The sequence below is a fragment of the Polyodon spathula genome, chromosome 6 (assembly GCF_017654505.1).
Source record: "Polyodon spathula isolate WHYD16114869_AA chromosome 6, ASM1765450v1, whole genome shotgun sequence".
NCBI classification, from domain to species: domain Eukaryota; kingdom Metazoa; phylum Chordata; class Actinopteri; order Acipenseriformes; family Polyodontidae; genus Polyodon; species Polyodon spathula.
This window is the reverse complement of record NC_054539.1, coordinates 47,948,367-48,092,545: the sequence shown is the minus strand read 5'-3', so window position 1 is coordinate 48,092,545 and position 144,179 is coordinate 47,948,367. Positions and strand designations below refer to the sequence as shown.

Genomic DNA, 144,179 nt, shown 5'->3' with positions numbered 1-144,179 from the left:
AATTGTCTCTAAATCTTGGATTCCTCAAAATAGCCACCCTTTGCCTTAATAATAGCCTGAGGTGTGTTTCGGGTCATCATCTTGCTGAAGAATGAAGGACTGCCCAACTAGCCATAATCCTGATGGAATGGCATGCCTCTGAAGTATGCTATGATAGCCATGCTGGTTGAGCTTGCCAAGGACTTGGCAAAGATCACAATCTGTCACCAGCAAAGCAACCCCAGACTATGACACTGCCTCCTCCATGCCTGACAGTGGGAACCTCACATGCAGAACTCATGCGCTCACCCTCTCTGCGTCTTAAATATACTCGGCGGTGGGACCCAAATATTTCAAATTTTGACTCATCGATCCATAAGACCGACTTCCACTCCTCAAACGTCCAGTTTCTGTGTTTTATGGCCCAGACAAGTCTCTTCCTCTTATTCTGCACTCTTAACAATGGTTTCTTTGCAGCAGTTCTTCCAGTTAGGCCAGCTTCACGCAATCTCCTCTGAACAGTTGATGTTGAAAATCTGTACTTCTAGTAGCGTTTAGCTGAGCTTGTATTTCAGGGGCAGTTAATCACCAGTTTCGCAGACTTGTGACTCGAATGAACTTGTTCTCCGATTCTGAGGTCACCCTTGGCCTGCCTGACCTTGTTCGGTCTTCGTGAGTGCCAGTTTCTTCAAATCGTTTGATGGTCTTGGCCACAACAGTTACAGACACTTGCAAAGTTCTTGCGATTTGTCTTAAAGATTGACCTTCATTTCTTAAAGTAATTACAGACTTTTTCTTTGCTTAGCTGAGCGTATTTTGCCATTTTCTGCTCCCTTACATTCAGGAATGACAAACTTGTGCCTATACTACCTATATTTATAGTAATCATGGACCCTCACCTGTTAACAATAATTGGTGACAAAAGGCTAATTAGGTAACATGTTAGTTAACTCAGAGAACATCTAACAAAGACACTTTTATACTTAGGCCAGTGTTCTAACACCATGTTATACACATTTTAGACTTTTAACTTACTTGGGCTTCAGACGGAAATCCCCTTGCTTTGGGTGACCATTTCATTGAAGACGAGATTTACATTTTCATTTAAAAAATTTTGAATGCAATTCACTTATGATTATCAGCTTATATAAGTACACGTATCATATAATGAAATATTAAGTGTTTATAGACAAGTTTATACAGTTAAAAAGCATAGATAATCATGAAAAACCTAGTTTCAAGCAGGTGTACTCAAACTTTTGACTGGTACTGAATATATTACACACCGGGGAATTATGCATGTACGTACCAAGTAGCTTTTTATGTTATCAGGTTAGAATGTTAAAGGAAAAAGCCGGTATTTATGCACGGATCGACTTAATTTAATTCACAGTTAAGCACTTCAATATTCCAGCGGACATGTATGCAAAATAGAAGCTCACTAGGTCTGGAAGCTGATTGGCTGTTCGCAGTCAATCGAATTCTAATACATAATATCGCCATTAACAAGGAAAAACGGTCTGATCACACCGAGGGTCAAGGGATCGATTATGTCAGAAAATGCGATGACAAAGGTCCCACTTTACAAAAGTATAAGCAAAAGAGTAGATTTTCTTGGACAGGCATTTGAAGACATTGACTTGTTTTAGTCATGAACAGTTGGTTGTTTTCCTACGTAACTGCAGAGTGACAATGTGGGGTAGGCCGTGTCATTTTCGGGATCTTTTCCCACTGTATTCTGGTATAAAAACACAGCTCGCGATTTCAAACATGTTTGAACGAGACACTGCCCATATATTTATATTTATCAATTATTTTCCGTTTTATATTTGTAATTTAGAACAATTTGTAGATTTTATTTTTCACTTTGACATTATGGATTTTTGTGTTGATCAGTGGCAAAAACTCCTAATTAAATCCATTTTTATTCCAAAACTAGGCAATCTTATATTTCCTGATACACAAGCCGAAAATCAAGTTATGTCAGTCAGACCTCAAACAGGTAGAATTTTCACCATAACAGAAGGGTTAAGGAGAAATAATCAAATCAAATAACAGACTGGAATAATAAGTAGTGTTCTGCACCACAAATGGGACTTAGTGAACACAATAAGCAACAGTCTCTGGGATCTTTTGGTGTTGAAGAAAATAAATGAACTGCTATTTATCCGATTATCAACCAGTAGAACCAATCACTAAAGTGAATAAATGAACAAATCTGGGGTTTCATATCACACTTAATGTTACTATAATGCAACCCTAAATAACCTGTCACAAGATCCCCCAAAAAATGTAAATATACCTTCACACTGATTTCTGGGAAGAATCTTCCATCTTGTTTTTATAACCGTTTCCAAGATTTGCAGTGCATAGTACTGGAATATAACAGAAATATAAAGTTAGGGGATTATAATTCAAAAATCAAAACATAAGCATGGTACTTTTAAAAACGCATTTGCTTTTAAACTATGCCTGCCTGAAATACCATATGGATTTTTACATGTGCAAACAAACATTTATTAAAGTTACATTTCTATATAAAATAATAAAAATTACCCTTTACAACAAATTTCATGCAGATTTCATGATTTTCCTACATTTCACATCAAACCATGAAGAAGTCCTGCTGTTTATCCAGGTTCACACCAGAAGGTGAAACTCAGGGGGGGGGGGGGGGGGGGAAGAAAAAGCAATCCAAAAACCAGATTGGCTCCATACCTAGCCAGTCTGGAAGCCAGATAAACATTACAGTAAAATTAACTTAAATATATATAGAGATATATTATACCACAAGTTAATTTCTGGCAAGCAACCAGACTTCCAAACATAGCAAACCAGACAGTACTGCAGCGCCCAGTTACTAGTCTTCCTGACAACCTGGTCAGATGAATGTACAGAAAGGGCTGTAGACCCCTTTGCAAAGTAAACAAAACTGGTTTTCACCTTGAGCTGGTGTTTCTCTTAAGGAACAGCAAGACAACCCACAGGTTTACTTATGAGTTCAGCTCCACCCCCCACCCCTTGTTATTGTCTATCAAATTAAAATTGAACATCAAATTGTTTAATCTTTAGTTTCTAAAATTTTAATTAGGATCACTGGAATTTCAACCTTAGGGATCAATTGATTATAGCATTGAAAATAGAAGAAAAAAAATACTAAGTTAGTTTAAGAAGTTAGTTTGCAAAGCAGAAACATTTCAAACCAACTGACAGTGGCCAGGGAGTGGTAATAAAGGTGCATTTTATCAATAGAATTTAAATTATGTCCAAGATTAGTGTGCAAGGTGGATTTTACTGAAGTTAACTTCTAAAAAAAATGTTTTAAATAAATTTAACCCTTCCGCTATGGCACTGCTAGAAATCATTCATACATGAACAATGATGTAATGGTGACGTTAGGAGTAAAGCTTTCTACTTCCCCTTTAATTCTATTAAGAAAGAAAACCTTAAATCACCTAAACATTTAACAGTGTGGTAATGCAGATAAAGCAAATTATTTTTATTTTATTCATTTTTAAAATGTATAAGAAAATCAACAAATCCTAAAATAAAATAAAAATGAAATACAGATTGATCCCTATGGAAGAAATGCCTGTAGCATGTTAAGTGTTATGAAGGCTATTCAAACCTATCCCCTCCCTCCTCCCACGAAACAGAGCAATTGATGAACAGAATTCAGTTAAAGGGAATCAAAAGGGTAGACCTTGTGGAGGCCTGCCGTCAAAGCCTAGCTGTGTCAGTTGCACAGGAAGACACCCCGTTTCTTCCTATTACAAGCAATCAACATAATGGAACATTAATATTAATATCAAATAGTAAACAGATTGAATATAAAATGAAAATGATTTCATTAAAAGCCCACTGTCTTCGTGCTAAATTGATGCACTATGAAAAATGTAATTTAGATCAAATTTAAAAAAGGTTTACCTTTTGTTTTCTATCTGTTCCTCTAATCATCTCAATTTTCACAAGATACAAATTTGTGTTTTAAAATACTGTTGACAAATCAACGCAAACATTAGTAATGTCTGTCAGTAGTAAAGAGCAACTTTTACAGGAAAGCAAAAAAAGCAAACACTGCAATTTCCTACTACTTTGAGGAAGTCTAAAAAAAGTATATGAATTATATCAGTTTATCGTAAATAAAAAAAAATTATAAATGCATATCCTTATACACAAAAGTATATAAATGTGAACTTTAAGATTTACAAAATCTTTAGATAACGGTAAAAAGATTTGAATAATCAAATTAAAACTCAAAATGACCGAAACTACATAAACACACGTGATCTTGTGGTCCCTCAGGGTAGCACCGTTCCTGGTCTCTCTTATTTTAAGTCATGAGAATATTCATCATTGCTCCCACGTAACCAGTAAACACAGCTTTGTGCACAGGTGGATTCTCACAACGAAAACAAAGTAATAAAAAACATACCAAGAAAAAAAGCACTGTAAAAGGGTTAAGAAAAGTTAGGTAAAGTTACAAGTTTAGTAGCATAGCTTGTAATAAGGCTATTACCTTCACTGTCAGCTACACATCATTTGTATTTATATTTAAAACGTCAGGCAATTATGATTTTATTGTAATGCTACCTTATAAAAGCTACAGTAACAAGATATTTTAAACCTGGTTCATAAGTCAGGCGCAGACAGCTGTAGGAAGGACACATTGTGTCACAGCCCTTTTGACTCTGTACCTGTCGTTCATACTTTAGACAGACTGCATTCGCGCAATTGGAAAAACTGACATTTTAGGAGATGTGAAGAGTTTGTAGCTGTTATACATGAGGTTTAAAAATAATAAGTGATGTTGTTGGTACATCCATCCTCTCAACCAACAGTGAACCCAAAAGGGAGAATTTCATACAATAAATCTGTCAGATACAGGTATGTGATGGTGAGAGATATTTTAGACCATTGCTTCAGCGCAAAAATACACATGCAATGCCATGGACACCTGCAGAAAGACTTGTAGTCACACTGCACATATTAGCAACTGGCAATTCCCAGCAAAGTGTGGCCACAAGCTTACGACTCCATTTTACTTCAAGGGTTTTCTTGCGCTTCACAAATCCATCGTGCAGTTCTCCCCATCGGGCTTCACATTCTCTCCAGTCCTATGCTAGTCCGTCCATCCCTTCCCCCCAAAATACAAAACCACACTGTTTCTATTCTTTGGGCATCTCTATATTATTTAAGTGAGGAGTTATATAAAATGTGGATATTTAAAAGTAGTTTCATGATAGTTACCAGTGTACGACCATGCAGCAATTGTTAATTTTTCAACATGATCCGACTCCATGCGATTCCAGGTTGCAGATAGCTGTACGCCGTTCCAAAAAAAGGCACAGGTGGCAACAGTGTGGATAACATAATTCCGACCTGCCACACAGGGTCGGAGACCCTTGACTCCAACCAGAAAATATGGCAGAGTCTAAAGTATAAGCCAGGCTTTACTATCTTACTCAGAGCTCTATTAAATGTAATACAGTATTTTGATCATGTTTTTGGAGGAAACAGTAAGCGACACAAATTACAAGTTTCAATAACTTTTTTCATAAACCACAAGACAAGCGACAGCAGTAGGGTATCCCACTTGGAATGTAAGGTCACTAACTGGGATACAACAAATCAACAAGCTCAAAGCAAGACCATTACAAAGTCAGTGTGTTGACTTTAATCAAAATGGTTATTTAAAAAAAAAAAAAAAAAAAAAGGCTTGAAAAGAAAGGTCTGAACCCAGGCTGATATAAAGCACTACCGCTGATGGACACAAACATGAAAACATAAAACCCGGGCCAGATAACAAGTTGACACCCTGCTTCAGACCAAGGTAAAAATACTGTTTCCATATGATCAGTTATAAACCATATTAATATTACTTTATGACTTCCTCGAAGTATGGAATTAAAATTATATAAAGAATTACTCCCAACCACAGGCTTGCTTACTTTAGTGTTCATATTCTGCGAAAACTCCAAAATGGTGTCAACTCTTGTCCAAGCATCTGGGTGTTCTTTCAAATGGGTCAACACCTCCTGTGCCATTCTTTGCTATAAAACAAAAACAGTGCTTAACATTGCATATTGCAGTGGGTGGGGGGGGGGGGGGGGGGGGGGGGGATGCGGTTCAATACTGTACAGACAGACCTGCTGCCTAAACCTGAAAAAATGTAGAAGGTGGTTGTAACTATTAAGACTGAATGACATGATGCTTATGCTTATTAACTAAGTGAATCTGAGTTATTAAAGTGAATTTGATTAGTAACTTACATTAACTGAAATGCAGTAACAGTCCCTTACAGAAAACCAGATGGAGTAGGCCTATTAATACATTTTCTCCATTAACCCCATAACATGTACTGATGTAGAAGACACTACAGTATTTTCAAAAGGGATGTTCATTTGCTTTGATTCAACTTGTTTTAACCTTCTAAAAACAAGCACTGACTCAAATCAAGCAAACTGTTTGAAAAATCAAGTTGTCATGTTGCACAATATTAAAACCTGTCTTTAGCATAGAAAAATAATTTAATTTATATAAAATCTATATATATATCTATATATATCATATATATATATATATATATATATATATATATATATATATATATATATATATTCTTTCTTTACCTGTGGACCTTCACCATGGTACAAACAATTCACCACACTGTCCAGTAGGTTGATATCCAGTTTCTGGCTGAAGTCCAGCAGCTGACGAGCTGCATGGTCTGCTAACATTGTCATAATTGCTGGCATAGATTACTGTAAGAAACAAATCCAGTGATCAATGTCATGTGAATTAAACAGCGATTAGGGCACATAATTCGAAACAGCTGTTAGTCGAGAGATCTTTCAGGACATAACAGCTTTTTTCAATAGTTAAGAAAATGTATATTGCCATTACTAGTTACTAAACAAAGCTAATGAACATACTGTACTTATTTCAAGTTTAAACTAGTTTACAAAGTGTACATTTAAAATAGCCATGTCTTGACAAAAACAGGCCAGTGATTTGAGGACAAATACCACGTAACTAATGTTACTAGGATATATTCTGAATTATAACTTCCACCTAGAGACTGTTCTGAAGATCAAATGCCCATTACTTTCATTTCAAATGTGAAGCTGGCTCTATACTTGTTAAGTTCACTTAAATAGGCATATGAAAATTAAGGATGTCAACTTAATTGATTATTTAGGACTGACACTAAAGATGGTGATGTGACAGCTGATTACATACTCTTCCATTATGGCACATGCTGACTCACATGTCCAAGGAAATTTGAGAAACAGTTGATGTCACCGCTATATTTTGAATGCATATATATTAAATACAGTCTTGTTCTGCCGCTTTAAGCAGTGCAATTTTGTTATGACACATTACATTACTGTGTTTATAAATGCAACTGGTCTCAGCTGGGAGAAACCTGTTGCCAGATACGTACTTACCTCCTTTTTTAATTACAAAATGATTCAAAGCAACATCAGATTCTGCTATTCAGCTGGTTAAACCAAGCGAGCACAAACAAGAAAATACAATTGTATTAATTCGAATCCTGAATAGGAAAAAGGTTAAGCAGAAATGTAATCTCTGCACGTGTACGGGTGGTTTCACTTAATTAAAAGCATAATAATAATAATAATAATAATAATAATAATAATAATGTTGCCAGTGTCATGCATCAAAAACTCCCATGACCCTCTGAGAAATATCAATACAACACTAATTTGCTAAATATTCAAGCAGATATTAACTTACTTAAAATTATGATTAAGGGGTGTGTTAGACGCTTTATCAGTCATTCCATATATCTGAACTACAAAGGTTTTGTCAGACAAGATGCATTAAAATAAATCGCACAGTAAGTTATTATTACCTTGAGAGCAAATTAACAAAGTGTAACATATTACTGATCATGCGTCTTGCTTTCTAAAAAAAAAAAACTTGAATCACATTTTGTGAGTGATACTCTACTGTGGCATTAAACTGTGGCATAAACCCACCAATCTGAACACGGTGGGGGATACATAAACCAACGTGGCTTAACATAAACAGGCTCCACTATCAGAAAGACACTAAAAATATTTGTTAAGATTCGTTGATTTCATTCTGTTTACATATTTTTCACGGATTACTACCAACCCCTCCCTCTCCTCCGCCAGCGCACAGGGAACACGTGACACGCATGGACATTTCAATGCTGTCGAACACATTTCCAGAAAGTTCTACATTGGTTTAACCCACGTAATCGCAAAATAAAATTGTGTTTATTTGATTCTTGGGTTGGTATATAATTTTGTTTCTGATTTAACAGTAGTTACCACACTAGTAGCGTTTTCCCCGCTGCGTCCCCCAGACGATCCGACTGGCGCGGTGGGATGCACTTCATTCAATTTCTCCGAAGGCCTTCCCTTTCAACATCATTGCACACAACCCTGAGTTTTAATATCACACACAGACCCCTCAGCATAGTTCTCAAAAGCCGTATTTATCCATAGTTCACTTACCTATGTTTTAAACAACCGCCCCTCCTTTTGGTTTTATTTCCAGCAGTGAATGAGAAACTGTAAAACAGTTTTTAAGTCAGCAACGTGAACTTAATGTTTTCAGTGGGTGGTACATAAACCACAAATACCTGGTAAAAATCCCAAATCCCAAATTTTAAAATGAAAGCAATGTGGCTTTCTAGCCAGAGAATTTAGAAAGGATTAAATACCGTTCTAGAATTTCTATACTGTATTCCTACACTTGTCTGTTTTGCTAGAATAATTACGGCACGCTATGTAGTTTGTTATTCCGGTTCATTTTATGAAATAAAATAATCCTTGATTTACTATTTTATTTATTTTTCTGAAATATTTAATGCAGCGGGGCGTTTTAAGAGACTGTAAGCCTGCGCTTCTTCTCTCAAGCAACAAACTCGCAACCGGTTGAAACCGGTTCAGACTGGGAGATTCCATCTCGGTTTAGTTTTCAGTCGATGGCGCCGCGGAAAAGTTTGGACCAACGTCACGCCCATTCCGCGATTCGACTGGCTTAGGCGCGTTTACTGACAGCTGGGCTGCTTTTCTATGGGGTGCCTCGGCTGTCAATCCTTTTCAATACTTACAGGCGCCTACGCTGGTTGCTCCGCCCAGGGTCCAAAAAAGAAGGCTGGCGTACAGGAGGCGAGCCAAATTCTATCTAAACTGTAATTGGACTAAATCAACAGTCGATGACGAACTGGTCATGTGCGCATTTCATTACAATCTGTCAGCTACCTGCAAACATAGTTGGCGTTTGCGAATTATAATAAATAAAAGTCACTCTTTTTAGACATCTCTGAAAGTACGTTACTTTAGGGGATGCTGCGGGGCGCGAATGAATGGGAAACGCAAGCGAAACTTAACTCATTGTTTCATTTTGGAAGTTGTCTTTGCTGCTAAACCCGGTAATTTTCCACTGCGAGGGGAGGGGTTTGTAACGGGTATGATACGCGCACCTCTAGTGTTGAATATGAAGAGCACAATGGAAAGACCATTTTCAGACTGGATTAGGAAAGAAAATGTTTCGGGCTACATTAATGCTTTTTTTTTACTCCTACATAAACCAGGGAAAAGTTCGCTTTCATTTTAATATACCAGGCTCTCAGTACTGCTCATATACATGTTTTAATGTGAAACAGAAAAAAAGGGCACCGCTGTACCCCGCCCGTCACACAGTCAAATTCACCCCTAGACCTTGTGCTACTGTTGAATTAAATCCCTGAATGCCAAAACAGATTCAGGGCAGGGATGATACCTGTAAAACAGCAGTGCTGGCATTCATAAATATTGAAGGGTCAGGTAGAGGTTTGAACTCTATTTTGGGACGTAAACACCCCATCTCATTGAGCCTGTAAGATGCATTTTACTGAACAAGGTTGTTGCCAGGCTGGGTTCGGGGATTTAGTTAAAATGTGTGACGAAGGACGCAAAATAAGCGAAAGACGAGACGAAACTTAACCCAGTGTTTCATTTTGTAAATTGTGTCTGCTCCTTCAGCGGCTTGCAACCTGGTAATTTTCCACTGTGAGGGGGAGTGGTTTATATTAACTGGGCATGGTGCGCGCACTTCCACGGGAGTTGAATAGAATATATGAGAAACACAAAGAGCGAGCCTTTTCGCAGTGGATTAGGAAAACTATGTTCTGTCGGTTCCTATGATTTTTCTAATGCGTACTTTTTGACCGTTCACATAAACCAGGGAAGTTCGCTTTCATTTTGCTCATACACGTGTTCTAACATAAAACAGAAAAAATGGCAAACATGAAAAACAATACACTAAAGTAAAACTGCAGAACAATGCAGTATTTGTATACAGTAAGTGCAATGCAGCCTGAGAGTCACCGCAACACAACCGTATTACTGTATAATGCTCCAAATATGTACTGTCAGTGCTGTACTCTATATACTGTGTCAAAATGCAATATTGCATTGATACCGCTGTAGGGTTTTTTTTTTTTTTTTTTTTTTTTTTTGTGAGATTATAATACTGTACCGTATGCGAAAAGCAACGCTTTTACTGTGGAGTTCTTATTTTCTGACGTAAAACAAATACAAACACTTAAATTTATTCTTCATTTCTGCACAGAAGACTCTGCTAGTGTTTACTACGCTTGAAAGCACATTGCCATTGTTGTATTTTTATTCTTAAATGTTTCTGTACAGCCGTTCAGTTTAACATCATTCAAAACAGCATTTAATATTAAAATCATGTCTGTTCTTTTTCTTATGGGAGAAAAAAGATACAACGTGCTGCTTGTAAATAAATAACGTTTTTTTTTTTCAGTCATGCATCAACATTTAGATGTCATAATTAAGAAATTAAGTCTAGATTATTATTATTTCACCTGCATTTAAAATATTTTGTTCCATCTATTAGGGATTTATTGTTCAATTTAGAAATAATTAAACAATGGTGGGCAACTTGTATTGATTCCAGCAGAGAGCGCTGTCGAGAATTAACTTGACGTCACATTAGACCAGGGGTGTCAAACTTAATTTTTGAAAGAGCCATATTGTTTTATATAACAGTTATTTTGGGGATTGTTTGCTGCTTTGTTGTGGGGTATATTAACTGGTAAAATATAAAATAAAAGTATACAGAAGAGCAGGGCTTCCCAACCCTGGGTCTGCGGACCCCAAACAAGCTCTCAATTAATTAACTAAACCATTCACTGAACTAATAATTTGCTTAGTTAGACCTTTTTACTTTTTTTCAGCTCTTAAACAGTTTCAGTATTTGAATTAGCTATAAAACTTTATAAGTAACTTGAACTCTGCAACTTTTTAGGAGCTGAGAACAATTAAAGAGGTCTAATTAAGCAAATTATTAGTTCAATTATGGGTCTAGTTACGTAATTGAGAGCTCAGTTGGAATGAAAACCAGAAGAAACAGTGGACCCTGTCCCGCACGTCATCTCGGATATATTGTGATACACAATTGTTAAAAAACAAGTACAGGTTCACAAACCTAATTCCTATCCTAATTGCTTATGCCTCAAAAGTATAGAAAATGGCTATTATTCCCCACAAACTTTGTATATAAATATTTCAAAATATCACTATTTCCAATGGGAAAACGGGCAAATGTGTGTCTTTTCGTTCACATAAAGCCAGAAAAAAACAACATATGAATCCAAATTAACATGTATTTATACTAAAGTAATACAAAAATGACTACAAAAGATTTAGAAGTGAGTAGTTTTTTGAGATTTACGATTATACTGTAAATACACATTTGCCCGTTTTCCCATTGGAAATAGTGATATTTTGAAATATCACTGTCCTGGTCACAAAAGCAAAGTTTGTAGGGAATAATAGCCATTTTCTATACTTTTGAGGCATAAGCAATTAGGAAATAACACATACTACCCAGGAACAAAAAAAAAAAAAAAAATTGTTACACGGTGTAATCAGTGCCGATTTTAAAAACTATTTTAAAACCTAAAGGCTATATTATTTTTATTTTTTGTTTATGTTATTATATTTTTAGTCAGCTAAGTACTTTATTAATATTTCTCTCTGAATTTCATTTAATAGAAATGTTAATAAAACAAGAACAAAATCTGAATTTTGAGGTGTTTGTGACAAAGAGCCAGTGGAGACAATAGAAATGTAATGATTGTGTTATATAATGTATGATATAATATATGTTATATAATGTATGATATAATATTTGTATTCTAGTGTACAGGCATATTTTGTCAGATTTTTTGGCCCACTTACTTCAAAAGCATGAGATAACAAGACAACAAAAGCAGAAGTGAACAACAACAAAACAATCATTCACTAACCATTTAAGATTTATGAAAAGAAAGGAAGAGACAGAGAGAGCAATAAAACTGAAAGAGAGTCAAATTTGGTCAATGAAAAGCAAAAAAAAAAAAAAAATTAGCCAAGGGAGGCATGGAAGCCTTTTTTTATGTTTTTTACTGTTGTTGGTCACATCAACATTTTAGTAGTCCTACCAACCAATCACTGAAGACAAAGTACCATGACCAAACATTATGGCAAGTCAAGAGTTTATCAAATGTTCAGATGCCATTATTCTTATGTTTCAGAACAGATACTCTAACATGACATACAAAACCAATATTTAGATTTCTGAGATAGATTAGGAGCAATATGCAGCATTAAATGTGATACATTTTGTTGCTGTTCTTTTCATTTGTATCTTCTTTGAAGAAGCAAAACGATTAATAAACAAAAGAGGACATAAAATGGGCAAATTAAACAGAACACAACTGTGACACACTTAGCCCCTCACCCTTGTTCCATTTTTAAAATGCTTTCTGCAGACAGTGCATTGAATTGCAATGTACCTTCCTGTAGTGTTGCTGAATGACAGCAGTGAACATTTTTAACCTTGGCATGTGTCTTCCTGTGGGGTGCTAACTGTACTCACATGATGCCAGCTTTTGTTTTTATGTTCTAATAATATCACTTCACTGGGACTCTCAAGTATAAACTCCACAGGATAATTCCCTACAGCATGTGTGGTATTCATAAGCCTATAATCACATTTACTTCTACAGCTATTTGAATACCACAATTGTAAAAAAAAAAAAAAGTAGACAGACTAATATTTTCCTTACTTCACCTCCAAACACCTCTTGAATGCAGGATCAGAATGAAACCAAATACATTTCCTCATCTGCATTGGCATAATAACTGCCCCATATTATGATTACGTCAATTGATGGTTTTTTCATATTTCATTTCACCACACCCTATGTGCAGCAGGTATTAGGGCCCCACTTACCTCATCCCACTGGAGAGTATAATAGCTGTAAAGCTCCAGTTACATGCTGCTCAAGGGGCAGTGATATAAATAATATCAAAAAAGGAAACTTACTTGGGAGCCATGCAATATTTTTTTAAAAGAAAAAAACATAGTAAGAGACTCATAAATAACCTTTATTAAATATTTACATATTAAATCTTAAATATATTTAACAGCACACTGTATAAAACAAAATTGCTAAGGGACATGATTAAGCAAAAGTGCTCTGATATCTGCTTGCATTGTACAGTACCCCAGGTGACACTGCAGGTCTGAAAAACAAAACATTTGTGGCTGTCCAGGCTGGTATAACTCAAGAAGAGCAAACCAAACTTTTTAAATTTTTGTAAAGACACACTAGTAGAGCAACCAGATTTTCTTTTCTTGACCAGATTGTTCAGTATCTTTTAGAAAATAAGCATGAAAAAAAAAACATCTAGCAGCTTGTAATTCATTTCAATGTGAGAGTTGAAAGATGGGAAGGTTGTAGCAGTGCTGCAATGTGGTTTGGAAAAGTTCAGGTGTCAGAGGCACTTTTAAACGACCTTTGGGGAGATTTATAATGAGTTTATATTGGGGTTTTGGGGTTTTTTTTTGGACTTTTTAATTATATCAGCTAGGCTGTGATTGGAATGACACGTGGAACATTATGAAATGGCTTACAGCCTCACACTATACATATTACCCTTTCCTTTTTAGCCCAGAAATCCAGTCAGAGCCAGTATAATCAATTACAGCAAATATTTCTGGTTTAATAATTTATCAGACAACACTCCCCTTTTGAAAAAAAACATGAAATACTAAAGGGTTACTTCCCACCCCTTAACTTTTAGGTTTTTATTGCAATATACATCTATTAATATTGATATTAATATTAATCAATACATCAATAGATGGCATTGGCACTAGCCTATTTTACATAATGGTAAGCACCTGAAGTCAGGCGAAAACATATGAACACAGTTTTTGAGTTATTGTATAAAAAGGTACATTTTTTAATGTACAATCAACATATCTTAACAGTAGACTAACAGGGCAACCGTGTACTCAACAGAAAGCAGGACAGAAAAGTCAGATTTCAATGATAATAAGGCCTGCATGCTCCTGCCGACACTATCTCCAGGTAAACTATACACCTTTTGTTATCTTTTATTTACAAATCCCCCAGTTTGCAAGAGAAGCAGCCTCTTAACTATCTATGAGCTGACTGTAGGAGTGGTTCCAGTGTAGAGTGTGAGAAAACTGTGTCATTTTAAATGTTTGGAGCATTAAGAGGATTATATAGTGTTGCTCTGTGCCAAAGCTGTACTTACAAACCAATAGTGTGGACCTCTACCAGTTTTCAACAAGGAACAATGGACAACATGTACAAGAGATGTTGCTCCCCAAGGGGTTTTATCCAGGTAAAATTATTTGAAAGTAAATAAATGGAGCTGGACTACCCCAGCAATGATACACAGTGGTTGTGTAGCCAGCAGTATAGGTGGGGAAAAGCTAAGCAGAGGTTAGAGTTGATAGGAATGGTGACAACACAGGTGAGTTTGATTAATAAAGGACCAGTACATTTGCAGCTAGGACAGCGGAATTTTTGTTTTGCCCTGTTTTAACATCTGCCTGCTTCTGCTTATAGTGGACTCCATAAATAACAAGAAATAAAAAATAAAACAATTGAAATGTATGATTCTTTTAATATGATTAGCAATGTAATAGAATATAGGGTAAGAGGATTTTACATCAGTCTCAGCACTGCCTTATGTAATACATTGAAACAGTTCATCTGCTGAACTACCAACCCTAGCCTGTATGTCAACCTATGCTGTTTCTTTGCAAAACATGTGAATTTTGGCAAAACGTGTGAATATATGGCTGTTGATTGAGTAGAATACCTGGTATCTACTTGATGCTAGACCAAGTTCACCACTTTCCTTTTTTGCAATCCACATGTTATTATGTTGAGCTCCTAGTTTTATTCACATGGTTTATAAAAAGAGATTGTCTAGAAACGTTACTGCTAAGCACTTTTTTATCTCAAAGAAAATAGCCTACTGTTTGATTGGAAGTTGGAAAATGACCTTCCATGCATAATTAAGAAATTGTATGCAAAGAAGTGCAGACTCATTGCTGTCATTGAACTGGGGTGTCATGTGCACTGCTTTAGGACTCTGCCAGGGACTGCCAGAATTGATTTCTGTTGGTTTAAACTGGCTCTGAGTGGATCTGTCTAGATCTCCAGGTGAAGGGCAGTCAATGTACCCAGTGTTTTATGTAAGACTTATTAGAAAGACTTCCTTAAATCTCTGTGACCGTTTACATAGCAAATAAACCCAGTATTTATTCCTAGAATTACACGGCCTGGCATCTAAACAAGTTGTGTGAGATTTGAAGCTGCAGCACGTTTTTCTGCCATAGTGATTAGTGCCCTCTAGTGGTTTGTTTATGTCACAGTGATAATTCACTTACTCAACTGTGTCAAAGGCAGCATGTTATTTCCACATCTTAATCTAGGCTTTAACACAGTTTTTTTTAAGTATGCATTTGATTTAAAAAAAGTAATAATAATAAAATGAAAATAATCAGATTTTCTTGCTTTTTATTTTTAGTTTCTACCAATTACAAATGACAGATAATGGGCTTGCAGGCCATTATATCTGCATTTGAAAATAAATATAAAAAAAAAAAAAAATGATAAGGAATTTCAACTTTAAATATATTATTAGAGTTTGTAGGGTTTTTTTGTGTTCATTGTATTGCAATATCCGACTTACACAAAACATTGTGCATTATTAATAGAGCACTGTCGTATTATATTGAAATAATAAAGACATCTGTGTAGGAACAAAAGATACAAATAAATGTGAACAGAAGTTGTTATCACCAAACATTACTTACTGTACTACACCCTTCACCAGTTTTATATTTACACAACACTCCTGATCTTTTACGAGGGAGGAAAGGTCGACCAGGGTGTCCTCAGCTCACTGCACACCAGCGACCCCTGTAGTCTGGCTTGACGACTGCGGGCTTAAACTGCCCAGAGCTGCGCTGTCCTCCGACGCTGTAGCTCTGAGGTGGCTGCATGGTGAGTGAAAAGGAGTGGTCTGCTGACGGCATATGTTTCAGAGGACAGTATGTGTTCGTCTTCGCCCTCCCGAGTCAGCGCAGGGGTGGTTGTGGTGAGCTAAGCCTAAAAATAATTGGATATTCTAAATTGGGAGAAAATAATAATAAAATAAATAAATAAATTGGCGACTACTAAATTAAAAATAAATAAATAAATGAAAATTTAAAAAAAGAAAGGCCTGTAAGAAGGTATGGTCAGCTTTTAGGGGTAGTTATTATAATGAAGTCCTGTTTAGTGGAACAGTAATACTCTAGTAGATGCAAAAGAAACATGAGGCACCATCGCCTACTCACATTCCTCTCAGTGTGACACTAGGGTGGTGAGAGGCAGCGCTGCCAGATTTGTTTTGCAATGCTCCTTCCAATTTTGGAAGCAACCAGCCAAAAAGTAGCCAAATTGTGTTTTTAAACCAGCCAAAAACAATTAAAAACGATAGGTTACGGATGTAACCCCAGTTTCCTGAAAGAGAAGATGACCACCAAAACAATACTTTTGGGATATGCCTGCTTGTCAGGCTGAGCATTTTATATCAAAGCTGACGATAGGCCCCTCCGTGGAGTGACATCCTCAGTCCCGCCCCCCGAGGTAATAAATAGTCACTGCACGGAGACTTCAGTCTCTTTTGCATTGAACCCGCGAATGCGAGTGATGCGACCTTGCAAGGTTGGAGGTAATATTCTCTTTCAGGGACCCGTGGTTACATCTGTAACCTATCGTTCCCTTTCAATTCAAAACTGACCGCCAAAACAATACTTTTGGGAATGTATACCAAAGCCGTCGCGAGGGAGAATGAGCAGACAGCATATGAGGGTCATCTCGCTATCACCATCCAGTGTTGGTGGTGTGAGCGTGCAACCTCAAGGTCCCTCATGCCTATTGAAGGCATAGAGGGATCTACAACGTTAAGTCAGTAGAACCTGGTAAATGTATGCAGAGTAGCCCAGCTAGCTGCAGTACAAATATCAGTCAACGAGGCACCTCTTAAGAGAGACCATATATTGATTATATTGCTTACATATAAGACAAATGGAGGTGTGACAGGGTGGACGATGGTCATATAGGCATCACAGAAGTCATCTGAAAAAATTGCTGTTAAGCGCCTGTAATGAATTGGCATCTCAGCCCACTGTATTGCATGGAAAGGCAAGGGCACGACATGAACAGCAATCCATGCTGTTCAATGGCAAACGTTTTCACTTTCTATTAAAGAGCTCTGTAGTTGACAGGTAATGATGCGTCTTATGCTGATGTCTGGATTATTAACTCATCGGCCACTAGGAGGAGATTTATTACACATTGATCAGCGCAGATCTATTAGTCCATTGGGGAACATTAGGGAAGTGCACTTATTGTGCACAAAAAGGAGTAGAAAATTTGGCACAGGATTGTACTATAGCAACAAGTGAAAGAAACCACTCACCCTGCCACGGAAAGCCTTACACAGAAATTACTTTCAGTTAAAAACTGGTCCCGGCCCTGGAAATTTCTGTGGGCTGCACTGCTCCCAGTACTTACTTGCATCTCTTGTGTCTGCTACCAGCCTCCATGACTGCAGCACTGCCTTTCCACAAGCATTATGCTTTCCTGGCAGTTGGAAAGGAACCAGTTAAGCTTTGTGTGCATGAGACAGTATTACGACACATCTAAGTGAATTGCAAAGGGCATCCAGTTTTTTATTAATGTTGCTAAAATTCCTCTGTTGGTAACGGTGCAATTAACTAGAAGGGCTGAGAAGAAACTCAACCATAATAAAAACACTGTTGCTTACAGCATTGATAAGGATGCCTTTCATAAAAGCAACAACAACAAGGAAAATTATGCATTAAATTGTTTGTGAGATTACAAAGAGGTGTGTGTTAAACGTTTCAATGGTGTTGCACAGCGCTTGCCAAGCTTGTTTGCTTTCAGACCAGCAGTGGCATTAATGGATAAGGAAACTGTGCCAGCACAGGCTTGTTTTGACTTTATGACTTTGTTAAAGGAATAGGGATTAGTAACTTGGCAACTGGCTATCTTGAACCAAGTGACTATGGAAAAGCCCCATTTCATTATCAAGACGTGCTCTGTCAACCCATCTTCACAGTTAGACTGATGGATTTTTTCTGGCAGGGAATCTGTTTGTTTTATGTCCCGTAAAAACAGACAACATGTGGCGCGACATACAATATCATGTAATAAAAGGCTATGGTGTAGTCTATGACACCCTGCCAAACTCCCCTGCTACCAGTGGATGTAAAAAATACCACACATGTTCCACTGGTAGTGTTGCACTTTGGTGTACCAGCAGTATTTAGAGATTGCAAAATGCCATTTGCAAAAAAATCCTTAAGAAGCCATGTACTTGTAAAGAGGGTATTGCATATTTTTATTTAAGTTTGGCAGGGATGGGGTTCATTATTTCACAGGCTGTGATAATTGACCTCATATTGCATAGTTTACTAGGCAACTGCGGTACTAAAGTTTATATAAATGGATTACTAATGTTAAATCCCTGTGTATATGAAGATTTTTACATTTTTACCACATTTTAAACTTGAGTGTGATAAAAGCAAGCCCTGTTTCTTTATCATGCATTTAAATTGTGCCTTTCAAGAAAAAATGATATTCAGTTTAAAAATATATTTAGAATTAAAGGTAAATAGCCACACTTTAAAGTAAATGTAGCTAACAAAATTGTTCCATATTTTTCTCCTCTGCCATATATTTTCATTTTAAAACATAATATCTGGTACTACTAAGTTAAAGAAATCTCTGTTTACAAGATATGCTTTTAGACTTTTCTTACACTTCCTGGGTCATCTGAACTAGAAAGATAAAATTGTCCAAACCCATTCACTGGCTTATTTACATCCAATAACCAGTCAGCTGCTTCCTTACTGACATGCTTTCAGCCAGTAACATGCTTTGACCCAGAAGACATTGTTGAGATGAAATAATCCAGAAAGTAAAGCAGTAGGTTTCTGGAAGGCAAGGCAAGCAAATACATGTTTTAAAATTAAAGTGCAAGTTTCCAATAATGTGTTTCTTTAGAAAACTGCACATTCGAGAAAGTGCAAAATGGATTAGATTTAAGGGATTATTTCATTAGTGTGACAGGACAGCATCACGGCCAAGGCAAGGAGACCCAGAGGCTGAAAGCTGCAGTTGCGCACTTTTATTAACGAAACAAACGCAGAAGCAAAGAAAACATAGGAACAAAAGAAAGGTTCAAATGAAAGGTTTAAACAAAAATAAATCATCTAAACAAACACTCCTTATTTTTTACGCTGGGCAGTCACCTTCACTGAACTTTCACCTTCTCTCACACACAAAAGCTCTGGTTCCCTTTATATACAATGTTGATGGGGCTTGATTGACCATCAATTCATCAAGCAAGTCCCAGCCATGTTACACACGTGGGTTTGTCAGGAATGCGATTTTAACCGCATCCCTCACAAACTTAAATTCAAACTATTCAATCTTTATTTTCACATCATCAAAACCACAGTTTGCCCTGCCACAGTTAGCTACAATTATGTTATTGTTTTGTACATCCAGTATTCTTCAACTAATTCTTTTTTTGTTGCCCCCAATTTTATATATATTTTGTTTTTCATTATTTTTGTATCAATAAGTGTACTGATAAACACACTTTGTTTTTATTTTGGATTTAAAAAAAATCAGTTCACATTTGAATAAAACGTTTAATTTGAGAAGGCATAATACAAAGCCCCTTTTAAAATCAAAGTACAAATAAATAAAGGATACTTATTCCAGTTATTGTCAGTGCAATTCATTTCCTTGAAAGCTTACAGTTAACAATGTGACTGTGTGATTTTGTGACTGACACTATTTCATCAGAGAAGGCATGCATTGTCTCCCTTATATTTCTTCCAGTCTCATTCATTTCTCTTTTGACAATTTGGACAAGTGTTTTTGGGGTTTTTTTTAACAGTGTTTGCCTTTCATTTATTATACATTGTTAGCTGAAGGTGTCAACTTGCCAAATAGATCATTGCACATGCAGGGGCATCAAGTTATGTGTTTGCATTTTTTGCTAATAGTTTGCATCTTTTGCGCTATAGCAATATGATAAACTTGTATTACTGTCTTTACTGCAGATATTTCCTTCAAATAATCACTCCTTCCACTATTGTCAGTGCTTCCGGAGCATTGCTTGGGGCTATTACAAGACTATCCCAGGTCATAAGAGGGACTACATTTTTTTTTATTCAATTAGGACAGCGGTTCCCAAATTTAATTTTTTCATTTTAACTAAAAAGGTTTTCAACATGCACAAAGTTATTTATTTGTTAACAATAACATTTTGTGTTGCATGAAACAGTGAGAAAGCAAGCACCTGTACAGTGCGAAATCCCCAGTCCATTGTCAGTGGAATTTCTACAATTAATGCTGCGCATTGTCTGTGCATATACAGTATATACTGCATCTAGTATTGTCTGAGTAAAGCAAACCTATGTGACAACAATAGAGTAGACCCAGTCTCCTGGCCCATAAAATGGTTACAAAAGTTCTATCAACTATTCATCACAGTAAAAGTGTTTTTTAAAGAAAAGGTCAGTATGAATTGTTAAGGCTTTGTCTTTACTCTAGTCTCAACAGAGAAGAAAAAAAAAGAAAAAAACAGTAAGAATGGCTGGACCCTAAGGAAAAGCAAGGCCTCTAATTCATCATTGTAGCAAATGACCTTTGCACAGCTGGTTTTGGCAGTTGAAAGCTAAAGAACAGTTTGCCTCCTTCTAGAGAGATATCCCACTGCCTGTACTGGTCATAACTTAACTGTACCGCCACTAAACTAGCCCCATTGTATCATGAGCCGTTTTATTTTCTTGCTGTAAGAGCCAAAGACCGATGGTAAATTTATTGCCTGTGACAATATTTAATGTTCCTACTTTGCAGCAACCTGTGGATGGTGGTCTTCTGTGATTCTGCTCTAGTTTTACAGGCATATAGTAGAGCTGTAATGAAATTGCAAATTTGATATAGTGAATTCTTTCTCCAAGTACCCCATAAAATAAACAATAAAAAGAACCCAAAAGAATACTATGAAAGTCAAAGAACTGAGGCTGTAGTTACGAGCTTGGCATTCCAATGTCCACTTGGGAAACTGGTTGTAAATATTTTGTATTAGAATTAAGTCAAGGCGGGTTTTAGAATATAGGCTATAGGCAAACAACTCTGAAACTGTGGAAAATCTGCATCATGTATGCTCAATTTAAAACCAACACCACTTTATTAGATAAAAACGATAAAAACTAAATAAAAAAACTGTGTAAACAGTTTTTGACAACCAAATGCTTAAATTATGGGGGTAATTATTAAAGTGTAAGGCAAAATATAAGCTATTATCACTTTACATGCAGAATATTTTTTGTTTGTCCTTTTGAAAGTTTATTACTAGAAACACAGGCTCCACCACCAACAGTAAGTTAGTCGATATTCGTCAGTTTAATAATTATCTGTGGGTAATTTCCTTTGAATTCCTTAGCTCACTAATGTCTTATGGTGCTTGTGGATTGTGGTTTTATTCATTTCATTTTTTATGACTTTTTTATGTGCTGGTGTCCAGGTGGGTGTACTGGCTTCAATAGCTTCAGTTCTCGGTGGAGTAGTGAACTGTAGCAGTGAAGTGCAGTGCTGTTGTGAACAGGTTGTTGTGCTGGTGCAGTTGTACTGGTGCTTCCAGGTGTAACACAGCTCCCGGGAGAGTAGCAGCATCCTGGTGACAACACAAAACAAGTAAACAAACACTTATCTTCTGACAGTTCTCCTTTGACCAACTCCATACAGCACAACATGCACCTTACAGGCAAAAAGCAACCCACAGACTGTTTTCCAGCCCTTTTTATAGCCAGGTGGCCAGTGTTAATATTATCAATCATTCTCTTAACACCTGGCCACCTGCTGTACATTAGTTTTACTTAAGCAGAGAGGGAAGTTCAATCTACCTGCCTTGCCATATCTAGCCCACACTTTTATACACACAAAATGCCTGTTTTATTTACAAAACCCAACAAACCACATCGACAATACAAACCACCACCAAATACATTAAAAAGTCACAATATAACCTTTCATGCACAACAATGCTTCAATATACAAAGGTGCCGACCTCAGTAAGGTGAAAGTCTATAGTATAAGTGATTGTCTCTTGACTTATGCCAGTAAGTAAGGGATAGTCCTTCAGATTTCAGTTTCCCATGGCTCAAGATGATCGAGAAAATTAAGGTCGCACACTCCATAGTGTTCCTTAATGATACACACTAACTCAAAGATTAAAAAATTATTTTCATTTTATTTAAACAAACAGGAGATTGAAAGCCCACGTCCACAACGCCTTTCGACTCAAACAAGTCTTCGTCAGGTGGTGAATACATTGATGAAACACGAGCAGCAACTCTCTTGATACAGGTCATCATTAATTACAGTCAATCATGATATCAATTAACAAGTTAATGATAAATTTAAATCTTCATATAACACTTTATTAATACTTTTATCTCCATTTAATTGTTAGATGAAGGGCCCATATTTTTTCAATTAAAATCAGATAACAATTAGGTAGAAGTTAACCCCTCACACATCAAAACATTATAATAACTTTACTAATTTTTATTTTTTACTAACTTTTAATAATAACTTTACTATATTTCCCCCTCCCTCCGGTATTGACACCTTTTCTAACCCGACAAATTTAAAGCTTTAAACTGAATCATGTTTCATTGTTTGATAATGTCTAGCAATTGCATAATCCAAATTATTATTGTGAATAGCTGCCTTATGTTCTGCTATCCTTGTTTTTAAATTTTGTTTCATTTGACCGATGTATATTAAGCAACAAGCGCATTTAAGCATGTAAATGACATGAGTTGTACTGCAATCGATAAAACCTTGTATTTTACATTTTTTACCTGTATGTGGATGGTTAAAATACTTAGTATTAAAAGTGTTAGTGCAATGCATGCATTTATCACAACGATAATTACCATGTCTAATTGCTGTAAATGATTTAAAAATCATTGAAGGGACAAGGCCTCGCATTGATCAGTACTTCTTACAAAGTCAGTCAAGTCAGTTGACTGAAATCCAGCGACAGGAAGCAAACCACAGTTCGCAGGATATCAGCATTCCTGTCATAGATGTAAGGAGGACTTTCATGGATACAGCTGGTATTGAACCTAATGGTCCTTGCGAACCTGGTCAGACAAACCAGCACGAGAGAGAAAAGAACCTCAACGGGCACAAGCCTGGAGTTAAATGGCCAAGAGCTTGTGAGAAAACTGCGTGGGACACAGTAAACACAGATCTCTGTTTTGTGTTGGAAAGGTTAGGTGGAACAGTTGAAAAGAAGCTGGATAAATTTGGGAATACCATCTATGCATATGGAAGCGAGAGGTTTGGAGTTGAAAAAAGGAAGGAAAAAGTACAAACTATTCCTGGGTTGCTGAGGATTCAAAAGTTCTCTTAAACAGCCTAATAGATATGCTTTAGAAGTTTAGAAGACTCACTGTCCTAAATGGATAAGAACGATCTATAAAGTTCATTGATTGGTTGGAAACTGATTGTGTAACATATTATTTATCTCTTTTCAATGATCTCATTACTATGGAACCCCTAAAGGGACATGGTCAGCATGAGATATTATAGTAAGCCCTGCGCACAAGATATTATGTCCTGTGCACGTCATAGTAGCCTCCCATTTTATCTTTTACACCATGTACCTTTAGGGGTTCCAAACATTACTATGCCACACATACATCAAATCTGTTTTCCAGTATATCAAACAAGTGTTTTTGTTTCTTTCATAAACAAAGCCAAAATCCAAAAAAAAAAAAGAAAAACAAATCTGAAATATTTATGACAGTTGTAAATATTTGTATACTTGGAAAAGTACACAATAAATAACTTCTCGCTCCAAATGTGTTAATATTCCAACTATTCTAATGAGCTTTTCCAATTCACATATAATTCTATAACATGAAAACAACCACGGTTGTTCTAGTTTTAAACCTCACATGACCTGCCCACTGGTGACTACACATGCTGTCTGAGGTGAACTCACCTACTGTACCAGATAAGCAGTGTGTGCTGGAAAACCTTGTCAGAACATGGGTCAAGTAAGGGTGCAGTGGTGGCCTTACCTGACAATTTCCCATCTTTTTCTGAATTGTCAGCTCTTACTGTCAAGTAAAATGCAGTTTTATGTGTTTAATTATACAGTATTCAGCTACACATCTGTAGTCTTCTCCCCTGCTGACCAAAAGTCAAAGGTTCCAAAAAGTGCCTTCACTGTTCAATATCTGCAGTCACTATTCATTACAACTGGTCCTCTTCTTTTAGAACTCAGTGCATGGAACCTTCCCTTAGGTGCTGCAGTCCAATACAGAGCAGGGAAGCAATTGGCAACAATTATCTTGTATTGAGATGGAGGCAGCTGTAGGGACTTTGATGTAAATCTGTGTTTTAAGAAGCTGGGTCCTGTCAAAAGATCCTGTGTCCCTTTGCCAAGAAGTAGCTGCTGCCTGAGGCTCTGCAGAGTCATTTGCATATTGACAGTCATAATTCTCTCACTTGCTGACACATTTTACAAAAAAGGGTATCATGTGACACTGCCACATACTGTAGACCAACGGTATTTCCATGTACTACCCCATCCCATTCTCCCGAACATACTGCAGTTAGGACATGGAGAATTAGTGGGTGATGAGAGAAAACAAAAAAATATGTTTTTTGGACCAATGTCTACATTTAGGCTTTAAGACTGCAGGTAGTGAAAGTGAGTTTGAAAAGAGAGCTGTTCTTTCAGCACTTATGAAGTATTTGTATTCCCTTCTTGTCTCTTACAGTCCTTGGAGTATATTGTGGCAGACTGCAGCTCAAAGCACATCAACCTTAAATACTCGTTATCCAGGACATGATAACAATTAATAAGCTATGTGTCACGTGTTTCTTGGTTGTAGAATTATCTATACTGTCTTGAAATGTATTTTAAAAGCTTCCGAGTCAAAAATACTACATACCAAGGAGACATAATTAAACATGTTTCAGTTGAGGTATAAACTTGTATAATTTGAAGTCCAGAGTCAGACAGTAGTTTTCTAATTACAATCCAAATGATTTTAAGCTTTGATTCAACAGGTTGTTTCCTGGCTGGTTAATGTAGAAGATAAAATGTTGCTAACTTTCTTATTTTTCCAATGAGGTGCAAGAAACAGGCTTTAAAATGTACTGAAAGGCTGAATCTTGTCATCCAAATCTGGTCTGTCAGTTTCCTCGTGATGCTTGAGTCACTCGATTTTTTTTTTTTTTTTTAAAAGAAGAATCCCTTTGAACAAGTGCTCAGTTCCTTGTGTACCAGAGTTAAGAAGGAACCTGACACAAAAGCAATAGCTGATGTCCTCCCTCCAGCATGATTGATCTGTGTATATGTGAAGAGGCCACCCTGGTTTGACCCTGGGTTGACACAACAACCCTCATTCGTTGACCACGAGCTCAGTGGTCTATCTACACCCTGATGCACCACTGAATTATCGGGACGAGTAATAAATGATTACTAATTTTTGTTCCATTACACGTAGTATGGTATGCTGCCTGTAGAAGTAAAGAAAGGCAAGTTACCGTTGGTGTCCTGTTATTATTGAGTTAGACTGTACAAATCATAAAGCTATCCAAGAAGTTTGTCATTAAACAGCTTAGCCTCTCTAAAGTGTTTTTATATTACATTGTTATAATTATCTTTTTAAGCTTATTTTTTATTAGTTTTTTTTTTTTTATTTAAACAATTATAAGTAATTTTTCGCAACAAGATAACCAGGATATGGCACTGCCACTGTCTGATGTACCCCAGCGTATTGACTTGGTCTCCAAAGAGTTGTAAAAAGTCAGCAGGCACCGGCCGCTGTAGCTGTGACGCAATGCCAGTGGACTACTCAGAATACAATAGCAGTGAAATGAGGCGGTAAAAACATGCTATCAAAGACTTTGCTATCCTGGACAACTCACAAGGCTGTAACCTTCTGAGTTTGACACACTGACAAAAATAAAGGACTGGAATCTTTCAAAGGTGAGTCTTGATGATGTTTCCTATCCTAAATTTATGTAGCAATTTTTGGATCAGTGCTTTTTTGTAATCTTGAAAGAATATTACATTTTGTGGCTGAACAGCAATAGGAAGGTACAGGTTTGTTTTGTACTAGAATGAACGGTGTGGCAACCAAACGAATGTGGTCTAGAAATGAATAATAAAGGCATCAGTTGTCTTCCCTGTTTCACTAGCTTACTTTAAATAAACGTTGTGACACTTTCAAATTACAGTAATGGGAGACGAAAAAAAAATAGAAGTAGGGATCTTTTTGTGTTGTACAATACTAAATGTATGGAACTTTCAACGGTAATAACCATCTTTGCATTATTCTGCTTTTGTCAAATGACTGAAATTAGTGGCTATAGGCACGGCAAAGATAGTTTTATAGGTGTAGGCTAGCCTAGTGCTTAATTTGCGCAAGCGGTAGCTGTTTCCATCAAACCTAGTTTATACAGTAAAACTCTATGCGTATGGGGGAAGGGGAGGGGGGACACGACAATTGTGATCGAAAACGGGCAAAATTCAATACGAGCGAACAGAAAAAAAAAAAAAAATCCGGTACGATAAATGATGCGCACAAATGCAATGGAAATACAGTACTTTCTGAACTATGAGCTAGCGCATACCTTTTTATTTATTTATTTTAGTCATAAGATGTATTTTGGTCAGCGCAGCACATATCTTGTCAGTCAAGTGACACATATCATAAGTCAAAGGAACTGCAAAATGATATCGCAGAAAGAGTACCGGAAGCTATAGGACAGTACGTCATGTTAGGATTTCAAAATGTCACATTTTGTTTGATTTCAGTTTTTCGTACAGTACGTGGAAAACTACAAACCGTTATGTAATTCAATATGTTAACATTATTCAATAAGTTTCATTCGAATTTATGAAGCAAAATGAGTTAATTCTATATGGTGATGCAAAACATTTGGCCATAGCTGTAATTGCCCCTCAATTATCAAAAAAACAAAAAATTTGTTTTTTGTTTTTTTTTTAAATAAATTGACTCCACGTGGTAATTCAAGTTAAATTGGGGGGTACAGTAATACATGCCGTGTCACCTTATGTACTGCCTGTGAAATGTTGTCACAGCCCCTGTACACAGTGTTCCTACATACATAAGATCCTATAATATATATCTATATATGTATTAGTATACTATATATATAATATATCATATATATATATATATATATATATATATATATCAATCGCCTGCAGACACAATAAGAATAACCAAATTTAGCAGCTTTAAAAGAAGCGTCGAAGGATATTCACCTCTGGGTCACCTAGAAGTAAAAACTCGTGTATATCAGCAGATCCTTTAGTCGTAGTCCCTCGTCAGTTCAGTCCATTTAAATTTATGCGCAGTCACTAACTTTCCGTTCCACGTGATTTTTACTTGCACTAAAATAGATGGTATTAGAAGCCTTCGGCATATGCTAATATATATATATATATATATATATATATATATATATATATATATATATATATATATATATATATATATATATATATATACATATATACATACATACATACACACACACACACACACACATATGTCGTATGGTGTAAAAAGACAAATGTATCAAGTGTAAACAGACAAAGGTACAGTATAGGTTATGCGAGTCAGTGGGTGTACAATTCAGGTTATGGAGGACCGGTGTCCCTCCTGGTTTTTGTTCAAACCATACCCCAAATTAGTTCATTGGACCAATTAAACTTCTAATAAGGTCCAATAAAGTACTTTAGGGTGCAGTTGGAATAACAGAGAATGAGAACGATAGTTTAGTCATCATTCACTTTAAGGTTGGACTGTGTTTTTAGAAACAAATACAGTCGCACTGCTTTGCAGTTACACGCATCTTTAATTGAGCTCCATTCGGCAGCCGCATCTCTCACAGTCCAGCTCCTCATTGCAGCCGGTCCACGGTCCACGGTCCACGGTCCACGGTCCAGGTACTCAAGTCCAGTGTTCTCCTTTCTTTAGCCAGATGGGTTGATATAAATAACCGGCAGCTAGTTAACACCTCAACCCATAATTAACAAGATGGTCAGTTATTCAGCTGGGGCTGATCAGTGCCCAAAGTAAATCAATAATATTAATGAATAAATCATCAATCTCAAACTCAAAATAAAGTGAAAGCAAAACAAGAAAATAGTGACAACACAATTAATACAAATAGTAATAGTAACAATAATAATAATACTTTGCAGGTGTGACGCATGCTTATATGATCATGTCCGCTAATATCACCTACATTTAATTATAATGTAAAATAAAACGTACCTCATAATGCTATGCTAGCGTTTTTGACGCACCGTCCAATTTAAACACCACGATTGTCATTTCGGGATTTTAATCAATGGACAGCTGGAATTGAAAGGTGGAGAAAAACAAAACAGGTGTGTTTCAGAAGATATGGAGAAAGAGGAGAAGATACATGTAATAGAACATAGTAATAATGCAAGTACATCAGAAGAGAGAGAAAAAGAAAAAAGTTAAGTTAGAGAGCTAATTTTAGTGTAATTTTGTAAATGTATGTTTTGTATTAATTCAGTTATAGTTTCATGAACCCTGTTGCACTTTATAACAATTAATAACACAGGTGTATAATAGGATATCATATAAACTAGTGGTATTCAACCTTTTCATCTTAAATACCAGCGTTTCCGGCAGGGACCACCAGGTGTACCAGTAACTATGTGCAATCTTGAACGACTATTTTAAAACCGAGACTGACCCCATTACAACTTGGTTTGTTGTGTCTGTACTCACTTGTTTGTTGCCTCATTCTGCTGAATGGTGAATATATGCGGCTGATGACTGCAATGAACTCAGCATGTCTATATTTTAAATATTTTGCACGTGTGTATGGAATTGGTGACTGCACCATAATTGTGAACAGTTGTAATATGGGAAATAGCATACTGTAGTTCCCATGCTCTGTGTTATTGAAGTCCTGATCTGACAGCATGTAATAGAACACAACAATGTAGTTTAACAAAAGAAAAAAGGAATAACTTTTCTGTCCTTTTGTTGTTTTTTTTAAATTAATTTTTGTAACGAGAGAAACAAACCCTATGGATTTAAACCGGTCTTGTCGGCTGCAGACATCCACATTTGAATTTCCTTCAGCCTCCCACATTGTACCTTTACCCTCCTTTTTGTTTTTCTAAAATTCCAACCCCCAAATGAAAAAGGAAAGTTTCTAAAATTTAAAGAGGCATACTGTACACATTTAAGACAGGTCAGACTTTTAAATTGGCACTAAAACTGAAATAAATTCATACGTAAATTGAGCCTGATTCATACATTGTATCCTGCAGACTCATGCCCATGACGTAGTAGGACGAGGGACAGATCTCTCCCAGGATGTACAGTGCCAAGAAAAAGTTTGTGAACCCCTTAGGATTTTCACATCCTTCACATATTTCAAACCTAAAATGTTGTTAGAGCTTAATCTAAGTCCTCATGAAAGGTAAAGATAACCTGACTAAACAAATGACACAAAAATATGATACTTTTTCAGCATGTATTTATCCACAAATGATTCAACATTCAACATCCATGTGTGAAAAAATATGTGAACCTTTAGATTCAGTAACTGGTGGCACATTCTTGAGCAGCAGTGACTTCAACTAGCATTTCCTGTAACTGTTGGTCAGTCTCTCACATCAGTTTCAAGGAATTTTGGCCCATTCCTCCTTACAGAACTGCTTCAACTCTGTGACATTTGAGGGCTTCCTTGCATGGACAGCGCACTTCAGGTCCTGCCACAACATTTCGATGGGGTTTAGGTCTGGACTGTGACTGGGCCATTCGGAATTTCTTTTTCTGCAGCCATTCTTTTGTAGATCTGCTTGTATGTTTAGGATTATTGTCTTGCTGCATGACCCACTTTCGGTCCAGCTTCAGCTCACATACGGATGGCCTGACATTCTCCTCTAGAATCTTCTGATACAATGCAGAATTCGTGGTTGTGTCAATGATGGCAAGCCGTCCAGGTCCTGAGGCAGCAAAGCAGCCCCAAACCATCATACTCCTACCACCATGTTTGATGGTTGGGATGAGGTTCTTCTGTTTGAACGCAGTGTTTGGTTTTTGCTAAACATAAAGTTTCTCATTGAGGCCAAAAATTTATACCTTTGACTCATCTGTCCAGAGAACATTGTTCCAGAAGTGGATCATCTGTGTGCTCTTTGGCGAACTTCAGACGGGCAGCAATGTTCTTTTTAGAGAGCAGTGGTTTCCTCCTGGCTATCCTTCTGTGAACTCCAATCTTATTCATTCGTTGCGACTTCCTTGATGATTTTATGGTATGTTCTTGGAGAGATTTTGGTAGGATGACCGTGTCTGGGTAGAGTGACTGTGGTCTTGAACTTTCTCCATTTGTCTGACAGTGGATTGGTGGAGCCCAAATCCTTAGAAATGGTTTTGTAGCCCTTTCTAGACTGACGAGCATCAATAACTGTTTTTCTGAGGTCCTCAGAGATTTATTTTGATCGTGGCTTGACGTGTTTCCACACACCTGTATGCTGAAGACCAAACTCACAAAGCTTCTGATCTGTTTATAGGGTGGGGCCTCCCAAACTCACCCCTGAAGATCTACCTAATCATTTAAACACCTGATTCTAATTATCCCCTTAATTGAGCTGATAAAACCAGGGGTTCACTTACTTTTTTCACATACCCTGAATCTTAATTACTCATTGTTTGTCTAATTCATACATCATTTTGTTTCAAAAGACATGGAATTGGTTAATATAAACCCTATTTGATATTTAAGAAAGGACTGGTTTTGATTAAAGATGGCTATTATGGTAAAACTGTGGAATTTCCATAATTATCATTGGGGTTCACAAACTTTTCTTGGCACTGTAGAGAGTGTGGAACATTTGGTATTATACATTTGCAGGAAGCTGCTTGCATGAGAGACTCAGAGACCAGGTGTGCTGTAATCGAGAAAGAAATGCATAGCCGTCATAAAAGAACGACTGGTTTCTTTCTTGGTTCTCTTAGTCATGCTTCTCTCTGGCTCTCTTTTGCTGTTGTTCTCCAATTCTCTCTCTGTTCTTTTGTCTCACACCACACCATTTGTCTCAGCAGCCTGCTACTTATCCCCCTATCCAGGCCATGTTTTATTAGCCTCTAGATATATTCTCCTGCTACAGACCCGTGAAACTGCCCGGTGTTATGCCAAGTAGTGTCGTCGGGCAAATACTGCTGGTGCAACTCTCGTATTTGCTTGAGTCAAGACTGCACAAGCAGCCTCTGAACAACTCTCACACTCAGTTCCCACGTCTGTCAGCTGCCTACCAAAAACATGAACAGCGGACACATCTTTAACACACACAAGGACTTACAGAGTGGATAACATTGTTTTGAGAATTAAAAAAATAAATAAAAAAACGTTATATTATGCTTGATTGAAAATGCTGAATTCTCAGACAACGTGCATCTGAGAGCAAAACATAGTATGAAATCTTTTAACTTTCAAAACGTAAGAGATACTGGAGCTGTGCCCCGGCAAGCCCAGGCATGAATTAAGCATTGCCTACAGCTATGGACTAAAGCAGGTAAGATGACATACTTAGTTTTAAACATTTTTATTTTAGGGACTATATGAAAACTATGTAATGCTATATTTAAAATATATTCAAGCTGCATACTTCTACACTTTAGCGATCTGGCCTGTGTTACATACATCAGTGTATACCTGGAGAGCAACCCCTGAACTCCTATTTGTCAAGAAAAAAAAGCAAAAAAACATAATATTTAAGTAATTGCATAAAGTATCACTCACAATGACTGCAAACATGCTATTTAATTGCATTCTATTTAATGTGTGCCCTGTTACTAAAGCACTGCCTGACTATTTTTTAAAACAGCATGGGGCACACCTTTAATGACTATTTTCTTTTTTCTTGTCAGTGTGTTCAGTTTTTTTTTTTTCAAGTGGTTCAGAAAAAATATTGGATGAACAAGAGTACATTTACAGAAAAGAAGCAGAACTTCAAGTGACAAACAGCAATCTACATTCCTACAGGAGCCTCCCAAAGGATGGGATGGATGAGGTTGAGTTGAGTGCTAATTTAAACCTTTCCCTCTTTATGACCTGTAAGAGCATCTGCCATATCTATCTATCTATATCTATCTATCTATCTATCTATCTATCTATCTATCTATCTATATATATATATATATATATATATATATATATATATATACATAATTTATAATAATAAAATTAGTGTCATGTACAATTGGTTAAAGCCATTTCGGTATGAGATATATATATATATATATATATATATATATATATATATATATATATATATATATATATATATATATATATATTATTTCAAAAGCTTGCAGACAAGTCTTTAAACTGCTCAACTTAGTCAGATATCAGAGAGATGAACCGCACACCGCAGGAGCTTAATTTTAATGTCCAACCCCTGCACATGACAAATACAAATTTCACATATGTTTATTCAATCAGGATGATTAGGGGGTCCTGGCATGAAAGCTGGCAGGAAATGTCTTATTATATAATCAATAATAGGAAAGAAACAAATCATTTAAACAGGACAAAGCGATTAACAAAACAAAAACAAAGATTATAAAACAGAAGTACAAAATAAAAACGTGGGAAAGCAAACAACCCTGGTCATCTTTTATTTGTAGGATTTACAACCCTGGTCAGATTGAAAATACATATTTATGAGGTATTTAAAAGGAATTGTGAAGAGGCCATTTTAATGGTTCAGGCAGTGAATTCCAGAGATGGCATACACAATATACAAAGGCACATACTTGATCTCAATTTGGGGATTTTAAAAGTAGAACTACCATTTGATCGAAGAGCATCGCTAGAGTTACATGTCTCTAACAGAGATGTAAGATAGTGTGGAGCATTTCCTGAGTACACCTTATAAACTTAACACAAAATACGAGAGAGCCTTCCAAACTGCACAATCCTAAAGTTTCATAGAGAGTATAGTGGTGCTGGTTGTAATCTGCATTTAGTATAAACATTGCAGCAACCATTTTACTTAGTAAGATTATTTTGTTTTATATAAAGAATTCATATTTATACATACTTGTAATTCTTTGAACTCAGGGCTGAAGAGTGTAAAGAAGCCAAGAAGAGTTGCCATGGGAACAAAGGAAAGGCTTTTTGCAAAAGCTTTCGAGTTGTGATAAGGATTTGCCCCCGGGATCCAAAAAATGGTCAGCTGCATTGCAGTGTTTCACTTTCTGTTTATGCCATAGTGAGGCTTTGCACTTAACAGGAGCCCTGTTTCTGATTTTCAGATGAGTTAAAAAGCACCATTAAAGTGAAAGAATCAAACAAAATCATAGTGGACACTGGGCGGGTGAGTTTATTAACAGAAATACTTATAATTATATATACATCCAGAACTATAATTGATCTTCTGACATCTTTCAAATGTAGTCGTTGCCCTCTAATGAACCAATGAAGAAACTGAAGGGTGACATTTTGTTGTGATGCCATCAGCATTGTGGCAAAATGTCCCGTGCTTGACAGTAGAAAGACAAACTACAGCAAACCCTTTTTCATCTGTCTTCAGCAAGATAATTATCATGGCGCACTCTGGAGACATGTTTTGCAATTCAAAAACAAGGCTTCAAAATGTGCAGTGCCTTCTTGGAAATGTGCAGTGCCTTCTTAGAAATGTGCAGTGCCTTCTTGGAAATGTGCAGTGCCTTCTTGGAAATGTGCAGTGCCTTCTTGGTTGCTCAAATTGCTACAAAAAAACATGAGCAAAGCCAAGGTAACTCAAACTTTTGGTGAGTTTAATTTATTTAAAAAGCAAAGAGTTTTTTTTTTTTTTTTTTTTTGAAGGGCCATCAGCCTCACATTTTGGAGTTTGATGCTGTTTGGGATGAAAATGGCTCACAGAAAGAAGTCTATGAATCAGCAGCAAAGGTAATTTACCTACAGACACAATACATCAAAGTTAAACTCTTCAAGTATTTTAACGTTAACAACCAGCTTACTAACATGACAGCAGAATTTTTTTTAGTTTTTTGTCAATAGTTGCTAAATAAACAGTAATTGATTTATATGGTTAAAAAAGTACTACTTTCCTCAACATTTTTTAAAAATACTCCAAAAAATATAAATTTCAATGATAAGATGAGACGTAAATAAAATGCTTAAGACATAATAGGTAGTCCTATTAAATAACAATCCATTATATCCATATCCATTAGCACTAAGCTAGAGAAGCTCTAATAAAAATAAACTGCTACCACAAATACTACATCTCCTTCGGTCAGCCTGTACCTTGTTATGTTTCCTATCTGTGCATTTGTTTTATAATGCATATATACTTTTGGCAAGACAATTTAAAAATGTCACAAAATGTGACTGAATGGCATTTATTATAGCATAAAGTGAAAGACAATGCTTGCATTGTCCTAAACACACCCTGTGTATAGAAATATCTAAGAAGTGCCTTGTAAAGACTTATCTTCAGTGTGTAGAACAGAATGCAGGCCTAGAAGTGATCGTGAAAAGAACAGATAATAAAACATGTTGTTTTCTTCATGTTCTTTTTCAGCCTCTTGTGGGCTTTGTGCTGCAAGGATTCAATGGATGTGTCATAACGTATGGGTCACCAGCAAGTGGGAAAACGTACACATTGCAGGGTGGATCTCTCACAGGAAAACAAAGGGGCATAATCACTAGAGCTGCAGAAGATATATTCAACTGTATCCCCTTGCTTAAAAAAAAGATAATTTAAATTATTTATTGGAAAGTGGGCAATTCACCGGAATACACAGCCACTATATGCCAATGTTTTGAAGCCATGGCCAGTAAATCTCATACATTCACCACCATTGCACCTGTCGAGTGTTGTTGTCACAGACTAGACCACGACTCCCCCTTAGTTCCACCCTGTAGTTGGCGTGAGGGTGGCTTATGGTTTGTACAGTGTCAGTAAGCAGTGTATGTAACAGTTATGCACATTTTGTTTCGTCATTGTCATCATGCTTATATCAATCAATTTCACCTTAACCTCACAAGCAGCACCTGAAGCATCAAACTGCACAATTCGAGCTTCCTTTATTCATATTTCCAATGAGAAAATGTATGATCTGTTGGTAAGATTTACTATGTATTATGTAGTGTTTGATTTATATTGATATAAAGATTAAATTATTAATTACATTTTAAATAAAATTTAAATTTACAAATGTTTATTTGTGCATAACACAGTGGCAACTAGAAAAAAGAGAGGAGGCCTTTTAATTTTTTTTATTTTTTATTTAGTAACTTTAAAACCACATGTTCGATTGTCTTAGAAGATGGTGTAATTATACTTTATTCTAATTGACAAACACTGTATACATGTTGTTGGTATGTGCACTAGTTCATATGTGCCAGGTAACTCAGGAATGCTTTAATGCATACAGCAATATAACCAATTCAGTAACCTGTACCTACTCATCTGTTCCAGGACAGCCAGCCACAAGAAGTGAGCCGCATCCATGAGAGCGAGGAGAGCGTGTTTTTGGAGGGGTTAACTGAGGTGGAGGTGGCCTCTGCTGAGGCTCTGCTCCAGCTTTACAGAAGAGGGACTGCAAATAGAAATGCAGGTACAGTAGACTCATGATCCGTTAAACATTTTGTCTAGGATGGATGAATCACTGAGTCCAGCTAAATTCAGATACTACTGTTCTGTCTGGGATTGGTTTGACCAAACTCTGTGTATATCAGTCCACTGTAGGGTTCTTTGCTGAATTGACTCTTTTAATAGCTCTGGTCACTGTGGGGTTTTCATTTTACTGTGGAGTTTTCAAGTCTTATACAAGAATTGTACTGTTTTACCACACTTACCTTTACATAGACAGACCTGATTGTGCTTCATCGTGCTTTCGCTACTATTCTACTACTGCATGCTTAACTAGTTCGCTATGATTTTGTCAAGGTGTACTGTTGAACATTTTGTAAGGAATAGTGACATTAAAAGAGCTGATCATAAGACTCTCTCAGGGCCAAGTAGCATTGTGCAAATAGACAAATACAGTCTTACGAAATGTACAGGCACCTTGGACTTTTATTCTGCATAGGAATCCTGTGACCCTGTTTTAAATGGCAAGTTCAAAATTGACTAACACTGGGATTAAGTTAGTTTAATTTTGTCAATTAAATTTCAGGCACTAGACAACCATGTTCAGTTCAAGGGCAGCTGTGCTTAGATTACATGTGTATTGGAACTGGGATGCTGTGTGTGTGTATGACAGAGACAACCCACACCCAGGCAAAACCATACTGTAAATTAACTGTGGTGCATTTTAACTCTGTCATTCACAGGGGTCTCAAAGGGAGAGTTTGCCAGTAAAAGTCACATAATATTTAATATTATTATTATCAACACAAACCTGACAGGCAGTGAAGGTAAGGAAGGAACTTGAATAGTGTTTAACAATAATACAGTGCTCCCTCTATATTACACAATTAGATGTTTAGGTACATTGTACATGTATGATACTTCACTGTGTAAGGACCCTCCTCTAATTCATTGTCCTCAATATGTCACAATATTCAGTGTTTGTAAGTTGTATTGCAAAATAATGAGGGAGCACTTTTTCATCTTTCTGTTTGCTTTATTTCAACGTTCTGTTTAATTAGCAGTTTTTGCCACTGATCAACTCAAAAAAGTCCTTAATGTCAAAGTGAAAAATAAAATCTACAAATTGTTCTAAATTAATTACAAATATAAAACAGAAAATAATTGATTGCATAAGTATTCACCCCCTTTGCTATGACACACCTAAATAAGCTGTGGTGCAACCAATTGTCTTTAGAAGTCGCATAATTAGTTGAATGGAGTCCACCTGTGTGCAATTAAGGTGTTTTACATGATTTCAGGTTAAATGCATCTATCTCTGGGAGGTCCCAAAGATGGTTAGTACATTCCCTAACAAAAACTACATCATAAAGACGAAGGAACATTCAAAGCAAATCTGGAATAAGGTTCTTCAAAAGCACCAATCAGGGGTAGGACATAAGAACATCTCCAAGGCATTGAATATCGCCAGAGCACAGTAAAGTCCTTTATTAAGAAATGGAGAGAATATGGCACAACTGTGAATCTGTCTAGAACAGGCCGTCCTCAAAAACTGAGTATCCAGACGAGAAGAGCACTAGTAAGGGAGGCCACCAAGAGGCCTATGGCAACTCTAAAGGAGTTACAGTCTTCCACGGCTAAGCTGGGAGACACTGTGCATATGGCAACAATAGCCTGGGTGCTTCACAAAATTGGCAGTTATGGGAGAGTGGCAAAAAGAAAGCCATTGTTGAAAAAAACACATCAAATCTTGGCTAGAGTTTGCCAGAATGCATGTGGGAGACTCTGAGACCAGGTGGAAGAAGGTTCTATGGTCTGATGAGACCAAAATAGAGCTTTTTGACCTCAATGCTAAGCGCTGTTTGGTGCAAGCCTAACACCACACATCATCCTGAGAACACCATCCCTACCGTGAAGCATGGTGGTGGCAGCATCGTGCTATGGGGATGCTTCTCTGTGTCAGGGCCTGGAAAGCTTGTGAAGATAGAGGGCAAAATGGATGCAGCAAAATACGGAGAAATCCTGGAGGAAAACCTATTGAAGTCTGCAAGAGACCTGGGACTTGGGAGAAGATTCATCTTCCAGCAGGACAATGACCTCAAACTTACAGCCAAAGCCACACTGGAGTGGCTTAAAAACAAAAAGGTCAACATCCTGGAGTGGCCCAATCAAAGCCCGGACCTCAATCCAATTGAGAATATGTGGAAAGATTTGAAAATTGCTGTTCACCAAAGGTCCCCATCCAACTTGACGGAGCTTGAGCAATTTTGCAAAGAAGAATGGGCAAAAATTGCAGTGTCCAGATGTGCAAAGCTGGTAGAGACTTATCCAAATAGACTCATGGCTGTAATTGCTGCCAAAGGTGCCTTTACCAAATATGACTCAAGGAGATGAATACTTGTGCAATCAATTATTTTCTGTTTTGTATTTGTAATTAATTTAGAACAATTTGTAGATTTTATTTTTCACTTTGACATTATGGACTTTTTTGTGTTGATCAGTGGCAAAAACTCCTAATTAAATCCATTTTGATTCCATGTTGTAACACCCAATAAAATGTGGAAAAGTCCAAGGGGGGTGAATACTTTTGAGAGCCACTGTATGCATAACTGTTCTATTTATAACTATTATTTGAGCAATGACTCCAATAACAATTACATAAACTGTTTGTTTCAGCACAGGATAGAACAATAACAACTAGCAGGCTAACTCTGGTAAGACTGACTTTTTTGCTTGTTGGTTTTAAAACAAATCCATTAATTATTTATCAAAAACTATACCAAGGGGATAGAGAGCCAGCTGAGAACCAGCATGTTTCAAACCACCGTCACGTATACAGTCCCTAATGTGTTGCTGACTAGGATTGTGTTAACCCCCTGTGGCAGTGTGCCCGCCCCTGTGAGTCTTTATGTTTATATGTTGTGTGTTTAATGTGGGTTTATGTGTATAGATGCACGGGATATAATGTGGGTTATGAGCACAAGTAATGTAAAATGTAGATTTGTATTTAGGCACGAGACTCCAATTGAATGATTGATTAGCAATTGATTCTCGGTACAGCTGTATAAAAGGTGCACGTTTTCACCCACTCGGGGTTGTGTTTTCATGAGTGGAGAATGGGATTGGAGACGGAGGTAGTAGTAGTAATAATAATCATAATAACAGCTCACCGTGTTTGTCTGTATAGTCCGTTTTGTTTGTCTCTTTGTTTTGGCTAACAGTGCTGTGTCCTCCTGTGTTTTGTTTGTATTTACAACCTTTTATTTTCTGTTTGCCATTAACCCCCCCCCCCCCCCCCCTGCAACACTTTTCACCAAATGGGTGTAACAAATACACATTTTTTTTCTGTGCAGCATTTCTTAATGTATGTGTTACTCGCATTAGGAGCAGAGAGTTGCTGGGGGACAGGCTGATGGTTTAGTAAACCAGATGATCTTAGACATTATTTCCTGAGAAATCGATTGAGGTCACAGTGGTGATATGAAACGTCCTCTAGATGTGCTAATATACAAAGTGAATTTAAATAACATGAAAAATACATTCGATATTTCATGCCCATACCAAATTGCTCGTTAATATAACATTAGGGAATCCAAAACTATTGCTAATCTGGGTCTGTGAAACCTTGGTTGTATGTTTCCTTGCTACATTTCATAAGGAAATGTCAGTTTACCTCAAATCCTCTAAAATCTTTACAGTAGTAGACGAGGCAGTGACAACATATAATACAAAATGTGTTTTACTGCATAAAGAAACGCATTTAAGAAATGTGTTTGGTAAGTGATATTAAATACAACCCCTCTTTTCTACAGGTCGATTTGGCTAGCTCTGGTAGGGTAAGTACATTTCACCAGATTGTTTCCATTAGTATTTTGGCAAACAAACTAATCTTTTAAAGTACAGGTAACTAGTGATAGCTTTGTTTGCAGGTATCCAGTCGTGGAGCCATCAGTGATGGAAGGAGATATTTTCAAACTGCTCACGAAAACCCTCAGGAGGCAAAGATTCTCAAGAGGTCCCTTACAATATTTGGAAATGTAAGAAGCACACTCACCAAAGCATTTTTCTTATCCCCTGCTGGGTGATGGAGGTGGCACGCTTTAGCTTTAGCTATGAAGGAACTGCTCACTCCATTGTAATGAATCTTGCTAAGGACAGTCTTTAGCACATATTATTGAGAGTATCAGAATGTGAAGGCGTCTCGTCGGCTCACAGTATGTCCGAACTTAAGTACTGTAGGTATAATAGTGCGGATCAAATTATGAAGAAACATGTTTTGTGCATTCTTTAGCTCAAGTTATTAAATATTAGAATCGGGAAGTGAACTTTAAAGCCTTCCTTAAAATGTGTTTCTTTTATGTTACGACATCTTGAATGCACAATATAGCCATCCACTTTCAAGTTCAAGTTCAAGTTTTGTTTTTTTTCTCATTGCAGGTCATCTTTGCACTAAGTTCTCCAGGTTGCCAACATATACCTTACAGAGAGTCTAAGCTAACGAGAATTCTAAGAGACTGGTAAGAAAGAGTTTTAATTCAATGAAAACTCCTTCTGCAACCCTTGTTTAACTAAGGATTTAAAAACAGCATTATTTATACTTATAAATCCTAGCAGTGTTTTATTGTCTTGCAGTCCTTAACTAAACGTTAAAGAAAATGTCCCTTCTTTGTCAGCCTGGGGGGAAACTGCTTGACGTCTCTGATAGTAACCGTCTCCTCAGACCTGTCCTCTGTGCACGAGACTCTGAGCACCCTGCAGTTTGCCACCAGAGCGATGGCCATCCCCAGCCGTCCAGTCCGAAACTCCCAGATACAGAGCTGTGGTGTGCAGGTAAAAAAAAAAAATGCTGTATCTCTTCAAAAGTAAGTATTTTAAAGTAGCTTCAATTTTTTTTCTTTTTTATTTGCACTCTTCCCTTGAATTTGTATGATTTTTACCACCACTGTGAGTGGTTCTTACTGGAATTATTCAATTATTAAATACTAGCTGAAGTACTCGCTGTTGCCCGGGGAAATTCAATATTTCATGCATGACAAATTTGTGAACGGTAGCCTTATGGTTTCCTATAAGTTACCAATCTTGGATGTCGCACAATGCGCTCAGACCCCTTTCCCTTTTTTGGTTTTGTGGGTTTCTTTAATTTTAGGTACATGGCTACTGTAGTGATCCAGCAATGGGGTTACTAAATAAAGTACCCCAGGGGTCAAAATTTTGGATCCAACAATAGTCCTCGACCTTCCCCTGGATGAAAGAGGAGGCCATGGAAAGTTTGGTTGCACTGGCTCCTGCGGGGTCCGAATGCATAAAGGAACAGACAGACAAACTTTCTTCTTTATATATTAAGATGTTTTTAATTTTGTTAAGTCTGTGTTGAGGTGTCTGATTAAGTTCAAGAGCTGCTTTTCATGTATTTATATAAGGAAGCACCAGCACCATCAAGTGCAAAGCAGTGTATTGGCAGCAAAACGAAAGGAAAGTAGCAGATCCCAAGATGACGCTGGCTCTCTGACACTCTGACTGATCTAGTCTAAGCTACATATATCTATGAAAGGCAACTAGAACTGAAGAGCAGTACTGAGCTCAGATGAAAGCACCTAAAAACATTAAAAAACAAGTATTTGACAAATTTCAACAAGAACCATTCCGAAGGTTTGAAGTAAAATGGTACAAAAAAAAGAAACCACAAATTACATTTGAAGCTACTTACTCAAGGGTGTAAAAATCAAGATCTTTTTTTTTGCAAGCCCCTTTAACATCCACTTTTCAAATACCCAAATCAATACAAATGTGGCATTAAAGACTTACTGTGAATTGCTTGTTCTTTCTCTAGGTCAACAACGCCAAAAATATTGAAAAGCCAAAAACAAGTGTCGGTAGACCCCAGACTGAGTTTCCTTGTATAGGTGACAACAAGGTAAGAAGTCCAGTAATGACTGCAGTGTTTAATCCATTAAACAGACAGAATTACTTAACCTATCACAATCAGTAAATTGTTAATTACATGGGGTATACACAAAACACTTTGTGGATAACTTATTCATGGACTTTGCGTTACCCACTTAGAACCATTGTGTACCCTCTTTTTATCAAATTATGATTAAACATGGGAAGGTTTGATGAGTTTAACAAAGATACATTCTAAAAAACAAAATCTTTATCTACATTGTAGGCTATTCAGATCCAGACTTGCCTTCCTCCAATCCTCTTCAGTCCAAGTCCTCCTTCGAGATGCAACGATAGGAGACGCAAAGAATCTCTTCCCAAACTGGAACATCCCAGAGAACTGAAGGTCACCTTGCCCCACCTAGAGAAATCAAGCGAGAAGATCCCCTATTTGGTGAAATCGGCCCCGGCTCCAGAGAAGAACAAACCTGTGGAGGAGCGGGGCAAGTCTCTGAGATCTCGCTCCAGCAGTCTTGCGGGACCCCCAGATCCTCTCAGAGACAAGCAGCCCAGAGTGGAGCCAGCTTCCCCCAGAGTGTCTGTTGAGAGGCTGCCCGCCGAGATGCTCAAAGCCCTGGAGTGCCCCAACTGTAAGAAGGAGAGGAGGATCAGGGATGAGTATGACAAGTACATCATACAGTCCAGGAGGGACAAGGACAGTCTTCAGCAGAAGATTGCAGAACTAGAGGCTGACCTCAGGAGGTGTAAAGAGGAAAGAGTTGGGGTTTCAAACAGTGGCGAGGTAATGCAATCTGCAGACAAGGATCCTGGTAGGTTTGGGGTCCTGAGCAGTTCTGGACTGGTGGACATCCACTGTTTATAGTATTTTCTTGTTGTCTCACATACCACACATAGGGTCAGTGATTTTCCACAATAATGAAATTGATGTGCTGAAAAAAAAACTGGCTTTTTGACCGTTTTTTGACAAACACAAACAATAATAAATTGGATTCTCTTATTTCAGTATTTCCTGTGCTTTATATCACATTTTTATCCTCTAGTGGCAGCTATAATACATATCAACTTGTACCCTGTGCAAATCCTCCATATTTATCAAATTATTTCTATTTGGCACAGGGCACAAATACGTATAACAAAACAGTTCAAAAATTATTTTAACACCAAGATGTATGTTATTGGATTTATGTCTACAGCTCACATGACACTGCAACAAGCAAGCTTCCAGTGTTGTTACTAATGATTATTACACATCTAGAGTTTGTACAAAAAAAAAAAAAAATTATCCGCTAATGTAAAAGGTCTTCCTACTTAAGTAGGCAATCCTGCAGCATTCACTTGTCTCTGCTAAGTATTGCTAATAATGCTAATAGACTGAAACATTTAAACTTTTATTTTGTGTCATTGACAGTTTCCTCCAAAACCATTATCAAAATACAGTAATCAGTTTAACACTAGATTAAAATAAACTGACTGCATTAGTCAGTAGAGCTGCGATTAAGCCGATAAAAACATTTCATTACTATAGCTTTTGTTAGGCACCATTACAATGAAATCTGAATAAGTATTCTTAAAGGACAGTGAAGATAATAGCCTTTTTAAACAAGTCGTGTTGCTATGGCTGTGTCTCTTGACTTTCCTTTTGCTGTTTGCAGTGTTCCTGCTTGTGACAGGCTGGCAAGTGGATAGAGGCCCAGAGACAGACTGCAGTTCAAAAAAATAATACTTTTATTTACAAATAAGCACAAAATAAAAGGGCACAAGGGCCAAAACAAAGATATTCAAACACATATAACAAAGCAAAACTTACAAAATAAAGGTTTCCAGGCTGGGCGATGCCTTCACTGGATCATTAAAAACAGCACACAGCACACAGCACACAGCACCATCTGCTTGCTTCCTCAGCTCCCTCCTCTCCCTAATGGGAAGCTGAGGCCTCTTTTTATGTCGGGTGGCTGGGTGCTGATTGATCGTTAATTACTCTATTCAACCCCAGCCACTTGAACACAATAAACCCAAGCAGGTAGGGGAATTTAACCCCATCCCTGCCAATCTGTACAGGGCAGAGCTCTGCTCTGCCACACTGCTGTTCTTTCTTCGTGTGTCTCGTGCTGTATTCTGAATATGCTTTAATAGCTGTGAGAATCCACCTCTGTACCAAGCTATTTTTGTTTTTATCTGTTAAGTTGGAGCAATAATGAATATTCTCATGAGGTAAAATGAACGAGAGAGACCGGGGTCCAATGCTGCCTCCGGGTACCGCATGGTGTCCAGGGGTACAAATCTGGTGCTAGATTCTAGCGCCAGGGTAGCTCACATTAAATTCTGGCGCCAGTAGACATGTTTAATTATTTATTTTTCATTCACTTAGCAACCGTAGATGATCTCACTGGGTCTGGACGACTCACATGACCCACCCACAAAACACTAGAAACTCATTAAAGAGTGGGGGGAGCTTGTTTGAACTATTAGTTGAAGTTAAACTTTAGTATTAAGCATTTAAAATGCTGTTTGGTATCGTTATCAGCATTCATTTTTTAAGTTATCTTTTAAATAACGTATTAGCCTTTATTTAAACAATGTCGTTGGAAAGTTAAAAAGTACAAATGTCAAGTAATAAGTAGAACAGAAAAAAAACAGTAATATTTTAAATGGAAAATCATTGGCTCTACATTCAGATTTGCCAATTTTAAAACTGCAGTTCTTTGCAGTTGTACTAGTGTTCAATTATGGGACTTTTAAAAGGATAGGAATTTATTGCAACATGTTGGGCTTTCATTTTGGCTTTTGTTTGCTCTATTACATTTGACAAATTTACCTTCCACAGGAACAGGACATAAAGGAGATTGGGCATGGGGAGACTGTGGTGGAAACACACAGGGACAAGATGAGCAATACGGTAAGCACAACTGAGCAGTGCAAACGGGGAGGAGGAAAATACAGGGAAATGTGAACAGATGGCTTGTGGGTGACGTCAGACCAGGAAATACCGACAATATTGCGGGTGGAAGCGTGATGCGTGTATTTATTAAACAAATTAAATACCTGAACAAAACACTTCAAAACAAATGGCACGATGGCCAAAACAAACAGACAAAACACAGCAAACCCTAAATAAACAAGTGTCGTGCTGGTTGAAGGCCAGCATGTGTAGCAATTGTCAGTATTTCTCTTTAGCTGTCTTTACCTTACGTTCCGCCTCTGAACAGCCAACCTCGAAGAACAGCTTTTATACAGCTGTGCGGGGCTCGATTGCTTGTTAATAATTCAAATCGAGCCCAGACACAATCTGCACGTGAAATGATTTGGCAGGGAAGGCAATTAACCCTTCCCTGCCGACCCTAAACAGCCAGGCATGTCACCCAATGAAATAAATAGTGCTCACAATACTAAACAAAATAGTGCCAAGTGCTCCAAACTAATATTTAGTGCATAAACAAAACATAGAAAACCAACAAGATAGTGAAATAAAACAATATTCAAAATACAAATAAAAAAAACAGCTCACTTGCATGGCTGGAGCCCAGGGTAGCAGAGTGATGAAAAAGAGGGATGCACATCTGTCTCCAATACAACAGCTCAGCCTACCAAGCTCCTCCTAAGAAACACTACTCTTTTAATACACAAAAGGAGGACTCAACATAAAATGATTGAGGCCTTTACATGATGCACGGCACATGTAAAAACAATGATAAAACCAAAATAAAAGCTTATTGTCGCCACCTGCTGTTTGTTTTGATTATCGTTATGTGATTCCTGTATTTTTTTTTCACACTGGTTAAATCTCCCTGTTTTCCTAATTAATTTCCCTATATACCTGACCATCCCCCTATCTATTCTACTACCATAATTCTATACCATCGCTAAAAAAAAATTTCTGAATATGCGAAGCCCTCAACTCTTCTCCTACCTCTAATCTCACTTCCTTATATCTAGCACATTCGATCATCAGGTGTTCCAGTTTCCGTAACCACACATCTCATACACAACCCATTCTCATGCGCTCCAGTTCATAGAAATGTTCGTTTAAAGTTGAATGTCCTATAAACAGCCTCCATACCATTCTTCCCGCAAACTGACTTGACTTTGATTTATATCATTTGCGTCCTTTTTTCCCCTATTCCACATATTCTGCCATTCATTCACTATAATCTTTCCTATTATTTTATAATACTCCCTTAACCTACTGCATATTCTCAGAGCCCTAGCTTGTGCCACATCCAATTTTCCCAGCTCCTTACTATCTGCTTCCTCATATACCATACATCCATAATCTAGTATAGGCCTGATCAACGAAACTCTTTTAATTATGGCCACCATTATCTGTTATCCCCACCGGTTACAATCAGCAGGAGGTGGAGCAGTTCCGAAAGAATCTCCCCGACTCCGAAGCCAATGAAGGTCAACTGAAGCAGACCTGCAATGTCCGGCTCCAGCAGGCCCAGCTTCTGCACAGGGCAGTTCTACAGGAGAGAGTGTGTACATTCTACACCGCTCTCTAACTACAAATCCCAGCGAAGCTAGCAGTGGTTGGAGTTGTAGTCTGGGATATGGTTGATATATCCACTTCCTAATACCAGAACCCACTTTGATCAGTCTTTTTACTACTAATTACTGCTCTAGGCCATATACAGTATGCTGTTACTTCAGTCAGTAACTAACAGGTGTTATTTATGCCTGTGTACAGTCCTAATAATTTAGTAGGACAGTACACAGGAATACATAACATCAGTCAGGCACTCCTGCTGCTAGATACAGGTTGTTTCCTTTTTTTCCAAAGCAATTCTCTTGGTCAGGCTGTGCATAAATGTCCCCTTTTAATAAATAGAAGATGAAAATAAGCTGAAAACAGCAGACATGTCAATGTCTTGCATCGTTAAACATAACATCTAAAATGGCTTTAGGTAAAGAGTGAGGCTTTAGGTAAAGAATGAGGCTTTAGGTAAAGAATGAGACTCACGACCCACTGATGTCGTAATTAATAATGGCATTTTTGTTTTTATTGCAGGATGGTCTGCTCATTGAAATCGAGGTGCTTAAAGCCCAGCTTGATAAGGCCTGCCAGAGAGAGAAGGCTGTGACACAGAGGCTGAAGACAGAAAAGGACAGAGTTACCCTGGAAACCGAGGACCTTAGGAGCCAACTAGAGAAAAGCAAGGAAAGAGAAAAGCAGCTGATTTGCAGACTGGAAAATGAAAAGGTCAATGTTATCCAGCCTTTGCTCAGAAAGAAATGGTCTCTGATAGATGTGTTGCAGTATAACATGGTTATGTTCAATTAAAAGTATAAGAAGGTAAAAGTATATGAAAGTCAAGTAGACAAATGTTTTCTCTATTTTACTTCATTTATTTATTTATTTATTTTATTTTTTTGGGGGGGGGGGGGGGGGGGGGGGGGGGGGGGGGGGGGGTGATACCAGCTGAACTTGCACGTGCAAAACACTTGCTTTCAAAACCTCAAAACCAAGTATCTTCTTCAGAGTGGCAATGGAATGTAAACATTTATTAATTTTATTATTTTTATAAAATTAATTACATTGAAAATATTACATTTTCAATATTTATTTATTATTTAAATTCAATTTTTCTTAATTACAAAATTTATTTTAGTATAATATGAAATTTAAATTATAATTATTTTTAATGTTAGTTTGTAAATTATAAATTATTGATTATTTTAAAGAATATTCACAAATTTTAAATGTAATTATTATATCTTTTATTCAGTGTTTTTTATTGAAAAATAATTAAATGCTTAAATATTATTTTAAAAATTTAATTAAAAAGTTATTTTTATTATTATTAAATTAATTTCATGAAATTTTATAAATCATTGTATTTTATATTTTCCCACCACACCAATTAATAAATGTTAAAAATCTCGGTTAAAATCTTACTTTATTATAAATTAAATTGATAATATTTTTATAAATTTTATATTTTATTTTTATTAATTAATAAGTAGTGATTTATTATTAAAAATTTAAATTATATTATTTTATGATCTATATTAAATATTTTTTATTTTATTACAATGGAAGAAAATTTTTAAATGTTATAATATATATTATATTTAATTAATTTTAAAATATATTTAAAAATTATTACTTTATTTTATTTTGGATTATACAATTAATTAAATTTTTATTATTTAAATGGGATCTAATTATTTAATTTTAATTATGTTAATTAAATCTATTAATGCTATTTTTTATCTATTTAAATTTATTTTTTATATAAATTTATTAATTTTATAAAATTATTTATTATACCAAAAATTATTAATTATTATTAATTAAATTTAATTGTCCAATTAATTAAAAAAAAAAATTTAATTATTATACAAAAAAAAATTTTTTGATTATTAGTAAAGGTGATTTTAAAGTAAAAAAAACATTTGGCTGTGGGCCAGCGCAGTTTACCATATTAATTTATATTGATATATAAAAAAACAAGAAGACACCACTAAGTGTACTATAGTGTGTACACTGATCTGTGGTGGTCATTACTGGATCATGGGTGTGACTAGATCTATAGTAACATTCTATATTGATATATATATATATAGATATATATATATATATATATAATATAATATATATATATATAGGACATATATATACTATAAAGAAAGTCTGCACTCCTTGAACGAAGCTTTTTGTTGTGTCAGTGCCTCAGAGTTTCATGCATTTAAATAAGGATTTTTCCCTCTTATCTACACACCATACTCCACACTGTTAAGGAGAAAATAAGTTTTTATTGAGAAAAGAATTATATATTAAAAATACAAAACTGAAATATCATAATTGGATAAGACTCCACCCCCCTGAGTTAATACTTGATTGAAGCACCTTTGGCAGCAATTACAGCTATGAGTCTGTTGGGATAGGTCTCTACCAACTTTGCACACCTAGATTTGGCAATATTTGACCATTCTTCTTTACAAAACTGTTCAACTTCCTTGGGGAGCGTTGTTGGACAGCAGTCTTCAAGTCATGCCACAAATTTTCGATTGGATTTATGTCGGGGCTTTGACTGGGCCACTCAAGGACAGTTAAGGTGAACTTCCGTCCCAGTTTCAGCTTTCTTGCAGAGGGCAGCAGGTTTTCCTCAAGGACTTTTCTGTACATTGCTCCATTAATTTTGCCTTCTATCCTGACAACAGCCCCAGTCCCTGCCGATGAGAAACATCCCCATAATGTGATGCTGCCACCACCATGCTTCACAGTAGGGATGGTGTTCTTTGGGTGATGCGCTTTGTTGGGTTTGCGCCAAACATAACGCTTTGCATTTAGGCCAAAAAGTTCCATTTTAGTTTTGTTGCATACTTCAAATGGGATTCAAGGTGGGCTTTCTTGAGTAATGGCTTCCTTCTTGCCACCCTACCATACAGGCCAGATTTGTGGAGTGCTTGGGATATTGTTGTCACATGCACACTTTGACCAGTCTTGGCCATAAAAGGCCAAGGGTCTTGGTGGTCCCATGCACCTTCCACTTCTTAATAAGGCAACATAAGGTGAACACTTTGAAAGGGGGTATAGACTTTCTGTAGGTACGGTATATATATATATATATATATATATATATATATATATAGAGAGAGAGAGAGAGAGAGAGAGAGAGAGAGAGAGAGAGAGAGAGAGAGAGAGAGAGAGATGTAATCAAAAGTTTACATAAGGAAAACAAGTTACAAGTAATAGATGTGTACAATTATTTGTTTCAGCAATTTTTTTTGCAAAACTCCAAAAATGCTAATTCAAAAGTATTCATACCCTTTGATGCTAGGATAGTATTGTCTACAATGTGCTAGAAATATCAATATGATAATACAGAACCTAATTCTAGAAAAGTCTAGAAAATGCTGGATTGTAGGTGAACATTCTTAGAGAGTATAAAAGGGTTAGTCATTGGATGATTACTGTCATTGCCAATCAGTCAATATAGGAAAAAAATAAAGAACTATCTGAAGACCTTAGGCAGATAAGTATTTATTGTCATAAAGCTGGAGAAGGATACAAGAAGATTTCCAAACATTTGAGTATCCCAATTTCAATTGTTTCTATTGAAAAGAAGTACAAGACTCATGGTATTGTCACAACGCTCCCTTGGTCTGGAAGAAAGAAGGTTCTTTCACCAAGAACAAGTAGAAGAATTGTGAGGAAGGTTAATAACAATCTGAGATTGACTGCCAAAGATATTCAAAGTGAATTGACTGCAAGTGGGACTGGGGTTTCCATTTCAATCACAGGTCGAGTATTGCATGGTGAAGGTCTCAATATTCACAGGCCAAGGAAAAAAGCCACTTTTAGGAAAACCTCACAAGAACAGTTTCTTAAAGTTTGCAAAACGGCATTTGAATGATGGATATGAGTTCTGGTGAAAGGTTTTGTGGAGTGATGAAACTCTAGCTATTTGTGCACGCTGCTAGTCATTACTTTTGAGAAAGTCTAGTGAAGGTGTACAAACAAAATAACACCATACTGTGACAGGGAAAGAATCCAGGCTGCAAATTTCCCTCCCAACCAAAAAGGGCACTGTGTAAGGTTGGTGGTATGCTTCCACATAGATGGGGCAACTCGACGGTAGGCAGAAACCAGAAGTTGGCTATCTTGGAGGAAGCGCGTTGCTGCAAGTACACAAGCAGGGGCAGGCAGCGACTGGAGAAACCTTGGCGCAGGGAGGAGTTGGGTAGTACAAAGGGGATGCAGCTACGTAAGTATGGCCCCTTGCGCTGAAGACAGTTTTGTGTTTATTGCAAAGGAGGAATAGGAAGCAGGAACTGCCACCACAGAGCCAGTGCAAAGGTGGTAATATCCTTCTATTGGGCTGTTTTTCCTCTAATAGCACAGGACATTTAGTTCCAATACATGGTAAAATGGATTCTGTAGCATACCAAAAGATATTGGCCAATCATCTGAAACCCTCCACTACAAAACTTGGTTTAAAGCGCAACTGGACGTTCCAACAAAACAATGATCCAAAGCACACATCAAAATCTGCTTCAGAATGGTGAAAGAAGAATAAAATCAACGTTCTGGAATGGCCTAGTCAAAGTCCTGATCTAAATCCGATTGAGAATCTTTGGGTATGAGTTGAAGAAGGCTGTGAACAAGAGAAGTCCTCGGAATTTGAATGAACTGGAACAATTTTGCGTTGAAGAATGGTCAAAAATCAGAATGGTCAAGAATCATGCCGAAATCTCATTGACAAATTGTTTAAAAGAAGTTATTATTGCTAAAGATGCCACAACTAGCTATTAATTTCATTTTCCTTGTCAGGGTATGAATACTTCTGAAATAGCATTTTTGGAGTTTCGAAAAAAAAATGCTGAAATAAATAATTGTAGACATCTATTTATTGTAACTTTTTTTCCTCATCCACAAAAGCAAAACTTTTGCTACAAAAGATTTTTTTTTTATAATTATTTGTTTTCAAGAAATTCCTAGAAATGATAAATTTCCACTGGGGAATGTAAACTTTTGACTACAACTACTATATATATATATATATATATATATATATATATATATATATATATATATATATATATATACTGTATACACACTGCGTTTTTGAAGGAGTTATTGAATGTTTTCCTTTACAATTGACAGGCGAGAATATTGTTGGAACTGGAGGATATGAAAGCTGAATTTAAAAAATTCAAGGATAGAGTAACTCTGACTTTAGCTGACCTGAAGAAAGAAAAGGTGACATATTATGTTGGGTGTACTCTGTAGAAAGCACATTCAATCTTGCCTTCAGTCAGACTGACACATCTCATGAAAATGGTTGGCTTGGTTTAGGGTTTGCTCAACTGTCCGTAATGTAAAACCTTAGCATACTGAATATAGAACTAACACATTGCTCCTTGTGTACTAGTTATATTAATGGAATGCTGCATGCATACAGTACATGAGTTATTGGTCGTGTCAATCAATGTAACACAAGCAGTTTATCACAAGGCAATAGAAATACATTTTAAAATATACTGAATTACTTTCTATAACAAACAATAATGTTGCTCGATTTGTGGACCATACTTCAATAACAAATGTGCGTTTTTTGTAGGATGGACTTTTAATTGAAATAGAGGAAACCAAAAATTACAATGAAAAGGTAAGCACTTTTTATTGGTCTCATCACTGGTCCACTACCAACATTATCAGACAATAAAATAAACATTATTGTACTGTAGACAGAATATAGCTATTGAGGTGCAGCCTCTTGTTTCAGGGAAGTCTTGTTGCCAAGTATTGCTTTTGGGAAACTGGAAGTCATCTGTATGATTCCCTATTGTTGTTTCTGCTCATTATTTCCAGTGCGAACAAACTATTCCAGTTTGACTGTGCAGAAGTTAGGGGAGGAAGTGTTCTACAGACTTCAGGGCACAATGCATCACCTATGGGCATCAGTGCATAGCTCAATGCTAATACCCTTCCCCATCAGACTTCTCCACACTCATCCCTGAATGATTAGCCTGAGCTATGGGAATTTAGTAAACACTGATAAAGATTAATGTGTTATGTCGGCAGATTAAATCAGAGAACAGTTCTGTTTTGGAGAAGCTGGAAACCCTCCAGAGGGAGCTCAGTTCCAAACACAATGGCTGCTACCAGGATCCCCCTCTGGAACCTCCCTACGTGCACAGCATGACGACAAACACTGAGATGATGATGATTCAGGTTTCCCAGCAGAGTGCTGCTGGGATCAAATCAGGTTGGGCAAACTGATTTTCTTCTGGCCTTCATTGTAATAAATGACATTATTCCATATGACCTCAGGCAGAATAGTGTCTTTAAACTATTTTTAGTGAAATAACGTGCCCTTTCTTCATTGTTTCTGCTGTTATTGTTTCATAGTGACCTTTTATACCACAGTACTGGTTATAATGTGATATAGGCATTTGACTATTATTATTATTACTATTATTATTATTATTACAAAACACAGTTTAATTTGTGGTATATTTCCAAGTCCCACAAATAATTACTGACACTAAAGTTTCTTTTTTATAGCATCTGATCTATATCAGAGTTTGTTGAATAGCCAGTAAGCTAAGTACAGTATTTATGACTGATATGTACAACTATGGCCTAAAAACCCATATGAACATAATTTAGAACTTTTATTTAACTTCATGTAATCAAAGAAAGTACAAAATTATATTGCAAAAGTCCACTGGAAGCCATAATAGTAGCACAGTGTTTTATATTAGATTTCGAAATGTCAGTTTTTCATTAAGTATATTTCATTCAGTATGTTAACGTAACATTATTCAGCAGGTTTCATTCAACTTTATGAACTAACATTTGTTAATTCAATAGGGTGATGCAAATCTTTTGGCCATAGCTGTATATACCATTGACAAGCTCCTAACAACTTTACAGAAAATTTGTGGTGACAGGGATTTTGATACTACACTACTGTATTTTATAAAAATGTTTACAAAATGACCTTTCTTTTAACCACACTATACATTTTATGTCTATCTGTACAGAGAGCAGGTGTTGTTTCAATGGCTGCAGTAGCATACATTGTTCTTCTGCTTTACATCCGGGTAAATCTTCAGCGACAAACTCAATGGATGATGAGGAGGTCATCAAAATTAAGGATATGTTTAAACAACTGTAAGTTCTTCTCTTTTTCCTCTTAAAAGGTAGTTGCACATCATAATCTTCTCAGTGTAATGAAAACCCTTACACAGGTTGCATGTTATAAATACAAGCTGCCACGATATCCAGTTAAGTCTTTATAGCATACTATGTTGTCTTTGATATGGTAGCATAGATGTGCGCATTATGAAGGCAGCTTAATCATAAACTTTCTATTCCAAAAATTACTGTAACACTAAAAGACAACATTTTGCAAACATTTGGCAAACTAATAAGAAAAAATTCAAACTAGAATCCTTCAACACAATAAACTGAATTACCATCTTTGTAGACGGCACTATTGGGAATACCTCGTAGGTCCATGTATCTCTTATGGTATATCACGATGTGTCTTTTCAGACAAACCACTTTTAAATAACAAGAACACATTTACTTTTTACAGAAAGAGAGAACGTAACTTACTTCTGGATGTGATGGTAATTATGTACACGAGAAGGTGGTTTATTGAAGAAGCAATGCCCCATGTCAAAAGGACTATAAGGAAATGTGGAATGAGACTGGAAGACACTGACTGAATTCACCAGTCCATTTGTGATGGAAAGTATTTTGAATTATTTGTCAGTTTCCTGAAAAATTACATATGAGACTGCGTAAGACTTTGTCATTATAAGGTGTAAGAAATTCCCTTATAAGGAGAGAACAAAGACAGAAAAAGGAACCTATTTCTCTGTCTGATTTTTTTTATTTCATTGTTAGTGTATAAATAATGTAATGAATGTATTGGTAATCTTATATCCAAATTGCTGTATTCCTTAGTGGAAACCAGAAGTACCAAATATTATTTCTATTTATTAAATAAGTCACCAGAATCAACTGTGGTGTATCATACTGTATTCCGTACACACAGAAACACTTAAACTTACATTCCACTCATGCCAAAGTTATGAGACAATGATTTTATTATTTTTTTTACAGATTTATTTAGATACAGAAACATGGCAAATTGTTTAGCACTATTTGTTGTATTGATGCTGGCCAGAATCTATCAATACAGATCAATACAATACTTGGTTTACATTGTAGAAATAGGACCAAATACCACCAATACAAGAAAGTGAAGACATACTTATCAATGCTGCAAAACATTATCTTTAATAAATTACAAATGCAAACCTTTCACACACAATTTGATTTTAAAAGGCATAACATGGTACTGTATAACTAACAAGATTTTTTTTTTTTTCTCAGCAATTATTAACATAACCTTAATAACCAGATTGTGGCAGAGTAGTGTCATAGCCAAGCCTATTAACTAGCAGGAAAGAGACTGTGAGGCAGAAAGGTGCAGTTTTAAAAACAATGTGCACTTGAATAACAAAACAAAAAAACACCACAGGGGCCAACATAAAAGGTTCAACTGAAAGACTGGGCATGCATGCATGCATACAATACACTACACTACACTACACTACACAGCATTTTGCTTCCTTTATATACACGTGGCCATTCTCCAATTAGCACTCAATTATCTAATTAGTGAATGGCCACATTACACCTGTAATTGTTGGCAGGTATGGCTTTAACCCCATCTCTGCCAAACCTACATTCAAAATCAATGAATCTTTATTTAAACCAAACGGCCAAAATCACACACACTATTTACATGTGCAGGGCTTCTACATAAATTTGTTTTATTTAAAAAAAAAAAAAAAAAAAAAAACCTAGTAATTTAAACACTTACAATCTCAATAATAATCACAAAATTCAGTGATTCCCACATCTAGTCATCTAAAAAAAGGAATATTCTAAGTTGTAACAGCCACTGCTTTGTAAACAAAAAATGAAGCTGTAGTATTTAAGAATCAATACACAAAAAACAAACAATTATGGAGCTACTATCTCCGTTTCTCTGGTATTTTTCATCAACAATAGTCTTCATACACCCTGTCTATGTAATGTATAATTTAAACGTATTTATATTTTGTTGTGTAACATTAATTTCGAGTCGCTTTTTTTTCTAATCGTCTAGACCATATTTTATGTGAATATCTTTAAACAGCTTTCAACTCTTGGGCATTGCTTACCCTCATTCTTAAGTTTGTTTTTCCACTTCTTCTTTTCTAGAAAGGCGTTAGTGGATTTAGAAACACAGTTTAGTGGATTTAGTGGTTTATTATTTGTTGAAACATGATCCATCTGCCAATGAGAGTCCTTGAAATGCTGCTGTGTAGAATGATGCGATATACTTCCAAGTCCATCTCTTTTCTTGTTACCAGTAACGACATCCAGAAACACAATGTCACATGGGCCTTTTGCTGATAAGGCCATTACACTCCCACCACAATACTGCACTGTGGGCAGAAGGTGCCTTGAAGCCATCACCTCACCTTACATATTTCATACACTAATCTGATTGAAATAAGGCCATTTTTGTTAAATGTCTACAGTACCTGTTTCCAGAATAACTGGCTTGTCAAGCTACCTTTAGTTGGATTCTACAGTATTTCTCACTTATAAATATCTTCTTAAGATACTCTTCTTAAGATGGATGTCCAGAATAAAATACATAATATGCTATAATGATCAATTACTGTTTGAACAACATCAGAACTCATGATAAAACACCAATCGTTTGCTTATTAGATGAAAGGAGCTGTCTGCAAAACTGGGTCACAGATTTAAAAAAAAAGTCATGATTTTTTTCTCTGTTATAAAAAGTGCTGTGATTCTGCATTAATAACGTCTATAAATAGTAAACAATTTCAACAACACATGTGAGCTTAAGTTATGTGTCACAAAGGGATTCCTGGTCTTCATTATCGCTTTCCTTGTCTTCACTGTATTGATCTTCTGCATTGGCATCTTCAACTTCTTCTCGCTCCCTGTCATATTTTTCAACACTTTCACTTTCATCTGCATCTTCATAATCATCTTGATATTCCTCTCGGTCTACAGGAGATTCTGCTCGCTCAACTGGATCCACTTTTAGACTGAGTAAAAGAATTAAAGAACACATTAATTTAAAATGCTTTTTTTAAAAAAATAATAATACAGCAAATGTTTGTCCAATAAAAATGTAGTAAATTTCTTGTTTAAAATGTAACACTTTAACAACATTTAAAATAGGGATTATTACAATCTGCATTCTTTAACGGGTCCTTGTTGACGCAGTGATGTAATATGTTCCCTTGTTAGTGGTTTTCTTATTAGATTGAAAGGTACCTTTCTTGATCCTCATTCGTTAAGTACACTCCATTGACAGATTCATCAAAAAGCTTCCGAGCCGTTGGAACTTTATTGTTAACAAAATCTTCACTTAATCCATTTTCTTTTAGTGTGTCAGCAAAACGTTTCTCTGCTGCCTTTTTGGCATTTCTCTGTAAAGAGAAAAGTAAACAGTTAATCTGAGGCTTTAATGCAGATGTCAAACGGATATATATTTTATAGCAAAAATGACCAATTTAACAAGCATTCATCCCTTCTAACAGCTGTAAATTAAAAAGAATTAACAAAATAGTCCTGATTTATCTAGTCTTTATACAAAATGCAGTATGCATTTTTTTTTTTCTTTTTCTCTGCATTCTGGTCCAGAGAATTATGGAATGAAACTTTACCATCCTAAATAATATACAGCCAGGCAGACTGAAAGAGGGTCTTGAGATTATGGCATAGTGAACAACTGGTGCTAAAGAAGCCCCTTGTCAAGTTTCTTCACAATTGGATAAGTGGTTCTCTATATATATGTATAACACGGACAGATGGACAAACAAGTTAAAAAAAAAAATGCAAACGATGTGACATTTAAAACTGAAATAACTGACCCAAAATAAGTACCTTATTGTAATTTCATAAAATACAAGTGAGAATCATTAACAAGCTGCAGTTCATTACAACTAATGTTTAATATAGTTGAGGTAGAAAAATAAATTAGTAACTTTGTAAATAAATGTTATATAAGTCAATGGCCTGAAAACATGCAGATTGGTTGGCTTCAAATCAGTCCTCAGTTGTAGCTAACTTTTAACTCAAGTACATTCCTTAACAAAAATGGTATATGAACTTTTGTTAATGTCAGGTTTCGTTACTTCAAAAACCTACCTGAGTAACTTGTTCCAATAGTAATGGCCTTTCGCTCACTCTCTCCTGCATCTCCCTCATCTCTTCCAGGTATTCCTTCTTCCTCTGTTTCTCTAGTTTCCTAACCCAACATATATTACAGTCATTCCATCAACTTAGACAGTTACTAATCAACAGAGTGAACAGCCCATACAACTATTGGGCAGGTTTGAATAAAAAGTATAAACGTTAAATACAAGACACAGCCATTCTTTAATTCTCCCAAATACCTGAACTGTCTTAGTTTGGACTCAGATATTTGGGCCAGAGTCTGATGGGGATCATTGGCCTGGGCACGCTTTGCAACAATTCTCTGGAGCTTTTTCTCTTTCCGTTTCTGTTGTTCCCTCTTATTTTTTTCTTCTTCCTCCATCCTTTTCTTTTGCTCAAGTGACTTCCTGGTTGGAAAAACAAGCCTGGTCCTCAAAGCTTCTACTGAAGCAGAGGACTTTGGGGAACACCAGAGGAAAGGCTGGATGGAGCAGGAGGAAGGAGGGGTTTCTGGGGCCTGGGATGGTGTGGGAGAGGGAGCTAACTAATTTCTTTACAAAACTAATATAAAACAGCTGGAACCTTTATGTTTGACATACTTCAACAATGCATCAAACCAAAAAAAAATTGCATTTCCAGTACATAGAAAGATAATCCAAACATAAACACCCCGGAATTTAGCCAAACACCCATGCTTTACAAGCAGTTAGTGGCACTCCAGTTTTAAACCTTTATCTAGGAGACAAAGTGCCACTGTTGGATCTGTCTGGTATGCTGAACACGTGTGTGTCTTAATTTGGGTCATCCCTATAACAATTCAGTTAATGTGACTTTCATGTACTGTATATTAAATTAACTAAATTCGATTGATCTAGTACAAGATTCATTGCTATTGTTACCTTACAGCTTCTTGTCGTCTTTTAACCGATTCAGTGATTTTAGCAGGACACAATTCCTGACTTCCAGACAGAGAAGAAATGGCACTCAAACATCTAGGTTTTGACTGGCTCTCGGGTGAGATATAAGGCCAGCGACTCTCCATTAGCCTGCCTTCATCTGTTTGTATGTCTGCCAGGATCTTGTCTCTGTGAGACGGGATCTGTAAAGTTCGGAGGACGAAGGGTTCACAAACCGTCATCGGTTTGGTGTCCCTCTTTTTCAATAGCTGCTTGTGGAACCTTCTGAACTTTGCCCCAAAGTCAGGAACTTCAGTGTTGATCCTTGGTCGAAAATCTGTCTCTTTGTTTTTGTCTGTTGAATTTTCTTTCCTTTTCCCAGAGGCAGCGCAAGTCAGCATGCTTCTAGGCAAGGAGGAACTGTACAGTAGTTCTTGCGACCTCATCTGCATCTTAATCTTGCGATAAAGTTCCTCTTCCTTGATTCGATCGCTGATTGTCGGGTCATTAATATATTTAGGCACAGGTTTTGCTTTAAAGGTGGTCTTTTTCCTTTTTGGTGTGAGATCCTTGACCTGAGTTTTTTTTCTTTCTTTCCTTTTTTCCTCTCTCTCGATGAAGCTGAAAGGTTTCTGAGAAGCCAACGCAAGCTCCTTGGTCCTCTCTTTCACAAACTGCCTCCTTTCTTCATTCCTTTCCATAATTTCCTCGTAAAGTGGGAGATATACATGGGCAGGCACTGGGTTGGCTCTGAACTTCTTCTGAGATTCCATCAGCTCCTCCAGCTTCTTCTTCAGCAGGCAGTTCTCCATTTCTATCTCTGATCTGGACTTAAAGTTTTTCTTTTTTTTCTCTGCTTCTCGAACAGTCATATGGAAGGGCTCAGGAACTGTGATCTTTGGGCTCCAGTCTTTTGGTTTTCTTTTACTCTTCTGGATTTTTGGAGAAAGTAGCAACTGACATTTCTCACTAGAGTCATAGTCCACTATGGAAAACCCATCCCACATACTTTGTATGTGTTCCCTTGGAGACAAAATTATTCCTTTTTCCTTATTCTCTGTCTCATTATCGACCAGACATTCACTTGACACATCTGACAAACTTGAGCAAACATTATAGTTCAGCTCACTTGCTGAAAAGGCTGTTGGAGTGTTTGGAGTCTTCTTCCATTGGGATCTAATAAATACAAAAAATGTAATGCAAGACAAATACTTCTTAATTGCTTCAAGTACTGGAAAATCACACCATACCCATTATGCAATAGATTGGTATGATATTATTCATCATATTTTACAATTACTGTCTAGAATAAAATATTTAATATATTAAAGATACCAAAAATAAATAGTTTACTCACTTATTTTAAATCGGCCAACTTATGGTATGCTACTTGTATGTAGTAGTGGGTCACAGCTATCCAGTATGCCTGTTTCAGTGGCCCAAATTAAGTGAACCTATTAAATGCAATAACCTCCTGTATATCTGATGTGACAACCGAATACCAACAAGTGTAGATTTTTAGATGTATTACTTTTTTGGGCTGAACATACTATGTTTTTCTTGTTTTCTGCTGGGATGATTTATGAATATCAATAAACAATCTTTTTTAATTGTTACATTTGTTTAAGTGCAATTACTGATTTAAATCGGAACATAATGTTTTTTTCATTCATCTTTGCAGAGATTGTAATATTTGCAACTTGTAACAGTCACCATACTAGCTTTTGAACACCAGTATCTGAGTCTGCCTTTCTGCAGTAATGCTAATTATCCTGCAGGTGGCACTCAACATCAAGGTGCTCACTTTTTTTTCACATTTGAAATGTGTAGTGAAAAAATCGATGTATTAGTCAAAGGTACTCTTGAACTGGAAGTATAAATCTTGTAATATTTATAACATCCTGGTGCCATATCAGGTCTGTGATGGATTAGACTGATCATTTTAATGGGGTGCAAGATACATTAATTATGTATACATTTGAAAAAAAAAAAAAAAACACCAGTCACTTAAATGAAAGCACTATGTGGACTAGATTTAGCTTCAGCTAGTCAATATTTGGCTAGGGAAAGTGAGAGCAGGGTATAATAAGATATCTTGATGTGATCCTTACAATCATTATTGCCTAGGAGGTCAATGGCCAAGATATTTGTATGAAAGGGTAAATATGTATAACAGTGGGACTGTTTGATGTACCTGCAGTGTAATTCTGTCCTGTCATATTCATTGTCAGGAGGCACTACACCTTTTAGTTTCATCTTATTTTGATACATCTTTTCAAGTTGGGCCATGGTGTCCAGGTGAGCATTCTTCAGCTCCTCCAGCTTCCTATAATACTCCTTATTGGCGAAGACAAACTCTTTGAGGTCTAGCTGATTCACAGGCGCTCTGTAGTCCTTTAACAAAAAGGAACTCTCCATTTCCTCGGGGTCAGAATCACATTCAGATTCATTCTGGAAGCAATAAGAGAATGTATTTTATTGCAATCAGATTTCTTTATACAGCAATACTAAAACAGCGATCACACTGAAAAAATGAATGAATTACTCAGCAGTCTCTTTGTTAAGGTTTTAAATGGAACACAACAATTATAATTGAGGTCAAATACACTTTAAAGGAGTGATTCCTTTCCAATACGTTTTCTGCTTGCAGACCATTGCGGAAAAACTGAACTGCAACACAGGAAATTATTTTGACCAGAAAGCAATTACAAACAACCTTGAATCTATTATTAAACAACCAAGAAAAGCCCCACTGTTGGTGTTTTAAGCATTGGTTATCACTCCTGGGAACAGGTCCTGTATTTCAATTATAATGTCCTGATTGTTAAGTACAGTACTTAATATTCTTTTATCTAAAATAGACAAACATATTTTAATAATACATGTGCACATTAATATTGACATCACAGCAAACTGAGCACTCCTCCATATAAAGGCCAAAGAAACTGGGAGAACTGATCTCCTTTGGATCCTTGTAATAACTGTGCAAATCTCATTAGCAATGATTGTAACAGCTCAGGTACCATATGGTGTTCAGGGTGGTTAGAAATAAATAGTGTCCACGCGTATACCAAAGAGAAAAATGTTTATTTGAAGAAAGCAAAATATAGGGTTATATTATAGATAACAAAGGCTGTCTGTGGTCTCAATATCCACAACCAAACATTCAATGATATCACAAGGCTATTCTCTTTGGATTTTGTGTATCACACTACAGAATTGTGTTCAAGAAAAAAAAAAAAGAACACTGAAATCCTCTAAAATAAAAGGCAGTTGTGGTAAACCTGTATTTCTGAGGGTGTGATGCGAGTTACAAGCTACAGTACATGTAGAACCTTGATCGAGACATCAACTTTCCATCAAAGATATTATTTCCTAGAACAGCAGAAATGAAACCTTCAAAAATTCTATTCGCCCTCTATCAATTGTATCTCAGTACACAGTACTCAATTTGTAATACATATAGTAACGTTCAACTACAGTTAAATGCAGAAGAGATTAAGGACGGCGCTCACTACTATCCCTAATCCAGGTACACAAGAGATCTGAATCTTCTTTGCATCTCAAAATAGTTTCAAAAGCTTGAGTGGCAGTTTTCTGATTTGGCAGGCGATTCCTTGAAAACAAAAATGCTCTCCGTATTGGTCTAGTTTTCTACTAGTAAAGTTATATGATACTTGCTAGAGCTGTATTTTTTTTTTTTTTTTTACCTCCTTCTCGTAGTATCTGTTACACCTCCGCTTGTCCTGTGAATTTGTCTCGGTTTGCCGGGACGACGTGGTCGCTTTTTCCCTCTCATACTGGGCAGCTGGAATTTTTGTGTATGGGTTGATGGGTGTTTTCAGACAGGAGGTGACCAGGACGTTGGCCCGATGAGAATTCTCCATGATTTCTATTTTTTGCTATCTAAGTTCTTATTTAGAAAGCTCGTTGCTGTTAACACTCGGTTGTTATTAGAGACCAACGGCACTGCTGCCCTGGTTACACAGGGAGGGCAGTGTTACGGGACTTCATTAGGGACAAACCTCAGTAATCTGGTTTGTCCCTTGTGGTACCGAGTTCTCTTAAGTGTATTCCAGGTTTTCTCTTTTATGATTAAATGTAATGTCTCCAAACGGGAAAAAATGAAAAAGAAAAACAATAACACTGAGTCAGTTTTAACTCATATGCCCAAACTTATTATAGTAATGTAGCGTGCACGGGGCGAAGATTTAAGACCGCTATACACTGCTTGTAAAGGAGCCGGGTCTTTTATACAGCAGTATCGGCGCTCCCGCCCTCCGCCTGTGTGTGGAGCCTCGTCCTGTCTGATGTGATCTGCCTGCGTTAACCGAGATCGCTACAGTATGTTAGAATTGTGAAACGTATTAGCAGTTTCCATCAGATTCGATTTTTTTTCTACCTTGTTTTTGAAAACAAACACCTAAAAATCAACAACTTCGTGTACTGTATTTGATATGGGACGAATCAACTTCAATTAACTTGCCCATTCAAAGTGTTAGATGATGGTTTATCCATTTACATTACACTACAGCCTTATTATCAAAGACCTGTAGACTCTGAACAACTCTCTTGTTGTCAAGTGTAATGATCTCCCCACCTATAGTAGAAAAATGTGCTTTACATCATTATATGCAGATACACAACGGTTGTACTTATTGAACGACTGATTATGTTGATTCTAAACTGAGTGTTAAACTACCTACTCCCCTATTCACAGTACAAATCTTTGCTCCTTGTGTTTATGAATTGTTGCATTATGTCACCCTATAATGTATATGGTTGTCAAACCCTACCTTTTTAATTGTCATTACCAACCAGATTTTTTGAATGCCACCTTAATCCAGAGCTATATATAATGTACACACTAGCATACGAATTAAGGGATATTTTATACAATCCATGCATTTCTTACCTTATCTCCAATTATGATTTTTTTTTATACAATTGCAGTTTGTTATCTATATTTTCCAGTCTTACTAGCTGGCTTTTAGAAATAGACATCTTAAATGAGGACCAAGAAAAAAAAGAAAACCATCTCTCTAAATCTAACATTTTAAAACCAATTTTTTTCCTATGTGATGTTAGTATCTCTACATTATGTTCAGAAGCATACAAAAAACAGCACTCCAATTAACTAATTTTGCTTCAAGTCAAATGAAACCTGCTGAATAATGTAACATTAACATAGAGTTATACTGCTTTGTCGTTTTCTATATACTTAACTCAAAATTGAAAAAAATGTGACATTTCAAAATGTAACAAAACGCTGTGCTGCTATTATGGCTTCCGCTAGACTTGCAATGTTTGGTTTCTTTGATTAAATGTTATATAAAAATATCTAAATTATGTTTATAGGGTTTTTATTATTAATCCTAAAATTCTAGATGATGTAATACTTTTGTCCATAGCTGGAAAGTGTTTTTCACCCACCTTTATTCAGACTTCTTCTATGACATGGTGTCAAGAATTTTCAAACTTTTTAAAGAATCTGGCAAACAAATTGTACAAATGTAAAAGAGGTGTAGACAGCCAACTTTCAAAAACTGAAATCATGCAGAAAATTAAACAAGAAATCTTTGAGTTTCACAAACAATTTATTAAATTATGCCATGAAAACAGGTGCATAAACTGTAACTGAAGAGGGTTGAAGGCTTGACACCTTTTTCTTCAAATATCTTCCGATCTGTAGCACTGGATGGGCCAGCATATTCACAGATGCTTCAATTTTATATGCATGCCTATATTTTACCGGGTGTTTACCTGTGGGGGAAACAAACGGTTTAGAACATCATCAATAATGCAATAAAAAGACACAATATACAACACTTAAATTTACTATAATCTGCACTCCAGGTACATTTTTTGGGTCATTGAGTAATTTATTCTCCAATTTAGACACTGGGACCAAAATGTATTTTGGGCGAGTAAAATGCAATCTTATCTTGAAGACATGAATATTTGAGAAATACTGTGCAAACTTCAACCCTTTGCGGTCCTGTGTCGAACCAGGTTCGACATTACTATTTTCCCTTTCCAGTCCGATATCGGACCCTGTCCGATATCAAAAAGATGCAAGGCACAGGTCTCTAGTTGTTTTTTCTCCGGAAAAAAAGCACAGAAAACCTTTCAATGGCTGAATGAAGCCAGAAAAAAGGGGTGTATCTGAGCAATACAGATAGCCTCTGCACCAGAGATAACACGGACACAAACAAAGGAGATAGCTGCTTCCGGATCCAGTGCTCAAAGAATATCAGACATTTGCAGAGCGTTTTGAGATGTTATAGTAATAAAATTTTAACTTTAATTGAATGATTGAGGAGTTTGGTGATGAAAAGAGTGATCAGGAGAGGATTTCAGTATGCACGTCTATAAAGAGGTATGTGAAAAATACAGCAAACAAGGCGTGGGACTTGGCTGGAGATGCAGTACTGATGTCTTTTTGCCAATCAGCGTGTATGAAAATAATTGGACCTGACGCGCCTGACAAGCGCTGAATAAATGGACCGCAAAGGGTTAATGCTAACCTATGGGGTATGCATTAACTACAACCTTACATTAACTGTAAATTTACTTCAAACTACTTTACACAAACTTGGTTTTACTATAAAAACAAATACAACAATTATTCTTATTTGTTTTATTCACCACAAATATGGCTGTGAAGCAAAAAACAAACCATTTTTTTTATTCCAACGCACCAGATGAAATATACTTAACAAAAGGCTTGCATGCACATGCTCAGGCTTGGTAGATTTCAACGTTTATTCCTACCAAAACTACTTGCCATTAAATGTCACTTGTGCTGACAAAAAAAAAAAAAAAGCCTTTAACAGCAAGATTGACTTAATGTGTCTTTTTCTCTCGTGCATCTTCAGGCAGAATGTATTTTATGAAATAAGCAGTGTGTAGCGCAGTGATTAAATCTTCCTTAAAGTGAAACTAAAGCAATGTTTTGTTCAAGGAAAGTATAGGTAGAATAATGTTTTAGCTAGTTTCATCTTTGTCAGATATCTGATGTAGTTAAGAAAGAGATGGTTTAACAATGCTAATTACAGCTTTAAAAAGGCAGGTAAAGAGGACAGAAATAAATGTCAATCTTCCAAGACCACATACTATATATTTATAAAAAACGATAATATTGTATTCCTAAAGGACTTACCACATCATCGATCTTGAGAATACTGCGGACAGTTTCTGTAGACAGAGTCAGGGCACTGATAGACACCAGCAGAGGCTGCACCACCAACTCCTCCAAGATGTTGGAAATACCACCCTGTGAAAGGTTAAATTAATAGTAATACAGGATTGACTACAACATACAAACAGTTGACTACACGTCAAATTATTATATCGGAAAGATTGCATGCCGACATGGAGAGCATGAGTAAAAAATATTGCTATTTTGTACTGTATTATAATAGTAAAACAGACCAACTACAGGACAAATTTACTTATGATCTCTATTTGTATGTATATTCTAACCACAAAACATTGAAAAAGGCAATCAGTCTAATGTCAAAAACTTTGCTTACAAACGGCTGGATACCAAGCCCCTTCTGTTTATTAGAATACTAAACCATTAAAAGTGCAACCAAAATGAGCACAACACAATTAAACCATTTCCAAATCAGTTGGGGCATTTAAAAACTCATTAAGTAGAAAGCATACATTATACCTCCTTAAGTTAGATATACTGAAGTTATTAGCAACTCATTTGCCTTAAAAATCAGGGTTTTAGATTTAGTGACAAACGCAAGATCTCACTTTCACCTGCCTCATGCCGTTTCTAGCCAAATTTTACAACGGAGGGACCCAAAGTATAAATAGTTTGACAAATGGAAACTTACCTTCCTGACATTAATGCCAGCTGTCTTCTCTCCCTGGGCATGTCTGTTTCTCAGCTCTGTGACGGTAGAGATCGGGTTGAGACCCGCATTCTCTGCTAACGTGGACGGGATGACTTCAAGTGCATCTCCAAAAGCACGGACGCAGTAAGCCTCCATGCCACTCAGAGTGCGTGCATATTCAGCCAAGCGAAGAGCGAGCTCAATCTCTGGAGCACCACCTCCAGCAATCAGAGCCCTAGTAGAGGGAGAGAAGAGTTGGTGCTTTGCAAAAGGTGGAACCTGAACATTAGTGGTATCATTTTATTTTTTTTCCACTGCAGTTACAGGTGTATTTTACAGACTACACATAGTAGATTAAGCATGTTGGTAACAGACATCCTGTCATGAAGACCACCATGACTTGCATGCATACTGTATCTACATGTACAAATGTAACAAGAGACAGACACACATGTCCTAATATATACAGATTGACAACCTAAAAAAAAAGTATGCTATAGAACATTCCACCAAATTTTCATTATAACTGGTAAGGGTTTACATCTGTATGCATTCCCAATTGAGAAATTGTTTATAGTATGAAGAAAACAAAAAACAAACTTGTTTCTGGAAAGGTTTTATTAAAAGTGCTCATGACCAGGTTACAACGATTAAAAAATCTATTTCAAACATTCAATTGCTTTAAGTCAAGAAAAACAAGAATAACCTGTGTACCCTCTCTGGTATGCTCTACTCCCCTTTCTTCCGTTTCCTCATTGGCCAATACCTTACCGGAAACTATATCCCGTTTTCAAAAAGTGCACGCCTTAACTAATCTAGAAAGTGTGTCTCTTTTTAAAAAGGGATACACACCTAAAAACAAACTTAAACACAAAAAAACAATAAAATCAGCTTAATTTTAATTTATTCTTCCATTCAGAACGGGCTCACAAGATACCAAACGCTATTTGCATGCTGCATTAGGCACTTACTGGGATATACACATGCGTCAGTGATTCACTGCATTTTGTCCATGTGATTACACTATTAATGCATTTTCCAAATGTGAAGTGTTTTCATGTTTTAAAAGTACATCTCAAAATAATGCAACATTCAGCATGACACCGTACTTAATACTTTGAGGTGTCGTGTCAGCATATACCCAGAGATTAAATTACTTCCGGATTGGCTAGTCTTTGGACAGTGAAGTATAGAAATATTTTGTGTTTGCGGTGGCTGGTTATGGTATGATGGAAGGAATACTAAAAAAAAAAAAATATAACAAGACCTTGTTTTTCTCCATGGATATTGTGAAGCAAAGCACCACTAAGTTAAAGTAAGTTGTTGCTTTTCTTATGTAAATATCTGTTAACATTTATATGTACATATGTTTGATATTGCAATTGAGTTATATTATTCTTGTTCTATTCGTGTTTTGGAAGACTTCTATATTATTGATATCGGACTATGTGCACAATATCGATATACAACTTTCATATCGTTGCCCACCCCTAATTAAAAATTTTAACACAGTTAAACAAGGGGCTATGTCCACACGAGAATGTGCTGCATATGCCTTGACTAAATTGCTGTTTAAATCTAATGAAGTTGTAAAGCCTACAATTTTCCCTAAATTGTGAATAAGCTTAAAAAAAATATATAAAAAATAAAAGCCTACAATAAGGTTAAAAAAAAAAAAAGATAAAAGGCAACAGGGAGATGTGGAGCAAGAACAAATGTTGGATAACAATGGTAGCACACAAGATTCCTTAACACCCCCTCCCCTCCTCCTCTCCAAAATGAATCTAGAGATTCAAGCTCTAAAATGACATATGATGTTCCCGTGTATATGGAGGGTACATTTAAGTCATGAGACCTGGTCCTGGCTGAAAACCTACATGGAGTCATGGAATTCCTTTGATGTAATCAATGCACTAATTTTAGCTTTAGCTGAGAAACCTTAAATGTACTCTGCATTTAAGTAGTTTACCTCCTCTTCACTAGGCAGCGGATTACACAGAGGGCATCGTGGATGGAGCGTTCTGCTTCCTCAATGACCAGTTTGTTGGATCCTCGCACTACAATACTAACTGTTTTTCCTGGGTTAGCACAGCCAGTGATCTGTAAGAAATCTAAGTGAGTCACCTTTTCATTTTAATAAAAGTAGTAAGTTACCTAATACAGACTTACAAAAGTTTGTTACCTTGACTAGCTTTCCAGATCCATCCAAGTTCACTTCTTCTGCTAGCTCGGCAGATCCCAGCATGTCTGCTGTAAACTGGTCAATGTGGGCAACTGGTTTGTTTCCAATAGTCTGGGTTTAAAAAACAAAACAGAACAGACAAGTTTAGTTTTCACACAGGGACCATGAAGGAGTAATATGGACGGGTATTGTGTTCCAATTGAATATATTCATCACCAGCCAGTGACTGCTGAATGAGGAGCAATTTCCATCCATAAACAGTAATCAGCATAAGCTGAATATGTACGGAAACCACCTTACCTTACATATAAATTCAATATCTTCTCTCTCTATATCCTTGATAACCATTATCTTCATCTTATTTAGGAAGTGCAGTGCAAGATCACTCAGTGCATCCCTGTAAAAAAGATTTTAACTAGATTGACTTATATTCCTGCAATGTAAAAACCCTAATGATCTATATGCAACATCCAATTAGGAAAAATGGAACAAAAACTGAATCACCGATTAAAAATTAGATTCCAGTACAATACACATATTTAAATACATCAGGGCACTACACATAATATTGTAAGATGTTCTAAGCATAACTTACTCCTCAGTGTCCCAATGTTTCATATAGCATATATTCAGTGTTCCACTTTACCTCAGAATGGATTTTTGTATAAGCAACACATTGCATCCAGCCTTCTTAATTTGCTTGACTAAGTTCAAGATGTATGCTCTTTCCTCACGCAATACTCTGTCCATTTGAGCATAGTCAGAAACCACAATCTGGTTATCCATCTACCAGAAAGTAATAAACAGAAAAACCATCAACATACAAATAAGCTACAGCTTATGGCATTGAGGAACGGTAATACAAGGCTTACTTACATCTGTCTTCGGAGCAGATAAACAAAACTGAATTAGACCAATCTTTGCCTTTTCTACCCGAGAAACACCAGAGTTTGCCACTTTCTGTGTCAGTACTAGTCCGTCAACCATTTCACAGTCATCAATGGTCCCACTGGAAAAATATATATAGATTAAAGTTAGTTAAGCCCCAAGGCTAGGTCCTCAGAATAGTGGTCTAGCCTTAAATTTCTTTTCATCTTTTTACCTTTTCTTCTAGATTGGCAGGACACACATATACATAATTCCTGGTTTATTATATAAGTATATATATATATATATATATATATATATATATATAAATAAAAGCATATATATAATTTTTTTACAATCTTAATGTCCCTGAGGTCAACGCTTGTGGCTGTGGCCGGGTCAATCACGTTCATCACTGCATCAACACTCATTGGAGCAAGCAGGCTGGAGTACTGGGAAACAACCTGAGGAAGAAAGACAGCAAGTCTTGTTGAGATACGATTTCGTCTTACAATACAGACCTATGCACCCGTGAACTAAATGTTTGTGACGTTCCCATCTGAAACAATATTAGCAGTTGAAATTAAAGTAGTGAATTTACAAAAACATGCAAGCTAATAAATTACTTAGTAATTAAAAGCTAAAACAAGCAACATTACTGACAAGATAACTAGAAACTAAATATATAATAAGTGATGAACAGAGGTTGAATCACATTCAGGCTGCCTTTTTAAAGGAATGTAGGTGTGAATTATTTAGATTTCTCTCTACCTTAGAGCTCAGTGAAGTTGTGGCACTGTTCAAGAGGGATTCTCTGTCACTTAGCTCCACAGGCTGAGCCATAGCTGTCAGAACTTCAACTCCTTTATCTAAGGCTTTCTGGAAAGATTCTGAAATAATGGTGGGATGGATTCCTACAAAAAATTACAGAAAGGGGAGATAACTATTACTAACTCATGCCTAGAGAGGAAAAAAAAAAAAACACAACTGTCAGGTTCTTTCTTGCAATCATTCTTGAAACTACCTCTCTGAAGCAGCTTAGCACAGGAATCCAACAAGGCACCAGCAATGACTACAACAGATGTGGTACCATCACCAGCTTCAATGTCTTGAGCTTTGGATAGCTCTACCAACTAGAATGAAAAGAACAGAAAAGATAGTAGACATCAATACAACCTACTGAACATTAAGGCAAAAATCTAAAATACACTATACTATAAAATTGCTACTGTGCTGCACTTTATTTTTTATATATAAGATTGACTATTTTGACTTAATGTTATGGTGCATCAACAATCTTAATATTTGTGGATGAGAACAGTATTTTGTCAGCAGCAAGTAGAGTGCAAAATAACAGATGGCAATTGCCGCGGTGCCCAAGCGGCTTGCTGCAATGCCTCCCAAATTTAAAAAAAAGCTTACAGCAAAAATGCCTGCAAGCCTGCCTGCCACTGCCATCGGTGTCCCTCAGCACCAGCACATCGGATCTACTACCCATTCAAATACCTGCTTCGTGTCAGCTGGCCCGTTCTGTCACAACTCAATTTAATTCAGTCTAATCGGAGAAAATGAGTCATTATTATAATGTATTATTGTTACTACTCTTTTTACTGTACATGTCCCAGCACTAAGCCACGAGAAAGACTTACTGTAGCACTGGTTAATGACGGGCAAACAGAAGGAGAGACGCTGTTAGACTGAGCTCAATATGGACTACAGGATTTTTCAATCACACATGTTCACTGGCAAGGTTTTTTACGGTAAACCGCAGTAAAAACTGCCAACTTTTGTTTTTATGTATTCAAAAATGAATACAAATTTGATTCCCATTTAAAATGTAAATATCTAAAATCGATCCAGCTGTTCACCATTGTGATGTAGAGCACTCTCTATTGCAAGACGAAGTTTCTATTTCGACCCCCCCCCCCCCCCCAAGCTGTGTTTTTTGTTAAGGTTTTGTAACAACAGTTAGCAAACGACAATTGTGCTGTCACTGCAGACCAAACAACTCATTTGATCACTATCGTTAAAGTGCAGCCATGGGTACATCTTCAGCCAATTTGCCTGAAAGTCTTTATTTACTGTATCGTGACCCTCATTGCAATACAATTGTATTGTGAAGACAGTGCCGATACCCAGCCCTACTGACAAGATAAAAAATTGCTATTCCCTTGTCACTAGACCCGTCATATCCGCTCTTTGAATGGCTTTCGCAATTCAAATTTAAATATCTCTGCGTATGTGAATCTCTCGTGTGTCCGTTCTTAAGTGTTACACATATTTTAATTGAAAGACTATATAGGTATTTAGCTGCAGAATCGTAAAAATGAGTAAGTTATAAGCACTTTCTTGCTCAACTGCCAGACCTGCAGTTTATGCAGCATATTAAAATCAGCATAATATAGCCGACAATTCAGACTGGGCTTTGTAATAAAATCAAAGTCATTGTAAAAGAATGTATTATATACTCCTGTCAAGTGCTGAAACACTAACAAAACATATTATTTATTTATTTTATTAGCAGTTGTCACAATATACACATTGAATCACAATACAGTGATTTATATTATATTTGTTTTATAATTGTATATGTGCATACAGTTTTCTACACCTGTTTACAAAGACGTTTACTGCGTAAAGTCTATTTTATTACAGTTTTACATGTTTATGTATGTGCTCTTTGGAAAAAAAAAAGAAGTTGAATTTTCAATGTAAATATGGTGTTTCTGCTCTGAAAATGTTATGCATGATGTTCATAAATAAAAATATTAAGTTGCATCTGACTTTGTTTTTCATTTTCATATCGAAGCCGTTTTAAAATGGCTTCACACATTTTGCAGGTGTAGTGGTTGTATGGAGTCTAAAATCTCAGCAGTTATAGTGTTAAAATGCATATTAATTGAGAATTGTCTATATTATTATGATTTTGAACAAATATACATTTGTAATACACTATTGGACAGAGAAAAAAAAAGTCATTACGCTATATGACAACCCCAAATGGCCAGACATCCTCTGACCCAGAAAGAAACCTACCATTTTGGCTGCAGGGTGAAGAACCTGCATCTGTTTCAGAATGGTTGCCCCATCATTGGTAATTGTCACATCTCCCTTTCCATCCTGAATCTACAAAAAACACAGAGTTAACAAAATAGGAGTTGACGAAAGCAGACGATAATTTATGTTCCCAAAATGGAAAATATTATTACCATTTTATCCATGCCCTTGGGGCCAAGACTTGTTCTGACGGCATCTGCAACAGCTGAAGAAACACATTTTAAAAAAGTTCATTGTAGCACAGCCATTTTTTTATAAATGTATTTTCTGTAATTTTCACATTCAGCGCACATGGTCTCAGGGACCAACAGATGGCAATGGCAATGTTATTATATATATATATATATATATATATATATATATATATATATATATATATATATATATATATATATAAAAAACAGTTATTTTTATAAACGCCCAATTATTATTCAACCTGGCAGGGCAACCTACACGGGTTCTGGCTACCCAGGTCACAATCAGGATGTGGGTGGATATGTTTTGATCCAGGTTGTGGGAGACAAAATGCATGACGGCCATTCTTCACTTCCACAAGGAACATTTCTGTTCAGCCAATTTTTGTTGATTGAGACACACTACAAGAGCTAGATTTTAGCAGAGATGAAGAAACATTTACTCCAATCAATATTTGTGCCGACGGTTCACTCCAGAGAAGCTTAGATGGAAGCGCTCGTATTAAGCTGCTTCCAGTTCATTGATAACGCGCATTTTGCACTTGCGTCTACCACCCAGATCAACTCTGCTTTATCAAAAGCTGTGTGAAATCGTGTAACCTACCCGCACAACACCGGTCCTGACCCGGGTAGAGCATGCCAGTGTAAAAGGGGCTGCTAAAATCACTACGACCCAGAACGTATGCGTCTCAGCCGAATGGCAGATAGATAACAGGCATCAAAAGAAATGTACACTCCCAGACAGCCCCCCCCCCAAAAAAAACCTCGCACACTGTACCAAACGTGATAATAAAAGTACGACACGTCAAAAACTGGTACATCCACTAGTTACACTTATTTCTGTGACAATTCATATGATTACGCATTTTTTTTTATTTAAAATTAAACGAGAAATATAATTTACCATGTCAATTACTATCAACCTGATAATTTCATTATGCCATGAAGGAATGGGGGTTCAGTCGATATCTGGGTGACATTTCTGGAAAAACTGATAACTGCTGGCTCATACTGATCTGGAGTACATAACCTCCATTTTTGCGGTTACACATTATTACAACAGACATATACGGATTAGAAAATTGATCTAGTTATAATAATAAACACGTGTGTTAGCCGGAACCGGGCCACCTAGTACCGGCAATTAATACCGATAACAGTCTCAGTTTAAACATTAGTATCTTCTGGAGCATTTTGAAGCGTGTTTCATTGTATTGTGGTATTTTGTCTTTATAATTTACATCACCTTAACACATCTTTAAAAAAAAAAAAAAAGTACCTTTGGCGGCGGAGATGTTACTGAACCGAATCTGGGCCGGTTTATCCCGGTCCACATAAGCACTTCTTTCGTTCTTGCCACCAGAAAATCGAGGACCGGCGTCGGGCATGGTGTACTTATTTACTAGTGTTGCTGATTAGTGATAGAAGGGGATGTCTATGCCTGTTGTCGGATGGATACCGATTCGGTCGTCCCTCGGATCTGTAACGGATTTCAGTCTACCGGCAACGAACCTTCCAGAAACACCGTTTGACTGAATAGGAAGAAAAAGGACCTGCGACGCACAATGACGACGTCAGAATGGCGCTGAGTAAAATGCCTTTTAATATTGTATCGTATGCTGTTCCTATTTTGTGAATTATTTAATAACGCGTGTGTTATGAAACTTCTACGTGGGGTGTTTGTTTATTTATGCGAAAGGTTTATATAAAGTGTTGATTATAAAATTGTTGTTATGGCTTCATTCATTTTTATACCCATAAAAGGCGGTTGCTGCAGCGGGAATACCTTTTTATGGTATGGGTTGTGCCACTCTGGAGCCCCACAGATAAACATTCTAAAACAAAGTCAATACAGTTGACTAATATAGTGGATGTGTATATTTCTGCTATCATTACTAATTAATGAACACCAAATACCATCAAATATAATCTGCACATAAGCATTAAGGCATTATCATTTTATGCCTAAAATAAATACTGTACATGAACTCAGTGTTGCCAACTTAGCGATTTTGCCGCTAGATCCAGATTCTTTTGGGTTTCCCTAGCGACTTTCACTGGCGACAACAGGGATTTTCTGAGAAAGAAGTCGCCAAATTGTATAATCACAACATAAGTCACACACAACTCAATACTCCACGCTTCTCTCGTCCTGAAGTGGTACAGTGGTGGCGTTCTTTACGTAGTACAGATTCCCACAGTTCTGAACAGAGTTCTTGCTGTGGACAGAATTCCCAGAATTCAACATTCCATAACTTCTGATTCCCAGAATACAGAAATTATTTTCTGTGCACATATCTATCAATTTCATTTTGAAAAAACAATTGAATACAATGTCTATCACATGCATGTTTGTAAACAATGCAATGGTAACCTTAAAACTGACAATTTTTAAAACATTTGATGAAGTTTAATTACGAACAAAATAATATATGACTTATGTCAGACAAGCAGTATTCACAGACCACTGGCTAATATTGTTTTACTCTAATAAATCACAGGAATTCTGGAGGAACATAGGAAGTACCTGCTTCTATAAAAAGGGTCCTAGCTCAGCCCTCCCACTGATCCCCTGCCTCATTTTGACCCCCAGTTCTTATATCAGGCTGACATTGGTAACATTTTATTCCTCTCAGTGGCAAAGCAAAGTCTTGACTTGGACCACAGTCTACTTGGCCAAGGTGAGTGTGCCAGGGTAGCCAAAGTGAGGAGACTCAGAGACGGGAAGTGCGGCAAATGAAATACTTTTAATTAAATAATTATTACCAAACAAAAAGGCACGATGGCCAAATAAAAAGAACAAACACAAAACACACACACACACTAACACTCCCAACCACTCCCTTTTATACAGGTCCTCATCAGCTGCAGCACCTTTCACACATTTCTCACACAAACTCATTCACTCACATCCACTCTAAACACCACAAAAACAGGCTACACCCTGTCACAGTGAGTCAGTAGCATGTGGCCATGAGCTCCTTTTTTCCCCACGCCATTCTCATCAAGGTTACCACTAATACTATAAATAGACGTACATTTTTCTCAATTTTGTAAAAAATAAAATGTTACTCAATAGATTTTACACTAAATCACTACTTTTCTAACCCGTTAATGACTCTGAGTCAAATTACTGTACTTTGCTACCATCTATGGGTACTTTTTGTGCTTGTTCCCATATTCTTTATATCGAAACGCTCCCACAGCCCTCTAGCGTCACCTGACCTTGGTAACGTGACAGCAGACATGGCGGAACTGGATAGCTCAAAATATTTAAGTGGTTTATTAAATGGAATTGCACAGAACACATATTATAAAAATACCGAAATAACAGAGGAAATGCTGAAAAATGAGCTATATCCAGATATATCGCAAGAGGAGTTCCATTCTCTGCTTGAGAAAATGAAGGGAGTTTTGAAGGTAAATTGTACTCGCGCTCAAAGTAATATTTTTGCTTCTGTGTTGTTTGCAGTCAGTTAACAGTAACTTATTGAATACTTGCAGTTTGTTTTCATTGAAATGCATTAATACTTCATAACAACAGGTGAGATTAAAGCAACGAGGGGAGGTAATGCAATTTATCAGATATTAATCATATTGTATGTTCTTTGTTGTGTTTGTCACATACGATAATGAACTAACGGTTTACATAATGTTAATTTTTGCATATAATTTGGTTAATTCATTTACAAGTTTCTCGTATTAGGAGCTTCAATGTATTGCTTAACTGGTGGGTGACAGCACTGTCAAAATTAATAGCTTATTGAATGCTCCACCAGCTTCGAAGAGTCACTCACCAAGTGGAATGTGCTCTCCCCACTAACAGCAACATAACCTGCGTGGGTGCAGACTTGCTTCACTCAAGCGCCTCTTCATTGTATTGTCTGACTTTATGTGAACGAAGACACACATCTGCCCGTTTTCCCATTGGAAATAGTGATATTTTGAAATATCACTGTCCTAGTCACAAAAGCAAAGTCTGTGGGGAATAATAGCCATTTTCTATACTTTTGAGGCATAAGCAATTAGGAAATAACACTTACTACCCAGGAACAAAAATAATTTGTTACACGGTGTAGTCTGTGTTGTGCATCTTTGCAACTTGTCTCAGTTGCAGTAAACTTCATCCATTGTTTTTTGCACAGTGTTTAATGCAACACATTGCACAGCGTGTACCAGGAAGTGTTACATGTTTTGTGTGTCCTGTCATCAGGCTGGACAGAGAGAGAGAGAGAGAGAGAAAAAAAAACTTAGTGCAGTTTTATTTTCAATCCAGTAGATGGCACAGACACACTGTTTTGTGTTGCCTGACTATTTTAAAGAACTTGATGATGCTCAATTGAAAAGGAAGAAAATTAGGTTTAACTCTGAAGATAATGTGTACAGTCCATACAATCTGTTAATACAGATTAATTATTCAGAGCTACAGTGTCTTCTAAAGTGGATACTGTCGCACTCTGTTGATTCCCCAATGAAGAGCAATATGTTGAGTGCCTGAGGCATTGCAAGGCCAGTTACAGTTTTAATATTGCATTGATTTGTTTCTTGTGTTACGAGACAGGGATGGAGTGATTAGGAAATACATTTCCTTTTGTTTTGTGGAACTGTTGTCAGAATGAATGTGTGTAAAGTTACTTTGTATTTATTTGCTTTTCTGCAGGCATGTTGTGGGGTGCTCCCAGTACCAGTATGGTCAGCATGATTGCAGTAGTGGCAGCACAGTAACAGAAATAGCCATTTCTAGTTTGTTTTCTTAACTATGAAATATTGTTGAAGGTGATTCCTGTACAATATAGCACACCCTTCAAGGTTAGATTTTAAGATTTTTTTTTTCTGATTGTCCGCAAGGACGATTGTAAGGCAGATAACTGATTGTCTGCAAACAAAACTCCTTGTCCACAGCACAAAATAATAAGAAAGTTTACAAACGAGAGGAGGCCATTCGGCCCATCTTGCTCGTTTGGTTGTTAGTAGCTTATTGATCCCAGAATCTCATCAAGCAGCTTCTTGAAGGATCCCCAGGGTGTCAGCTTCAACAACATTACTGGGGAGTTGATTCCAGACCCTCACAATTCTCTGTGTAATAAAGTGGCTCCTATTTTCTGTTCTGAATGCCCCTTTGTCTAATCTCCATTTGTGACCCCTGGTGCTTGTTTCTTTTTTCAGGTCGAAAAAGTCCCTTGGGTCGACATTGTCAATACCTTTTAGAATTTTGAATGCTTGAATTTGATTGCCGCATAGTCTTCTTTGTTCAACACTGAATAGATTCAATTATTTTAGCCTGTCTCCATATGACATGCCTTTTAAACCCGGAATAATTCTGGTCACTCTTCTTTGCACTCTTTCTAGAGCAGTAATATCCTTTTGTAGCGAGGTGATCAGAACTGAACACAATACTCAAGATAAGGTCTTACTAATGCATTGTACAGTTTTGACATTACTTCCCTTGATTTAAATTCAATACTTTTCACAATGTATCCGAGCATCTTGTTGGCCTTTTTTTATAGCTTCCCCACATTGTCTAGATGAAGACATTTCTGAGTCAACAAAAACTCCTAGGTCTTTTTCATAGATTCCTTCTCCAATTTCAGTATCTCCCATATGATATTTATAATGCACATTTTTATTTCCTGCGTGCAGTACCTTACACTTTTCTCTATTAAATGTCATTTGCCATGTGTCTGCCCAGTTCTGAATCTTGTCTAGATCATTTTGAATGACTTTTGCTGCTGCAACAGTGTTTGCCAATCCTGTTTTTGTGTTGTCTGCAATGTACATGTGTTTCCTTGAATCCCAACTGTGTTTAGTTTGAGAATTAATCTTTTGTGCGGGACTTTGTCAAAAGCTTTCTGGAAATCTAAATAAACCATGTCATGTGCTTTACAATTATCCATTATCGATGTTGCATCCTCAAAAAAATTGAGCAGGTTAGTTAGACACGATCTCCCTTTCCTCAAACCATGTTGACTGTCTCCCAGGATACTGGTACTGTATAGGTAATTTTCCATTTTGGATCTTTAGTTTCTATAAGTTTGCATATAATAGAATTCAGGCTTATTGGTCCGTAGTTACCAGGTTCAGTTTTGTTTCCCTTTTTGTGGATCGGTATTACGTTTGCAATTTTCCAGTCTGTTGGGGGATTCCAAACCAGCATACACAAGGAAACCTGTTCAAACAATTAAGGGGCGTTCTTGTTTATACAGCATGTGTATACAGGCACTGATCAGCACATTCGTTTCCAGTATCCATATTCCATGCCAAGCCTTTATTAGCCTGTGGAGACTGTATTGATGTATAGAGAATGGACACGTGAGTTAAACATTATGATCAACCTAACAAGTCACCTTAAAGTACTTTTTGCATTAAAATGACAATTTCAATATAGGGAATGGGGATTTTAACCTAATATAGCTACAGATATTGCTACAGTTTCCAGAAATATGTTGCCCATACTGCACACGTTGGCATCTCAATCACAATAGGTATTGTGACATTAATTCTTCGATTTCTTTTTGATCGTGTCATAAATGTACTGTACCTCTTGTGTAAGAAAAGCAAACATCCAGCATTTTTGTCTCCTCGAGTGTGGACAGTTTAGAACAGCTCAATAAAAACAGATAAACAAGTATAAATATGCAAACTGTGTCATCGTGGAAAATAGATAATGATTTGAGGTGATTACAGATCAGATAAGACCAGTCAGACACACTGATGTAAACATTATTTTAATCCTAGGCTCCTGGTCAATATAAAATAAAACATTTGGTATGTTAGTACTGTAGCCACTCCAACAGCAGGTTAATAACCATATTAAGTTAAATTGTAACAGGACAGAAGGACAGCATTTAGATGAAAGGTAACATCTGTCTGTCCTGTTTTTTTGAATTTACAGTAAGCACTCTTATTTCAACAAGGTGAGTCCAGGGAATGCTTTTAGGCAAATTTGTTTTAACAATATTGTAATAAATACGGACATTTTTGCTGCTGTTTTGACATTCATAAGCTAGTACGGTCATGAGGTTGGGAATTGCAGAAAGGAATCCAATGGAAATAAGCATCTAACCTTCAAAAAGGATAAACAGAAACCCTCATTAATAAAATAGAAGGTTGTCTGGCAAGGCAGGGTGAAGAAGCAGCTTCAACAAAAAACACGGTTGCCTAGGTCTAGTCTAGTCCAGTCCAGCTTTCTCTGGCTCACAAATGTGTTTGCTAACTTCACACAAGCACTGACTGTAGTCTCTGATTTCATTCTCCTTTCTCCCAGCCTGTATCAGGGCTGGGAAAACTAGCAGATTTGAATAAACAATTCTTATCAGTTATAGAGTGTTGATTCTGTAAGCCGCAGCTTCTCAATTAATGATCACAGTATGGGCTTTTAAATGTAGCCAGCATATTCTCATGCACACGTCACAGTTGCACTTTCATTTTAAAATCAAAACCACAGCAAAAAACAGTACATTACTGAATGTGGAATGTAAACGTGGATAACACAATATACAATACAGTCATGGCCAAAAAAGAAATGCAAAAATATATACAAGTTGAAGTTGATCTAATTTAGAAATCTTTAAATGAGGACTGGACAAGAAGCTTCAAGAAACTATTAAGTTAGGCCTGGGGTCAATTAGAATTACAATTACAACAGCATTGTTTGTTTAAATTACAATTACAATTGCAGTGGTGTTGTTCAATTAGTTACAATTATGGTGCAGTAATTACAATTAGACTAAAGTAACAAACAACTACACACATTAACATGTGTATTCTTATTTATTCTATATAACCAAGCAATAATCACAGGTACAGATACCGAAACATGTTGTGTAAATAAGAAGAATGATGGCTCCGTATAAAACACTTACTTGGACCTGCAAATGATTAACTTATAATTATCAGTTCACTTTTTGTTTTGTTTTTAATTTAGTAGTTTCCAGTTGTTGTTGTTTTTTTTTTTTTTTTTTTTTTTTTAATTATTTTTTTTTAAATCGTTTTCTCCCCATTTAGAATAGCCAATTATTTTTAGGCTCCGCTCACCGTTGCCACCCCTATGCTGAAGACAAACACACGCTGTCCTCCGCAGCATGTGCTGTCAGCCGCCTGCGTATCTTCACACTGCAGATCCACCATGTAGCCACCTCAGAGCTAAGGTGTTGGAGGCCAGTGCAGCTTACAGGCAAGCCCGCGGCGCCCGTCCAGACTACAGGGGTCACTGGTGTGTGATGAGTCGAGGACACCCTGGCTGACCTAAATTGTTTAAAACTAGAATGGCATTTTTCCAGGAGAAGGGGGGAGGATACACTGAGGGGGGGAAAAAACCTGGTATTCCTTAAAGATTCTGTTAAAAATTCCAGACTCATGGACTGCATTTATATTCATATTTTATTGAAATGTGATCCATTTTATTGTAAAAGACACAACCAGTGCTGTGGCATTTCATACTGGAGTTTAGGATGTTCAAAACAACCTTTTAGATGCACACACATTATTGTACTTTTATTTTTTACACAACATGTTTTTATTAAACATCTAACCTCCGTGTTATGAGTCTGCTCTTCCTAAACAGAGTTTCCCTTGTCGTCTGGCAGGTATCTCCAGTTTGCTCTGAATCTCCTTTACTTAGAAAGTTTACTTAATGGGCTGCTTATCCTGTGTAGGATATAGGAGAACCTAAATTCTAGAAAATATGTGTGGCTGCTTGTGGAAAAATGGTGCCCTGTTATTTTGCTCATATTATTTTCTTTTAGATTTTTGTTTTTCTTCTTAGCAGAAAAGGCCATCTAGTGTGGTTACTGTCCAGGATTAGTGGAAAACTACTGAAAGATTTAAGGAACAACAACATGTTCTTTCCCAGTGCAGACAAAAATTAGAACAGCAAGTTACACATTCTAAACCAATACAAACACTGCACTTTTGTCAATCAATAACAACTGTATGTGTTGGTAAATGATTTAAAAGTAAACCAGTGCTTTAAAAAGAACAGAACAACATTTTAACAATTCATTAGATTTTATTCTTCCACAACACTATTACCCCATTTTATACTAGCCACTTTTAAGTCGGCTTTGAGTCAACCTCGTAGCCATCCCAGGTTCAGTCAGCATAAAAGTGGCCAGCTCCAGAGAGGGGCTCTGCGGTGGCTTTGGTCTGTTTTTTGCTCTACTGTGAACGCATTGGTCCCTGAGACGGATCATGTTTGCCATGTACACTCATGGGTAATGCCCCCATTGTCAACGTCAAACAGGCACAGACAACTTGGACAACAGAACCAAAAATATTTTTGGCAGACTGCTGAGAGACAGACGATTCCAAAATACAAACAGACTTTAATATTTGTGCATTAATGTGAACATATATTGAAATGTGTCTAATTTATGTTGGTTAAATGTTCGGTTTTGTGTATACATCTATCTAGAATTAAACAAATTGGTACAATAAAGTTAATTAAAGGTTTCCTTTATGGGGTGAATACAGTCCTTTTGTTTAAAAGTAACCTGCTTAGGGTTAGGCACTAACAACTGTACAATTAATTAAGCTTGTGGAAGTTTAATCAATTAAAATGCATAGGCTTTATTTCTCAAAGTGTATCATCATAAGTGTCATGATGTGAATAGATGTATAAGCTGTAGCTTCAGGTCCAAAAGCACTTTACTTTTAAACAAAGGACTGTATTCGCCCCTAGAAGGAAATCTTTTGCCTTATGAAGCAATAGTACTATGATCCGTTGTTGGTATATGGTGAATAAACTTGAGTTGTGGGAGAGAACGTCCACAGTTGAAAGTCGCAGGTGCTGCTTTTTAGCTATTAAATAAATATGTTTTGCTTTTGTTCAATAAGTCTTTTTAATGGGTAAGAAAGTTATTGTTTACATTTACATATAAAAAGAGTTGTCAGACTGATGTGTAAATGTATACAATAACACCTGTGTGTTTATTTGTCTACATACCCCTGAAGAAGAGGCTTAAAGAAACCATTGTTATTTATGTGTCTTAGGAGTCTGACAGTAGACGGTACCAATATGCATTTCTGATGGCAAAGTTAAATCTTAATTAGCATGAGACGCCCACCTTGAAGTAGAAACACACAAGTGACACAAATGACAGGCTTGTTGATGATTTAAACACTTCAGCATCTGTGTTGGGGAGAGAAAATGTCTTCATGCAATATGAAGTCAATGGACACGCCTTACAGTTCAGGGGCTATTCGCGCATACTGGGTCAAAACCAGTTTAGGCCTGTGCTAAGTGTGAACAGGGGCTCAAGTGGTAAGAATCTTTGAATCTGATCGACTCTAAGCCAGCTCAGGTCTGAGTTGTAAGTGTAAACACACCTTATAGGCCTGATTTTGATTACACGGCAAACCTCTAACACTAGGACAAAACATGTTTGAACCCGATTTTGATGGAAAAGCTTGGTGTAAGCGGCAGTAAAATGCCTTTTGCCTGTAATGTGATTTTTGGTGACATGCTTTGCCCCAACCTTTTCCGCCTGTTGGTGTAGGTGGCCTGCATAACTTCCGTGGGTTGTCCTCACTTGCATGTTAGCTTTGAGCAGTTTTGATGACAGCAAACTAGATTAGGAGAGGTTTATTTGTGTATGTTTCAAAACCTACACAAGAAATAAATATTCTCTTAAATACATGATCTGGAATACATTTTCAAACAGCTGTGAAATATGGGCTTTATAATATTTAAGGATTTTTTTTTTTTTTTTTCAGAGCAGCATTAAAGTGCATGAAGCCTGTAGGGTTGTATTCCTTGCCTCCCTGAACTGTCATACAGATGGCATTGTATGCAGTTGGTAAATGAGGGCAACCTGGTTGGAGGATACTGGTGTTTTTGTAAAACTTTCATATACAAAAAAATATCCAAGTTCTTGAAATCTAAAAACTCCACCCTTTCAAATGATTGGATTATTTTTGTTTTGGATTAATAATGATGTATGCAGTAAACAAATTACACAATTTTATTAATTTCCTCTAGGCACAACTGTCTCTGTCATTCACTATCATATAGTTCACTGTGCCTTTGCCTTAGTAACACAGAACTGGCTAGGGGACAAAGTTTTTTTTTTTTTTTTTTTTTTTTATATATATCATACGTAGAAATGCCCAAAGACTATGAAATTCATAACACATTCTGGTTTTTATCCAGTAATATGAAGAAATATTTAACCTTTCAGTTATCACCTTATTTACACTGTAGCCTGTCACAGCTGATGGTTTTGCAGCTCATCATTGCATGTACTGTTAACACTGACCTTCACAAACACAGGTGTGCCTTGAATTCTATCCATTGGAAAGTTAAGTGTTTTGTTTTGCCACTACACCTCTGCAATCACGAGGGCTATCGTTTAGTTAGAGAATTTCAGTTGCCTCTGATTTGCTAGCAGCTCGTGGTCAACTTTTTCTTCATTGGTCAGCACCAATGGAATTCTGCCAGTGCCCAGCTCAGATTCCTTAAAAAATCACAACGTGATAGGAACATCGCAATCCAGCGCAAACATGAAACCCTTTGCCCTTAAACGTTTTGTGTTTTATCATGTTTCGACTCTATAACTTTAATGGAAAAACTGTCATGTATTAATTCACTTCTCACATAAACTTACTATATATTATTGATTATGACAGTCAGGTGGGGTTTGAATATCCTCTGCAGATGTGCTTTATGAAACTGATAGTGTTGTTGCAGGATAAATGGGCTTCAGTGAAAGTCTGGAAAATAAATTGTGGAAAACAACGAAGGACTTGAGAACACATGTTCAGTAAGGTAGACTCTTTTAGGATAACTCATTCGTCTATTGTAAGTCTGACATGACAGGCTAGGGAAAGGTATACAGTCGGCATGTGTTACAAGAACACTGACTCATTGTGTTTATATTCCTTCTGCTTGTATGAGGTGATCCAGAGCACTTGCAAGACCTGCTTGGTTTGCCATGCATTTTTAACCATTGACTAAATACTCCCTCTTTGTGTGTTTACCAAAAAAAAGTCAGAATACTGGCAGACTTCTCTACAACATGGTTGGCTGCTATTGACTGTGGATGTCTGCCAAGGTTAATCGCTTGTTGCACTGTTTCTCTTAAAGCTTCTAGATCTCACTGGAGCGAGCGCAAAAATCTCAAGTAGAATTGAAGCTGCGTTATTGTGTGCAGAGATTTTTATATGAGTGAAACAGGAAAATGATTAGGTTATTGTAAGTTAACAGCTTTTATTTGAAATGTGCTGATAGCTTGAGTCAATAAGTATGGAAATGAATATAATGGTTTAACGTAAGGATCATCTCCAAAACACAGGTGCAGTCTGCCTAATGTACTTCTAGAAAGACATCCTCTGTAGATAAATGGGAACCTCCTGTGGACCTGTGCCTAATGGGCATTGCACTGTCTAGATAAAATGCACTTATTATAAATTGATCAAATAAATTGGCAAATTTAGTTTTGCATGCTACCACTTTACAGTCTTAGGTTCCATTGTATTAAAGAGAGATTTTGATGAATTGGTTTTGTTAGTCTTTCTTCTGTAGAGTCAGATTGCTTGTAAAGATCTTGTTGAATGCATGCAATATAAATGTCTGTTCTAATTAGTTTCTTGATAATTGTCATTGTGTTTCATGTACTGTAAGGCTACGTACACTTGCACACTGCAGTTGGCTCGACGACCATATTTACAAATGGCACTCCCTGCGGTTTCATTACTGAAGTGAGTGCACTCCCTGAACTGGGTCCATCATTACATGCCAATTGTGAGGTTTTGTGTGACAACACGGAGGCTGTGTTTTTGTTTATGCTTTTGGAAGAAAGTACTGCACATAGTTGATTGCGAGCTCGCCAAGCACAGCTATGCTCTTTTCAGCAAAACCAACAGAGATGCTGTTTTGCTTTTTCTGCACTGCTAAATACAATGGCGATGATCTGCAGTACCATGACAGTAGATCAAAATATTTGGGTGATCTTCCGACCAGAAGGCTGGTGAGAACGACTTGAGCGGTTTCCAAATGAGTGGATTAAAAATGTACGTATGTCTAAAGAGCAGTAGGGGCTGCGGGATTTAATTCCTGGCCGGGCCCCAAATTATCACGGATGGGCTGTTTATGACTTAAAGACGTATATGTAATGATGTACTGAAGACACTCTACTGTCAGACATACCACCATATTCTCCAGGAACGCACTCTCTACCAAAACAGTCGGAAATCCGATTTACCACCAACAGGCATAGCAGCACAAATTCTGTAACGTTAGCGAGCTACAAGTCACTACCACACATAAAGAAAATGATAGTTTGTGACAAAAGCTCTCAAACATGCATTCGACTTCCCAAAGTGAGCTTAAATTTAAAAAAGCTCTCATACAGTGACTAAAAGTGACTGTCAATACTTCCTTTTGAACTTTTAGAAAAGTGTCAGTTACATGGGAACAAAAACAAAACAGGAATAGAGGCATGAGTTGTGCACAACATACAGTACATCTCAGCTGCATCAGTCAACTGAGTTGATAAAATGAAATGTAGGTACTTACAGGCGCATTTGTTGATTCGTCAGTTCGTTTGCTTTTTACTAGTTGTGTCGCGACATAGCTAATGCGTAAGACACAAATATAACTATGGTTTACTGCAAAGTTGGCTAAACGTTATGTATTATTATATTTCTTGCAGACGCCCTTATCCAGGGAGACTTAAAATTGTTACAAGATATCACATTGCACTGTTTTGATAGATATTGTTTATCCTATGGCATTTCAAGCAATATGATTTTAATACATGTTCTGATGTGTCCGGATAGAATTGCCACAGCAATTTAACACATTTATTGAAGCCGCTCACGCAGTTCACACCCACTTGTTGATTTAACATCAGTTCATTTGTCATAAATTCTGACAGATCTTAGTGTCCTGGAGTTATGTGGCAATTTGACAACCCTAGTCCTATTGCCAATGCTATTTCATTACCATTTTACTGCTGAAGCCTATTGTGCCTTTGTATCACTTTCTGTATTCCATTGTTCCCATCTTTCAAACGTTTTTCACATGCGTTAAACTGCAGTATATAGAAGAAAGTGCATTTTAGCCTGGCATGACACTATCAAAAACTGAAATACCTTGAATTAAAAATACAGATATGCAAGGTAACTGCAATAGCTCACTGGAGCAATGTATTAAAAAAAATACCAAAACAGTAAGTATAACCTAACTGAAGGGTTTACAGTATAGTAAACTGAAAATGCACGGTGACACCATAAATGACATTGGAGATGCAGGGGAAGATGAAGACTAGTGTAGCTGCCACACTGACACCTGGATGATGTTTAACAGCTGCAGCTGAGGTTGCTTCTGCTGTTAATGAAAAATTGCATCCCAGTGTGGTGGAGAGAGCATTAGGAACAGAGTTGAAAAAGTTCAGGACATTGTGTCATAACTCAGGAGGAAGCTGGCTGTCCTGATTTAGTCTTCAGTGTTGAGCACTTAGTGGAGTAATAGTCTGTAGTGCTGTCTGCATCCAAATACTGTCACTGTTTAGGTGGGAGGTGAGCTTGAGCGATTACCCAACAAAATGAAGTCTAATTTAATTTATAGGTGTTAGGGCATATTTGACTTGTAACCAAAAAAGCCAAATGAGTCTATATTTGGCTGTAGAAGTTGGTCTTAACAACTTGCAAGTGAAAATATGTTGGTATTTTAGCCTACAGCGTCAAGCTAACAAGCTTGTTAGGAATGAATAATAGCTGTTCAGCACAGAGAAGTGAATGACATAGCCCTGCACTAGTTAGCTTGTCTAGATTTACTGTGCAATATACAGGAAACATTCAAATTTAATGTTGTACATTTGAGTAATTTCTGCTTTTATAAGGCTGTCGTACCAGTAAGCAAAGCTTGTAAATGTATGGGTAATTGATCCAGACAACAGTGGCTGGGCCATTTCTGAATTACTGCCATTTTTGAATAAATCTTATTGCATTTCATACACAGTCCAGAAATGGTCCGCATTACCAAGAAGTGCTGCCATTGTTCTAGAACCTGGCTTGTCACATGCTGATATATTACAGAATATATGTCTGCAGTGGTATTTGATTACAAGTGAACACTACATATTGCTTCTGCATTTATTAGAACTAGGTGTGTTTCTTTTGCTGTAGATGTGGAGTAAAGCAGAGGTACCCTTTTTATTTGGAAAATCTAAATCACTTAGTCACACATTTTGATACCAAGGGTTATTCAGTTGGGTATTTCATTAGAGTGTACAGTTTCAGCTCAAGCCTGAAAAGTAAAACCAATGTTGTTTTGTTTCCTTGTAGGCTTCTAGTAAGTGCATTTCTAAAGTGGACTTCGAGACCCTGTTCAGATGCCATTCACGCACTGGGTTTTTTTTTTGATTTTTTTTTCCTGTTAACAGAAATCGTTTGACTGTGTGAATACTAGAAATCACACATTAAATGTCACTCACATGCAAAATTCAGTCTTTATTTGTATAGTGCATATTACTTAAAAATTCAACAAAATCTTTATAAGTAGCAACTCTATATGTGACTCTACTGTGTATGGAGCAGGGTATATTATCCAAAGCACTGGGAGGTTCCTATAGTGGTTGTAGTGCTTCAGTAAAATATGTTCTGAATGCCTAGTGTACAAGACAGTGTAAGAGAAGTGCTTTGAATATGTTTGAAACCCATACAAAATATACGCTAACACTAATTTTAATTTAGAAAAAACTGAGTACCATCCGCCCCTCCCTCCTTCAGCCCGTGTTAACCAGAGGCAAATTTCTATATTCACCATTTTGACAGCAAATCATTGTATAGCGTAAGCTTTATTGAAAGAAATGTCTCAAAACCACTTTGCTGTTTGGGATTTTTTTAGTTAAATGCCCAGACGACAAAAAAAAAAAAAAAAAAAAAAAGTTTGAATTCAAAGTGCAAGCGACTGTTGATGTATCATGGAAGCATATCCAATCTCTGGGGTCACTTTACAGTCGTAATAATAATGATAATAATTTTTAGTAGTAGTAAAATGTGACTGTGACCGATAACCTGCTTGGAATGGTGACTGTTAAATTAAGTTTGTTTTGCCCAAGTCCACCGCAGTTAGTGTTGCTGCAATGCAAGCTTACTGTATATAGCACAAGCAGTATCAATTAAGTGTAAAGAAACGACATGTATTTTTATTTAAATTATAAAAACATGATTACTGTTCTACGTAATGTGTTTTTAAACTACATATGAATGTTTTATTCCATTTATATGGATTACCTGTAAAATAGGATAAACTAGTAGCTGTGGTGACGTCACCAGTGAATTATGCAAATTAGTACCATCGAAGATTCAAACCTTCCTTCGGTAATGTGTTCCGAACCGTCGAAGGTCAAAATGTACCGTTCGTTGCAGCCCTACTGGCCTCTCCTATAACCATCCAAATTAAAGACCACCAATTGTTTCCAAAATAGGGGACTCCAAGTTAGCCTAAACTGAGTCTTAACTTGGTCAAATTCCACAAAGTATTTACAAAGCTGAACCCTTTGTTCTTACACAGTTTTGGTTTTCTTTTTAAGTAAGATTATAATTATGAAATGTTTTGATACAGATAATTATTATATTCTGAAACAGACCTTTTTCTACATGTTACCATGTACAGTAACCATTTTTTATGGGTACTGTTTGTTTAAAGAATAATATTCCCCCCCCCAATGTGCGCAGCACACATGCCCGCACCGGCCAACTCTTCCCATGAAACACCCTTTTTAACCCATGTGGTTACCCTATACAAATTCTAATTAACAGGTTTTATAAACTTCTCATGCAAAACCTTTTGTATTCATGTGACTTTCAAGAATACATATTCTTCTTGCATGTAGACATGGCTAGATTTTCAGTGTTTTTTAAACTGTCCAAAAAGAAAAATTAAGTTTGGATCAGTCACTACAATTGTCCCCACAGTTAAATGAACAAAAGAGTAGCCCCCAGATTTCCCTTATCTCTTCTACATGGCATGACTGTATGGGTTTATTCACTGTCTGTGGCCTTGTTTTTCAGTCCATTGCTTCGGCAGACATGGACATCAGTCAGTTGGAAGCCTTCCTGACAGCCCAGACCAAGAAGCAGGGAGGGGTGAGCGCTGAGCAGGCAGCTGTCCTGTCCAAGTTCTGGAAGAACCACAAGAGCAAGATCCGGGAGAGCCTTATCAGCCAGAGCCGCTGGGACAACAGCCTACGCACCGTGAGCTGGAGAGTGGACCTGAAAACGCAGAGTCGCCACGCCGACCAGGTCAACGCCGCCGTCGCTGTGGTGGAGCTGGAGCTTGGAAAGACTGGAAAGGTATCTTTCTGTTTTCTGTTGTTGTTTTCAGTAAACAGGTAGTTATGTGTCTTCAGCGATGAGGAAAAATATGCCTTCTAAATGAGAGAATTTCCTTGCATGTGATACTGCATGCAGTGAAGAATCAGGTGAATCAAAGAAAATACGAGCCACTGAAAATCACAAAAGAGCAACCTGTAAGGGTTGTAAACTGTGGAGGTATACTATTCAAGTTTTATAATATTTTTTTCATTTTACTTGTATGTTACTCGCAACATTTTAAGGTACTTATGTAACACTCTTTTGATCTCCTGTTGCTCTAAAGGTAAAAATATCCAAATCTGTGATTCCCTTGAATAGTCTGACTCCAGCATTTAGGCCCATAGCAAAACAATCTATTTATTTGAAGGTAATGTATACTATATTCAATATTTAATATCTTAATATTTATTAGGTGTGACTATTTGTCACACATGAGATTTCATCTAATTAAAATTAAAGGCAGAATCTTGTAATTTTATACTTTTGTTCCCCCCCTGTACACAGTATTAATCTCACTGAGCCTCTTTCTAATGCAACATGTGCATTGTAACTCTGGTGAATCAGCAAAAACATTGAAGATCTTTATCTTAGTTGCTTAGAGACAGAGCGCCTTTAGTTAAAGTCCTGTTTATAGCATCATTAGTTAGGTGCATAATACTACTGCCTTATATCATGTGTCAGATAAAGCTGTATTTACAGGAAAACATTAAGGATTACAGTGACCAGTATAGTGTGTGTGTGTGTGTGTGTGTCTATATATATATATATATATATATATATATATACACAGTTCTGTACAAAAGTTTTAGACAGGTGTGAAAAGATGCTGTAAAGTAAGAATGCTTTCAAAAATAGACATGTTAATAGTTTATATTTATCAATTAACAAAATGCAAAGTGAGTGAACAGAAGAAAAATCTACATCAAATCCATATTTGGTGTGACCACCCTTTGTCTTCAAAACAGCATCAATTCTTCTAGGTACACTTGCACACAGTTTCTGAAGGAACTCGGCAGGTAGGTTGGCCCAAACATCTTGGAGAACTAACCACAGTTCTTCTGTGGATTTAGGCAGCCTCAGTTGCTTCTCTCTCTTCATGTAATCCCAGACAGACTCGATGAGGTTGAGATCATGACTCTGTGGGGGCCATACCATCACTTCCAGGACTCCTTGTTCTTCTTTACGTTGAAGATAGTTCTTAATGACTTTTGCTGTATGTTTGGGGTCTATGTCATGCTGCAGAATAAATTTGGGACCAATCAGATGCCTCCCTGATGGTATTGCATGATGGATAAGTATCTGCCTGTACTTCTCAGCATTGAGGAGACCATTAATTCTGACCAAATCCCCAACTCCATTTGCAGAAATGCAGCCCCAAACTTGCAAGAAACCTCCACCATGCTTCACTGTTGCCTGCAGACACTCATTCGTGTACCGCTGTCTAGCCCTTCGGCGAACAAACTGCCTTCTGCTACAGCCAAATTTTTCAAATATTGACTCATCAGTCCAGAGCACCTACATTTTTCTGCACCCCAGTTCCTGTGTTTTCGTGCATAGTTGAGTCGCTTGGCCTTGTTTCCACGATGGAGGTATGGCTTTTTGGCCGCAAGTCTTCCATGAAGGCCACTTCTGACCAGACTTCTCTGGAAAGTAGATGGGAGTACCAGGGTCCCACTGTTTTCTGCCAATTCTGAGCTGATGGCATTGCTGGACATCTTCAGATTTTGAAGGGAAGTAAACATGATGTGTCTTTCATCTGCTGCAGTAAGTTTCCTTGGCTGACCACTGCGACTATCGGTCCTCAACGTTGCCCGTTTCTTTGTGCTTCTTCAAAAGAGCTTGGACAGCACATCTGGAAACCCCTGTCTGCCTTGAAATTTCTGCCTGGGAGAGACCTTGCTGATACAGTATAACTACAGTATAACTGGTCCCTTCATGTACGCATATCCTCCCCTGCCATTAATTCCAGCTGTGCTCAGAAAGGTGAAAAGAGACCGTGCCAGTCTAATCTTATTAGTACCCCACTGGGCGAAGACATTCTGGTTCTCTGAAATGCTAGAGATAGCAGAAGCTGGGCCAATACACTTACGAGTGTCCCTTGATCTGCTGTCTCAGAACAGAGAGAGCATGGTTACAACTAGCTGCTTGGAAATTGAAAGGTGGCAATTATTAGATCAAGGTCTATCTAAACAAGTAACCAACATCTTACTGGCTTCAAAAAAACCATCCACTTTTCAAGCCTGTACAGGTAAATGGAAGGAATTAAATTCACTCAATCTTTTGCCCACCACAGACATAAATCTACCAACATTTTCATCCTACCTGTGCCACCTATTCCATAAAGGTTTTAAGCTCTCCACCATCAAAGTACACATCGCTGCATTATAGAGCATTTTACCTGGCTGGGAGGATTTCCCAGTAGGTTCTCGCCCATTGTGTCCATATTCTTCAGGGTGTTAACCACCTAAGGCCCCCAAGGAAACATATCTTCCCACAGTGGAATCTCAGTCTAGTACTGAATAAACTCATATGGTCATAATTTGAACCCATGCAACATGCAACCAAACATTCCTCACATGGAAAACAGCATTCTTGGTAGCAGTAACATCAGCAAGAAGGGTAAGTGAAATACAGGCACTGGTCATTGATGCACCCTATTTCCAGGTCTTCAGGGATAGGATTGTCTGTAGACCTAATCCTCAATTTCTGCCAAAGTGGTAACACAGTTCCATCTAGGTCTAATCATAACTCTTCCAGATTTTTTCCCAAAACTGCATTAATCAAAATCAGAGGCCAGACAGCACTTAATTGATGTCAGAAGAGCACTTACTTTCTACATTCATAGAACCATCAACAAAGACCATCAGGACAGCTCTTTTTGTAGCTTTCAATTCACAAAATCAAGGTAGACCTGTCTTTAAACAGACAGTCTCCAGGTGGATTACGTATTGCATCGGGTTTGGTTATAACCTGCACATGAAACCGGTTCCAGGGCATGTAAAAGCGCACTCGGTGAAAGGGGTAGCTACTACATGGGCACATTTAAAATCTGTCCCAATTCAACATATTTGAAATGCAGCCACGTGGGCCTCCTCTGAGACCTTTACAAAACATTACAACTTAAATGTGTCTTCTTCTCAGCCAACTTTTGCTCACTCCGTATTATCTGTGGCTTCGGACACTACTGTCTAACCTACCACCCTTTATCTTCTTCCTGTGGTAGGGTTCACCCTGTGTGTGGAGTTCATCATACGAGTTAAGAAGATGAAGATTACCTGTAATATGGTTTCTTCGTAGAATGATGAACTTCACACACCTATATCCCACCCTCTTTCCCCCCCTTTCTTGGTTTCACTTTGGGTAGTTGGTTTGGAAATTTGGACATAGATACTCCAGGAAGGGGAGGCTTTATAGAGGAGGGACATTACTAGGTGCCCAAAAAGGATTATATAAAGAATCTCTGGGAATGAGATTGGCTTTAATCTTGACCCAAGCAACATGGAGACTGGGAGTTCACTCTGTGTGTGGAGTTCGTCATTCTGTGAAGAAACCTTATTATAGGTAATCTTCGTCTACTAAGGGTTGTGGGTATTCACTGGGCAAGGACACAGAGAAAGTTATTTGACGTTGCCACGCCGCACAGGCAATGCAAGGCAGTGGTATGTGGCCCACCACTAGGGTACCAGCAGTGGTATCCCTAGCGTGGGAGAAAACACTCGCTGTTGACACAAAATAACCCCAAAACAAAACACATTTAACACAGCTAATAAGGAAAAGGTGGCCAAGCTCGGGATGTGCGCGAAAAAGGAGGGTCCCTCTGTTAAAAGGCTGTACTGAACCCTCACTGTACTGTTGGGGATCAGTAACCCGATCCTATAAGTTTGCCCTGCTGCAAATACAAGTCGTCTTAGTCCACGTACCCGGCGATCTCAATCCTGACAGTCCCGACTCACACATACTTGTTACTGTTGTCCACGGTCTTGGTTTATTTTGCTCTCATGTTTCAGGCTAGGTGATGCTGTCACTAACTCGCTTGAGCTGATTGCTGATCCTTTCTGCCAGGCCTGGATGCAGGCAGCAGATGTGCTGTGGGGGCGTGTGGAAGGGGTGTGGGTAATTCACTGACCAGGAGACAGACAGGTGTACTTGGAAACACCACACAGGTGCCCAGTTTTATTTTAGACCGGTTCTTATTTTTCTCCGGCAGAGGGCACTGTTGACCATGGGCTGCCTATCAACGATGATAGACAGCACCACGGAAATACCACAGCTGGTACACGAACAGCAAATGCACTCGCAGGTGCTCAAAGAAATAATAATGAAAACAGAAGGCGAAAAGAACAAGGGAAAATAAAACAGTAATAAAACTACAAATAAAAGGTGCTGCACTCAACAGCGTTATCCCGGTCGCCGCTACCCGCACGACCCGGATCACCGTCCTATTCTGTCGGCTATCTAGCCTGCTCTTTTACAATACGCCGGGGTCTGCCCAAGGGTTCCCCGCGCTCTCTGTCTCGCTGTGAATCTTTCTTTCTCCTGGCTGATTCCCGGTCCTGAATCAAAGCTTCCGCACTCTTGGCGCGTCTAAGTGGGCAGACCTGAGGAAACAGCAGAGCGTTATTTTATAGAACCAACAATCACCCAAGACCCGCCTCTCAGCCATTCAGAGAGGGGGAAAGTCCACACACCCACTTTCCCACCTCCCGGTGTCACTGCCATGACTCACAGGCGGTTGTTGGGCGACTGCCGCCCTCTTCCTGCAGCCCGTGAACACGCCAGCAGAGTCTGTACAGATCTCTCCCTGTTACAGGGCGATTAGGAGGAGGAGGATTATTATTATTAATTTATTAGCCAATGTCCTTACCAAGGGTGTCATAGTTGAGGTTGGAGGACTGCAAAGCTTTAGAAAGCATGTTGCACCATGTTAGAAATCACCTCATCAGAAGGCAAGGGAACACAAAGTGAAAGTTGGTAATCCATGCCATTGTTCGCTTGACCTCCCCGTCAAGCATCGTTTTTGGAATGTCGGCCAAACCAGGGACAACTTGTTCAAAATTATTGAGATGGTTTTTCAGAGCTTCAGAACAGAAAATCCATCTTGTGTCACTACGTGATTTAAAAGTTGTAGCCTGTCCATAAAAATCACCTTTCAGGAAAGCTTAAATGGCATGGTGTTTAGATGATGCCTTTATAAAGGTGTGTAGCGAAGACATGTTGCTCATCATATCCCAAGTTGCTGTTACGCGTCTACATACACCCACAATTCACAGATTCATGATATGCGTCTAACAGTGCACATACATTTCCAAGGGGTTTTCTTTTAAAATAAGAGGCAACTCCACTGTAAGGCCCCCTCATATTTGCTGCCCTGTTGTAACACTGGGTTCTTAGCTTCCCTAAATCAGGATCGAGATATGATATTATTATGCTTTTCAGAAGCAGCATTAATGATTTGCTGTCTGTTTTTGTTGTTCGGTGGAATCCTACAAATGATTCCTGCACTGTATAATCACTGCCATATCGGAGTACAGCTGTAACTTTTTCATGGCCACATAGTGGAATACCGGCACATCAGTAGGAAACTTTACTTTTGCACACAGCTTTCAAGTATTGCCTGTTTTTCTCAACTTGTCTGTCATGTTCCCTATTTATTTTAGCAGGAACACTACCAGTCTTTTGGGAATATCTGTAAGCAGGAAGCTTCACAGCTACAGAAACATGAGCAGTTTATTGGCTCACTTTCCGTAGACTTCAGTGCTGGGCCTGTATTTTTTGCTCCAGCACTGACAATGGTTGTTCTTCACCTTGAAGACTGTCACTGTATTTGGTCATTTTCCTAAGTTTTGTGAAATACAAATCCAATGTAAAAGTGTGTTTAGCCATGCTTAAATGACCAGTACTTTGTCACGTTCATACACTTCTTTAATTCTCTACTAGAATAAAGGGAGACAAACAGGATGACGCATCGATTTGCATAAACTCCTATGGTACTTTGTTCTTGTACTGGTTTTACAGATTTTCACATACCCAGACAGCAGTTAATCAAGAATAATCACACAGACTTAGGTCTTCAAAGTTTAGCGAATCAGAGATAGTCCTAGCACGTAAACAGTCCAGGCAGTCTGATGTCTTTGCAAACTAAAAGCAATATGGTTACATTCCGCACTTCAGGCAGTCTAAAGCGCCCATATAACATCTCTAAAGCTAATAATAATCCTGTCCTATAGCATCATGCTTCAATATAGGTGAGATAAAATTTCAAGATTATGCTTCCCCTCCACAGAGAATTATGCCTTAAAATATAAAACAGAACAAAGAAAGGGCAGTCGTCCAAACCAGAGGCTCTGAATACATAACCTACAGTCTGCTTTGCAGAAAAGTCCTTAAAAGATAGACCACCCAGGCTTGTGTTCCCAAGCTTGGCTGATAACTAATTGTTGTTTGGTTGCAATATTTATAGGACTTTTTCTCTCCCTTTGTGCGTCAGAAGACTTAATTAAACCTAAACATCTTGTTTTTTTAGACAGCCTTGATTTACAAAATGAATTATATACTTTCTGGAACCAGGCTACTCCTTAAAACTAGTAAAATGCAGTACCAAGCTTTCATATCTAAGATAAGGATATATGAGGTTTCCTTCTAAAACTGACAATATATCTTCTTATACCATGGAGTTACTCTCACTTGTTAAGATAGAAAATGTGTAAGTGAGGAGCCCTTAAGTTAGAACATCTTGGGAAAGATGAGGATGAGCACTCTTGTCACCCGAAACTATCCGTCAGCCATCTGCTTTTTTTCGCACTGCAAGCCTGCCATGAAGCCACTATAGAACTACAGCATCGGAGGGCCATGTATTTCTGAGTTGCACACAGGCTTGCAGTGAGCCAAAGATTCCCCCAGCTGACCTAAACCCTCCCCACCTTGGAAGTGCTTGGCTGCCCCCTGGGAACTCCCAGCCACAGTCAGCAGTGACATAGCCTGGATTCAAACTGACCGACCTCCAAGCTATAGCGCATCCTGTACTCCGTGCGGAGTTACTAGATGCGCCACTCTGGAGCCCCATCATATTTTTCTTTTACCATGAAAATCATAGTACTACCACAAGAATAAAAAGCGAGAGACTCTCCTGTTCCAAGTTGCTACTGCTGATAAGAAACTTGACTACATCAAGGTTATTAAATTGTCACTGTTTTGTAGTTCACGAGTCTCTCATCTCATTTAGGCTAACACACATTTCTGCAATAATTTCTGCTTGTAGCTTTTTTAACATTTTCTAAACCAGTACATTGTTTTACAATAATACTATTGGCTTTTAACAGTTACAGTGCTCCCAGGAGGATTGGAAATCCCTTTCTGGTTCAGTTGTTAAATGTTCCTTAAAAGCAGCCACAGGGTCTGGAATCCAGCGCTGAGAATCACAAGTGTGTGTAACAGTCTCAAATACCTGATATCTGCGGAATACTCTGTTAGCAGGTTTCCCATCTTTGCATTCTGACTCGCCCAAATGACCCCATTTTACCTGGTGAGTCTCATCGCATCCCAAACATTAAATTCTGCTTACATGGTCTCTATTAAAATTTAAATGGGAAAAGGATAATCCCAGTGGTTCATCAGGGGCATATTCAAACATTATCCTATGATGCTTTATCATATGGGTACATGCAAGACACAGTTTTTGTTCTGCTAGTGACTACCCAGTTCTGCGTCTTTGACATCCACATATTAGTCTGGACACTTGCCCCCCTGTAATCCCGCTAGTGCCCCTATGTATCCCCAGAATAAAAAAAAATGTATGCTGAATAATGTTAGTACCAAGTTTAATCACATTTTCATAAGCGGTTTCCAGATATATGGGAAAATATAAAGTGTGACATAAATACAAACAACAACACAATATTCCCATCACCCCACAGTAAATAATTAAAAACTCGGTTAGAACAAAGTCTTGTATTGGAAGAGACTGAAAGAGCAATACATTCAGGTAACTCTATCACTGGTTTATTAAAATTCTTTGCAACTGGTAATACTAGAGAAGTTCCTTTGTGAAGTACAACCCAAATATTGTGTTGGACATATTGTTCCACGCCTTGTGTATTAATACATGGTTTTTAAACTTCTGCAATCATGAGTTGTGGTGGTGTGCATTGTTTCCTAGGCAATGTTTCAATAAAAACACCCTTTTTTGTGTACAGTGTAATCTGTTGTTTTAAAGTATTAAATGCTGAAAGCATGTACCAGTACCGTGGAAAATAAATTCTGGATTGTAAAAGTTCTAAACAAAACAAATACCCAACAGTAGTATGCTCTGTCAGTAAATAAATGTAATGTACTGGAGGAAAGTAATTCCTTTAATTATAGTGATTATGTTTGCCAGGGTACACAAGGGTTCTCTTATTGTAATTTGGGGATGAATATAAGATATATTCTTACTGGGTAAACATGTTGACTTCTACAGCACTTGCTTACTTTGCCTTGTTTTGTAAAATTGCTTTATTTAGATTTTTTTAAAGGGATTTCTTCATTTAGTGGTTTTTAGCATTACTTTCTCTCTCTCTCGTTCTCCTTTCAACAACCCACCAAACACAGACAAAATAACAATCTTAGGTACATATGCACATGACAATAATTACAAACCCTTAACCAATAATTAAATTTACATTTCCCTCACATGCACCCAGTGGTTCCCATTTCAGCCTCAGTGGCTTCTGGGAAATGTAGTTTTTAAGCTGTCGGCCATGACACCCCTACCGCGGACTACCAACAAAACACTTATTTTTCATAATGTTACCCACCCACTTCTTCTTTAGAGCAAGCGTAAGATGGCCTTTCACATTATATGAATTGAAATTTGAGATGCTTGAATTTAACAGAGTGCAAAAGAGCCTCCTTTAGAACCATGTGACCACAGAGCTGGTTAGTGCACACAATGTTAGTACATTTGAAGCCCTGCACTTGACGAAAATATTGGAAGTTATGAAATTTCATATATTCACAGTTTCATAACAATAGCGCTGACATTTTTCAGAATTATTATTTTTATTTTTATTTTTTTTAAACTAGATAGTCAGCATTTTAGATTTTAAGAACAACTCCTAAAGTTATATATTTTATTCTTACAATTCAATATCAAGAATTGAAGTGTTTTGTGAGTACTGTAAGGCCAATTGACATTCTTGGTATGTATACGCTATATTTATCAAGCTTGTGCAAGCAGGTTTATAGTACTTTCAGGCAGACTCGTACATTGTTAATCTTAGATGGACCAAAAGGAGTGCTTCAAGGCTACGCATTTAAAAAAAAAAATGTATATACATAAATAACCTATACATAAATCGAGAAATTTAAACACCCTCATAATTTCTTGAGTCCGATTACACTGATAAAAACATTTTGTCTACTTCTACAACTACTGCTGCAGACTAAAATGTTTCAAGACTCAATGTAAACCTGAAACTGACACCCTGTGGTTTGGAATTTGCTCAGTATATGAGGGCATTCAATCACAATGTAAGACATTTCCAAATGCATATGTGAGGCAGAACTCCTCTCATACTTATCTCATTGTAACATCAAATGTAGACAAGATGCAAAGATGGCAGCAGCAATGAAAAACGCTCTGACAATTTGCCTTCTAAAACATTTCAAGCAACGTTTGCTCAAGTATTCAGATTTACAGTGGCCAACTTTTCATTATAAGCCAGTAAACAATGAGAAAATATGTTTTGGTGAAACATCTGCTTCTGATATCAAGCTGAATGATTATCTAGTCCTGTTTTTTTTCGTATTGCTATGTTTTTATTTCCTGCACTTCCTGATTACAACTATATGTATTCTGTTAGATTAGCATGTGAGATTGATCTTTTCATGTCCCCTGACTTCCTGACTCCCAGCTTCCTCATCTCAGAAACCTTATTATGTGGGGGTCAGGACACATTTAATTGTATCTTTAAGCCAACTGCATGAGGAATAAGAATCACTTAGACATATTCATGTCATATGCTTAACCTTGAGGTTTGATTTTTAACATCCTTAATAAAAGTATTACACTTGACCAATGACCAGGAGATAAACCCTCATCACAAAATGGAAGGTAGTTAACCCTGTAGTGCCTAGAACAGTACACAACCAACTCTACCGTGTAAAGCAATTGGAGGAAAAAAAGTGTCACATGTACTTCCTCGGTGCTCACTAGGTGGCAGCATCAAGTGTCATGGCTCTTCTACTGTCATGGCTCTATACTTCTGGGTGGAATGGGGAACCCTGTTCTAAATACTAAATATTACAAATACTCAACCGGGTAAAAGTGTGCAAATTGAAGTATTTGTGCTTTCCTAATTCTAGATTTCAAATATAAACAGGAACATGCATGTCATTTCCCTATATTACTCTTTAAGGATGTCAACACACAGCTGTCAAGACATCTCTGCTGTACATTCATAACTTATACAATAAAAAAAGAAAGTTCAATGATTAATGCAATTGCTGAAACTGTCTTCCACCTGATATTTCAAAGCTTAATTTGATTGTAGAAGTGATTTATTTTATTTATTGACTATTACTACAATTCCATACCATATGAGACTTCATTCATATGTTCTTTTTTATATATATATATATAATTTGAATAAGGACTAATTTCCTTCCTACAGAAAGCTTACATACAAAACATAGAAGTTGAAACTGTTTTTGGCCCAAGATTGAGCTATCGGTAACCACTAGCAAACTCAGACCACAACATGGTCTCATTTGAAGTGTTTTTTAAAACCCCAAAAGTAATGACTAAAGCTAAGGTTCACAATTTTAGAAAAACAAACTATGAAGGTATGAAACAGAGACTAACAGAAGTAGATTGGAGTAAAATAGAGAAAACACCCACAGAAGAAGGATGGTTATTCTTCAAAAATGTAGTACTAGAGGCGCAAAACAATTACATCCCTAAAGTAGACAAATCTAAATGTAAAACTAAATTGCCAAAATGGTTTAATAGATCAATTAAAAAAAATATTCAACGAAAAAAGGCACTTTACAGAGCATTAAAAAGGGACCAAAAAGAAAGTACAAAGAAAGAGTACACGGAACTGCAAACGTAAGTCAAAAAGGAAGTTAGAAAGGCCAAGAGAGAAATAGAAATGAACATTGCTAAGGGAGCTAAAACCAATTCCAAAATGTTTTTCCAATATTACAACAGCAAGAGAACATTCAAAGAGGAGGTTAAATGTCTAAGCGATACAAATGGCAAAATCGTAGATGAAGAAAAAAAAAAAAGCAAATATATTAAATGATTACTTTTCACAAGTTTTTACAAAGGAAGATACGGACAATATGCCCCACATGTCATCCAGTTCCTATCCAGTTTTAAATAACTTTAGCATTACCGAGGCAGAAGTGTTAAAGGGACTAGGAGCTCTTAAAATAAACAAATCCCCTGGGCTGGATAAGATCCTCCCAATAGTACTCAAAGAAATGAAAGTAGTTATTTACAAACCGCTAACCAAGATCATGCAGCAGTCTCTTGAAACAGGGGTGGTACCGACAGACTGGAAACTTGCAAACGTAATACCGATCCACAAAAAGGGAAACAAAACTGAACCAGGTAACTACAGACCAGTAAGCCTGACTTCTATTATATGCAAACTTATGGAAACTATAATAAGATCCAAAATGGAAAATTACCTATATGGTAACAGGGTGCTGGGAGACAGTCAAAATGGTTTTAGGAAAGGGAGATCGTATCTAACTAACTTGCTTGATTTTTTTGAGGATGCAACATCGATAATGAATAATTGCAAAGCATATGACGTGGTTTATTTAGATTTCCAGAAAACTTTTGACAAAGTCCCGCACAAAAGATTAATTCTCAAACTGAATGCAGTAGGGATTCAAGGAAACACATGTATATGGATTAGGGAGTGGTTAACATGTAGAAAACAGAAAGTACTGATTAGAGGAAAAACCTCAGGATGGAGTATGGTAACCAGCGGTGTACCACAGGGATCAGTATTAGGTCCTCTGCCATTTCTAATCTACAATAATGATTTAGATTCAGGTATATTAAGCAAACTTGTTAAATTTGCAAACAACACAAAAATAGGATGAGTGGCAAACACTGTTGCAGCAGCAAAGGTCATTCAAAATGATCTAGACAAGATTCAGAACTGGGCAGACACATGGCAAATGACATTTAATAGAGAAAAGTGTAAGGTACTGCACGCAGGAAATAAAAATGTACATTATAAATATCATATGGGAGATACTGAAATTGGAGAAGGAATCTATGAAAAAGACCTAGGAGTTTTTGTTGACTCAGAAATGTCTTCATCTAGACAATGTGGGGAAGCTATAAAAAAAGGCTAACAAGATGCTCGGATACATTGTGAAAAGTGTTGAATTTAAATCAAGGGAAGTAATGTTAAAACTGTACAATGCACTAGTATGACCTCATCTTGAATATTGTGTTCAGTTCTGGTCACCTCGCTATAAAAAAGATATTGCTGCTCTAGAAAGAGTGCAAAGAAGAGCGACCAGAATTATTCTGGGCTTAAAAGGCATGTCATATGCAGACAGGCTAAAAGAATTGAATCTGTTCAGTCTTGAACAAAGAAGACTATGCGGCGACCTAATTCAAGCATTCAAAATTCTAAAAGGTATTGACATTGTTGACCCAAGGGACTTTTTCGACCTGAAAAAAGAAACAAGGACCAGGGGTCACAAATGAATATATATATAATATATGCTGTTTGTTTGCTTTGTCCTAATTTCCTGCTTTGTTGTGTGTATCCTTGCAATATCTTTTTCAACATAATTGCGATTGTTTTGATATTTTTATTAACATATCTCTGGTCATAAATCGGTTTTAACTCGCTGTCTATGTTTCCAGTCTTCTCATAAAATTGTCCTCTGACTTTAACGTCAGTTGCTAAAATCCAACCTGTTCAAACAGAAACATGTCATTGGTTCCTGACGACTCCTCTTCCAAAATTCAGCATTTTGATAGGTTCTTCTGTCCTACATGCTCACTCCAGCACAGGTTCACAGGAACAGATTTATAAATATCTGGGTGCATTCATGGAGATCATTCTGCACAGATTCTGTGCAGCATCTGACCAATTTAGACAATGAAATTGTTCAGATTCTGCCCAGAATGTGCGTAGAATCATCTGTGTGAATGCACCCTCTGTTTTAAACCCTACAGCCTGTTCAGTAACACCTTTAAATTACTGCTTTTTAGATTCTTATATTATCTAAATACAGAATACGTTATTCTGTATTTTTTAAACTACATTTTTGTCATTTTTTTTATAGTCGCACAAATGGATTAGTGACAGATAGCCAGAAGTATCAAGCTTATAAAACACAAGTAAATATTTGTATATTCAAATAGTTTCTAAATTATTTTGCTAAAGTACTCTCTTTCTTTGGTATCCAGATATGAATTTATGTAACTTTTCTTCTGTTTGCAATGAACCCTAAACTTGGTATCCTTAATACAAAAAGGTGCTGTATTGGTACACGTGGTGTGTGGAAAATGTATATGCACAGGAGCCATAAAGGTGAGTGTGTGCAAACACAAGACCAGTTGAGCCAATATAAAAAGCAGAATACTTCTTTTTTTTTTTTTTTCCTCCCAAAACTACAATAAAAATGCATGCATTCAGAAATATTTTAACAGGAGAGCAGAGACTTTAATGAGTTGACATTTAACAAGATTTCTCGTGACTTGGCTTTTGAGTGGCATTGAATTAGTGCAAGCCGTTTGATGTCTCTACTGTGCATGGAATTTCTTTACATAACTGAATTGCTTTTGAAACAAGAAAAGAAAGGTTAGATGTGAAATGATTTTTTAAAAACTATATTATTGCCAAATAGCCAGGAAGCCAAAACCAGGTGACCTGGATTTATAGTTACAGTAAACTCTAACAACTATGATTATAGTTGTTAGATTCTGCTGTATGTCTTCAAAACAGTTAAACAATGGTTACTTTCACACAACAGTCTGGGTTCCTGGTGTTATGAGTTTGTTGTTAATTTGATCAAAATACTATTTACTTATTAACAGGAAGAATATGTACAGAACCTTCACTGGAAACCGGTAGCTTTTGTTTTGAATTAAAGGTAAAACAGTACATTCTTATATACAGCCTCACTTATGCAGATTAAATGTCAGTTGTAAAAAGTGTGTAATCTGTAGTATTTAAAAATGAGCTCTTGTCTCCTAGTAAAGTATATATTTTTAAAATTTTGAGAGCTTTCTCTTTACTCAGTAATGATATACAGCTGTTGGACAAGGTTAGATGCCGAACACTGTGTGTGGTTCTGCCTACCTTACCCAGTTAAACCTGTTTTTTTTTTTTTTTTTATGGATTTGACTGTTGACTGCGGGGGTGAACGCATGGGTCATTGACATTCAGATTCACAGCAATTAAACCAGATGGGAATTGGTGATTTATGTACCACTTCAAGCGGTTAGTCATGTGACAGTTCTGTATGATGCGCATGAACAGAAATATATGCTTATCTCCCTGAGGTAAAACCCTGTGTAGGAGTAATCTATTTTAAGATCATGGCAAAAAAAAAAAAAAAAAAAAAAGAGATCAGGGTGTTGTGAGTGATTGCCACTGAATGTGAAAGTTCATTGCAGTTGTAGACTATTTGGGGAATCTATAGAAGAGGCGGGTTGTAGTTACATTTTAAGGCCGTTTTATATTATAAAACGTATTTAATATCAAATGGATGAAAGACAATTAAGATCATGATAGGGTACTGGATATATATTCACCCCCCCCCCCCCCCCCCTTGGTCTTTTCCACATTTTATTGTGTTACAACATGGAATCAGAATGGATTTAATTAGGAGTTTTTGCCACTGATCAACACAAAAAAAGTTAATTACAAATACAAAACAGAAAATAATTGATGGCATAAGTATTCACCCCCTTTGCTATGACACACCTAAATAAGCTCTGGTGCAACCAATTGTCTTTAGAAGTCACACAATTAGTTGAATGGAGTCCACCTGTGTGCAATTAAGGTTTTTCACATGATTTCAGGTTATAAACACCTGTCTCTGGGAGGTCCCACAGTTGTTTAGTGCATTTCCTAACAAAAACTATATCATGAAGACAAAGGAACATTCAAAGCAAATCCGGAATAAGGTTCTTCAAAAGCACCAATCAGGGGTAGGATATAAGAACATTTCCAAGGCATTGAATATCCCCAGGAGCACAGTAAAGTCCATTATTAAGAAATGGAGAGAATATGGCACGACTGTGAATCTGTCTAGAACAGGCAGTCCTCAAAAACCGAGTATCCGGGCGAGAAGACCACTAGTCAGGAGGCCACCAAGAGGCCTGTGGCAAATCTAAAGGAGTTGCAGTCTTCCACGGCTGAGCTGGGAGACACTGTGCATACGGCAACAATAGCCCGGGTGCGTCACAAAACTGGGAGAGAAAAAAGAAAGCCATTGTTGAAAAAAGCTCACATCAAATCTCAGCTAGAGTTTGCCAGAAGGCATGTGGAAGACTCTGAGACCAAGTGGAAGAAGATTCTATAGTCTGATGATACCAAAATAGAGCTTTTTGGCCTCAATACTAAGCGCTATGTTTGGCGCAAGCCTAAAACCGCACATCATCCTGAGAACACCATCCCTAACGTTAAGCATGGTGGTGACAGCATCATCCTGTGGGGATGCTTCTCTGTGTCAGGGCCTGGAGAGCTTGTGAAGATAGAGGGCAAAATGGATGCAGCAAAGTACAGAGAAATCCTGGAGGAAAACCTGCTGAAGTCTGCAAGAGACCTGGGATTTGGGAGAAGATTCATTTTCCAGCAGGACAATGACCCCAAACATACAGCCAAAGCCACAATGGAGAGGCTTAAAAACAAAAAGGTCAATGTCTTGGAGTGGGCCAATCAAAGCCCGGACCTCAATCCAATTGACAACATGTGGAAAGAGCTGAAAATTGCTGTTCGTCAAAGGTCCCCATCCAACTGACGGAGCTTGAGCAATTTTGCAAAGAAGAATGGGCAAAAATTGCAGTGTCCAGATGTGCAAAGCTGATAGACTCATAGCTGTAGTCTATCCAAATAGACTCATGGCTGTAATTGCTGCCAAAGGTGCCTCTACCAGATATTGACTCAAGGGGGTGAATACTTATGCAATCAATTTTTTTCTGTTTTTTATTTGTAATTAATTTAGAACAATTTGTAGATTTTATTTTTCACTTTGAGATTGTGGACTCTTTTTGTGTTGATCAGTGGCAAAAACTCCTAATTAAATCCATTTTGATTCCATGTTGTAACACAATAAAATGTGGAAAAGTCCAAGGGGGGTGAATACTTTTGAGAGCCACTGTATTTCTATTAAATCACACTGTCAGTAAACTCATTATCTGATCGGTTAAATAGTGTATTAAAAAAAAAATAATCCTTGCTTACTTTGTTTTTAATGGTTTCCTTTACCCATTTATTTTATTGAGTTGGATTTCATAACAACATTCAAATGATTTACTTATCTTCACTTCCATAAAAGATAAGTCTGGTATATCAGTTTTCCTCTCTACAGCAACGGTTTAATTAAGCATCCCCATGAGCCATTTTAACTGCTCATATCTTATAGACTTCCTACCTACATGGTATAAATACAGCATGATAAATAGGATGGGATAAAAGAAATGCCCATCTAATTCCTGACCTTTCTTTTTCTTCAACTGCAAGCAAAAGTGCCCAGCCGTTTGCACAGAATCATGCAGCTGGTTTGTAACATGAATAAATATCAATCAAAGCCTTGAGGTAAATGACTAGTGCATTCACCCCCTGAACCATATTTGTTGGCATCCCTTTCTTCTCCCCTCCCACTTGGCAGCAGTTCTGCGGTTCAAGAGCATGCCACCATATTCTCTTGGCTGATGATCAGCCAAATTCTTTATTCCACTAAGTCGGGTAATAAAGTGGAAGTATTTGGTACCCAAGTCAAACAATTAGCCTGTTGTTCTTACATTCCAAGTTAACAGTACAGTACAAAAAGAAAGAAAGAATCAAACTAAATTGAGGCAGATGAATCCAGGTGTACACCTGTTCTGTGCATCCAATTGTGTTTTTACTAAGGACCTGTTTGCATTCAGTAGATGGGATGCAAATTCATTTAATCAGTCACAATACATGTACATTGTAAACAGGCTGCAGAAAGGACAAGCACAGATCAGTGTTGCCTTAATGGAATACTGCCTCTCCTGCAGTCTAAGGTAAAAATGGCAACTTTACAACAACAGTATTAAAACCTTGGTTTAAGCATTTTACAACCATGCATCAATAACTTATTGATGTAAGAGAAAAACACTTCTCATAAAATAGATTTTTGAACAGGGAAACATGTAGAAGCAAGATATTAGTACAAAATTGTCCCATACAAATACATACCACAAATGGTAAAAAAAAATAAAAAAAGCATTCCCTTCTCAAATACAGTGGTTTGCAGAAGTATTCACCCCCTGCAAAGTTTTCACGTTTTGTTGGCACCTGAGTGTATTCCATGACGCTTTCAAATTAGACTTTACATGTAGAATCTACACAAACTACTCCACTTTGAGAAAGTTAAAAAGTTCATGTAGAATATAAATAAGTAAGATTTACAGAGAAAAACAGATTAATCTCATGTGCATGAGCGTTCAACCCCTTTGCTACAGCAGCCCTAAATCAGCTCGGGTGCAAATGATTTGTTTGAAAGGTCACAAAATTTGTGAAATGGTTTCAGCCTGTGTGTACTCAAAGTGGTTTAACTTGTAGATAATTTCCCCAAGGTATATAATGATTTTCAAGCTGCAGCTCACATAGTGATCCAACAAAGCAACCATGAAGACCAAGGTACTTTCAAAACAAGTCAGGGATAAAGTGGTAGAGAGGCACAGAGCAGGAGAAGGGTACAAGAAAATTTCAAAGGCGCTGATTATCCCTCAGCACAGTGAAGTTCATTATTAAGAAGTAGAAGATGCATCATACAACTCAGACACTACTCAGGTCACCCTCGCAAACTGAGCAGCTGGGTAAGCAGGGAACTGGTTTGAGGTGTCACTCTGAAGCGAACAATGACCTTGAAAGAACTGCAAAGTTCAGTGTCTGAGATGGGAGTCGGTATTCACACATCAACAATATGTCGGTCCCTACACAAAGCTGGCCTGTATGGACAGGTGGCAAGAAAGAAGCCTTTACTCAAGAAGCCTCATCTTAAAGCATGTATGGAGTTTGCGAAAAAGCATGTAGATGATACTGCAGACATGTGGAAAAAGGTTTTAGGTCAGACGAGACAAAAATTGAACACCATCCCAACTGTCAAGCATGGTGGTAGCAGCATCATGTTATGGGGATGCTTCTCTTCAGCAGGGACTGGGAAGCTTGTCAGGATAGAGGGGAGAATGGATGATGCAAAGTACAGGTGAATCCTTGAGGAAATCCTGTTTGAGTCAGCCAAGACTCTACAACTGGGGAGGAAATTCACATTTCAGCAGGACAATGACTCGAAGCACAAAGCCACACTGGAGTGGTTGAAGAAGAAGAGAATTAATGTTCTTTCTGACTTGAATCCAATCGAAAATTTATGGCGAGACTTGAAGATTGCAGCCCATTGACGATCCCCAACAAACTTATCAGAACTGGAGCAATTTTCCCATGAAGAATGGGCAAAAATGTCACCATCCTACTGTGCAAAGCTAGTGGAGACCTATTCAAAAAGACTCATAGCAGTAATTGCTGCAAAAGGTGCTTCTAGCAAGTACTGACTTAAGGGAATGAATATTTATGCAACCAGTAAATTTCATTTTGTACATTTTCTTTGTAAGTTTTGCTGACATTTAACCTCTTCGTCATATAACAGTGTTCAGTTTAACCACTACAGCGCTGAATAAAAAAAAAAAAAAAAAAAAAGTTTGTTTGAAAAACTGTGCTTACATTATACGGTGAATACTTCTGCAAACCACTGTATGTTTAACATATTTGTATAAGGAGTTCTGGTGTATAAATCATCCTCAGATGAGGCTGATCTGTAGTTTAAACCTGCTTCTGTTTAACCTGGTTTGCTGCAGCATCTCCCAAGGTCATCCCAAAGAGAGCAAAATGGAACTCCATGTGACCAGAAAGAGGCATATCTTCTGAAGGTTAATGTTATATTAATGACAATGCCAATTAAAACGTCAGATTTCAGAACATTCCAGTACATTTTATTTTAAGTGTCGTGTCATGCACTCTAAACTTCCAACTGACAAATTCTGAAGATAGACAGTTCACAGCCTATCTTTGTGAAGCACTTTGTGATGATAGTCCACTATGAAAAGCAATAAAAGATTTTATATATATATATATAAATATATAGTTGACCCATTCTCTTATGGCATGAGAATGATGCTTCTTTTCTTTGTTTCAAAGTGCTCACAAGATAACACTCTACCGTGAGAGACATTTTGGCTGATCTTGCCTACATCGCATAACAGTAACAGACTGCCTGAAAGCAAGGCACATTGAGAACTTTCTTAACTCTAATATGCTAAGATAATAGTTTTTTTGTCAAGAAAATACATGTTTGTTGTAGCATTTGTTTCTTTCAAAAATGCATATGTGAGACCCACATAGTTCTTGAGATTAATGGAATTATTTCTTTATAACCACTTTAAGGATTTGTTATCCTTCTATATTTAAACCACTCTAATTGGGTCAAACCCATCACAGTCAGGCTTATCCTATTATAATATCCCTAACGTAATGATCATTTCTGATGTATCCTGCTCCCCAAAGTAGTCAAACAGTCTGATATATCTGATTAAAAGGTGTGGTTGTGAGACCACTTCTTCAAAAAACGGCATGTTTTGCCCTAGCAGCAGTCCATGTCTGAGACCCTAAAACTTCAGGAATGTTTTGTTTTGAACCGATGTTTGACCCAGTCACGCAGATCAATCCTTATCGACAGGCTGAGAAAGAATGTGTGTCGTACTGAGGTACCAAGTGTAGGTTACGGTATCCTTAGTGCTGTCAGGCCCAGCGAACATGTACTGAATATGCCTCTCATATCTCCCTTCAGTATTCGATTAACTTTTCTTTGTGGTATCTAGAGAGTGGCTGCTAAGGGAGCTTTGAGTCTAATCTAATTGTAATGTTCCTGGGGATCATTTTTAGTTGTTCTTGTACTGCCGTTTCTGAAGAACATGCTGTGACTTTGAGATATTTCACAAAATAGCCTGTCTTCTAGAAGAATTTCCACATGGCAGGATTTTAAAAGTTGTTTCCGCTTGTTACAGGGAAGCAGCAACATTAAATCTCTACTGTGACAGGAATGAAAGTAGCAAGGTTCTGAGAATTATAACGTTACACGTCTTCACATATTGCTACTGTTTAAATAACCGCACTTAATCCACAAGCCTTAGAGTCAACACAGATTACACAGGATATGGCACAATAGCTAAGGTCACAGCCCTCTTTCCCATGTGTCTCAAACAGGCCAAGCCACCCTGTTTCTTGTTTGAATTATAGAATTAAATCCTTGTTTAAATATTGTTTTCATATTGTGAGATTCATTTTCTAGGTAGGTACTGACTGTGCTATATAACCAGGTTTTGTACATTAGTGAACTGGGGTGGCAGGTTGTCTCCTGCATGGGGGATAAAATCCCTTGAACAGGGATATATAGTGAACTGGACTGGATGTATGTATATACGTCCATACGTATTTTTCACATTACATTTTTCAAAAGCTGCTTATCCAATTCTGATGAAACTTTAATATTAACATTATTTTATATAGGTTATTAAGTGTATTAGACATAGGGGGATGCCTGTCTGTGCGTGCATTTTATGTCGCACGTGTCTTGAGAAACACTTGTCTAATTTTGATGAAACTTGGTGTACGCTTTCTTTCGTATACTCACAAAAATGTAACATATGAAGTTGCATGTACATTCATATATATGTCACAGTAACTGGAGAATCACTTTTAAGGAAACTTTTCAGTGCCATTTCATGTTATGTACTCCATGATGTTGATGTACATCATGATCATCAACCTTTTCATCTTACTCAAATTTGTATACAGGTACAGGTGTGGTGGGAGTTGTATGTTAGTCACATACTAGTTTTGACAGATAACTTCTTTTGTGCTTTTTGTAGGACCTTGACATGCATAGTCAGTTCTGTGTCTTGTGTTTACGCTACTAACTCAACTAAAATAAGTATAACTGAGATGGCTTATACGTAGGGCTCCACGATTTCATTTTTTTTTTTTTTTTGTATCTGGGGTGTTTTATCAGGTTTTATCGGTTAAAACCAAAAATCAGAAGCCCTACTTATACGTCAACTGGTAGCTTCAAAAGCCTTTTGTTCCCCAGGTAGTTATATACACTGTTAGGAGTGTGCACCCTGATCCATTCATAATGTCTAACAATTAGTAACACTTAAAAGGTTTGGAATAACAGATATTTAGACCAGACTTTCTTCTTCAGAGGCTTTTAGATTCTGAATTAATTAGCTTGATCTTGACACATATAAATAACAAGGATTATCAGAAAAGAATGATTGAAGTTGTGTAGTTAGTCAGATACAGTACACAGTACAATATGTTATTTAAATAAACAATATAACTGAGTTTCTTTTGCAAAAGCTTCAGTTGTAAGATATTTCTTACAGGGCCGTTCCATGAAAATGGACAAGTTTTTTTGTTGATGCAGGGATACAAATAAGACTCCTATTTCATAACACTTTCACCCATTCCATGTTTTGATACAATCTTAATGTTCCACAGTGTATAGGTCACAAGCTCAGGTGTGTCTGATTAACCTCATAGTGAACCCAGTAATGGATCAAACTTCTATGTAATAGGCCTTGTTGAATAACACAATTATTTTAGTTTTGGAAATTTTAAATGCAGAGACGATCCTAATATGTCTCCTATTCAAAGCACTGAATGACACAGGGCGTATGGACAGTGTATCCTGTGCTCTGTATTGGTTTCTCTCTTAGTTACTGACAGAGTGCAACAATGTAACATGTCATGGGTGAGTGAAAGAAATGTACTCAGATGTCTGTAGCATTGTGATTAATAGGGTAGCTTGATTTTACCCATGTGTACATTTCTAGTGAAATCTGCAAATAAGGAATCATGACTGCAGTTGACATAAAAGCAACAATATGAAAAAGGTTCCTGATATTAGATGCTTTATAATAATTGTACTTCTGTTAACAGTATTACAGGTATCTCTTTTATTGTGCTTACCATATTTTGGTTTTTCTTTTTTTTTTTTTTTTTTTTTTTTTTTTTATCTTTAATTACTGTATTTGCTCGAGTAAAAGTCGACCCGCCATTGTGAGGGGCAAGATTTGGGTATATATATTTTTCCTATGTATATGTATTAGATATCCTGACTGCGTTTTGAATGGCAGATTTGCAAAAGTAACAATTTTATAAGCACTTCTACCGAGAACCGCAATATAGTACATGTTGTGTGTGGTGTTTTTTTTTATAGCCTACAATAGTATTATTTTAGTATACAATCCCCACCCCAACTTCCTTCCTAGCCCACACGGAAGTATGTATTTCAGTAGAATGTCAGGGGTAGTGTGGTCTGGCTGTAATTCAATGAATCTGCGTCTGTGTTTTACGTGACAGCTCCTGGATGTAAACAAGCCTGGGATTATTTTTTTTATATACATTATAGTATTCAGAATGAATTGGTGATAGATAAGAGTCAGGATGGAAGGACATTACCCAGCTTCACTGGGAAAGGTAGTTTTTTATTGTTTGTTTTTGTTTTGTTTTTTTTAATGGGGGATAGGAGTGGTGTCAAGATTTCTGCATGTAAACTATATATATATATATATATATATATATATAGATAGATAGATAGATAGATAGATAGATAGATATATCTCATTAGGTAAATGTTATCTTTGTCCCACTGGAAGGCCTACTGCAGGTAAATGTACTGTGCTGAGTGCAATATGTTTGTGAGTAAGCATAATAAATTATTAGAAATAGCTGCATTTTTAATACCCCTTGATATATAAGTTCGACTCCCGTCAGCCTTAGGCTATGTTAAAAATGTTTAAAATGGCTTGCTGGGATTCAAAGTTGTCTGTAACTACTCAATCCATTTTTAAGCATTTAATAAACCGAAGGAGTACTGATACTACTCTGCTTCAGTAAAACATCAAATTAAATAAGTCTGTATGATTTTCTTGAATGTTTAAAAATTAATCTGAATACGTTGCACGCCCAGTGCATGAACAATCCACCTACAGGAGTCTGAAACATCTTTATGTCCTCCATTTCTCTTGAGATAAAACCACCAATCCATTTTTAGATGTTCTAACCGTCGAATGTGCAAGAGCATCGGTTCACATTGACGTCATGCAAAAGCGCCACTATTTAAATTCAGAGAATGTTATAGTACGCAAAGATGTTTGTGAAGCAAATTACATTGATAATAATAATGTAACATTGAATAAGAGGTACTTGGGATTATATTAGCCTACTGTTACATTATCCCCCCCCTCCCCCAACTTACTACCTGCAGCACCCTTGCGGACCACCAGTGGTCCACAGAACACAGGTTGGGAACCGATGTTCTAGGACATTCAATATATCACTCTCAACAGCTAAAATATAAATCCTATACCTTATATCAATGCATCAATATAAAATAGATATTAAATTCAAATATATGCTTACCTTCCAGTATATGGCAGTGCAGTGTAGGATTTATTGAAAAATAAAAAAGGCAGAGACTTAACTTCAACCAAACAGCACTCAGTTGTTCAGAGACCATCAGAACGTGGACCACATCAGCTTGCAAGATCAAGTTGAATGGTATTGAATGGGGTCTTGCTCTGAGCTTATATAGGATTTTCACTCCATTGAATACATCAGAAATCCCAAGTAAATCTAATCATCACTCGGCCATGACCTTTCTCATCTTTTAAGTTAATTATACATTCTGGAAGGATCTGGTCAACTCCTTTTTCAAAACCTGATTGGATATAGCTTCTTGCCAAAAAATATTGGAACATGATTTCATCACTCCCTTTTTCCAACTCCCTCCTTTTTCTAAAAAGTCAGGTGGACCAAAGTTCATAGAATCCTTGCTAATAATGTAATGCAAACATGTGTATAATATGAAATGTTTTAATGAACACACACACACAGACACAAGACTGTGGCCAGCTCCTCTCGGCCTCCTACGATCCCTCTCTAGCCTCCAGGCTCTCTCCTCCTCGCCTTTCTCTCTCTGGTTTACTCTGCCAGTGGCCTCGCTGCCTCTCTCACTATTGTCCTGTCACTATTCTTCCCTCACATCTGTTACACCTTTGTAACCCCATGGTTGTTTTCCTCTCCAATTAGCAGTCTTTTAATGTTTGTTTATTGTTATGGTGTTTCTTTTAACTGTCGTCCAATTGCCACCCCCATGACGATGCAGAGCCCCCTTTTATCGCATCATAGGCCCCACCCCCATTTGTTCCCTTCAACTATAGGGGCACTCCTCTAGTGTCACCCCACTACTGGAATGTCTCTTCCTCGCGGAGTCCGCGAGCCCCCTCGAGACATTTTGTGTTACCATGGCAACTGAAAAAAAAAAAAAAAATCCTAGAATTTAAACAATTTTTTTTTAAGAGCAAAATTTTTAATTTTAAAATTAAAATATAAGAAGAAAAACACTGACATACACCTCACAATGTCGTATTTGCATTCTGTGGAAGAAACAAGATCATTTCACCAGCTACCTGAAAAAGAACTTGACACCTTTTGAATTAATTTGACAGTAAAAATAACAAAAAATGAGGACGATTTTACCAGTTCTCTCTGAAACATTGCAGAGTAACCTGCGCAGTCTACACAAACAAAACAAAACTCTCAGACAAACAAAACAGCTTAAGAAAGAAGGTAGGATGTGGTAGTTTTTCTTTATAATTGCAGGATGGGGTGTGTATCTGAGAAAGAGGAAGAACATGCAATCTGGTTTATGAATGCTTTGCAAAGGAAGTCGGCAAGTACGCGTACTTCCAGTCCTGTAATTTTCGGTAGGGGTCATTGAAAGAAGTATAAGGTAGGGAACTCAAATATACTTCAAAATTGCAGGATATAGTGCTCGATAAGGCCCTAATGTCACACTTCACCTGCAAATGAAAATGCACAAAAGCAACTGAAGACCACAGATTTAAAAAAAAAAGAAAACATACATCTGTTATATCTATTTTTACATCCTCTTTTAATTATCAGGCAGCATTAAACTGAAATGAATGATGGTCATTTTGAATTGTGTTGATCTTTTTAAAAAAAAAAAAAAAAAGGTCAATATATTTAAAAATATATTGTTGTTATTGAGCTTCAACTTCAACTGTTGTGTAACTTAAATTCCATTCATAGCATAACTCTGAAATCAATTAGACTTTTCTGTATAGTTTTCACTGTAGATCAACAGTCTTCTATTACTGCAGTTACTTTTCATAAAACAACTTGAAACTTTGATACAATCTCAGATAGAACCAAAGTGAGTTAAATGTATCATCTGTTAGCAAACGGTAGCTTACTTGTATTCTTCCCTCAATTGTGACCTGTAACAGTACTTGTTAATTAGGTAAATTCAAGCTTAGGTATAAGGTATAAAATTGTTCTTCACCTATCGCTCAAGCACAATAATCTCAAGAGACCACTAAGAGAGATCAATAATTAGCTCCAGACAAAGAAGAGAATCTCTTGTAATTCTGGTTTCATTATATTGCTTTAGCCAGGGAAAAAACACATTCATCTAAGTTTAAATCTGATTGTGTAAGGTTTATAAAATGTAGGATGACTTCTAGTATTCCATTATTGACTAATCCTTTGTGGAAATGTTTGCACAATCAACCACTTTTCAGTTAATCTCCAGCATAACACGTTATGTCATATGATCTAATGTTTTTTTGTTTTTTTTTCTTATTTCTGGGAATAGGAATGCTGAAATGTTACACATACTACTTCAAAAAATTTGCAGTTGTGTTCTGTCAGGTGACTGAGCACAATAGACCACCTAATTAGCTCCTCTGACAGTTAGTAAATTGGTTGCATGATCTCTACAGAAACAAAAAGGTTCCCCTTTGGTGCAGAAAGGCAGGAAGCTAGCTCTAATGTTTGCTTTGCTACCTTTTTTAGTTTTTTTTTTTTACGAGAAACTGGTGGTTTCATCTTGCTGCATTTACATATAGCAGTAGTGTTGATGTATAGTATGACCTGGAAATTGAAGGTACACTCTAAAATATATTTGACCTGATGTGAAACATGTATCTCTCAGATATCTCCCAGTGAAGATGTTTTATATTGTATGATACTATGATCTTCATAGCACTAAAAAATACAATTGATGTTTGCAACCAACATACATGTTTACCCCAATCTTTTTGTAACTTTAATAATTAGAAAAAGGGTACTGACAGTCCTTTTAATTGTTTTCTCTTGTAAAACGCAATAGAAGCCAAATTTGGTTTATTATGGAAAAGTAAAAATTTACAATGGACTTTTTCTGTCACCAGTACTCATTATTATCCCTATCCCAGTAACCTCACCCATTTGGTCACACTGCACACCGACTGCCTTTGTTTGATACCATCCGAGCTCTCTCCCACCAAAGCCCCAACCTCGTCTCATTGATGCCCCTTCCCTTGTTTCAATCCGTCTCTTTTTCGTTTTCTAGGATGAAAAAGGGAAGAAAACAAGTCAGCTTGTATGGGGAAAATCTCACCAATTCGCTCTCTGTCTCAAGATGTCATTCAATCCTTGGTCAACCCCTCTCCATTGTAACCTTGGTAAAATATGAACACCCTGTACACCTTGTGCATAATTTATTGAAAGTGATACATGTGTGACTTAATTTGATATGGACGACCCTTTTACCTAGCAACACCTGTTAACAGATGCCGTGCATTGTTATGACTAAGCTGCTATTCCAGCCGTGCAGGGAACCTGAGAGTGTGAAGAGTAACAGATTTTCCAAGGCAGCTGTCTGTCACCAGGCTTACATGTTCTTGATATTCCACAAACTGCAGTATGCCACATATGTGCAAGTGGAATTTGTATTTCACATATATGAAACATGCCATTCCTCTAAGATTCCCAATTTTACATGCCATTCTTTTTACAGTCTTTTGTTCCACATACTCTAAGTTACTTAATTGAACAAACAGGTGTTCATTGTGTAATTAGTTAATGGTGCCTATAAAACATGTGCACTCAAGAACTAGAGGACTGGATTTGTGCACCCCTAGTCAACAAAAATCACACTTTCAGAGGTGACAGACACAACCCTAGGGGTCATTTTCCAAACCTCAATTTAGAAATTCTGCCTTTAGAAGCAGACCCCTTATTTGGCACAGATCTTTTTTGCTGGCGCGCCTATAGAGGATGATCATGAACACCCATGAATAAGATATTAAACAGGACCTCTAATGACTAATACAAATGAAAATATTCTTCATAAATATACATGCAGCAACTGTGTTGCAGTGCCTGGGCTGGGATTGGAACCTGTAACCTGTATTTATATCTCTAATTACCCTCTGTTGTATGTTACTGATATAATTATTTTGTATTTGTAGCCATGGCAGGCAGATGTACGTCACTAACGTACTTATTTCTGTCAGCTGAACTGCATTGCCTCCTTCATTAACTTCCTGTTCTTCCACATGCAAGCTTGTTCAGTGATCATATCCACATTCTTCCTCATTGTCAATTACAACCCAGACCTCACATAGCACAATTAAAACACACACTTCTGATTCTCCTTGACTGTGATAGAGTTTTAACTAAAAGGCTACTTTTATCTTTGCAGTGGTGTCTGTTAGGTACAGTATGTAAAGGTTTACTTTAATAGCAGGGTTATGTTAATTTGACATCCAAACTGCCTTGTTGTCTGTTTGCAGTGCAATTATCTCCTATGTTACTCTGCTAGAATGTACCGGTGTTATCAGCAAGGATGTGTCATCGTCCCCGTCCCCCCCGCTCCCCTGCTTAATGCTCGTGTCGTTTCTAATGTGAACATACAGCATTGTGAAACAACAAGACCTATTATTTAAATAGTACCAGTACGTGACAGGGAGGCCCCTGTCGCTGGTTCTTGCGCGGATGTGCACAGCTGGGACGCATAACATGAGATACGTTGCGAGGCAACCAATTGAGCAAGTAGGCTCGCCCGGTGCTGAGGTGATCGGGAGATCCGGATTGGCTGGGAGCCATGCCCGGGGAGGCTCTAAAAAGCATCCCTACCACAGCTCAAGGCGACTGCACCACTGAGCTTCACAGAGGGGTGCTTTGTTTACATCAAGGAGAGCGTCTGCTACGGAACCCTTCCAACTGCAAGACTTTGCCCAGGCAGGACCTTCGCTGGGAGCTGGACTTCGGGAGAAACAGCAGTAGGTTAGTTTAGGGCATATTGATCCCAAACATTATAGAGCGGGTAACGTAGTGTAGTAGGTTCCTGGAGCAGGGTGTCTCTTTTACTGAGGCTAGCGCTCGCCTTTTGTGGCAAGCCATTTATTTTTTATCTTTGTTTTGATTTCTTTAGTAAGTCTAACACTAGGGCTACCATTGCTGGTACCGTAGTGACATCTCCTCTGTGTTGTTTAAATCTGTGTGACGTGTTAACACCCAGTGCTCTGTGTCTGACATTATTATTCAGCGATGACCCGCACACATAACACCCCCTGTTACAGTACCCGAAACTTTTCCGATGTTTCCCATTATTCTTTTTAGTTATGATTTCACCATAGTTGAGTTTTAAAGTAATAGAAAATAGACAAAAAGTTATGTAATGAGCAGAAGAACTTAACTAGGAAAAAGGCAAGAATTTTAAAAGAAATGATTAGACGGGCTAAGATTTGAGTAATCCCAATAAATACTGCGTTGGCTGGTAAAAGGGTAGAATTTGTCAAACACTGTGCTTTGGCAATAAAGCCAACAAAATATATATGTGTGTGTGTCTATGTGTGTATATATGTAGCACATGTCTGTAGCAGGGCGCACACACATTTCACGTTATTAGGAGCAAGCTAGTCTATGTTTGCTATCTATTTGTTCTTCATTTGTGAGTTTTTCTCGGGGTCAAACTCATTTCAGAAGTGAGGAGGTTGTGGCGCTGTTTAGATGTTTATTGAACCGCCTCTCGCTGCGGTATAGATACCTATACACTGTCCTCAGTATAGCACTGTTCCGTATTTGAAAATAAATCTAGATAAAGCAAATGTGGGGCGACGTCTCGCAGCAGAAGGTTCTTCAAGAGTATTGCAAGATGTTCACTATGAAGGAAAGGGCCATCTGCTAGCCAGGCATGGCAAGCAATGCCACTATCAATGAATTATGCAAAGGAAAGCCCCAAACCAAATGCAGCAAGTGCAATATAACACTTTGTACATCATGCTTTGCACAGTACCACAAGAAGCAATATTCAGGACAGAGGACTACATTCCCTGTTATCATGTAAATGGATTTTGTAAAGAGTTAGAGAATATTTCAATATTTTCTTACTTTTATAACTACTATTCATTTCACGTTTCAGCCTGAGGGACCTTATTTGCATACCTGTGTCCCCTTTGTACTGCTAAACTCCTCTCTGTATATCAGTGTGGTGCCACACGCAGAACAGCTGATCACAATAGTCGTTCAGGGTGGGGGTTAAATTAATTACTTATTCTGGATCCAAAGAAATTGGCTGACTATGACGAAATGGATCCCCTTTGTAAAATTGGCAGGTAATATTATCTCTGCGCCACCCCTGGCACGGAAATCAGCTCTCGTTACCTCACTTTTTAAAGGTGGCGATAACTCTAACTTGAATTGTTACAGACCAATTTTAAATTGATCAGTTTGCTCCAAAAACTGTGGAGAGGCTGGATAATGCTCAACTTATCTACCGTTTGAATACAAACCCTATTTTGTCAGATAAACAGGTTTTCAGGCTTGTCATGGCACAAGCAAAGCTACTTTAAACATACCTAATAGCATCAATATGTTTGTGCAGCTATTTTATATGTGTGTCTAAAGCCTTTTATACAGTGGATCACATTATTGTAATAGGCTTAAAGAGACTAGGGTCAGTTCAAATTCATTGGCTTGGTTACAGAGTTATCTTCACCAACCCAAACAGTGTCAAATTTGGTGACTTCTCTTTGATTCTGTTACAAAAAGTATCCTGCAGGGATCCATTCTGGGCCCACTTTTTTATTTTCAGTTTATTTTATGTTAATAACTCCTCAATTCAGCTTTATGCAGATGATATAATGTTGTGTTATGTAGGTACTTGTAGGCCTTCAGTCATTAAGGAACTGCAACAGAGCTTTGTTTTCATTCAGCAAACATTTGTAGACTTATGTTTATTGCTGAATGCTAATTATATATATATACACACACACACACACAATTTAATGAAAACATTACTTCTACAGTTGACTCAAGCTTCTTTCATATAACCACTTTAAAGCAAATGGCACTGGAACATGTAACAAATACCTGGGCATTTGGCTTTATCTTTCAGAACACATTCCTTCTGTTCAACAAAAAATTGGGTTTCTTGTATCGTAATCAGATGCATTTCACTCACTCTACTAAGTATTTACAAGTTCAAATGACCTACCGATTTTTGATTGGTAATGTGATTTATAGATTGGCCACTAAACTGTTGAGTAAGTTGAATACTTTTATGTCATTCAGCAATTAGATTTGTAACCGGAGAGCCGAACCCCTCGTTCTGATTTGTGCAGAGAGCTGAATTGGCCGTCTTTCAGTACCAGATATCTTAACTGGTATATGCTTGTTATTTGAACAATATTTGGTAACGTTCCCACCTATCTGCTTACTTTTTCTTCTTCATACTGTCGGCTTAGGTCCGATGCATTTATGAAATTGTCAGTTTCAAGGGTTTTATCTACTTTCATCAGACACTTGCTTGAATGTGCACCAGCAGATAGTTGAAATGTTTTAGAGAGGGATTTGAAATTGATCTGTCTGGTTTCTGTTAACTTTTTTAGTCTGGATATGCTACTGTCTGATACTTGGAATTCTTAAATCCTGTAGTTAATGGTCTTGATTGTGTTGTTTTTTTGTAAGTATCATTTCATTCTGTTACATCAATATTGTTTTTATGTTTTATGATGGATTTTTTTACTATACGTTGTCTTTGCTGCAGTTTGAGTCTTCTTGGCCAGGTCACCACTGTAAATAAGAACTTGTTGTCAACTGTTCTTTTATCAGGTTAAATAAAAGAATTGAATTGAAGGCATTAAATTAAATGTTTTTAACTTAACAGACAAGTATGCCGTTTGTCCTTTGTTGTCTGTCTGTTAAATAGTTTTTATTGAAAAATAAGTTGAAAAAACACAGTGGCCACTCCTCAATTCATATATTTTTCCTTTTTGAGTGGTTGTACATTGAACACTAATAGTACAGACTACGCATAGAACACAAACTATATACTGTAAGTGTTCAGTGCTATGGCAATATCAGCACAAAAGCAACATTAACGCTGAAATTTACCGCAGCTGTAGTTGCTGCAGAAGAGTAGTAGCACGGTAGATCTAAAAATATCAGCATACATATTACATTTACTCTTGACAAACTTTGGAATGCATTAAGAGCTTTTTTTCAGCACCCTTGGGTTCTGTGCCATTTAATTAAAGCCCTTTACAGCTTAGATTGAATGTGAGGCCTGTGAACAGGGAAACCTCTGTGGCAAACAAAATATTCCCCACTTTCAAGGTTCTGTATGGTTTAAACCAAATACCTACGCTCCTAGAAGCGAGAGAATTCAAATTCTGGAAACTTAAGGAGTCTGTGTGAATGTACTGGTGTTTCTATACCATACATGCCAACAGTCCCTATATGGTCAGGACAGTCCTGATTTTCCTAGCAAATGTCCCGTGTCCCAGTGCATCGGAAGAAAGTCACAGTATTTACCCGTAGAAGAAAAAAATGGTTCTGCACAGTAGAGTTAGTGAAAACCACACCCTGTGCTCTTCGTGCAGCTGACACATCTGTTAACTTATACAAAGGTAAGAAAGCTTCATTATGCCAATTTTTACTGTCGTGATGGTCGTGTTGAGCTTGGGGGGGGGGGGGAATACGTCTATTATATGATAATGAGTGTTATTTCATATTACTCCTCCCATCTGTATGATGCGTATGACCCCCCCACCCCAGAGACGAGCGTCCTGCTGAACAGTTTCCAAATGTTGGCAAGTATGGTGTACCTGTATTCTCTGAAAGCACTGTCCTGTATTAATTCCATTAGTCAAGACACACTTTCTTTCCAAGTGCCCCATTGGCTATTATTGGTTCACAGCATAGGCCTTTCCTTCACAATCAGGGTGCAATTGTAATGATCCACTTGCTCACAAAGCCCTATAGTATTCCAGAGAAGAGCACTTGGCCCTGGTTATGTATTCAAATGAAATGAGTTTTTAAGGCTCAAGTAGCAGATTAGCATCTTGTGCTGTTTAGGCCCTGTATTAATTAGAAATAATCCTCCAGCGTGCCTGAAGGTTTCATATTGCAGAGGAGCTCAGTCTTCGTAGGAAAGTGATAGCCTGTTTCTTACAATTGTTCAAGCAAGCAATGTCTGTGTGCTCCTGGATCAAAATGATCAAGAATGGCAGGCTGGAACATTGAATAATCCTCCAAAATCTTCTAACAACGTGAAAGTGAAAGTTGATATTCTAATTGATTTTAGTGCTAACAGGAGCAGGGGTTGTATGTTACTGTCATTATTTTCTGTTTACCCTCTGTGTATCTGTTTGATGTATGTATACAGTGAGCTCTATAAACATATTACAGAAGATCTGTACAGGGCAGTAAGTAAATTGCATTTTGTCCATCGTTTAATGCATTAGCTGTTATACATTTTGATACCTAATGGTTTTAGCACAAGTATAGAAACTTTTCAGGTTGGAGTATTCACGTATTTTTAATGGATGTTGGACCCAGACAGAGCCCTGTAGTTGTCAATAGATTAGAAATTCTAGTCAACACCTGGGGATAAATACATTTATAAAACACTGGATACAGTGCTGTTCAAGCAGCCTCATGAACAACCCCCATGGGTAACTCTTACAAAAGAAATGAGCAACAATAAGAAGTAATTTCAACAGTGTATCTTATTTCTATTGTATCTGCCTCATTCATTTTTTAATGCCATACAATCTACTTATTAAACAATGTCCTGAGACATGAGTGTGCTTGCAAAGCCATTGTATACTCGTGAGGTCAAAATTACTTTCAAGTATCCAGGTTAATGTAGGCATACATATGCCGTTTAGGGTTGATCGTTTTATAGATGGTATTTCTGTTGCTGCAGAACACAATTAATATGCCCACAAAGCTTTCATTCTGTATCCCACTGCCAGGTAATCAGTCTAAAACCTATAGCCAGCCCTTGAATGGTTTCTTAGTGTGTTATGTTTTGCAGTGCCACATATCCTCCTGCTGCATGTAGAGCATTTAACCTTGAACAGACCCACTTTAGCTTCTTAAAAGTATGAAGTGTACAGTATGTGTGTTATACAATATGCACCTGTCAAGTGCCTTTCACAAAGGCTTACTGAGTGAATTCTACAGTAAATACAGATCTGTGTTGAGCAAATTTCAAGAAAGAGCACATCAATCAACATAACCTTTTAGTTGCCTCTATTTAACGTGACCTGTTCTACCAACTGTACACGTAAGACCTGAGTTCAGCAAAAGTCAAGATACAAATCATTGAAGAGCTTTGATGTGTTAATGTGTCTGTTTATTGCAGTCATATTATATATATATATATAAAATGCTGTAAAGTAAGAATGCTTTCAAAAGTAGACATGTTAATGTCAATTAACTAAATTCAAATTGAGTGAACAGAAGAAAAATCTAAATCAAATCCATATTTGGTGTGACCACCCTTTGCCTTCAAAACAGCATCAATTCTTCTTGGTACACTTGCACAAAGGCAGGGATTTTATAGGCATATAGTCAGGTGTATGATTAAACAATTATACCAAACAGGTGCTAATGATCATCAATTCAATATGTAGGTTGAAACACAATCATTAACTGAAACAGAAACAGCTGTGCAGGAGGAATAAAACTGGGTGAGGAAGAGCCAAAGTCAGCTAACAAGGTGAGGTTGCTGAAGACAGTTTACTGTCAAAAGTCATACACCATGGCAAGACTGAGCACAGCAACAAGACACAAGGTAGTTATACTGTATCAGCAAGGTCTCTCCCAGGCAGAAATTTCAAGGCAGACAGGAGTTTCCAGATGTGCTGTCCAAGCTCTTTTGAAGAAGCACAAAGAAACGGGCAACGTTGAGGACCGTAGATGCAGTGGTCAGCCAAGGAAACTTACTGCAGCAGATGAAAGACACATCATGTTTACTTCCCTTCACAATCGGAAGATGTCCAGCAATGCCATCAGCTCAGAATTGGCAGAAAACAGTGGGACCCTGGTACACCCATCTACTGTCCAGAGAAGTCTGGTCAGAAGTGGCCTTCATGGAAGACTTGCGGCCAAAACGCCATACCTCCGACGTGGAAACAAGGCTAAGCGACTCAACTATGCACGAAAACACAGGAACTGGGGTGCAGAAAAATGGCAGCAGGTGCTCTGGACTGATGAGTCAAAATATGAAATATTTGGCTGTAGCAGAAGGCAGTTTGTTCGCCAAAGGGCTGGAGAGCGGTACACGAATGAGTGCCTGCAGGCAACGGTGAAGCATGGTGGAGGCCTTCTTGCAAGTTTGGGGCTGCATTTCTGCAAATGGAGTTGGGGATTTGGTCAGAATGAATGGTCTCCTCAATGCTGAGAAGTACAGGCAATTACTTATCTATCATGCAATACCATCAGGGAGGCATTTGGTTGGCCCCAAATATATTCTGCAGCATGACAATGACCCCAAACATACAGCGAAAGTCATTAAGAACTATCTTCAGCATAAAGAACAACAAGGAGTCCTGGAAGTGATGGTATGGCCCCCACAGAGTCATGATCTCAACATCATCGAGTCTGTCTGGGATTACATGAAGAGAGAGAAGCAACTGAGGCTGCCTAAATCCACAGAAGAACTGTGGTTAGTTCTCCAAGATGTTTGGGCCAACCTACCTGCCGAGTTCCTTCAAAAACTGTGTGCAAGTGTACCTAGAAGAATTGATGCTGTTTTGAAGGCAAAGGGTGGTCACACCAAATATGGATTTGATGTAGATTTTTCTTCTGTTCACTCACTTTGCATTTTGTTAATTGATAAATATAAACTATTAACGTGTCTATTTTTGAAAGCATTCTTACTTTACAGCATTTTTTCACAACTGCCTAAAACTTTTGCACAGTACTGTGTGTATATATATATATTTTTTTTTTATTTTTTTTTTTATTTCCCAGTTCAAAGTTAATTGAGTTAGAATCTATATTTAGAAACAATTCCCCCAAGTTAGCCCAACTAAAACATTTCTTTTTCATTGTGATTGTGCCTCTTTACTGAAGTGGAGAAAAAAGTTGATGACTTGCCTGAGTTTATCATAATCTAGAATTATTATATAGAAATGTAGGGATACCGGACTTCAAACACATCAATCTTAATGTAACAAACACTTTAAGCAAACAGATAACTTTCCTTTTTCTACTATGTGCAAGTGTTCAGTTTACATTCTCCTCTGGTTAACTGTGTACTCGCAACCAACTGTAGTTTTCAAATCCCAGTTTGCCAGTTTAAAAGGAAATTTGAGGGAAGATTATTCTTTGAATTGTTTTGGGTATAATGGTGACAATAATATCTCGTGGCAAAGTGGTTTGCAGTGCTGGGCTGGGTTGCGTCCTCGCAACTCTTTAATAATAATAACTGGCCCTACACAGCAATGTGTATAGCACAGTTAACACAAGGGGCACTGTCCCGAGAACAATAGACACAAACAATACATGCACAAAAACGATCACTCCAGAGTGAGTGATGAATTACAGGGTTACCGTGCACAATGGTGAAGTGTAGTCTGGTTTTGTTAGCTTCAGCTTCCAGATAATAGCCTTCTATAAATGACGAACATAACAGTTTAATAGAGAGACAAAACAACACGCAAAAACTCACGGTTTCTCTTTACAACACAGTACTCCTTTACTGGTGCTTTCGTAACCATAACAAAGGAAATAGATCGCTTCGCCACACCCCCTTCGGTCGCGAGTGCAATCGCCTTTTCTCCAATCCACAATTGTCACATCGCCTACCGCATTAAGGTGATGACTTCTGGTATTGTGACTCCGCCCCCTTTTTGGATGGCCGACTTCCAACTTTCCCTGGAATGAACTGCCAAGCCATCCAGTCCGGGGCACACTGTTCCTGTTATACAGCGCCCTCACAGGTCGGGAGGGAGATTTATGACTTGGATTTGTTCGCTGTCTGTCACAGGCCTCCAGAGATTGTATAGGTCTCCCTCATTTTAAGTTGGGAACCCATCTGTTTAGTTTTACTATTGGGGACCACATAGTACTCATGCTAAGTCATGCTATTTACGTCTTTTTTTTACTTCACGCTGTAAAATGTAGTTTTTGCATATATCCTAAACCATGCTCAACATGTAAATATAGTACTACTGCCCCAGCTGCATTAGACACTATTTACAGTATGTGCCCTGGTTTCAGGATAGTCACTGCTTGGCTTTGTTATTAAAGTTCCATACCCACTATGTGGCTGTCTCTTTGAAAATAGTGTACACTACTCATGGCCAGAATATCTACTGTTACTACAGACATGCTCATTTAGAATGTAAATATTTTGGGTTGCCTTAATATAACTTTATTCTCTTTTAATAAAGCAAAATAAAGCAAAATATGAAGACAGCAGCTTGGTCGTTTGCTCTCTTGCTAGATTCATACAAATAGGAGGTAAAGCTTGGTGGATCTGTGGTAAGAGAAAGGGGTATGTTACCAGGACGTTCCCAGTTCAGCCACTGACTCACTGTGTGTGATTGTGAGGAAGTCACTTAACCTCCTTGTGCTCCATCCTTTGGATGAGACGTAAAACCTAGGTTGTATTTTAAGTGACTCTGCAGCAGTAGTTGTGATGCATAGTTCACCCCCTAGTATCTGTAAGTCGTTTTTGGATAAAACGTCTGCTAAATAACTTAATAATAATCTAAAAAGTCTTTAAGTGAACTTCAAATTTCTTATTGCACATCAAAATAGGAGCCACACTGATAACATTAGCTTCTGTTTTTGTTTTTGACAGAAGTGTCATGGCCCAGGCTGTTACCAGCAGGAAGGAGACTCAGAGGCTGGAAAGCTGCAGTTAAAATGTTGCACACATTTATTGACAATTACAGGAACAAAATAAACAAGGCACATACAAACAGAGCTATACAGCCACACCCAATTTACAAATTCAGGACTTTCATCCTGCCACATGGTTATTATATTAATTACGTCCTATTTGTATAAGCAGTCATGTCTGGTACAGTAGTCTGTATGTCACACTCACATTTGTGTGTATATCTGGACAATCGCCTGTACAATTCCATGAAACTTCTGTGGATATAAAGGCCGCTCTGTTCATTCATCCATCTGTCTGTCACATTTTTGAATGTGTCTGGATAATCCATAATCACATTATTATGAAACTCTGAGTCCACTTCTTATTCTATGTTGTTCTATACATGCTGTTGATATGTGTCATGGTCATCATCATGTTCATGCTTACAGCTCTCATTTTGAATTCACAGCTGTGGCTGGGGATGCTGCTACTGACACACTTATTTTACTGAAAGTTTACTTACATTTCTGGGGCCATGATAAGTCTGGCCCATGTATGCAGTCAAGCCACACTTAACGTTTAAAATAAAATTAAAATGGTTGTTTGTTATTTATTTATTTTATTTATTTTTTGCAGTGTAGCTACCAATGTACTTGTTATGCTGTAGCTTAAACATTTACTGTAAATGTACTGTGCAGTCTGAATGCGGACACTTCACCTCTCCTTGTCCATAAGTGTTGCTATAAAAGCTTTGCTGTAAAAGGCTTCAAGCTTTTTATTTTAAGTTGTGGGTGAACACTTGCATATTTTAGTAGTGGTTTTAAAAGCATTGAAGCATATCAAAGCATTTTACAAAAGCAAATGAAAGTATGTACAATCTAAGTGTAACTGTACAAAGACTTCAGATTGAATTTAATTTTGTTCTCATTTCTTTTTTTTTTTAGGAATCAGAGTTTATCTGCTTGGAGTTTGACGAAGCCAAGGTGAACCATGTTTTAAAGAAGATGTGTGAGATTGAGGAGAGCATCAGTGCCATGACACACAACAGCTAATTTTTTTTTCAAGTGCATTTATAGGCGTCTGCAAATGTTCATAACTAGTTAATACAACAGAGCTGGAAGTTTTTGACGAAGAGGCTGGGAGTGTTTGTACTTTAGTTCACCTGTTTATATTAGCCGCTTCCAGATCCCTTATAAATTAAACTCAATTTCCAAACCTGGAAATAGCCACCCTTGTGTTTATCATTTGTTAAAGAAATGTCTGGCATCCAGTATGAAGTAAGGAAATAAGTATCCTTAACATGTTTAAATATATTTCAAAAGAAACTGTAGCAGTTAAACAGGGTTTGATTTCAGCTGCACCCTATTTCTTACCCCTTGTGAATATCTTGGCATCCCTGAATAGATTAACATGTTCCTTAAATACATTGCACGCCAAATAATTTATTGCGCAAGCCAGTATATGTTATTAGATATTTTCCTCCAGTAAGGTTCTGACATCTGACTCACTCACAGTCTTGGCGTTTTAACAGGGTCTGGTTGCTTATTTTCAGGAATTTTCTCAAGAAATGTAGGTGTTATGAGACACTTAAAAACAACTCACAAAAATGTAAACACATCAGATTCATCAGTAGGTCCTATGTTTGATATAGGCATTGATATTGGCCAGTGGACCAAATCCTGGCATTTCCTGTCACTGTTAACCTTTGCAGATAAATAAGACACATAACAGGAGAGGTGCTGACACAAATATACAAAGGTAGCAGAAATACGAACTACTAAGTATTTTTTCACACGCATACAATCATCGCAGTTATTTTCCAGCTGTGATAATCTGCTCCAATAATGTCACTATGTCTTCCAAATACATGATCAAGGTTTTTGCTCTTCAAGCAAATTGCAGTTACAGTACCTGTATTCTAATACTGATGGCAATTAGCATTGAAATAAAGGAATTTGTTTTTTTTTCTTTTTAAGTGTGTTTTTTTTTTTTTTTAAAACAATTGCAGTTTCTATTTTCAGTCTGAGTGCTGCACACAAGATATGAGTCCTCCCTCAAACCTATATGAAAACTTCAGCTCCATAGCAACTGAGGTTTGTAGTGAAGTATTTAGAAATTTAAAATAACCTTTGTTCATTTTGAAAATATGCTTTTAATTGTGAAAAAATTGTGTAGTATTATGGTGTTGCTATTCTATAGCAGTATAAAGAAATTAAAACAAAAAAACGGTTGTACTAATGATTTGCAGAGTTTGCAGTTTCAACATGAACATAAAAGAAAAGAACATTTTTTAAAATGTAATTCTTGTTATGTTTTGCTACTTCTTTAAGGATAGTGCCATCATAATTCAGATTTAGTCACCTTCATTTGACCTACAGTAATTGTGTTTTCCCCACACTTCTGTGTAACTGATCCCCAGTGAAAGGAGAGAGTGCAAGGCAGATGAGCTAATTGTAGGTACTGTGAAAAAGTTCAAACATAACATGTAAAATGCTGTATATTAATATTTTACATTTGGTACATGTCATTGCCATTATGTCACTTAATTTGCTATTACTTTTCATCTGTGTTAGTAAGAGTACAACTTGTGCAAAAGGTTAACATTTTTCTACAGTGATGAGAAACCAATTAAATATAAATGTAATAAAAACAATACCAAAAACACTCAATTCAGTGATCTTGAATATTATTTTAAACTTAATAAGAACCCCTTTCATGTTGCTGAGATTCTACCTGTACCTGGCTTTGTTGTAAAATACCTTTTGTTTTGTTTTAAGTGACCTTTTTCTTTGTCCGTTATGAGTAGTTTGTATGATTCCAAAGAGAAGGTGGGGACAGGGTTGAAACTCAAGAATACGGACTGTCTGTATTTAGGACAGATTAACACGTTTCCTACATGGCTGTTTCCATAAGCAGGACAGCACAAATGTGACTGCATCTTCATCTCACAACCATACAAATTCACAAGCAAGCTGACCTGGTGATTCCTGGAAAACTAAACCGTTCTGTCTTGAAATATTGTTTTTTGAAACAGGTGAAAGCTGGCAATCTGCTATTGAGGAGGAGGAGGGGGGGCGGTGTGGGGGGGGGTGGACTTTCACCCATATCCTGAAATACACACTAGAGGCAGGCAGATACAATGCACCCACCTCCAAAACAAGGAGGCACTCGTTTTCATCACAGGCAGATGGCCTAAACCCTTGCGCTGTCCCTCTGTATAGTACATTCACTGTCCACTCTACTGTTACACTTGCCTGCCTTACTCCAGGCTTCTACCCTTTCTATATAATAATGCACTTTTCTCTGCTACTCCACACTGGCATCAAAAACCCAGCCCAGTTCTGAGTGACCTAAACCCATGCAGTATACTGACTTTCATTGGTGTGTTTTGAAGGTTGTTGCTACAAGACCTGTGTGGTCTTGCCTGCATACAGTACCATCTCTCGGCTGCATCTGGTTAAAACACAGAGTTTTGGGGGCTTTTTGTATTATTATTTAGTAGTCGTCAATTGATTTTACCCAATTTTTCAATCAAATTGGGGGGGGGGGCGGCGATAACGAACACATGCTGACCTCTGAAGTGTGTGACCGCTTTTTCACGTTGCAGGCCCAACATGCAGCCAACCCAGAGTTACAGCGTCGGAGGACAATGCAGCTCTGGCAAGCCCGCAGCCGCCCGGCCAGACTACAGGGGTTGCTGGTGGGCGGTGAGCCGAGGACACCCTGGCTGACTTAAGCTCCCCTCCCCCCTACCCCGTTGCTCAGCCAACATTGTTATGAGCAAACTCGTTGCACAGATCCAGTTTTATGATTGTGCTAGTAAAGTAATTCAATAGTCTGTTATTAACGACTGTGTTGAGGTGGTGTTATTGACTTCGTAAGGACAATCTTCACCACAATTGCAGTTACTGAAAGTTTTAGAATCTGAGTTGCCTGTATCTGTCGCTATGTATGTTTTTTACTTGTATCTAGAGAACTGGTTATATAACTGTGCTAAAACATTATTGTATTATTTAGCTCATGTTTTTTGAGCTCCTGAATCTCATGATGATAAAAAAATGAACCTGTATATCTCTGTGGTATACTTTCAGTGGATGCAGGTCATGGAGCTATACTTTTTTATGATACTGATTGCTATTTTTCTATTTACAGCTGAGGAGAGGGGATGGGTGTTACCAACATACTTGTTCTATTTCTTTGGGATTCTGAGATCCGGACAAGACCATATAGGGTTGTTTTTAGTAGATGTAATAGCTGACATGCACTGTCAAATGTGATGCAGCACAGAGATAGCGGCGTGCTTACAAAATTGGCACTCTTGGTAGCTTGCCTGTAAGTATATTAGTATGCCAGCAAAATGTCATTCCTGCCACTTTGACCAGACCCAAACATCGTGTCCCATAGTATAAATTATAAATGCAGATTCACCTTAGATATGTTTAATTCAGAACTGTTTCAGGTGACGTGTACATTTTAAGAGGCACATATGGACAGAACAAGTACTAACGTCTGGATACAGTGGAGCAGAGTATACTACAGTGTAGTGTTTGCAAATTCTAAGTGACTCTCATCCACATTTGGTAAGAGTTTGATATGACTTTGGAGACTCAACTGGGTTTTCTAATTGAAGGTGACCATATAACAATCAGCTCTATTGACTGTTGATGACAGTGATAAGACGTACCTGAAACTATTTATTGTGTTTACTTGAGAGCATGTGTCAAGTTGCTAGGTGATGCTTCTGGTACTAACATGTAGCTGGAGAGACAGTGTGATTGTGTTCCAGCAGTCTTTTGTTTCTTCACATACTTATTAAATCGACTCGTGTTATCTAATGTTTACACGGACCGGCCTCTCTCTCCAAATTCTAGTGAATGGATTATCTGGCTTCACTTAAATCTGTAATAACTTTATAAAATGTTGAGTTTTTAAAATGCACTAACTGTTTCATTACCAAAGACCTCAATGCATTCTAATAAAATATAGGATTGATGTTGCAATGTTAAAAGCTGTACAGCTGGTTTCAGACCCTGCTTAGCAGTAATCTTGGACTGCCTCCCCTTTGGCACTAAATGGTGTGAAATCACAGACCACCAAAACAAACCCTTAGATGTCAACCCAAGGTTAATTACCTATTGGCTAATATAGTGTCCTATGTCACCTAATTGTTGAAACACACCTACTGATCAGGTGAAGATAAACAGGCAACCCTAGATGCAACGGCCTAGACTGGGAAGTTTCTGCCAGGACTCGTTGGAGTCGCTCAAGCGATCCAGCCCCATTCTACTATTTGGCAGCGCAAAAAACAATGCAGCACTCCCTGTGGAACTCATCCCAAGATTGGCAACTTGCTGCAAGTGGGATTCAAACCACCCTTGGAAGTAGGGTGACGAGATTTTCAAAGCTCAAAACCAGGACACACAGCTAAATAATTGAAAAAGACTCATTTTAAACAGTTGTCTAAACAGCCATCCTCTCAGTACTTTTTTTTTTTTTTTTAAGCAGCTAGCTAATTTCTCTCTGTATCCAGAAATTCAGCCCACTTCTAAAAACGCGATATAAAATGATCACCAACTCTGAGTGGATTAGTGGAGCCATGTGAATGCAAGCTTTGTTAGTGAATCCACATATTGCTACTACACCCAAATTTATTTGAGGAATTTCTTTAAAATTATCAAATGGGCATCTGTACTTCCGTATTACTGAAATAATACAGAGGGATGAACCATTGGACAAATTATAACAGCCTCTTACCTTCCTGGTGATCTATAATGTATGAAGGGCAAACTAGCAGGGGTGTCTTAGGAGACAGGGTGTTATCATTAGGGGTCCTCACCTTTGGGGTCTCTAATACATTTTATTTAGTATGGTGATGCGATAATTTACTTCTGGGCACTCAGGGGCAAAGTTGGAGGTATTTCCAAAGGTTCTGTCATAATAAAATCAGCTAAGTGAACAATTCATTTGGAAGCTTATAGACCACTATCTTGTATTTACATTTTCTTGAGATTTTTTAAGTTAATGAAGAAATATAAAAAATGCATCAATCTGCCACAGATTTTCAAAAACATTTAACTTAAGCTACTGTTATATTTTTAGAAATATTTTGTTTACCTTTTTAAGATTCCTATCTTCTTTTGCATCTCATACAGGGCGATAGGAATCCCATTTTTCTCTCCTGCTCACTTCATACCCACTCTTTTTATTAATTGATTTTTTTCTCCCTTATATATTTATCCATCAGACTTCTCCACATGATCCAGTTGCCAAATTAACAGAAAGAGGTAAAATTGCAAGCCGATAGCCTGCCAGGTATTTTCTATTTTTAATTGTTTTTATAATCTGCCCTTACCATGTCATAAAGCCAAGGATAGCCCTGTACTTGCTCAGTTAACAGTTAATCTGACATGTTTTGCGCCATCTCAATAATCATAAACTATTTCAAACAAGCAAGTGGAAAATATTTTAAAGGGAAAGGCGTGAATGATTGGTTGAACGCGAGTGGTGTCATCAATTTGCCACTCAAGATGAGATTTTGTCCGTTGTGTCTACCATTTCAACGCTTGTCGGTACGTTTGTACTGTGCATCTTAAGGACCATGCCCACTACCGAACCAATCTCGAGACGTTTTAATGAATCCAGCTCAATGTCCATGTAAAGTACGGTTTCATGCATAATCAAGCTTAATGCGTACAAACACAATTAACGTAGTTTGGTTACAGTTTGTAGCAGTGCAATGGACAGTGGGAGTTAATTTGACATTATCCCACCATGCACTGTATTTTATGTTTACAAGCTGGCAAATACGGATCCCGTGCCCACGGAAGACAGCACTTCTTAGCATGAACGTTATGGCTTTGTTTCTTAAAAACACAAGGTACATTTGATCATAATGTGTGCGTTTCTTTTTTAACTCTGAAGTTCTCCTTGACTGATTTTCATTGCTCCAGATATCAATTTGCCTCTGATCACGTCGCTCCATGAGCCATCATTTTGCAATAAGCCTTAGAAATTGTATACGGTACAGCAGTATTAATAATCATTCTCAAGTCCTTCACGTGCCTGAGTGCTGTATTTGTAATGTCCACGCGCCAAAACATATCAGAAAGCATTTTAGGACATTGGAGGATACACAAAAAACGTAGTTTGGCATTACAGCGTCCACACTTCTGACAAACCACACTACCTGATGCGATCTAATTTAGAACCGTAGTGGAGACTACCCCGAGTTGGTCTCGAGTCCGATGTTAAACACTGCGTAGTGTAGACACTACATAATGTGTACAGGGCCTAAATCATTAGATCAGATAACAGCTAACTGGTAAATCGTTTTTTTTTTTTTTTTTTTATTAAACAGTCTTATTATTATTATTATTATTATTATTATTATTATTGGTAGTAGTAGATTTACAGTATTAGTAACATCTTGTTGTTAAACATAAACTGAATTAAAAAATTGATGCCCTTTCACACCAAGCGCCTCAGGTCAAAACGTCAGCATCCAGCAATTATTTACAATACTGTGCATCTTAGGTGTCTGAAATAGACTGGGTTCCCACATAAATGTACTTATTATATGAAACATATACAGCAATATGGTAAATAATTGTTTTTAACAGATAACACATAAACCTCTCGTTTATCTACAGATTGCAAAAAGCTGTTCACCCTGTTTGACAGACTACTTGGGATGGGATCAGGGGAATAAATGTTAGAAAGACACACGGGTGTACTCTGCATTGTGCAAATGTTTTTATTATTATTTATAACGGTTGCAAACTTGCAACCTACTTTTTAGAATTAAAAATAACATTACAGTTACAGTAACATATGATCTGTGTTTTGGAATTTCAACCATCTATCAGATGGTCATTGCTGCAAGTGTAGGCCGATGTAATTTTTGTCAAATAGCCACGAACCTACAGTAAGTAGCTGGGTTCCGAAAAATACAGTGTTACACATCCCCACGTGTTGCTACAACAGCTAATAACAGGTAATAACGTACCTGTCATTTCTTTTCATTGTTAACATCCCGACAACTTTGTACACTTCTAACTTTAAAGTCTGTTTCAAAGCTCTTTTCAAAATGGCCGCTCTAGTGCACTGATAGTGTAAGGATTATTGCCCACATTGTCAAACAGACAATGTGGTGCGGAACAGAAAAGCCACAGCACTCTGTGTTTTTTCTTTTGTTTGTTTGTTTTTAATTGCTTGTCCTGCAGTGATCTAGAGGACAGATCTCAAACAGTTGAGACCAGTCATCATGGTACTGAGAAAAGAAAAAAAAACAATATTTGTCACAAAACTAATCTGGTCATTCTATAGTTAATAAGTGATGCAACGCCACAAAACCAAAATGTTAACTTTCAAAACAGATTGTAGCTTTCAAAATTTGAAAAGTCAACCAACCTGTTTATTCTTTAAGCAGCATCATTCTGTATATTGTAAATAAAGATTGTGATTGTAGAAGTACTTTATTTTCCGGAATTAGTTATTTATGTATCTATTTATAAAGTATGTGCCTTTTGGCAGTAAAACCTATGAAGTGACCTCAATAAATATAAACATGAAAATGTCAGTATAAACTAAATCTGCCTACAGATTTCACAGGACCCCTTTAGCACCAATAGTATAATTTAAAAAAATAAAAAAAGAATAGGGTACTCATTTCTGTTTCGCCTAGATAGACTATATTGTAACGATCCGGGGGGTGATCAGAATGGTGTAGCGCGTGTGTGTGTGCAATGGGTTGCATGGTGGGTGTATGCTTGCAGGGGTTGCATTGGGTGTGTGCGTGGATGTGTTTGGAAGAGAGTTGGGGTGCAGGTTTGGCGTAAAAGATGGGAGGCAGAGAAAGCAATGGCATATAAGGGAGTGCAGAGAAAAGACCGGGAGATTGTAGACAGCAAGAGCGACAGAGAATTGTTTGTGTTGGGAGAGATGAGATAGAGAGAAGAAAAAGGATCAAAGGAAACAAATACTACTAATATAAAATCATTTATTTTCATCTTCGACTCCCAGTCCCCCTTCCCCTGACTTAATTTATTTTGTTTATTTTGTGCTCATTTTAATTATTGTAAATAATAAATGGCTTGAGCTCATCTACTCACGGTTGCAGTCTCATTGCTGTCCCAGGAGAACCTGAAAACACTATAATATCAATGCTTTAATAATTAATAACATTGTTATCAGAGAAAGCTGGTGTTCATGATTGGAAACTGTAAATGTAGTGCATTGAATCTCTGTGAGGGTGTTCCTCATCACAGGCGGAGATTGGGAAGGTCCAGATGGGCAGCTGTCTTTGTGGGCCACTGACTGATTGTTAGTAGGCTCTTATATATATTTGTTTTTTATAACTTCCGAAACACAAAATAAGTGTAAATAAACACCCACAGACACAATTCAAATACAGTACAACCTGTCATATCCGATCCAATACCCTCTATTAACCGATGGACCTCTGGGATGTGTCATTTATACAGGCTGCTCCCAACTGAACAGTGCTGATGGAAACTGATCAATGCATATCATGGTCTGAAAACAGTAGATTCAACTCTTAGCAGGACAGAATGGACTCAGTTGCAGATAAACAACATTTACATGCTGTCTCTTCACCGAGTTGCCAGTTTAACAGTTTAAAACAGACAAGAATGCATTGGATTAATATAATTACTGTTAATTATTGAAGAACCAGACACCCTGCCCGAGACGAGCTGCCAGCTGAGTTTGTTTACAGGGAATCACAGCTGAGGATTGGATGGCTGCAGCTCTTTGATGGATTGATGGGTGTGTCCCAGCAGAGCATCTCGCCAAACAAGGGAGTTGCTGACACACCTCAAGGCAACAAACCTTTTGTTTTGTTTTAACAAAGAAATCAAAACTTTAGTCCACCAGAAGCAAGACTGGGGTTTTGTCTATTTGGGGAAGGGATTCGTTTAGGGGTTTTAAATCCCAATAAGTATAGGAGTGTTTGTCAGCACAGCAGGACCTCTGTTCCCATTTATTTTGCACTTGCTAGCTAGCATTGCTGGTAGCATCACATTGTTTTTCTTTTGCTTGTAAATAAACGTGAGTGTGGTGTTTCAACAGCATCACTTCCATGTCTCTCTCCAGTCTGGCAGCAGATACCACAAATTATTTTGGAATACTTAATATTTTTTTTTTTAAATTAGTAACAATGGAATATTCATTACCACTGAGACTTTGGATCAAGTACACACACTTGATAATTAAGAACATAAGAAAGTTAACAAACGAAAGGAGGCCATTTGGCCCACCTTGCTCGTTTGGTTGATAGTAGCTTATTGATCCCAGAAACTCATCAAGCAGCTTCTTGAAGGATCCCAGGGTGACAGCTTCAACAACATTACTGGGGAGTTGGTTCCAGACCCTCACGATTCTGTATGTAAAAAAGTGGCTCCTATTTTCTGTTCTGAATACCATTTTGTCTAATCTCTATTTGTGACCCCTGGTCCTTGTTTTTTTTTTCAGGTCGAAAAAGTCCCTTGGGTCGACATTGTCAATACCTTTTAGAATTTTGAATGCTTGAATCAGGTCGCTGCATAGTCTTCTGTTCAAGACTGAATAGATAAAATTCTTTTAGCCTATCTGAATATGCCATGTCTTTTAAACCCGGAATAATTCTGGTCGTTCTTCTTTGCACTCTTTCTAAAGCAGCAATATATTTTTTGTAGCAAGGTGACCAGAACTGAACACAATATTCTAGATGTGGTCTTACTAATGCATTGTACAGTTTTAACATTACTTCCCTTGATTTAAATTCAACACTTTTCACACTATATCCGAGCATCTTGTTGGACTTTTTTATAGCTTTCCCACATTGTCTAGATGAAGACATTTCTGAGTCAACATAAACTCCTAGGTCTTTTTCATAGATTCCTTCTTCAATTTCAGCATCTCCCATATGATATTTATAATGCACATTTTTATTGCCTGTGTGCAGTACCTTACACTTTTCTCTAAGAGTGTATCTTCTAGGTTGCATTTTCCTTTCCAAAGCATGGAATAAACAACCTTGTTCCTTTTGGAGCTTACACACTGATGCAGCATGCCACCTTGTTCTTACCACTAACTAGTATTGCACCTACATTAGTTCTGTTTTATAAGGACCCCTCCAACTTTCTCAGCCAAAACAGACCAATGACAGTGGCATGGCCAAAAAATCTGTGGTGGTTCTGTGTTAGTATACAGCACAGTGATTCCTAACCTTTTTCTAAGGGATCCTCATTGTGTTCAAGGATTTTTTCCATTTAGTAAAAACAGCTTAGGGCCACAAATATATGTACTTATACTACCAACTGTACCAGTACATTATCCAGGGTGTCCTTCATTGGCATAATTATTAGTATTGGTTGTCTTTGTGTTTTTCAGGTATGTCTTTTAGCAAACAAATTGACTCATATTTTAAATCCACATAGGCCACCCAGTATATTTAGAAATATAACATTTTTAAAACTTCAACAAGCTTTTCTGTTGTTGTTGCTTTTCTCTGTGAAAAATTACACTGTAATTGAAAACAGCAACACATGGTTATGTAGTTTTTTTTTTTTAATAAGCTTAGAAAGTGTAGAAGTGTAAAACGTAAACAGTGAAGTTTATAAATTTCACATTAAAATTAGGTTCAATTGAGTTAAGGACCACTGAACTAGAGAATATTTCAATGACCAAGGGTTTTCTCAACAAAAAAAAAAAAAAATGTCTACTCCAGTGTAACACACAAAATGAACGCTATAAACAAACCAGAATGTTAATTTCCAACTTTACACAAAATGTGCAAATCAAAATGATATACTAATTGCTTGCTGACTCCTCTGTTTAACTACGCTAAATGGAATAATCATTCCAAAAAATGTTGATGTCTCTTCTGAGCTTTATTTGCAAAGGGCTTAGTTGGCTTGGGCGTCGGTTTCTATTGAAAGTAATTGCTCCATATCTGAATTAGGGAACATGTGAGGCAATTTCTGAAGTTTGAATAATGTCTTTTAGTTTGTGTAAAAAGTAGACAAAAAAGACACAGAATTATATCCAGTGCATCGTAGAAGTAAACCTCAAGATGAAACCTTACTCCATAATTAGAATGCACTGATAACATACCATCCAAAGATTACCTTTGCTAATGAACAACCTATTGTATCAGTAAGAGTACTTTACAATGGGCAATTAACCTCTGTGCATTAGGTACAGTTTTAAATGCATAGCATCTAACTGGTAGATACCTTATCTCAGGTTCTGAATCTGATATGTTTGTATTCCCAACACTTGAATTGTCAGTTGAATTGTCAGTTGTCAACAATGAATTGATAACTGTCTTCATACAGACAAGTAGGGGCACTGCACAAATCTCATACAATTCATCAAAGCACACACACATTAAAGTGGCCAATGTGCAGTATCTGAAATTGTCATTAAAGACACTGTGAATCTAAACAAGATAAGTGATATTTGATGCCATATTAAAAAAGCATGTTAAGTGTTTGTGTTGTTTTTGATATATCTATTTCACCAAAACCATTAAAAAAAATATAGCGCGGCTGTTGTTAACACACTAATCGTTGAATTATGATGTTGATATTTTGTTTCTATCGTGGTTATAGGCATTAATGTCATTATTATAGTGTGGAATTACTGGTCATTTTGGGTAAGAATCTACTGCATTACGCATTTGTTTTAATGTAAGAAGGTACTGTAGTTCAGACATAAAAGAAAAATTGAAGCAAGCTCTTCAGAAATGAACTAGGCACATAATGGAGCTGTACCACATGGAGTGCTGAACTAGTCAAAGCATCTGTAACCCAGCTGCATCAGGGACCACTGCATCACTGAACAACAGACATCCTGAAAGAAAAGTTCTGATCTGGCCATTGCACTTGAGTGAGCTGTGTGGAACTGAGCATTGTACAGCAGGTTGTGTAGCACAGACATTCACCAGCAGCACGTCTTCCACATCACTAAACAACAGTAGGACTCAAGTGGAACTGAATTGTCATAGAGTAATCTTTTTGATTACATATGTTTCAATAATCTGGTAACACCCAATGTTCAATTTTTTAACAGACAAGTCTTATTTTCTTCAGGCTATGTGTTTTTTTTTTTTGTTTTTTTTTCAAATGTGTCTTTTTCAATGAATTGAGCAATAAGCAGTATATTTAAAAGTTCTTGCTATTGTTTCCACCACTCTCCTAATAATGCTAGGTCCCTTTGGGATGTTAATCTGTATTTGTGAATAGTAGCGCCACATTCCTTGGTGTAGGATTTAGTTCCAAAGTAATGTTTACTGTAAATTATTAATGTTTGGAAAATGAAATAATTGTTTTTGCACCAAACATTCATGTGTCCTTTTTGAAAATATAACAATGTATCCTTCACTTTCAGTTTCCCAAAATACAACTTACAAAATAAAAAGACTGACTAGAATCCATTTAAGACTTCAACGTTTTACTTTATTCTTTCAGAAAACTGATTCTTCACAGATTTTATTTTTCTCAAAGGTACATTGTCCATATTATTTCACAGCTTAATAATTCACAAATGTGGTTATTTCAGTTAGGCTGTGTTAGCAGATAGCAAAACAACAAGATCTCACTTTACAGTACCAGTAGATCATGTTGTAACAGTACTATATACTAGTGGATGAGACAAGCCCTGAAGAAAGTACATTCAAATCTTATTTAATGTTCTTAGCAATTTCTGAATGAATGCATAACTAATTGTAATTTCTTATGCAATTTTGTAACATGTCCCTTTGTCACATCCTTATAGACTTTGTACTCAACTTTTTTTTTTGTAGTGTACAAGTGAAATATTCTGATGAATCGTATCTTCAGAACTGGTTTTCTGAACATCAGTAAACTTTACATGCAATTTTATTATACCACATACTGTAAATATACATCAATATACCAATCGAAATAGACATTGTGTTTGACCCCGAGCAAGTCACGTAACCTTGTGCTCCGTTCTTCGGATGAGACATAAAACCAATGTCCTATTGTAAGTGACTGCAGCAGCAGTTGTGATTCATTGTTCACCTCCAAGTTTCTGTAAGTCGTTTTGAATAAAAGTGTCTAAGTGACTAAATTATAATAATAATACACCCACAACCAAACCAAACACTATTAACTAATTGCACATTGTTATCATAGTTTTTGTCATTTGATATCTCACAGTAAGGACAACAGTGCCTAACTGAAATGTACATGTCATTGATGGTGTTGATTTATTTGCCATGACACTGATAGATCATGCTTTGTTTGTACAGTTTTAAAGCCATGCCGGATGTATGTACAGGACAGTTGTGCAGTATTACTTCATCAAGTGCTTTGGAAAATGTGGGTTGGCTGTTTGACCTTTATAAGCTAAAAATATTCAAAAAATGAACTGTTGACCATGAGACAAGCATTTGTGACTCGATTTTTTTTTCCTTCCTGAAAGTAAAATAAAACACAATTTTACAAAACAAGAAACAAACAACCATGACTAATTTAAGCACTCAAAAGTGTGCCTATGGTAGTAGTTCCTAGTTATGGAGCACTGACACTTTGATTTTCCTATTGGATTTTGAGGTAAACACCTTGGTTAATCTGTCTCAATGTTCTTTCAACAGTGTTATCATTGTAGTCATTGCCTGCAAACGTCCATGAGAGACCTAAATAATGTATACTTGTTGGTATAGAAATCTAAAATGATTAAGCAATAGTTTCCATGGCAGTTTTAAGGCTTATTTTTATGGCAAGCCATTTTAAGATGTAATCTGTAATCATTTGGCATAATATTCATTAAAATGTACTGTTATTTAATAGCAGTGTACAGAAGCTGAAGTGAGGAAGTCAATTTGCTTGCCTCTTTTTAGCACTGGCAATGTCAACTATCCTTCAAGTGAAACCAGTGAAAAACAAATCCACATTGACATTTAGTAAATAGAACAGGTTTAGATCTAAGGCAGGAGTCATGTAAGGGCCTTGATCCTATCCCCAGGGGGCATCATTATTATGAGGAGATTTCTGAACATAATGTGGAACTGGGGGTAAAGTCCACATGATTTACTACCCAGATAGAAAAACACATGCCTTGTTGTTGTAATCAGGCCAGCATTAAAGAAGGATTTTAACCTAACATTGTAACAGCTCTCTGTCAGTACTTACATTAAAGATTATATATATATATGGCGATGTTGTAATTGAGCTGTTTCAGTTTGGCTTTTACGAGTGCCAGTGGAGTTGGCGGATTACATTTATATTCAGCTGCTGGCGGTTGATGCAGGAGCATATATTGTGAGTTCACAGGGAGACGTGGTGACAAGAAGCCTACCCTTATAAATGTTTCCCATAGTAAAAGCATAGCAAAGTGTAAGAAAGCACAGTCAAAGCATGGTAATCCATAAGTGAGCATTGTAAAGCACAGAGAGATATGGAAAAGCATTAGAAAAACATGGCAAACCAGGGTAAACTATGGTAAATGCATAGTGTGTGTGTGTGTATATATATATATATATATATATATATATATATATATATAATATATATATATATATATATATATATATATATAGTGCTGATACATTGTACTGAAATGTTTCAAAATAAGCCCATATCTCCCTTTATGGATTGTAAACAAACTGGAATAAGAAAGGGGTCTGTGCAACCGATCCCACAGCCAGAATGACCAATGACCAGAGGCACAAATTGATTTGATTTAAAAGAAACCAATTTTTATGTGTGGAATAAACACCTGGTATTAATATTCCAATAAAAAAGGGCAATTTTGCCTCTGCACACCATCAGCAGAGTAAAGTTATCACGATTTTAGGTGAAAGTCTTTTCAATTCTGGACCAATCAGACCTCCAACATTCAGGGTTTCTGTATAATAGTAATAATACAGAGCTTAACAAAAGATCCAATCTGTTCCTGGGGATGGATGGAGCCTGATAATGGAGAATAACAATACTAGCAAGGTTAGGTGGAGGAGAGGCATAAAGGCGTGGGTTAAATGACCACTCTTATAATGTCCACACGTTATTGTTATACCCTGTTTAAAGTCCGAAGAAAGGAATTATTTTTCTTTTTTTTTTAAATGCATAGTATCCAGTTTATTTTTATTGCCATCGAGGCCCTGTATATGATATAAATTAAATTTCAGAATAACATCTGTGAAATGTATTGAAAATACGGGTCTGGAGCATATATTGTTTGGCCAGTTTTTATGTGTATTTTTATAAAAAAAAGTATACTAAATATAAGCTATGACTTCGTGTGCCATATTTACTTATAAAGAAGCTCGTTTGTGTTTTTTAGTATTTTGTCAAATAAAAGTAACCTGTTTACACACGATAGCATTTTATATGGTGATTGAACCAACTTCTGAGGTACGACACAACAGCTGCTTGCGGTGTGTCAGTTATTTTTTGGCTACTCTCTAAAATGACGTGGTTACATTTCAGTGCTTTCGCTCAAGCAGTACAGCGGAACTCGTGAGAAGCGATCCTTCTCCACCGTTCCAACCCCTTCAGAAAATATTTGTGTGTTTTTTTTTAACTGATCTCCGCCCTTTCACAATGACGTCACAAATTGATTAAAGTAAAGGAGCGGCCAGTCATTAACACGAGTAGGTGCCGTGTTGTAGATTTGGGTACACCGGCGGGAGGGGTTTGTTTTGCTGAAGACACTCAATAACCTTTTAAAAAAAAAACTATGGAAGAATGAAACTTGCTTGGCTGTTGAAACGTGTGAGTTTACGGCGACAGCGGGTCACAACACAACAGCAGATAATGAAAATGCCTTCTTTGAACTGGAGTTTTGGAAAGAATTACGAATA

General features: G+C 37.2%; 6 protein-coding genes across 11 annotated transcripts in view; 3 read left to right on the top strand and 3 right to left on the bottom strand.

Annotated features, from left to right (window-relative positions):
• The window catches only part of LOC121317267 (exportin-1-like), a 33,808-nt gene extending 24,868 nt beyond the window's left edge, over positions 1–8,940 (bottom strand). The window contains exons 1-4 of the mRNA XM_041253011.1: positions 8,490–8,940; positions 6,612–6,743; positions 5,931–6,032; positions 2,282–2,354 (exon numbers count right to left, since the gene is read on the bottom strand). Of these exons, the coding sequence (XP_041108945.1) occupies positions 2,282–2,354; positions 5,931–6,032; positions 6,612–6,737 (301 nt within the window). The 5' untranslated portion in view covers positions 6,738–6,743; positions 8,490–8,940. The remainder of the gene's footprint in view (positions 1–2,281; positions 2,355–5,930; positions 6,033–6,611; positions 6,744–8,489) is intronic.
• A 17,262-nt stretch (positions 8,941–26,202) lies between these two features.
• On the top strand, positions 26,203–54,205 carry si:ch211-63b16.4 (kinesin-like protein KIF3C). Of its 3 annotated transcripts, none has more exons than XM_041253008.1 (24): positions 26,203–26,471; positions 32,440–32,587; positions 33,635–33,744; positions 33,829–33,890; positions 34,382–34,465; positions 35,103–35,253; positions 35,573–35,646; positions 36,003–36,141; positions 36,860–36,943; positions 38,793–38,830; positions 39,929–39,952; positions 40,046–40,153; positions 40,554–40,633; positions 40,790–40,946; positions 41,947–42,030; positions 42,286–42,801; positions 44,845–44,916; positions 46,370–46,492; positions 47,026–47,217; positions 51,628–51,723; positions 52,085–52,132; positions 52,549–52,732; positions 53,514–53,643; positions 54,071–54,205. In XM_041253008.1, exons 2-24 carry the CDS (start codon positions 32,574–32,576, stop codon positions 54,201–54,203), a joined length of 2,703 nt encoding a protein of 900 aa, XP_041108942.1. In that variant the 5' UTR covers positions 26,203–26,471; positions 32,440–32,573; the 3' UTR covers positions 54,204–54,205. The 3 variants fall into 3 exon arrangements, with proteins under 3 accessions (XP_041108942.1, XP_041108941.1, XP_041108943.1); XM_041253007.1 differs by having other exon boundaries at positions 46,367–46,492; XM_041253009.1 differs by lacking the exon at positions 46,370–46,492.
• Positions 54,206–56,413: 2,208 nt separating this feature from the next.
• fam161a (FAM161 centrosomal protein A) lies at positions 56,414–62,631 on the bottom strand. Its single transcript, XM_041253010.1, has 6 exons — positions 62,342–62,631; positions 60,826–61,082; positions 58,635–59,807; positions 57,727–57,826; positions 56,851–57,005; positions 56,414–56,618 (listed from the first exon to the last, which is right to left on the bottom strand). The coding sequence occupies exons 1-6, from the start codon at positions 62,516–62,518 to the stop codon at positions 56,414–56,416; spliced, it is 2,067 nt and encodes a 688-aa protein (XP_041108944.1). The 5' UTR covers positions 62,519–62,631.
• A 1,578-nt stretch (positions 62,632–64,209) lies between these two features.
• Positions 64,210–74,341, bottom strand: LOC121317264 (T-complex protein 1 subunit delta-like). Its single transcript, XM_041253005.1, has 14 exons — positions 74,061–74,341; positions 72,740–72,792; positions 72,567–72,656; positions 70,555–70,663; positions 70,302–70,444; positions 69,874–69,994; positions 69,540–69,673; positions 69,310–69,449; positions 68,964–69,060; positions 68,664–68,774; positions 68,451–68,581; positions 66,482–66,716; positions 65,794–65,907; positions 64,210–64,394 (listed from the first exon to the last, which is right to left on the bottom strand). Exons 1-14 carry the CDS (start codon positions 74,167–74,169, stop codon positions 64,380–64,382), a joined length of 1,602 nt encoding a protein of 533 aa, XP_041108939.1. The 5' UTR covers positions 74,170–74,341; the 3' UTR covers positions 64,210–64,379.
• Positions 74,342–75,984: 1,643 nt separating this feature from the next.
• commd1 (copper metabolism (Murr1) domain containing 1) lies at positions 75,985–130,012 on the top strand. Of its 2 annotated transcripts, XM_041253003.1 has the most exons (4): positions 75,985–76,201; positions 89,798–90,079; positions 116,792–116,903; positions 128,293–128,418. In XM_041253003.1, exons 1-4 carry the CDS (start codon positions 76,028–76,030, stop codon positions 128,319–128,321), a joined length of 597 nt encoding a protein of 198 aa, XP_041108937.1. In that variant the 5' UTR covers positions 75,985–76,027; the 3' UTR covers positions 128,322–128,418. The 2 variants fall into 2 exon arrangements, with proteins under 2 accessions (XP_041108937.1, XP_041108938.1); XM_041253004.1 differs by lacking the exon at positions 116,792–116,903 and having other exon boundaries at positions 75,986–76,201; positions 128,293–130,012.
• Positions 130,013–143,288: 13,276 nt separating this feature from the next.
• The window catches only part of LOC121317262 (N-acetyllactosaminide beta-1,3-N-acetylglucosaminyltransferase 2-like), a 20,622-nt gene continuing 19,731 nt past the window's right edge, over positions 143,289–144,179 (top strand). For all 3 annotated transcript variants that reach the window (XM_041253000.1, XM_041253002.1, XM_041253001.1), the window contains exon 1: positions 143,289–144,179. This exon is cut by the window's right edge and continues 365 nt beyond it. The gene's annotated coding sequence lies outside the window, so the exon portion shown is untranslated.

Bases quoted from the DNA above. Each gene is read 5' to 3' on its own strand.
- LOC121317264 (XM_041253005.1), bottom strand. From the start codon at position 74,169: ATGCCCGACGCCGGTCCTCGATTTTCTGGTGGCAAGAACGAAAGAAGT. The intron at 69,061-69,309 runs GTAAAGTGGAAC...TCTTTTTTACAG, and splicing joins ATACAAAAATCCATTCTGAG to GGATGCACTGAGTGATCTTG. The intron at 68,582-68,663 runs GTAACAAACTTT...GATTTCTTACAG, and splicing joins GATCTGGAAAGCTAGTCAAG to ATCACTGGCTGTGCTAACCC.
- si:ch211-63b16.4 (XM_041253007.1), top strand. The intron at 36,944-38,792 runs GTAAGGAAGGAA...TGTTTGTTTCAG, and splicing joins AAACCTGACAGGCAGTGAAG to CACAGGATAGAACAATAACA. The intron at 40,634-40,789 runs GTAAGAAAGAGT...CTTCTTTGTCAG, and splicing joins ACGAGAATTCTAAGAGACTG to CCTGGGGGGAAACTGCTTGA.
- commd1 (XM_041253003.1), top strand. From the start codon at position 76,028: ATGGCGGAACTGGATAGCTCAAAATATTTAAGTGGTTTATTAAATGGA. The intron at 76,202-89,797 runs GTAAATTGTACT...CTTGTTTTTCAG, and splicing joins AAATGAAGGGAGTTTTGAAG to TCCATTGCTTCGGCAGACAT. The intron at 116,904-128,292 runs GTAAAATATGAA...TTTTTTTTTTAG, and splicing joins CCCTCTCCATTGTAACCTTG to GAATCAGAGTTTATCTGCTT.
- fam161a (XM_041253010.1), bottom strand. From the start codon at position 62,518: ATGGAGAATTCTCATCGGGCCAACGTCCTGGTCACCTCCTGTCTGAAA. The intron at 59,808-60,825 runs GTACATCAAACA...TGTATTTATTAG, and splicing joins AGGACAGAATTACACTGCAG to ATCCCAATGGAAGAAGACTC. The intron at 57,006-57,726 runs GTAGGTTTTTGA...TTCTCTTTACAG, and splicing joins TATTGGAACAAGTTACTCAG to AGAAATGCCAAAAAGGCAGC.